Source organism: Chelonoidis abingdonii, chromosome 7 (assembly GCF_003597395.2).
Source record: "Chelonoidis abingdonii isolate Lonesome George chromosome 7, CheloAbing_2.0, whole genome shotgun sequence".
NCBI classification, from domain to species: Eukaryota; Metazoa; Chordata; order Testudines; family Testudinidae; genus Chelonoidis; species Chelonoidis abingdonii.
The window spans coordinates 29307274-29451452 of NC_133775.1; the positions used below are offsets into that span (position 1 = coordinate 29307274).

General features: G+C 40.5%; 1 protein-coding gene across 3 annotated transcripts; it reads right to left on the reverse strand.

The window, feature by feature from the left end:
* Positions 1–29161: 29161 nt before the first annotated feature.
* TTLL7 (tubulin tyrosine ligase like 7) lies at positions 29162–103324 on the reverse strand. 3 transcript variants are annotated; one of them, XM_032798864.2, is made up of 20 exons: positions 103262–103324; positions 102915–103046; positions 98910–99031; positions 98141–98208; positions 94056–94214; positions 92951–93167; positions 89085–89249; positions 88197–88355; positions 68074–68168; positions 66839–66986; positions 66678–66751; positions 62634–62769; positions 61649–61735; positions 58298–58493; positions 57038–57246; positions 53597–53710; positions 49567–49647; positions 39430–39590; positions 35156–35329; positions 29162–30701 (listed from the first exon to the last, which is right to left on the reverse strand). In XM_032798864.2, exons 1-20 carry the CDS (start codon positions 103284–103286, stop codon positions 30584–30586), a joined length of 2640 nt encoding a protein of 879 aa, XP_032654755.2. In that variant the 5' UTR covers positions 103287–103324; the 3' UTR covers positions 29162–30583. The 3 variants fall into 3 exon arrangements, with proteins under 3 accessions (XP_032654755.2, XP_032654750.2, XP_032654756.2); XM_032798859.2 differs by having other exon boundaries at positions 57038–57318; XM_032798865.2 differs by lacking the exons at positions 29162–30701; positions 35156–35329 and adding an exon at positions 38280–38461 and having other exon boundaries at positions 57038–57318.
* Positions 103325–144179: the final 40855 nt, after the last annotated feature.

Sequence of the window (144179 nt, forward strand, 5' to 3'; positions counted from 1 at the left end):
ACAGATTAAAGACAAACCACTCCTGTCAGATACAAGTGGCCTACCTTCTCGTCTCAATATTTTTTGTTAATAAAAATAGGCAGTGGTCCTGATTTGGACCCTAATCCTACAATTAATTCCATGTGGTCGGATGCCTGTGCAGAGCCCACTGGGATTAGAAATCACGTAGAGGGAGTTTACTTTTAAAACAAACAGCACTATTTCTAGAGTAAACTATAAGGTAGTTGTGATAAAGTGGGACTGTTCTTAATGTTTCCTCTGAATACTGTGTGGGTGCCTCAGTTTCTGGCTGACACTCTGTCTCCTGGCAACTAATGGACCGGGCCCTTCCCCCTTGAGAGAGGATGCTAAAGGTGTGGGAGAACAAAGAGGTCAGGTGACCTCCTGGCCCAGGAAAGGAACTCAGCAGAGAAGGAGGGGCTGGAGGGGGTTTCCATTTGGAGCTGGCTGGGGACAGGAAGTGAGTGCAGATGTGGGTTTCTGGCTCGCTGCCCCCCAGGATGGACCCGGTGAGAGGTCCTGTTCTCTATACCTACAAGCTCGGTTTTAGACTGTGTTTCTGTCATCAAATAAGCCTCTGTTTTATTGGCCGGCTCAGAGTCACGTCTGACTGCGAAGTGGGGGTGCATGCAAGACCCTCTGACTTCCTCAGGACCCCACCTGGGTGGACTCACTGTGGGAAGTGCATGGAGGGGCATATGCTGAATGCTCCAAGGTCAGACCCAGGAAGGTGAAGCCTCATGAGCTTCTTGCGCTGAAGACAGTCTGCTCCAAGGAAGAGGATGCTCCCCAAAATCCTGACTGGCTTTGTGGGGAGCAGTTCCAGAGCATTGCCCAGGGACTCCGTGACAGCAGCTACTCAGCAATTTTACTATACCAGGCTGATAGCTGCATAGCCACCTTGGGGAATTTTAATGGCAATAGCAATACAAACCCCTAAAGCAGTCTTGAAAATCCCAGTTGTAATCTGGAATTTGCCTGCATTAGATGTGTAGGTTGTTTCTTCAATGTGCTAAGAAACAACCCTAATTCTATATGCTGTATCTCTACTCAAATACTTTTGAAGTAGGTACTCCACGTAATATGCTGAAGTGATTTACATAGCTTGCATTAAACCATTCAAAGATATTAATTTTCTAATTGTTAATCTTTCATAATTAAATTAATGACATCTAGGGTCTCAGTTCTTCAATGAGCTCCACAGGGCCAGACTGCTGAAAATGTGAAGAGCTCCACCAAAGTCAAGGATTCTCACAGATGCAGGGGTCTGACTGCAAAAAGCCTACTGCAGGAGCAGGGTCTATTTGTTGCACACTTGTTAATATCAGTTTTGGGATTTAAACCCAGATTTAAAGCTTTTTAGCTAGGCCTCGTCTACCATAGAATCTCTCTTCAGATTTCCCTCTGTTGCTCTATCAGCAGAAGCAGCAACAGGGAATATACTAGCATCGACAGACTGCTGCAGGCCACCAGGTTTTTAACTACTCAACTTAGTCTGAGCGGGGTTAGAAAACACAATGGTTAAAATGTTGGCAAGCATTCTATGTTACAACTCCCATCATCCCTAGCCCCCATGAAGCAGCACCAATCACAATGCAGCAGTGTGAGGCTCAAGAAAAACTCTAGTGTAAACAAGACTTTACAGAGCCAACTTCACTGAACTAAAGAGCAGTTTTACTAACTGATTCTTGGAAAGAGACTACTGTGTAACTTCATATCTTCCACCCTTTAAAGGTAGAATTTGTCCTCAAACAACCCCACAAAGTGTCATAATCCAAGTCCCACATTCAGCAGACGTGATGGTTTTTCAAAACTAGATAGCACTGATAGCCGTTACATTATGTGCCTTCCCAATGAACTCCAGCCCAGTGACATGGCAATTAGCTAACAAAAAAGAATCAGAAACTAAGACTAAACCTAATATTTCTAGCTTTCTTGCCATATAGTCTCCTAGAAATGTTTCTGAAAAAATTTCAGCCATAACCAGTGTAGTTTCACTCTGAAAAATGAACATGTTTAAAAAAAAAGAAAAGAAAAGAAAAGTACCTTCTTACTCAACTGATCTGCGCCCTGTGTGTATTCTGAGTAAATTCTGCTTACATTAGGGACAAAAAAGTTTTTACTGCTTTTTACCTCTGTTAGCTCTGCAGAGACAATTAACCCAGCAAAGTGACTATGAACTGCAGATTCTCTTCCTTCCTCTGAATCATCAGTAAAATTTTTTACAAAGTTTAGTAATTTCTACTCAGTTACACATGTATAAACCTGTTGGCGTAACCCATTGGCACAGGGGTAAGTGATGGCAGAATATGGCCTGGTGAGTCTTTACTACCAGTGATGCACAAGAAAAGAAAGATGTCAGTTTGACTCTCAAGTAGAGTTTGCATAGCAGCCAATTTGGAGAAAAAAAATAAGTTAAGTTATTAGTGTTACAGGGTAAGCTGCACATTTGACTCCTCAGTGGCCTCTCTGAAGAGCATCCCCTCAGGTATCAGGCCTCTGCCTTCTCCAGTCCTCACGTGGAATCCCATGATCTTAACACTCAGACCAGGTTCCAGCACTCATTTACCACCCAGGGTCCTCAGAAGGTCCCACTGGGTTAGGTACCTGCAAGAGACATCCCTTCTGGAGCTGTGTGTAGATAAATGCAGTGACTCAGAAAAAGCTTCTCCAAAGCAAAGTATTATTTGTTTCTCCAGAAGCACATAATAATCCGAGGGAAAGGTTTGAAACAACAAAAAAGCATACACTTATCTCGTCCAAAGCTGACTGCAATGAGTTACAAAGGGGTTTCACAAAACTGGATGACTGGACAATAAAACAACAGGTGAAATTCAAATGTTGATAAATGCAAAGTAATGCACATTAGAAAACATAATCCCAACTAGACATATAAAATGATAGAGTCTAAACTAGCTGTTACCACTCAAGAAAGATCTTGGAGCCACAGTGGATAGTTCTCTGAGAACATCTGTTTGCTGTGCACTGGCAGTCAAAAAAGCTATCAGAATATTAGGAACCATGAGGAAAGGGGTCAATGATAACACAGAAAATATCATACTGCCGCTATATAAATCCATGGCACACCCATACCTTTAATACTGAATGCAGTTCTAATCATCCCACCTCAATATTAGGATTGAAAAAAAGTACAGAGAAGGGCGATGATAATGATTAGGAGTATGGAACAGCTTCCATATAAGGAGACATTAAAAAGACTGGAACTGTTCAGCCTGGCAAAAAGATGACTAAAGCGAGATATGATAGAAGTCTATAAAATAAATGGTGTGGAGAAAGTGTTATTTACCCCTTCACATAAGAACCAGGGTTACCCAATGAAATTAATAGGCAGCCGGTGTAAAACAAACTGAAGGAAGTACTTTTCCCACAATGCACATTCAAGCTGTGGAACTCATTACCAGGGGATGCTGTGCAGATCAAAAGTATTCAAAAATGAATTTGATAAAGTCATAGAGGCTAGGTCATCTATAGCTATTAGCCAAGATGGTCAGGGGCATAAACCCCATACTTTGGGTATCCCTAAACCTGACTGCTAGAAACTGGGATTAGACCCCTGAAGATAGATCACTCAATAAATTGCTCTATTCTCTTCACTCCCCCTGAAGTATCTGGCACTGACCACTGTCAGAAGACAGGATATTAGGTTAAACGAACCACTGGTCTGACCAAGCACAGTCATTCTTATGTTCTTACCTAAAGCTTAACATTTCCCTCCAAGCTTAGCTAGGTCCAACTCATCCCAAGTACCTCCACTTCTAGGCACTGGGCATCTGCTTCTCTGCAGACACTGACTCCCTCTTTTGAAGCTCAGGCCCTCCAGGTCTTATGTATTCTAAAGTTCTTTGTTTCATGTTTCCCTCATGGAGGCCCCCTCCTCTGTCCCAAGCTAGGAGTGTGGGGCCATCTTGGTCAGAGTAAAACTTCAAAGGCTTCAAACTGTATTGTCAGTTAAGTACCAGTGACTACATTATCCAAAGTGAGAGCTCTCCCATGTAGCAAACAGCATAAAAACAGTTCTAATAAACGGAGTTATGCATAATACAGTAACTCCTCATTTAAAGTTGTCCCGGCTAATATTGTTTCATTGCTGATCAATTAGAGAACATTTTTGTTTAAAGTTGCACAATACTCCCTTATAACGTCGTTTGGCAGCCGCCTGCTTTATCCACTGCTTGCAGAAAGAGCAGCTCATTGGAACTAGCTGGTGGGGGCTTGGAACCAGGGTGGACTGGCAGCCCCCTATTAGCTCCCCACTCCCCTAAGTTCCCTGTGCAGCAGCTGCCCAGCAGGTTATCAATTACCAGCAGTTCAGCTGTCCCTCCACCACTGCCCTGAGCTGCTCCTGTCCTCTGCTTTGGAGCTGCTCCCTGGAGTCTCCTGCTTTCTGTGCTCAGCCAATTGCTAGTTCATCGTTTAGCAATAAGGTATTCCCTGGGAAATATCCCACCCTCCAACTTCACCACCTCAACCAAGCTTCACAATCATCATTGCTGTACACCAGTATTAAATTGTTTGTTTAAAAAAAAACTTACACACACACACACACTATATATCTTTTGTCCGGTGAAAAAAATTTCCCTGGAATCTAACCCCCACTATTTACATTAATTCTTATGGGGAAATGGGATTCACTGAACATCATTTTGCTTAAAGTTGCATTTTTCAAGAACATAACTACAACGTCAAGCGAGGAGTTTCTGTATTTGTAAAAGTAATACAAGTATCTCCCACAGTCTTCACACTTGTAAACTGAGCATATTTGGTACGGAAATCATTACCAGACAATAAATATGGAATGCCCACAATGCCTTTTTTTCACAGCAGAACTCTTTAATCCTGTGGAGACTGTTTTGATACTCCACCAGAAACGTTTCACAGAGTGCATCAGCACATCAAAAACTTAAAGAAAATGCGAACACCTTCAAAGATACAATTATACAGGCAAAAACATAGCATTGTTCATTCATCAACTACTTCCCACAGGTGTATGTGAAGAAGAGCTCTGTGTTAAGTGTTGACCCAATAAAAGATATTACCTCAGCCACCTTGTCTCTCTAATATCCCGGGACCGACTCAGCTACAAACAACAATGCATATCCCATAGGACTACGTATTTAAACAAAGGCGGTTGAAGGTGATCTTTGTAAATTGGATACAGCAGGGCTTTCATGGTCAGGTATCCGGGAAAATGAGGACAGGCAAACTTGGAAGCTGAGGGAGTAGGATTTAATTCCATTATTACACAACCATAGACCAAGGAGAAGAAATGGAGTTGAATTATAATCTGAAAGGATTCAGGAGGCCAAATCATACCAGGATAAAGTGGGTGCAACTCCACTGAAGACAGTGGAGTTATGCCAGTTTATCCTAGATCTGCATTTGTCTTAGGGAGTCCGTTTGACACCTATCAATCTTAGATACTTATCTGTCACCACCACCACCCCCGCATTGTCGCAGTATCTGCGTGCCTCACAACCTTACATGGATTATCCTCACAACACCCCCACAGGGCAGTGCTATTATCCCCTTTTTACAGATGAGGAATTGAGGCCAAGAGGTCCAAGCCACATGGGAAGCTTGTGACAGAGCAGACAATGGACTCTGTCTCCCAAGTCCCAGTGTAGTGCCATACTTGCATTTCTCTCTGGCATACCACATACGAGGAGCAGTTATAGCTGCAGGTATGACTTTAGAATGACTCTGCTAAAACCTATTGGACAATCCCACCCTGCCTGTCAGCTGAGATACTGGAGGGCTCTAGACCCTGGAATCTAAAGTGATTTCCCTGAGTTGATGGGAATCGGAACTCAGGAAGACCACACAACCCACTGCCTAACATGGAGCTCTGCATCGTGATGGGCAGAATTACCACCCAGGGAAAGGAAATAAAGTTTCTTAACCAGCATAGCTATAGCAGAATAACTTCCCATGAGAATACACTATTTCAGAATAAACATCTCCTTATTCTAGAATAATTGGTAAGCTTCCAAAGTGGAATGATTAATAAAGTCACTTGTATTCATCAACAGAGCATCCACACAAGAAGCTATTCCAGAATAGTTAGTGCAAAACAGCTGACCAAAATACTAAGGGCTTGTCTCCACAGGGAAATTGTATTTCAAGACCCTTTTCTCAGGACTTATTTTATTGTCCACAAGACACACACACACGCAAATTTCAAATCAACTGAACTAGGTTTCTTAGTTTCATCTTCCCCTTCCTTTTATATTCTGTCCTGGGCAGCCATGTTTTGTGCAGGATTCTGTTAACCCTGTACAGACTGCAGCACTCTTGCGACAGGCTTCACATGCCCAGACACACAGAGGTGTGGGAAGATGGATTTGTAAGCCAGTCTCATTCACTGAGGAGGGACACAGTGACTGCAGGGCCTACTGTAGCCTGAAGGCTATGGAGCAGCTCGAGGGGGTTGAATCCTTCTTCCTAGCCCCCATGTGTGCCCAGTTACAATCTGTGGTTCCATGACAGTTCACTGCCCAAACATCTTGCACTCAGTATAGTATTTGTCTCTAAGTGAAGACTCTTACAGGAGTAGTCAAAGTCCAGAGAAAGAGTGGAAGCTATTTATTATGGGCCAAATCCTGATGTCCCCATGCATGTTGAATGGTACCCTTACTCCACAGAAAGTCTCACCGAAACAAATGGGTCTAAGTAAAGTACTCAGAAATGGAAATCTGGTATGTCTGGAAATTTCTTATTCCGCATGTGGAAAAGAAATGTATTGGATAAATGGAGCTGTAGTAACAGAGGCACAAAAAACACAGAGAGCATCTCCAGAGAAAAATCAACAAGTGGCATCTAAATAAAGTGGGCTTTATTATTATTTTACATATAGCATTATACAGTTGCTAGACAAAGGGAAGCATTTTAGTCTCAGGGCCCTTATACCTAATCTTACTTCATTTCTTGTCCATCCTTTGTTTCCATCTTACATCTTATGTGTAGACAGCTGATTATATAAAGATTCTTCGTTTGTACAAAACTAAGAATCATCAAGAAATCCTTCTTGGAAAACAAGTCACTGCATTACAGGATTAGTCTGTTGAAAAATGCTGTGTTTTTTAAGGCTATAGGAAACTTAGCAACTAACCATGTGTACAGTCAAGGTCAGTTACTGCACCTATGCAAAAAAGAAAATATGTCTTGTGTCAAAGAGACAATAACTAGTTTCTCAGTCTAGGAAAGTCACTTCACAAAATCTTTTATACTCTTACTAAATGATGTGAAAGCTACAATTTGGTAATGAGAAAGAAACCTCTTTGAAAGAAAAAGAAGAAATGGTAGATTTAGGAGTGCTTACGAAAATAAAAAGATGCTCTACAAGTTTCATCTAGAACTAAGCAAATACTGTTCTCTTGCAACACTACAAATATCCCAAATGTCAGTTTTTCTTTCTAATAATTTGCCAGTTTGAAATTATCATTTTAACCTCAGATTCAACTGCATATGCATCACATAATATGATAAAATATGTAGAACACCGATATAGTTACGTATATAGTATAGTATGGATATCCAAACATCAGTTATCCAAAATTTCTTTATATTAGGTAACAGGTTGTGTGTTGTGACATCTAATAATCAAGGGAACTTTCAATGTGGTTAACTGAACAATTGATGATCTGAATTAATGTCCCCCATGATATTGTGCTAATTAAGGCTGTACTGTATTTAAGGTTACCATGAATTAAGAGGGAGAAGGGAACCATTTCTAAGATCGTACAGTTATTTTAAGAAATGTCACCATCCAGAATTAGGCTTGGTGATTTTCTGGACATAAGAAAATAGGATCCTTGCCTGGAAGAATTTACAACGTAATTTTAGACACACAACAGAGATAATCAAAAGTGGGAAAGGCATGAAATGAGCAGAGACCAGGGTTACTGTAATATGATTACATGGTTACACAGTTAAGGAACATAAACATTGTGATGGTTCAATTGTAAGTCCGGTGGTCATTTTTGTGTGTGTAATTATTATTGATTTATTTCTCAAGGGAATTGCAGAAGAATCATGTCTGGAAGAGGGATTTAAACAAGGAGATCTGGATCTAAATGTGGCTATTTTACTTGCAATAATCATTGTTCAATTGCACTTTTCATTCTCTATTTTGCTATGTATTTTTCTGTAAGCATCAGGTTAGCACAAATCCTGGTTTAGCAAAATAAGCAACCGAGTATGGCATGAACATTGAAGGCAAAAAAACTCAATAAAAGAGCAGCATGCTTTCCAATCTGGCCTTTTAGAACATCCACTATCAAAGGGCTTTGGGGGCTTAAGGGGATTAGATACCATGACATCTGTCAGATCATTATGTAAGAAAACTCTCCTGCTGTTTTCCAGGGGTCCAGCCCCTACTGTAGAATATTTTAAAAAAATTTAAAACAAAACAATATTTGCACTGCTGTAGGCAAGTTGTTATACAAAATACGGCTAGATTAATTTCTCTACCCCAGCAACAAGTTATATTCAGTGTCTTGACTATAAAGTACCCAGTGATAGGAGTATGGATTACAGACCAGGCATGCTCTTAATATTTAACAAACAGATTGTACCTAAGGGTTGGACCAATGTAGCTGTAATTTAGACCTGCAGATCACCAACAGAGTAAAAAGAGCTAAGGTAAAATATGAAATGATAATTCACATTGTTTTATGCACATTATTGAAATACATTTTACCTTCTTGTTAATCCTGAGAAAGCTTTCAGTATCAAGAAAAAGTCCAATTGATGTCAAGAACAGTATGTAACATGCTTGTCCATTCATGCTTATATCTGTACATTTACCATAAAGGGCAGCTGTTTTGTCAGGAGTATTTAGCATTCAAGTTCTATTGCTGAGGGCATGTCAGAGTAAAAACGTGTCATGGAACCCACCTCAGACATGGCTGAAGAGCTGCAGCTTTTATTAAAATGTTAATGAGGAGTCAAAGTCTGTCTTAACCTATCACCTATAGCCAGTAGCTAGTGTGTATGATGCAGATTTAAATACCGAACCATTGGCTCTGAGGGCTACAGTATCATTCTGATCTCCAGGATCCATTCATTTTCATGTCTATATTGTCTTCAGTCAGTCATCTAACTCTTATAGCAGGAGACTAGGTGCTTGTGGGGCTGTTCTAGATGGTAGCATACACATTATTTTACTTGTACATGAAGGTGCACACACACATCCCCCTCCCCTTAACTAGTATGATTCCACTTTCTAACCCAGAACTTGGGTTAGAAGATTCTCCAATTCAACTCCTTTCTGTGTCTTAACACCAGTAACTCCACACTGCCAGGATTTCCTCCACCAGCTGCACATTGGAGCAGGGGTGCGCTCTACCCACCAGCTTATATAGTCACACTCTCTCTCTCTGGCCAAATGACCAGGGCCACAGCACTCTCCACATTACCTGCAGAGGGAATGGGGCTCTGTCCTTCTCTCCCTGTGCCTTCTTCCTATACATTCGGCTGCTCTCCCTGGCAGCTGCTTGGGGAGCAGGACAGAGAAAGCCGGCCTGGAAGGTACACACACACACACACCCCGCTCCCAGCCAGGCTCTCTCAGGCAGAAGTGGCTCTGTCCCTCTCCCCGCCCAGCTACCAGGGAAAGTGACTGAACATGCCAGGGGAAAGGCGCTGGGAGAAAAGGACAGAGCCCCTCTCCCACCCTCTCCCCAGCAGGACAATCTGTAATAGCTACTGTGTGTGCACCACTTTTCATTTACTGGATGGAATCGGAACCTCCCAAATATGTCAGTGTCCCTATACTGCTGAGAGCTAGTGGAGATTCCCTTGTAAAAGCCTGGAACTGGAGGATTGGAGTTCTATCCCCGCTTTCACTGTGAAGATCTTAAGCTGTCTGCCTGGCTTATACAGGTTCACTCCACAGGTATGGAGAAAGACCACTATAAGCAAAATACACGCTCAAAACCTCAGGCATAGCCAAATTTACCTGCTGTATCTTTGCTTAGCTCTCCATGCTGCCTCCTACACCCAAAATGAGCATCCCAGACAACCGACCTTTTTCCCTTCAGAGAAGTTTCCCAGAATAGCCAACTCTGAAATAAGTATTTCCTTTTATTTTTAAATACAAAACAAATAGACACATATATATAAAAACCCAAAAAAATCCAAACAGATTCCAAGATGGGGTCCCTCTCCAATAGTCCCTTTCCTAGCTCTTCCTTGGCACAGAGAGACTTTAAATCAAGGATTTTAATTTTTAAAAACATACAGTAATTAGCATGGTCTCTAGACACATTTTTCACCTGTCCCAGTCATTACAATAGATGGCCCTCATTTTAGATTTATCCTGCACAAAACCTGCTCTTTTACTTCTATCGCAGTGAATAATTTATATCAGAAACGATGAATCATAGCCCTGAGGTCCACAAGGTAATTCGTACCACTGAAATTCATCCCATGTTCCTTAATAAACTCTGTTGTTATTGTTCCTTCATTCTATCCCTCAATGTGGTATGGCCCACGAAGACTGAGAGCTGAGCATCTCACATGCTAGTCCATGCATATTCTTCTGCTCTGTCCTTTAAAACACTTGTAATTCATCTAATGCTTTAGTACAGAATCCAGATTCCCATGGGTAAAGTCATTTAGCCCATAGAAATATTTCAGGATTTGGTAGGGGATAGAATTCTCTCCCCCACAGGTACCTGTGCAGCTGGGTCACAGCCACTAGCACAGCCTTTGCAGTAGAAGAGGTGACCCACAGCACAGCATCGTCTCTTCAAACACAGATCCTACTGTGTAAAACCAATGTATTGCTTGGGCTTATGCTCCTGCTGCTGTATAGAAGAAATACATATTTAAAGGGACACAATTTAGAAGTCATGGACTAGATATTCTCCTGCACCTAGTTTCCAGTGGGTTCAACAGAAGGGAGGGGTTGCAAAGGAGCTGTGACCACACCAACCCTGGTCCTGGCATAGTTTAGCACTGCCCAAGAGTTAAAGTAAGAAGACAATGGTGAAAACAGCTCCTCAGCTTAAAAGGAGAGAAAGGCAGCTCCCCTCCTCTGAGCTCGGGAAGCTGTGTTGCCACAGATCCCCCTCCTCCTTGCCTGATTTGTGGAGAGCTCCCTGCTGTTTCAGTCTACTTTAACCACTAGATCAGTCCAAAGGAATGCTCTAAACTACGCCAAGTGGCTCAGGGGGCCTGTCAGCTGACAATTGTGAGGTACAATAACAAGCTGGTCAAACCCCTTAATATGTCCTCTATGCTGGGCTGTAGGTGAGTAGTCATGGAGGAGCCCCATATGTGCTAGACAAAGATATTTCTTCACCAATGTCACTAAACACAAAAAAAATATATTCTAAAATCCAAGTTTGTTGTACACGAAGACCGGTGAATTCAGTTTGACTTCTTTATACTCAATTCCACTTTCAGGTTCTTAAAAGTGAAATGTAAGTTTTCTAACACTGCAGAGGAATTTTTGTTGTTTAAAAACAACACTTTGCATTGGAATTTACTTTTACATTTTGGAAATCTTTCTGTTGATTTCAGCTTTTATAGAAGCTGTGTTTACAAATTTAATTGTTAGGCCAACTTAAACACATTTTTAAGTACTTTCGTTCAGAAGAGAGCTAGAGAAAGCAGCCCATTCTTAACTAAATAAATGCCCTTGCACAATATGAGTGTATGAATTATCTTTGGATCTAACACAGCTGCTTAACAGGATAATGTCTAATGTCAAATGAGACATGGTCTCTAGATTTTCAGTTCTTCCTGGGTTCTGGTCATTCTATTTAACACTAGCAAAACTCCCCAAACACATTCCTAGACTTACAGGACCATTAGTTCAATTTAAGTGAATGAAATGTAGCTGGTTTCGTTCCAAAAAAGTTAAGAAACTTGAGATTCTTTAGTATTGGTTTAATTACATTAGATGAAGAAAATCCATCAATACAAAGTCTCCTGCTGAAAGAAGTTTTTGACAGGAAGAACAGCAGAGTGTTTCAGCAAACACAAACATTTTTCCTAAATGAAATCATTATGAACAAGGAAACATATTGTACATAAAAAAGAAAACCACATCTGAAAGACAACAATATGATCTATAACACATACATCATCAACAGCCATAACCCTAACTAATAATTGCATCACATCCATCAAAATCAGAGGCAGGTAAAATAATAGATGGACAACATGTTCTTGCTTACAGTGTAAAATGGCTACTTGCTACTAAGTTTATATAGTGTGCTTATGTTGCTCTCTCTTGGTGAAAATGCAGTACTGATCCAATTATTTTTTAATTCAGTCAGTGTGAGATGAAATAGGGCAAATAAAAAACTAATTCCAAATCTAAAATTTGTTTCAAAATGATTCTTATCTTTCTAAATGTAAATACTTTTAAAGACTTGCACAGTATTTTTACTTCAAAAATATCCAATAACATCAAAGTTTGCTTGTTTGTTCACTAGATCCTCGGTTAGCCAGTACCTGATGCATCGTACATGATTTTCTTACAGTGATCGATAGTTCATTAACTGTGTGTGATTACTTCCCTCTCCCCTCAAATTATAAATGTTCTTTATAAGGGAAGGGGGAATTAAAAAAATGCAGTACATACTGTAAATAAAATATGTTTTTAATGGCAGCACACACAGGATGCTCCAAGCATCACACAAACTGCTCCAAGCACCAGGCATTCTAGATCAGTGTTTCTCAAACTGGGGCTGCCGCTTGCGTAGGGAAAGCCCCTGGCAGGCCGGGCCAGTTTGTTTACCTGCCCCGTCTGCAGGTCTGGCCGATCACGGCTCCCACTGGCTGCAGTTCATCGGTCCAGGCCAATGGGAGCTGCGGTAAGCAGCGCGGGCCGAGGGACGTACTGGCCACCACTTCCAGCAGCCCCCATTGGCCTGGAGCGGTCAACCGCAGCCAGTGGGAGCCATGCTCGGCCAAACCTGAGGACGGGGCAGGTAAACAAACCGGCCCGGCCCGCCAGGGGCTTTCCCTACACAAGTGGCGGTCCCAGTTTGAGAAACACTGATCTAGATCACAGAGGACTTTTCAGCACTAACACACTCTATACTGAAGTGATCCATTGTAACCCTTCTGCGCACAGCCTAACACATTTGATACAACCTCTCACTTCTTGATCACTAAGTCCTTTTTCCTCCGAACCAAGTTTTTCCATAAATCCTTCCCTCGTTGATATTCTCAGCAGTGATCTCTCTACATCCTGGTTATCCTGAATTGTTGTCCTGTGTTTTGCCTGCTCTTTAGACTGCTTGCATGTACCTCTGCTGTGCTGTCCTTTCCTCCTGGGCTGTGCAGTACTTTCAGACCTGTGCTCCAGTCACATTTATAACCAATTCCACATGGTATTTAAATAGGGTGAAATCGCCTCCAGGCTATTTTTCACTCAGGGCAAATAACCTAAAGGAATGATTAATTCTTAGCGAGTAAATGGAATCATTTGTATGGAAACAAGGTAGAGACTTTTCTCCTGCATTTTCTGTACATGTTAGAAAGACTTATACTTTGACACTAAAGTTTGGAGATGCAGGTGCCTAAAGTAAAGCATCCAAACCGATATTTATGCAGCCAAATAAATGTGGCATTATTTTTATATGTGCTGAGCACCTGTAATTCCCAATGAAGCCCACAACACCCAAGTAAAAAATGCCTAATTTTTCATAGGTGCTTAAATGTGGATTTGGGTGCCTAATTTACTCTGAAGTTGAACATTGTATCTTGAAAGTTCTGTAGAACAACATAAATGATGACAAAGTTTCTTCATGAGGATTTGAAAAGGTTGCTACTGACTCAGCGTTACAGTTTCCACTGACATAGACAATTAAGCCACTAGGATAGGTGAAAATCTTGATTAACATCTTTCTCCAACCATTAAAGCCCTATTTACGCTTTACAATCTGGGAGTATGTTCCTGCTCATTAGCTCCGTGTGAATCATCCCAGGGAAACAGTAAAAGTAGCTGAGACTTTTCTGGAAACCTTTTGAACTTGCACTTGTGTACGTGCAACGCTAAGGGTCTAGTTGCTGCACCTCATATTATACACAGCACATTGCATTAGGACAAGAATTATTGTGCAACTGTGTGACCGATTAGTATTCCAGCTATGGCTACTGCCACCAAGACTCACACGGAGTTGTTATACCTCAATGTGACTACCCTAGGGAGTCAAATTTTAAAACGAATGAATTAATTATAATGGATCAATTGATCTTTCTCCATTTTTATACATTTCAGTCAAATGATTCTGCCAAAGCCATGAACCAAGAAAGCATAAGCTGAGATATTGATAAACAGTACTAGACTTCTGGGACAGAAATGTAGATACTTTAATTAATTGTTCTATATATTTCTTTATAGTATACAATTAGAAGAAATAAAGCAATAGCGTATTTGGGCAAAAGAATATTAGATAAGCTATAACAACAGAAACAGATGGAGCTGCTTATTTATCATTACAGCACCAGAATAAAAATTTGGTCATAGAAGAAAATTAATGTTAGAATGTTATTGACAGAAAAGAAGATGATCATATCAGTAATACAGAAAGGGGAACTTATCACACAGCAAAGAACAATCAGTCAATGGGAATATAATCTTCTCTATATGCTAAATAAAAGTAATCAGAGCAGGTATATATGAAAAACACTTAAACACAATGTAAAATCTTATTTTAAAATGCAATTTGGCAAAATAGTTTAAAAAATGCACCAGAAAAAAATCAGTAACTGCAGTAGCTGCTGATTAAATCAAATATAAATCAGATGTCAGAAGAACACACTATGGTAAGATTTGGCCCAAAAAGCAGAATTCTTACAACCAGTATTGAACTACTTTGAGAATATTTTTAATACTGCCCATTTTAGGCACTCCCCACTTCTTACAGCTGATTCCCTATAACTTCACTGGACCTCATGCAGGTACAAGGGTCCATCCACAGAGAGGTAGTTGTGAGCTCAAGTTCCTTAGTGGCAAAACTTAGCCCACCTCTTCTGCATACACAAGAAGGTGGCCAAGTGAGGTTTTACTTTTGTACCCAGTTCCTGCTACTTCCAAAACCCAGCAGTTCACATTCTATAAGCCCTCATGGGCAAAAACCTTGGAGAGACACTACAGGATACAGATCAATGGAAACATTATGGAGCATAATCCATGCATTTGAGCATATATTCACAATCCAGTCTATGCTACTGCCCTGCACTTTGATTATTTGTGCTTTCAGCATGAATGCTCTCTGTAGGCAGCTGGCTGGGCTTATGCAATCACTTTTGAGCTAACCAGAACACAGGTGCCAATATAGGGGAAAAAATATATAAATTCCTTACAAACTGATGGGAGAATAGACTGTCACCTACACTCAAATCTGTGAGCATATATTATTGTGTCATTTGTGAAATCAACCCCAATGCAGGCAAGCACATTTTAAAGTTGAGCTGCAGTACCTAAGGGCCTAATCTTGTAAACATTTATTATATTACTAAGAATAGTACTTACTACCATGTGAGTAGTGCCAGTGGAGAAAGCTCTTCTCTCAAAGCCAGTAGAAACTGTTTGATGGATCAGGCCTCATGACTGAAAATGCAAAGCTGCTCTCCAGCATGCAGCCCCACCTTACTGATGTGTGTGTGTCTGCAGATGGAATTGCAAATTACAAGACATGGATTGATAACACCTGACACATCAGAAACGATCAGGATTTTATTAAAGGCAGACTATCAGGCAGACTATTTTAGCACTTCTAAGAGACAGCACATCGCTTTAATGCAAGGTTAAATACAAATCCCAATAATCTATAGTAGGTAAAAAAAATATTGAAATATACAGCTTAAAATTGTAATTAAATAAATATGTAGCCTCTCTTTTATTCATAATTATTTTAACTTTGATTTTTAAAAGCTTCAAGTTGACCTATACTCCGTTGCTCCGTAACCCCAATATTTCCATAGTTGATAAATATTACAGTTTAGCAGTTAATTAAAAATGTGTTAGATTTTTGGAGCTTTTATACTAGTAGAACAAGTGGGAGCATTTTATTATTTTACTTGATGTTTTTAATTGCAACCACTAGTTTACAATAAGTAAGCCAGGGGGAGGACAACTTGAGAAGGTGTTTTTCCCTGTAACTGATTGTTAATTAGAAAAAACCATTCAACTTTTGTATAGATCCTGCTCGTACACTAACAGGGGATACTAATCCCTTCTGCTGCTGTGTGGGGTACCACAGTCCTTTTCCTGCTCCTGGTGCCCCTCACAGGGGGTGTTCAGTGACTCAACCCTCCCGCTGGATCACACAATCAAAATGAACCCCTTCTGCTGTAACAAAAGTCCAACAAAACTATCTGCCCTCCCCAGGGTCTTCAGCCCCATCTCTTGGCCCTTTAAAGTCAGTCCTTTGTTTGCCCCCCTCTCAGGGTTCACACCACTTTACCAGTGGGGGAACTAGGTTGCCAGCTTCCTAATAGCACAAAACCAAACACTCCTGCCCTGCACCACCCCCTGCCCGAGGCACCATCCTGTCCTGTCCCTTCAAATCTCTGCCTGCTACTCGCTTCATCCCCCCTCTCTCCATCGCTTGCTCTCTCCCACTCTGACTGAGCTGGGGCAGGGATTTGGGGTGCAGGAGCGGGGCAAGGGCTCCAGCTGGGGCTGCAGGTTCTGGGGTGGGACCGAGGATGAGGGTTTTGTGGTGCAGGAGGAGGCTCAGTGGTAGGGCTGAGGTTGGGATGTGTTGGAAGGTGCAGGCTCTGGGAGGGAGTTTGGGTGTGGGATGCACTGTGGGGTCCCCACAGTGCTTACCATGGATCCTAGGAAGCACCTGCCAGATCCCTGTGGCCCCTAGGTGCATGGGCAGGCAGGGAGGCTCTGTACACTGCACTCATGCCTGCAGGCACCACCGCCACAGCTCTCATTAGACACGGTTCCCGGCCCATGGGAGCTGCAGAGCCGGCACTCGGGGCAGAAACAGCACGTGGAGTCTCCCTGGCCGCCTACGTGCCTAGAGGCCACAGTGACCTGGCGGCTGTTTCCGGGAGCCACACAGAGCCAGGGCAGGCAGGGAGCCTGCCTTAGTCCCAGGCCCCCACTGTGCCGCCAACCAGACTTTTAGCGGTGATGATTGGAGCCACCATGGTCCGTTTATGACCAGGCATTCTGGTCAAAAACTGGATGCCAGGCAACCCAAGCAGGGACATGGGCCTGCCCACTGCTCTGGGATCCAACCCAGGGATCCTATGAAAACAGCAGCCACGTATCACTCACATTTGCTGCTGCTATTTCTCTGAGTGTCTTCCCATGTTGCCCCTTTATCTTCACCCCTTAACTCAGGGTTCAAATTCTCAGGTCCTCTCTCCCCCCGTTTAAGCAAATGAACCAAAACAAATCTCTATTTATCCCTCAAGTTCCTTTGGCCAGAGAGGAGCACCTTTCCTTGCCCCTCTGGACCCACCCAAGACCTGACCTGGGGTGAGGAGGGATAGCTCAGTGGTTTGAGCACTAGCCTACTAAACCTAGCATTGTGAGCTCAATCCTTGAGCGGGCCATTTAGGGATCTGAGGCACACAAAATAAACTGTCAGGGACAGTACTTGGTCCTGCTAGTGAAGGCAGGGGACTGGACTCCATAACCTTTCAAGGTTCCCTTTAGTTCTACAAGATAAATAAATATATGGAAATATACTTATTTAAGGCCTTGCAGCTTCTTTTGTCTGAGTCTGCTGAGCTCTGATTGCCTGTTTCCATGAGGCTTCTCTAGGCAGGCCTGGAGGATCCACCTTCACTGCTCCTTCCCTGGGGTAGAGTGTAGTAGGATGGCAGGGCCTCCTCTAGGGAGCTGCAAAGGTCAGGTGCGCTCAATCACATACACATAATGGTACAGAATCAGGGCTTTTGACAGAATTAGAAAAAGTCAAAACATTCACTGAGAAACAATTCAGGTGGAAGCCTGCTCAGTAGAGTGGGGGTAATATGAGCAAAGTGCCTGGACAGTGAGAGCTGAGAGTGGTCTAGAGCAGTGCTTCTCAAAGTCAGGCCACCACTTCTTCAGGGAAAGCCCCTGGTGGGCCGGGCTGGTTTGCTTACCTGCCGCAGCCGCAGGTTTGGCCGATCGTGGCTCCCACTGACCGTGGTTCACCACTCCAGGCTAATGGGAGCTGCAGGAAGCCTGCGGGCCGAGGGATGTGCTGGCTGCCTTCCCACAGCCCCCATTGGCCTGGAGCAGCAAACCATGGCCAGTGGGAGCAGCAATCAGCCAAACTTGCAGACATGGCAAGTAAACAAACCTGCCCGGCCCACCAGGGGCTTTCCCTCCACAAGCCGGGGACCAGCTTTAAGAGGCATTGGTCTAGACTAAGATGACTGGAAAGGGAAGAGAGATGAGCAAAAGCAGAATGATCACAATTAAGGCAAGATGAAGTAGTACAAGTACATTGATGTGAAGCTGTATTCACTTGTGAAATAAAGGTTGGCGTGACAGTCAAGAATACTTATTTTGATGGAAATGGGCTACTTAGTTGGGAGACAGTTGGGAGATCAGACAAGGGGAAGTTTCTCTAACGCATATGAAAGATATTGGATGCATATGCAAGTCTGGCAGCAGATGGAGAGGAAAGATAAATGTAGATCTGGAGAGCATTGCAAAAATGGAAACAGGAGGCCTGTTGAGAAGAGGGGGGGAAATATATCAGATTTGAGGAAAACATACAGGCTTCTTAGGCATGTGACCAGTGAAAGATGAAAGTTCAAGGATGCAGAGAGAAGATGTGTTGGAGAATAACCTGCTCACGCAGGAAATAGGTCCTAGACTTGGGAATACACTGAGCTGGAGATTGTGTGAACAGAGCAAGGCTCTGAGGAGAGAGATACAGAGGACAGTGGTGGTACTATCATCAATATCACAGCCCATGGTGCCCAGTGGAAGCTCTTGACGTTTCTGCAACCAGTGCTACACAGCCTTTGAAAGAATGCAGGATGTGCAATCCCTGTGCCAGGCCAGTGCAAATTGGGGGAAGGCAAATGTTTTGGTCTTTTGTGGGGAAGTCCTAGGGCTGGCACTAGAAACCACCAGTCCCTGTGTTGTGATTGTACCCAGAGGGGGAGCCTACATGTGCCCTTTCCCTCTCCTTGTGCGCTCTCATAGGACCAGACAGGAGCTGGCTCTATAGTTTTCATGCTTCTGATCTCTCTCAGAGCTTGGCATACAACCAAAGCTAGAGAAGCAATATTAGCATTTTCACTGCTACCAGCCTACTGCACATGAAATGTGTTTTGTTTCAGCCCTTGACCCTTTTAAAGTTATCTTATCCTAATATTAGCAACTGCTCAGCCCCAGCAATATTACAGCCCAATAGAGCCTGACTAAACTTGATTCAAGACATATGACTTTTTCCAGAATCCATCATGACAGCTTTCATCACAACCTGCCAGCTTAATATTGAAGCCTTAAACCCATTCGCACCTGCTCCTGAAACCAGCCCTTTCAACAGCTTAACTACCTACAGCTTTCACAGACTCGCAAAGCTTTTCAGAAAGTGATATCACAACAGGGCGTTGTTCATTTATTTTAGTAGGAGGGGCAAGAGCCCCCCACGGCTAAGGAGTGCTGAATAGCTCTTTGTTTAAGGCTTCCTCTATACCTGCTCTACATCAAGCTGATCCGTGGAGTTTTGGCTGGTCAGATGGTGCCGGCTATTTTTTTCTGCTCTTCCCACATACTAAATTGCATTAAAAGACGCTAAAAATAGATTAGATACTTCCTAATATTAATTTTCCATTAAGTGACAGCTGTAGGTGCCACAAGGACGGTACTCAACTATCAGTTGGAAGCTAGGCGGCCTGCATGATTGTCAACGAGAGGGGAAGCGTTCACGAGCAAATCTCCGTTAAGTGGTGGGTCACACTCTGAAAAGCTTTTGGAGACCCCCTTTCTGACTGTGCCCTCTGACTTGGCCTCCATGGTTTGAGATGGGCGCACCCCTACATCCTTTCGTTTTGTTTTGCTGGAGGCACTGAGGCCAATAGTAAATTTAACATCCCAATGGATGATAATTTTTCTGAGGTAGCTCTCAGTTTTATGGCCACCATGATCACCATAGAACTAACTGGCTCAATTTATGCAGTTAAGTCTGTAGGTTATGTACTGCAAGCACAATGCTTTGTGACCTGAACTAGTTGCCTTAGGGTTCTAAGGTAAAGTTTAGAAGGATGTGACCTATAATCGCTAAGTGGCCTGGGACCTGCCTACTGCCTACCATCTATATCCTTATGCATTACCGCACAGCTGCAATCAGTGTAATTGTCATGTTTTACAATATCTAGGCACAAGAGAGCAGGTTAATGAACAACACTGTCAGATCTCAAATATCTGAATGTTCCACATTGTCCATTTAAGCCCAATCTTCAGCAATCTTTTAAGAGATTTGTTTGTGCCTCATTTATCTTTAATCATTAAAAAGGATGGCAAAATGAAAAAACAAATCTGAAGGAAGCGTTGACAAGACAGACAGAAACCATATTTCTATCCATAGTGGCCACCAAGGAGTTATTACTGTTTGCCATATAAAAATGCATTACGAGCATGTGTAGCAAGATTCCTTACAAAAAGCAGCAGTTGTACAGTAGCCAGTTTTCAAAATTAAAATATCACTCATGTAAAATCCCGCTCACATATAGGAATAAAACTGAGGACTGAAGTTAATAGGAGTATAGCTGCATGAAGACAGCAGGACTAGGCCCAGTCAATGCCTGGACTATATTAAAAACAAGTGCTTCATCAATTAATATACAAAGAAATAAAACTTGCTTTTTGAATGACACACACACATAAAGTAGCAAATAGTTTTGTTCCTTTAAAGAAGGAAAACCACAGTGGCAAAACTTAAAAATTGCCAAATTTATTGTTGTTTAAATGTCCATAGTAAAAGTATTGTACTTCCAGCTGAGATTTTGTGTGCTAAACTGCAATCCAACTAAAGTATAAACTCGTATGTAACAGAAATGCTGACACAACTTTAGCTATCTTAGCACTACTGGGTGTTGCTATAATGTTTGATCCCAAAAAAAAGAAGATATACAACTGCCCTTTTAGAATTTTAGAACAGGTTATATTACAGCCAACTAAAACAAAAATGTATACAGATTTTATTTACTTGACTTTAATAGCTGGCAAAGTCATCCCTGTAGTGCTGTTGAAGTCAGTGCAGAAGACAACAATTACTGTGAAATATATCCCATCATTCTGAAAGCTTAATTGGGAACTAAGCTTTTTCCACTGCTAAAACAATGTGAGTGTTTGTAAAGCAAAAATAGCCATTTGATTACATACTGCAGCCTTCTTATGTTAGACAGTTTTTTTTTTATTATTACACATATTTGAGTAACTGAAATAAGCTTCATATATACAGGGCCATGACAAAACTATGTAAATTACATATTATGGTGACATTTCAAGCATTTTCTTTGTAACAATGTTTGCATTCAAAGACAGATAGGAAAGCATATGAAGACAGTTTGAATCATGTTAGCAAATTCATTATTATTAACCTTATCCTCAAACCCCAAATTTGTATCAATTCAGTTAACATTTGGAGGTTACAGCATATACAATATTTACTGTTTGCATGCGTTGACCAGGCTGAAAAAGGAGGTCTGAAAATATTTGCACTTCCAAAAGAACTTTCAGTGGCATCTTTGCCTTCCTGTGTCATGCTAGACAACCACAGTACTCTGAAAGTTGTAATAACTTGAGCAAATAAGATGTCAGTAGCTTGTAAGCTAGTAAGTATAAAGAATATTAGTTCTTACATTGTTTTTCAGAAATACATAGTTATAATTGGGGCTGGCCCTAGCTTCTGTGGAGCAAAGAAAAGACACCTGATGCATGGCCAGACTCCAGTGACCCTCAGAAGCATATCTGTGGAGTGAAGGGAATAGTTGCTTCTCATTAGCAGGCTTGGGGCACTGATGTTAACAGGGAGGAGGAGCTAGGGAGTCAACAGCTGCCAACAGATTTGAGTCAGTGTGTTTGACTTTACAGGGTTCTGCTTTCAAGATGAAAGGAGGATATGGGGGTGACAACAGCAAGACACCAGGGTGTGCTGGAAGGGCTGCTGACCACATGTGGGTTTCTGTGCTACTCCACACTTGGCACATGCCCGGTGCAGGCTTTGGTGCATGTTAAATGTTACCCAGATACATGGTTTTGATGATATCACTGCTGCTGACCTTACGACTAATGAAACAAATCAACAAAAAAAGACCACGAGGATGTGCAAATAGGCTTAGAATAGCATCATTGGTACAAAACGATTGTTACAAATATCAGATCATCTTAGTCTTTAGACCTACTTCCAAACTGGCCTATGTTTTCTGGGGTGTCTTTGGTTGCGGACTGCATTTAAAACAGCAGCAACTGGTAACAATCTGGCTGACCTTAAACCATGGGATGATTGTCCCACTTCCCTATATTCTGTTGTTTCAGTCAGGCTGGAGGTGTTCTGACAGTCTGAGGAAGGAGAGAAGAAAGCAAGAGGCCTGCCCTACATTAGTGCTCCAGCTCCCAGGGAATGCCCTGCATGAGGAAGTACCCATCCTGCTCTGGAGCATGCCAGTCTGAAGCTGCCTGACTAAGGGAAGGAAGAATCAGAGCTGACTAAGAGAGGGCAGTTGGGGGCGGAAGAAAATCACACTCCCCTGCCCATTACTAGGTGGGCTTAGTTTTATTGGTTTTATTCCCCTCCTTGTTTGCATTATGTAGGGAGCTAGGGCTTTAAGAAATAGTGTCTTCCATGCCCTACTGAGGGACTTTCACCCTGGACCAAACATGTTCCCAGAACAAGAATAGACCTAAGTTAAAGTGCTATACACAGATTCAAGAAGATGCACCTGGCACACCAGACAGCTCTTGTCCACTTAGGACCTGATCCTGGGAGCATCCTCAATTTTCATTGAAGTCAGTACCTCACAGCAGCATCACTGTGCTTACTACCATTACATCAGTGCATATGCTGCTCTACCACAAATCTGCAGCTGTGAGTTGTACAAAACCATGCTCAACAACAGACTCCACATCTAGCAGTCCCATGATCCTGTGTTGTTTCTTCTACAACAACGCTCAGCTGTTTGACTAATGCACTGGAAAGGAGAAGGCAGGTGTGTGTCACTTAATTACAGGCCTCTACTTCATAATAGTGGCTGTTAGTCTAGCTCTTGGCTGGGGTAAGTTCTCTGGGTGACTAAGACTGCTATGCAGCCATTTGAGCCGCTGTAAAATACTAAATAATTGTTCTGGGATCTGCCAGAGCCAATTTCATTCAACGGTATGTCCCCTTTTTTGTTCCATACAGCTGTAAACACATTCAAAATAATCAGGGGTGTTTAAGGAGCTATGCAAACTAGTTTCAACTGTTATTTATCATTTGTACTGTGAGAACCACTTACAGACCTCAAACAGGGTGAGGCCCTATTGTGTAACTTAACAAAAATAGAAAGTGACAGTCCTTTCCAACGAGCTTACAGTCTAAAAGGTGTAGTTGACTTTTGCTCAGTGCAAGAGAGCCTATGAGAGTCTGGAATAGTGAGTATGGGCTGCTTCCAGGAATCCATAGAATCATAGAAATATATGGCTGGAAGGGACCTCAAGTGGTCATCGAGTGTAGCTCTCTACACTGAGGGAGAACAAAGTAAACATAAACTGACAGATGTTTGCCCAGCCTCTTTTTAAAAACCTCCAATGATGGGGATTCCATAACCTCACTGGGAAGCCTATTCCAGAGCCTAACTACATTTACAGTTAGAAAGTGTTTCCTAATATCTAACCTAAATCTCCCTTGCTGCAGATTACTTCTTTATTTATTACTTCTTTCACTGGACATGGAGAACAATTGATCATCATCCTCTTTATAGCATCCCTTAACACATCTGAAGACTTATCAGGTCCCCCCTCAATCTTCTTTTCTCAAGACTAAACATACCACAGAATATTACCCTTTTTGCACCTGCATCACATTGTTGACTCATATTCAATTTGTGATCCACTGTAAGCCCCAGATCCTTTTCAGCTGTACTACCACCTGGCCAGTTATTCCCTATTTTGTAACTGTGCATTTGATTTTTCTTTCTCTAAGTGAAGAGCTTTGCCCTTGTCTTTACTGAATTTCATCTTGTTGATTTCAGAACAATTCTCTAATTTGGCAAGGTTGTTTTGAATTTGAATCCTGTCTTCCAGAGTGCTAGCACCCCTTCCCAGCTTGGTGCCATCTGCAAATTTTATAAGCACACTTTATGATCCATTATCCAAATAATTAATCAGAATATTGTCTAGTATCCACAGTGCTTGTATCCATGTAACAAGATCCAGACAGGACCCTGATACCATTCTCAGAATGTCCTATCAGAAAATTTTAATAAATATAAATACAAACATTAGCAGCATTGACTAAAATATTTCTAGGTTTCTCTTCAACATAATGTCTTTTTTTTTCTGAAAGTAGGAACAATGGAGAAAAAAAAATCCTCACAGTTAGACCCTGCTCTTGCTCCCACTGGCATAAGTGGCAAAATTACCACTGAATTTAATAAGCTACCTCCGTGGAGGTGCTGAGTACTTGTAACTTCCAGTGGCATCAATTAGCGTTGTAGGAACTCAGCACCTTTTAGGATTTGGCTACAGGAGAAAAGGATCAGACTCTTTACCTCTGAGAGAACACCCTCCTTTAACTGCCCCTTTCCCTTGAACTACTGAAATTCACGCCTGAGCTGAGGATTAGCATAAACTCATGCTCCATTAAGTCCCACTAAAGGCATTATTTGAGGGCTTATAAGGAACTTAAATGGTGCACAGACTTTGTATTGGCCTTCTGCCTGGGGTGATCCCCTGTAAAGCAAAGAACTTAGATGAAGAACAACAATTAATGCAGGAAAACTTTCTTACAAAAAAAAAGCAATAAAATAGTAGCAAGTCAGAAGAGTGAAAAATATTCAAGTTAACAGAACTCTTAAAAATTAACTTTATCTGAAAATGGGAATAAATCCAAGAGCTCCAAGTTAGCTCTTTTTCAATATTTCATACAATATACCTAAATTAGTTGTTATGTAACTCCAATACAGTTCAGTCTTTACATTTAGAAGATATGGAAAGAGAAATAAAATGTAAACCCAATCTTTACCTTATTATTCAAAACCAAAAACTCCTAAAAGTTCTTGTCCTGACTAAGAAATCATTCAGTCTGACTTACACATCAGATTTTAGCCGTACATCTTCCTACACAGAAAAGTAACTGCCATAGCATAGACTGATTTTTCTATCATGAAGAGAAGAAATTCATTTCCAAACAGCACTTTACCCTGAAGACCAAAGTCCACCAAGTGGGTATGATTATCACGTTCTTTTCTTACATTACCTAGGAAAAGTAATGCTTCAAAATATAGTGTCTTCTATAGTGTTCTGCCTTTGTATTTGGACTCCTGAGCTTGTGACCAAGAATTGCAGAAGCAGTTTTATATTGCACTTTCTTTAGGGAGGAAAATTACTGGGCCTAGTGCTTTATTTAGAACACTCAAACTATTAACATATTGGCACCAGTAGCTTTTCCATTAAGGAAAACAGCACCTGTTTTGCTCACTCCTGGAAGCCAATTCTACAATCCATACAGACAAAACACCTACAGACATCAATGGGAATTTTCTCCCAGTAAAAGCTGTAAGAGCAAGTATCATCAGGCTAAGTGTTCACATGGTAAGAAGTGCCTGTCATCACAAATAAAGTGTGAAATCTTCTTAAGTTTTTGTAATTGGTATTTCTCAGTGTGGTCCTAGAGGTGTCAATCCTGCCTTAAAGTATAGTCATTTTTACACTAGCACACAGTATGAGAGACAGCAAACCAGTTTCTAAATTGGTTTCAATATTTGGAAGCTACTTACAGGAACAATTCTCCAAATAAGCCAGAGAGCACATGTAACTGTGATAGTCTAGAATGGGAGCCAAACACATGTGCAGAGTCAGCCCCCAGGTATCTGACAGCTACAAGCCTCTAGATCCCTGAGGATTGTGTCTGCTTTCTGGTAAACTAAGGGTCTGAGGGAGGAGGAACGGGAGAGAGAGAGAGAGAATAAGCAGACAGTTTCAGACTTTTTAAACATCTGCTCTTCTATCAGTCCAAAAATCCACATAATGGGCTAGGTTTTGGCGGGGTGGGTGGAGGCTATGGTTATGAGTTATGTTTTCCAATGGGTGGCAGGGCACTGGGTCGCTGAGCATCTGCTATAACACTGAAATGGGCAAATCCTACATTTTCTGCCCCACGCACTGTGCTGGAATGTAGCATCAGTAGTTGCAATAATATTTTTTCACAGTGTAAGCTACAGCCCTGTACAAAAGCACAGACACAGCCGTGTAAAGTACCCTGATTGAACGAGTGAGGAAACACCGTCCTGAAGCCTGGATGCTTCTCCGAACCTAGAGGGACCCATCAGGTCCACACAGTCATCCCTAACTATGGTGCTGGTCAGTAGGTGTGCTACTTTGCTTCTCGTATCATGAGGGCGCAGCTAGGAGGTTTGTTCCACACTCCAGCTTTTATTCCTCCCTCTCTCCCTTTTCCTCTTCTCTCATGTCCCTCTCTCACATACTGCACTTCCTGCCCCTGTATTCATCTACTCTCAATGATGCCCACACCTCTTTCCCATGCCCAATTCCTAGGACGCAGGGCCTGAACTTGTCCCTGCTTCTGAGGGCAAGGTGTGTATGTGATGAGAAATTCTCTCTTTCTACACTCTCTTCCGAACAGGGAGACAGCAGCGGCAAGATAAGACGACTAGTGGCTGGAACAGGGGACAAAGCAAAAAAAACAGGACTGTTGGGAAATGCACTTTAATAATGATTTAATGATAATCAAAAGTCTCTTGTAAAATGTGTTCTTTTGTCTAAATATCAGCAGTTTTTCAAGATTGTAAAGTTACTAAAGCAAAAGGCTTAGTCTGTCCCTCACCAAGGGACTAATATTGTTTTAGCAAGGTGGTTGTCTCCAGGACTTTCCAAATATGAAATCTGCAGTTTATTTGTGGTGATTAGCCTATCTTATTCTGCGAACCCTCTTACACAGTGGGCTGAGCAAAATGAGCACTTTTATTTAGAAGGAAAATGTGGGCTTTTCCTGTTCATTATCTGTTCCGAGTTTCAATGCTGGTTAGAATAGGTCCAGGCTAATGCAGTTTTCCCTGCCTCCAATGATTCCCTTCCTAATCCTCCCTAAGGGCTATAGTGGAGGTCTATCCACAGGCTTGGAAACATTGTATTAATCTAAAATATATAGCATTCATGTGCTAAAGCTATGCAAAATCTTATTTTTATATAATTTGGTATTTTCTTTGTGATAACTTATTATAAGTTATATACAACTAGTCTTATTTTAGTCATTCGTTGTACATGTACGGCCTATCTCTAGTGCAATTACAACCATGTCTCCCCCTCTTTTGGTTAAAACACGTCTAAGACTCTAATACAATTTGGAAATATAGTTGTGGTCCTGCTCACAGGTTGGGATGGCCCTTTAAGAGGGATAGGCTTAGCTCCACCTATGATTAATTAGCCGCCTATCAGGGGATGGGTTTGAGGTCAGGAATCAGGTGATAGCCTGCAGATTACCTCCTCCTCAGGTAAAAGATCAGAAAGCAGCTCAGTTACAGAGAGATCTGCAGGAGGCCCTGGGTGAAGGGAAAGGACTTTGAAATGAGCTAAGCAGCATGATGTGGTTTACTGGTTTGATTTAAGTTAGATGGTCTTGGTTTTGACTTGTAACCCTACCCTTGAAGAAAGGAACTGAAATTTTGCTGCTGTTGGGACCTTTATTTGATACACTGAAATAAATTTGTTAGTCTCTAACGTGACACAAGTACTCCTGTTCTTTTTGCGGATACCGACTAACATGGCTGCTACTCTGAAACCTGTTATTTGATACACTGGCTGGTGAGTTGGTTTATACTATTGTATAGAGCCTGATTGTAACTGTCCCCTGACACAGTCCCCTTTAACTATACAGTAGACAGCCCGTACACGTGGAAGAGATTAAAAGCATTTAGGATTATTATACTGAAATATTGATTTAATAACTATTAAAACCACTCCAGCATGGCTCATCAGAAATAAGAACACCATGAAATAACATCTGCTAAAAACTAAAACCATTTTTGAAAACTTAAACCAATCACTTGATACTTCTGTGTATACATATCCTTGATCTCCCTAGTTCTACCTAGTTTGCGTATCTGTACTTAATGCCCTACTTTTAAAAATTCTACTGCTGGCAGAATTAGCCCAGTCTCCTTGCTCAGCACCTTTGGACACTGATCCAAATCTTCCCCAAGGCCAAAAGCAGAATACTGTGGAGACCACTGTACATTAGCACTCCCTGGAGGGACAGATTTACAGATTTTGTTAGGTTTTACAGGTAATCACATGTAATTTGCATTATCAGCTGCCACCACTGTATAGCCCACAGCGATACATCAAGTGGACTGATGGTAGCATGCTGGGTGAGTAAACCAGCATTAACATGAAAAAGGAAGAAATTCTAGCAGACTGCCTGAATCTGATCAGCCTTGGAGTCAAATTTCAAAAGCATAGTACATTTTAAAAAACGTATCTAGGGAACTGTCATGCTATTATGAATGGTCATCCTACAGGTATGGAACTTGGACAGGCAAAAGCATAGGTGTCAAAATTCCCTATTTGGTAGGCTCTGGCCAAGGTTTCAAAAATCCATCCCAGAGAAATGTTAATGTCCCCAGTCGGTGAGTAGGAAAAGGCATGTAATGCTCTGGTAGAAGGGCCATTAGGCTACCACCCTATTTATTGCATTGTTTCTGGAAAATAACTACAAGAGAAATTTGTAAAACCACTTTAACCAGTGAGTGAACAGTCATTTGACAACAAACAGGAACAAGGCAGTTAATTGGTTACAAACTGGATTAATTTTTTTAAATTACTTCTTAGGATGTACATGTACAGCAGTGGTCCCCAAACATTTCTGGGTCATGCCCCCTTCTCTCTGTCTGCACCCCCCTGGAACCATGGCCAGGAACGGAGCCACAGCTAAGGGAGGGGACACGGACAGGGGTATGTGGCTGAGGATGCAGCTGCAGCTGGGGGATGGGTCTGGGCCTGAGGATGGGGCCAGGGGCCGAGGTCGGGCAGGACTGGGAGCAGGGCAATAGCCAGGCCACAGTGGGGGCTCAAAGCCAAGCCTGCAACCAGATGCAGAGCCGTGCCAAGGCTGTAGATGGGAGCTGGAGCTGCGGCTGGAGCACAGTTGTGCACGGGGCTCAGTGACCCTCCCTCCCGACCCCCTGTGGGAGCTGGCCCAGTCTGCCACACACCCCTCTGAATGTTCCTTGGTGTCCCACCCTCGGGAAGCACGCCCCACAGTTTGGGGACCTCTGATGTACAGGGATTAACTGGACAAACGTGGATATTGAGAGACTCTTAAAATTATGTTTCTAGATCACACTTCAGATCACCTCTGCCTTCAGGATCTGGCACATGGCGATATCAAACTCTTATTGTGTCACTCAGCCAGGTCTGCAAAGCTGAATTTGAGTAATAGAAATCTAATTAACTGTATCTTCAACCATTTTCTTAGGATTTCAGCAAGTCTAGAAAATACTGTCCATTAGAGTATACATTCTACAATATATAATGCACCCTACAGTGAAAACCAAACCAAACAGTACTATTTTAAAGTTTAAAGAGGGTACTGTGGCACTGCAGTAATTCTGAAAAATGTCTGCTTCATCACTTGTGCAGCAGAACAGAAGAAAATATGCATAGCTCTTTTATGAGCTGTAGGTTACTACTTCATCCCAATTGAAACTGAAAGGCACAAGACACAAGAAGGTTGAAGGAAGATCTGACAGTAACCGTTACCTTCTGTTTTATTACAAGGATCCAACGAGAAGCTATTTGCCAGAACTGGTATATTTGAATATTTACCCTCTGGATTGTCTTCATTTAGACTAAAAGATACTTTATGTCCTTACTGAAAAACAACATTATTACACACACCTTGTAATTTCATAGGAGAAATACAAATACGTCTGTATATTAGATCTTGCTTATAATATTTTAAAATATGCTATAGAAAAGATCAGACTACTTATATTTAATTACTATTACTGTTCTACAACAGGCTTTTTATCATCTAGGAGACAATAAGCAGTATGATTTACAATAAATATATTTCAAGTTAAAAGATATTATACCTAAATTTAACACTGTAATAGGATCTCCAAGATTAATTCCATTTTATATATTGCAGCAAAAATAACATTTCTAGTAGGAAGGAATTATTTATAAACCTAGCAAGATCTAAACATTCACATATTTGTGTAAACAACTTAACAAGGTTTATTACATTTCCAGAAAGTGTATGCTTTTACAGTAGGATTTCAGCTAAATTTTATTTTATGTACTGTGGCAAATATATAACAGCGCTTATATTCAGCTCCCTCACAAATTTAAAGCGGAAAAAACGGAATGTCATTATTTATCAAGCATGGCACCTTTCCCTTTGTTTCACAAGTGGCTATACCTGCGTGTAAACAAAATGTTAGAGCGAGGCATTCCAGATGAAGTGCAGATAAAGTTGAAGGATGTTTGCATGATGAGCTGTGAAGGTCCTGGCAGCAAATACCTAAAAATGATTTTAAAAAAGTGGAATTTAATGAAATGGTTACATTCAAAGGCAAAGGAGTTAGTCATTCATGTGCCTCACATAATCTTGGTATGTCAGACTTTATGTACATTCACACACAGAGTACTGTGTGGCAGGCCTTTGCCTCAGACAACAAAGGAAATGATTTAATAAATAAATATATATTTATTTATTTATTACAACCTATAGACAGCCAAAGCAAAACTGCAGCCTACATTGGGTCATATATTTTGCCACTGATTTCTTAATGGTAAAGATGTTAAATGCTTGCCATAGCCAGCCCTTTGGGGGAGAGGGGGTGGGAAGACCAGTCACTTATCCAAAACTGTTTCTAACCTGTCACCCAAGGATCTCAATTAGAATAGTATTATTTTTCCCAGATTAAAAATGGGTTAACAACTGAGACCTAAAGAGATGAACTGACCTGTAAAAAGTGAAACAGTAATTCAATGGCAAAGACAGGCAAAAAAATACATGGAGTTTTGAATCCCAGTTTTCTGCTCTAATCATTTGACTATCCCTAGCTGTTTTAAATATTGGCAGGCCATCTCCACTGTCCAAGTAATGCAAACACCCCAGATTTCTTTAATCTACTAATTCATCATTAATCAGTGACTCAGTTATTTTTTTTAAATCAGATTAGCTAAGGATTTATTTCAGACAACATTACAAACATTCATTCATCATCGGTTGCTTAATATTCATTTTAAAATCTGTTTCTTATTACCAGTCCTTATAATTAATTGGAGGACTCATTAGATGAGCACAAAAAAACTATACAAAACATCCACATTAAATCAAAATTTCATGAGTGATGCGCAATGCCCAAACAGATTACATACACCACAGATTATATAATGTATTGTTTAAAAAATGTAGCATTATTCTAGGGAATCATATTGATTAATGATGAGCAAGTGCATTGAAAGAGTTCTGAGGATTAATCCTACTAATCACAGGGAAAGAGGCAATGTCATGACTGTTTATAGGAAACATCTGCTCTGTGAGAAACTGTAAATGTTTGGTTTGTTTAAGCCCTGAGGAAGGCCATTATTGCCAAAGGCTAATCAATTTGCCATAAACAAAGGGGAGGCTAAGCACCTTTTGTATGGAGGTGCTCAGTATCTCATAGGATTTGGGAGCAAGAACATCTGAGCAGTTTTGATTAAGTATGAGATGTGACATCTATGCTTGTCTGGAAAAGTTTAAGGATCTAACCAGCAGGGGCAAGGGGGATTGACTTCAAGTTTCTTTTAGAAATGAATTTTGTTAGGATTCAAAAGGCCAGAAGCTTTTTTTTTAAAAAAGCTTGTGGTATGAGATTTGAGTATCCTGACTGGAAAAGAAGTCTGGCTGTGTTTTCACAGCATTTTTACTTTTATTTTGAAGGTTTGTGAAGAAAACATCATTGATCATTTACCTTGGTATTCCCAATAATGTCTGATAACAGAGCTCTGGGACCACTGAACTGTACAGTGAAAATTATTTTTGAAATACGTTTAACAATTTTTGAGCTTGTCCTATGCAATAAAGTTAAAATAATGCTGGTTTTCCATCAGGAACAGTATCACTGGGAATTAGACATACAGTAATGTGTAAAGCGCCGAATATGTATAAATAGCCAATTGCAACTGGAGATGTATCTGACAAAGCTGCCAAAAAAGGGCACATAAATGTAGCCTGAAAATAGTTTCCCTCTCAAGAAAGCCCAACAGAGCTATACAAATGAAACTTTACAAAGTTATGGGGAAAAAAAAGGAAGCTTTAAATCACTCTCTGCCCATATGCTGCAGTTTACAGGGTCTTACTCATACTATATCACAGTAACAGTCAACAAAATTATTATTAGCAGTGAAAATCCTTTAATATAATTTCCTTGATAGCTTAAAAATACAAACCCAGATGCAACGTGAAATTGTGTAGTGGTTACTCTTAAGGGAAATAATGTCACTGTTACCTTGTACATATTAGGGCTGGCTGGACAAATAAAAGCAAACCCTGCTGATATGAAAGAGTTTCTTTCCCATAAAGAAAATAGGAAGCCCCTTCTTTAGGCAGAACATATTGGTTAGTGTAGCCATAATATAAATGTAATGTTCTTTGAGATAAATGCAGACTGGTTGTAGCTTTTAATGAAAGTTATCCTGACAGCTATGCTGCTACAGATACAAAATAGTAACTTTTACTTTTATAACTGTTATGCACTTATCTAAAACAGAGGGCCAGATTCTGCTCATATTTGAAATCCATGATTACACTTCCATTGGGACTTCAGTAGAGTCACAGAAAATGGCCAAAGCAGGCCTGTTAGCTAGGCAATACAGTAGAGTGATTTGATTGGTCTGAACAGTTATGGCTGATTTTTGATTGAAAAAAATGACCTCCTGTATTAATATTGGCAGTAAGAATTACTTTGTTTCATCGTTTTTGATTTTACCACTCTACTATTATAAGCTCATTTATATATGAATATTGCATATATGGTTCATTTTGTGGCTAAATTACCTCTACTTTTGCTGTGAACAGTCAACTTCTGTTTCCAGCTGGTATTAAATTATGTTAGAGCCCCTGAAACATTCACATGACAATAGCAGAAAGTTTAATATATCAAATAACTAGTTAAAGACATATTGCTTATGCAATTAAGTCATACAGTAGGTTTAACTGATAATATGTATTGAGTTTAATTTCTACAGGACATTATATATGTAGTAGCTATTTTAATAAACACTGCCCTTGCAGAGAACTGCATGACTTTTAAAATGAACAAACCATTTGTAAATTTATGTACTGAATGATCCAAATTACTAGGGTAAGAGAAGCATTCAGAACATAAATCTTTAATTCTGCATTTCAGAACCATTACATCACAGATCATTGGCTCCCTACTCCTAGTGATGCTTCAGTAAAGCTACGTCTACACTACAGGATAAATTCGAATTAGCTTAAACCGATTTTATAAAACAGATATTATAAAGTTGATTGTGCGCGTCCAAACTAGGCACATTAATTCGGTGGTGTGCGTCCATGGTCCGAGGCTAGCGTCGATTTCTGGAGCGGTGCACTGTGGGTAGCTACTGTAAAATAATGAGGCCAATAATGTCGATTTGCGTCCACACTAACCCTAATCCGATATAGTAATATTGATTTTAGCATTACTCCTCTCATTTTGTAGGAGTACAGAAATTGATTTAAAGAGCCCTTTAAATCGATATAAAGAGCAGTATAGTGTGGACGGGTCCAGCGTTAAATTGATTTAACGCTGTTAAAATCGGTTTAAGAGCGTAGTGTAGACCAGGCCTAAGTATTAGAATAACCACCAGTTTCGGGAATTGTCTGCCCCATTCTTTGAAAACAGTGTTGATNGGGATCGATGTGCGCGGCTCGCCATGTCGATTCCGGAACTCCATTGGTTTTGGTGGAGTTCCGGAATCGATGTAAGCATGCTCAGGGATCGATATATCGCGTCTAGATGAGACGTGATATATCGATCCCCGAGCAATCGATTGTAACGCGCCGATATGGCGCGTCGTATAGACGTGGCCTAAGAGTCAGCATGCTGACGATATTATAACTCTGCTGAAGAACTGACCCTGCCCATGGAGAGTCAGGAAAGTGCCAAAATATATTTTTTTACTATATTGTGCTGTTTTGCAAGGTTTTAACAAAATATTTATACCCTTTGGGAAATATAATAAGAAAAAAAATTATGTCTGCAGTTTTTAGAAGTCAACTTTGCAAAACTGTGCAACACAGTAAGTCAGATGGCACTTACCTGACCATGGCCTGGAGCTATGCTCCTGTGGGATTCCACTGGGGTTGTGAAACCAGCAGAGTAATACATGTTAGGGCACTCCTAGGAATGCAAACCAGGAATCAATTACTCTGAGGAATCTGAGAAAAGGAAGAAAGGCAAGTTTCAATTCAGTTAAGAACAGAATGCCTTTCTTACTCTGGCTATTGGGGCATCAAGCAAACAAAACTTTTAATAAGTTAGTTTCAAATAAAATGAGTATGGTAAATCTCCTCTTAACCCAGCAAGGATAATTCCTGTTGCGTTCACTACCACACTATAGAAATCATAATGACAGGAAGTAGGGCTGGAAGGAAATGCTCATCCTTTATGTTGCAGACAGTGAACTAGTTCTTGTTGCTTCTTCCTAGGCCTAGAGCAGTGGTTCTCTACCTGTTTACCATTGTGAGCTGCATATGCAGCTCTTTCTCTGTTATATGGCCACATCCACACAATATATATACACACTTGTATGGCCCTGAGGAAGTCACATGGGCCGTAGCTGTATGTAGGTTGGGCCACAAGCAGCCCACAGGCCGCAGGCTGAGACCACTAGCCTAGAGGGAAGTATACGCATATAATTTAAAATCTGGTCATATATTCCAACATGTCTCATAATTAGAAATATGAAAGTATATACCTTGTATCATCCCAGTCAGGGCTAATTCCAGTAAGAGATCCTCTTGAATCTGCTGAATATTTGTAAGCCACCAGCAGGCAGTGTTTACAAAGCTGTACTATTCGTTGACAACACTGGAGTTGTTCAGGAGTCATCAGCTCTGTCCTTTTACTGAATGTGGTCTCCCAAGAACTTCTGTTGGCATGGAAACAGACATGACCTCATGTTTTGTGTTACAAATGGCAATCTAAAGGCTTTACTACTGACATCAGATTTAGCAGTGGAGGAGTAAGAGAAATAAAGTGTGACCTTGCCTGTTTACAGGAAAGGCCTATGCTATTTAACCCATATACAGACAGATGGTGGGAATATAAAATACAAATTAAGAAATTAATCTTCATATTGCAAAATGATCACAACCCATTTTTCATTCAGTATGTCCCGCAAAGCATTTATCGGACCATTGTTTAGGTTTAGCACATAAAGATTTACTGCCATGTAATTTTCAATGGTGTTCTACATCATGAGACACACGAAATGCTGATTTATTTTTAACAAGCTACTATCTGAATAGTCTGTGATGCCATAGTAATTATATAGCATGCTAATACTTTCATTAATTAGTCATATTCAGGAATCCATGATATTAAGCATGAAGAGAACAACAAATGATACATATGACAGTAGAATATAAATGTTCAAAATACTGTGCTGTGTTCCACATTTCCAATAAATAGATAAATGGAAGCATTTCATATTTCATTTCTCTACCAGAACTATTCAAAAAGTCATGGGGAGGGAGTTTCTCAGTCTAGACAATTTGAACATTAGCACATTGCTTTAACTGGGCAGGGTAGTCTGCTCTTTATCAAGTCAGAGAAGTATATTTAAAACTTTCAGTTTGTGTCTGGTAAATTTTTCCATCTGAAATAACCACACACCTGGTACTTTTGTTTCCATTAACATTTTATTTCCAAACTGGTTTAGTCCTTCAGCTTTTCAGTGCACAGAATTTTAAGGCTACCATGCTAGTCTAACTAGGTGCATTTCACCCCAGTAAGGAGGAATTAGTCCTGTGCATAGTATTTGTGTTTATTCGCAACTTACTGTATGAATATGACATGAATAATCATACATGAATACTATATGAATATTCAGATATGAATACAGAGAAGTATATGGGTGTCCAAGGGCAAAATTTGTACTTGAAACTCCTTTCCCTATAAAAAAATGAAAGCCCCGTATAATGGCTTAGATGGCTGGCAAGCTTGGGTTTGATTTTTTTTTTAATGAAACAATCATTTCATACAGTGTGGGGGTGGGGAGGAGTTTGAGGCAAAAAATGGTGAGAAATACTTGTAACAGTCCTTGACCTCAGCCGCCAGCNGGGGGGGACAGCTGTGGGGGGAGGGTTCCTTGCATCCCTTCTCCAGGTTCTAAGCATTCAGAGTGAAGTCTTGGCCTCACTGATGTCAATGATAGTTTTTTCCCCAAAAAACATCAGTGGAGCCAGGATTTTATCCTCCATATAGGGGTTTTGAATAGAAGTCATAAAATAGGATGTCTGTTTGGGCTTAGTGAGAATTCATGCACTGATATAGCATCAGCCCTGAACAGGAAATGGGACAAGTAAAATCTGAGGTAACTTTGGGTATATCTAGTTAACTTTTGGCATGGCACACCACCATGAAAGGGGATACAGGAAGACAACAAGGGAAGGCCATGCAGTGTATGCAAGGTTTGAACCCTGGGGACCTTAGTATAGGCTTCCCTGCCTCCAAAGGCCCTCAAGACTGGAAACATTAAAACTAAAAGTTCTGAAATAAAATTAATAAAATATTTTAAAAATAACAAAGTGGAAAAAGGTACCACTAGGTACAATGCTAAGGTTTTGATCACACACCTACAGTGTAATGGACATATGCAAGCACTTAAAGAATCAATCATATTATGGGTCAGATCCTCAGCAGGTATAAACTGACATCAAACCATTGAAGTCAATTGAAATCAATGGAGCTATGCCAATTTATGCCAGCACAGGATCTCTCACTCTCTGAGACTGTTGCTTTTAATAATCTATTTTTTCCATCTCCCTTTTCCTGTCATTGTGTTGAATATAGGTAAGGTTTCTTATTACATTTGTAAATGTAATAAATGCATTCCCTACAAGTGACAAATGAGTTATTTCCTTTTGTACATATGAAACCCATCATCATAATGTGTATATTTATTATTTATTAAAGCTCATTTTCAATAAATCTTTTTTCAATCTTCTTTTGTAAGTTAATCAAAAACATCCCATTAGTCACCTCACTCTATATATTTACAGAGAAACTTATATGCTGTCCAGATATGGTATATATTTGTACATACATTTTTTCCCCATAAGGAAGACTATAAAAAGTATCTTTGACATATTTTGTTTTGTTATATACATAGGATCTAATCCTGCAGTCCTTTCCTCACGTGAATAGTCCCCTTGACTTCAATTGCATGAGCATAAGGGGCTGGGGAATGGGCTGATTTAATTTTACAAATATGGTATCTTGTTTTCCAGTAAGCATCCTTAATTTTCAAGCAAAAAACCCCCATTTCCTTACCTATCAGTGTCACAATTTCATACTTTTCACACACTTACATTCTCATAATTGTTTCAGATATGTAATGAAGAGCAAATATTGTCCAGCTCAGAAATTCAGCTGTATTTCTAAACCATATATAAATAAATGTATAAAATGTCAGCAGGGCTCTTTACTTGATTCTCCTTTTCTTTACTCTAGGAATCAAACAGACAGGGCCATGATTTTTGTCAATGGCCAACTCACTATGATTAAGTCACTGTGACTCTCTGTACCTCAAAGTAGCATCTGAGAATCCCATATTCACCATGGTGATATAATTATATGTTTTGTAAGTATATTTTGTGAGGTATTATTTTAAAAGTCTTGATCTGTTGAACATGAATATCCGGTTGGATTGTAGGTGCTATCATTGTATGTGAATTATGAAGTATTGCTCTCTCTGTTACTGAAATATGTTGTGAGGTTGGGAACACCCACAACCAGCCTTTCAGTTACAACAAAATAGTAGCCAGCAATAGCCAGATAGCATTAATGGCTCAACACCCATCAATAAAAGAATCCACTATCCCAGAGATTCCTTAGAGAAGGTATGTTTGCAATGGAGACTGCTTTGACCAATGGTGACTGCCTGATCCCCTCCTCACAGCAAGGATTTTTCCAGCACACTGGAAGAAGGTATAAAAGAGGGGAAGTGACATCATGATTTGGCCTCTCTCCCACCACATCTCAACACCTGGAAGCACATCTGCAAGACAAAGAATTTGAACTGGAGGGTTTGATCGCAAGCTATAAAAGGATACAGTCTATGTATTGAGGAACTGTAACCTCCTGCACCATCTCTCAGGGTGAGAAAAGCTATCTGATTCAATGCTTGCTTAGATTAAAAGTTTAGGACTTAGAATGTGTGTTTCTATTTTTATTTCTTAAAGTAACTATTTCTGACCTTTATGCCTATCACTTATAATCACTTAAAATTGATCTTTCTGTAATTAATAAATCTGTTTTATATTTTACCTAAGACAGCGTGTTTTGGTTGAAGTGCTTGGGAAATCTCAACTCTGATTATCCAGGGCTGTTGCATGGCCACTACCCTTTTGTCAGAGTGGCCAACTAGGTAAGGAGCTTACACTGGTCAGTCTCCTGACCAGTGCCACCGAGTACAGTCCTGAGGTGCAAGGCTGCAGCTTCTCTATTGATGGTTCATGAGTGGCTGGGAGAAGCATTCATGTAACTTAGTGGGGTGTGTCCCTGCCTGTGGATGTCTGTGTAAGGGCAATACCTTTGTAGTGTGAGCGAAACCCCAGGCTGGTGGGTTTTGAAGGGTTGGTGGTCCCCTCATCCAGATAGCACCCCGGGGACCCCGTCACAGTCACTTAAGTAGTTGGCCTGATTTTCGAAAGTGTTGAGCCAGAAGGGTCTCTCAGTGAAAGAAATCAATGGGAGCTGCAGGATGCTCAGCATTCTTGAAAAATCAAATCATTTACTTTAGATGCCTTCAGATGGATCTAAGATCCTAACTGTATGGGCCCATTATTGAACTTCTTGGCCTATGTTAATAGGTAATTACATGGTACATTTTTGATTAATGGTTTTAAAAATAGTTCTATTTATTACAATAATTTCTTGAATGAAAGTAAACAGTAAACTATGCTAGCTCTAACGATAGCTGTGAAATTATTAAAAGGATTATAATAATAAATATATTGAGCCTACCCTGAATTACAGAAACAGTTCCACAAGCCTTGGCCATGGCTCCAGAGTAAGCGATTAAACACACGGTTAAAAATACGGTATAAATGTAAACATTCAACGTCAGAAACCCTCCAGACACGTTGCAGAACAGCACGAACACTTGTCCTCACTATGTCCAAAACCTAGAAAAGAATATTTCAAGCAAATCAAAGCAATTAAAAAATCCAGGCATATATGACAAAATCTCAAAACCAAACATCTGTCCTTTCATTACACAGAAAAAATGGTATGAGATAATTATCATATAGCATCATCACTTCTAAATTTCAACAAGCTGTTTCATTTACTAACTCTGTTATGGCATCATTTTCCATCAAAACCATTTTGCAAAAACAAAACAAGTTTCATTTATTTATTGCATTAGTATCTCTCCCCCAACCTTTTTCAGTATCAGTAAGTAAAAAAAATTGCTAAAACAAGTAAAAACAGAAAGAGAGACAGACAGACAGACAGATAGACACACACACACACATAGCGCTGATAAGGAGTATTGTGATTAATACCATCCTTAGCAATACTGAATACTTTAAAATTGGTTAGCATATTTAGAATACCCTCTACTTCATAAAAGAATAATCCTGAGACAAGCTGAGTACCCACAGTCTACAGTGACTTCAGTGTGTGTTGCATGTGCTTAGCCCTGCTCAGAATCAAACCATAAGACGATAGTAAGACTGGCTTTTATGCAGGAAATAGTATGTCATAGCATTGAAGAAAAATCAGCATTAAGAGACATTTGAAAAGGAAATGCTCTTTAAAAATGTAATATAGCATTAATCTGAGTACTGTTTGTGAGGAGAAAGAAGAAAATTGGACATTTTTGCACAGCGTATAAATTGGTCTCTCTGTCTAGTATACATCTTAGCTCAATGTCTCATGTGTTTTTCTTCCATGCATACATACACCAGTAGACTATGGAGTAGGAAGTAGCTCATTAGAACATGATGCCCAATTCTGCTCTCCGATATACTTGTGTAACTCCCATTGAATTAAATGGGAGTTGTGTGTGGATATATTGGTGCAGAATTGCAGCAAAGAATGTGGGTTAAATCATGGCTATTAGATACTGTCTGTAACATGTTTTCTGAAAACGTTAAGTGTGACTTAAGTAGTATATAGGCCAGTGGTGGGGAACCTACGGCCCGCGGGCCTCATGTGGCCCATCAGGATAATCTGATTGCGGACCGTGAGACATGTTGCTGATGTTGACCATCTGCAGGCATGGCTCCTGAAGCTCCCAGTAGCCACGATTCGCCGTTCCTGGCCAGTGGGAGCTGCGGGAAGCAACAGTCAGCAAGTCCCACTGCTTCCTGCAGCTCCCATTAGCTGGGAATGGCAAAGCCACTGGGAACTGCAGGCAGCCATGCCTGTGGACAGTCAACATCAGCAAAATGGCTCATGGCCTGCAATCATATTACCCTGAAGGGCCGCATGCAGCCTGCGGACCACAGGTTGCCCACCACTGATAAAGTCCTTGTGCTGAACAGAGGCAAATTTCACCCAAAAAGCATATTGCAGTTCATCAGACCCCAAAATGCCTACAGCATCACACAGAATAAAGCCTGTTAAAGTGATTTTCTGAAAGGAGATGCCCCCACTGCTCAGCAAGTAAAATGGTATCCAAACTCTTACAAGGGAGCGACCAAGGAAATGACCAAGCAGAGAATTTAGCCCTGGTAAGATGAGCTTTGTCTTTTTACTACAACAATGACCATTGCTATTGAAGAGTCTTCTGGTCTCAGGCACATGGAGTGCATGTAGACTCACACTGAATACTTCCAGGGAGCAGCACCCAAATAAGAACTTTCAGGCATTGCACAAGGGAACAGCCATTTAGCTCCACCTACATTAATTTCCACTGTGTAGAATGAGAATGTTCTTTTCTTTCTTTTCTTTTACACTAACACAACAAATCATTTAGATGTAACAGAACAAGGAGATGAATAAACTGAGCAGTCAAAGACAGAGAGTGTGCCAGCAGTGGAAACAGCAGAAATTGTGCAAGCTGAGGTAATACAGCTGCTAAATGGTCCTTGCAACACATCACTGATTGATGTTAGAGATTATGGCTATGTACAGGTGTTTGTATTTATCCAGAGCAAGGATGGAAAAATCATTAAGAAGATATATCTGTTGGGGATAGACATTCTGAAAACCTAGCATATCTGGTGGATATTTCTTTCCCGTATTCTGGAATTTCCTAGCAATCCCAGAGTGCATGCCAGATAGTCCAAGTTTCTGTTTTAAAACCTCTTAAAATTTCAGAGCTCCTTTTGAACTACAGACCTATACTTTCAGAAATATTCTCTAACACTTATTCTTTTTTGGCTTTACACCTCTCCCTCCCCCCGCCCCCCCGCAACCTGCCAGAATATAAAACACTCTGCTCTCAGATCCACTAAAGCTTTGTACTCATATGTCACATTTGGAAATCCTTAGCTGCAATGTCAATCTCCAAGGTAAGCCATTTGTATAACTACTTCCCTAAGAATATCTATCTGATTGCTTGAAGGGGTTGAGATTAAAAAGATGCAGAAACATAAAGCAAATCACTTCCCCTGCTGCCAAAATATCAAGAGCACACCAATGCTTCAGGTAGTATTAGTTTCCTAAGTCATCGAAGGTGTCTTCACATGAAGAAAGAAATCCACATTTTCAGTACTGCATTTTATATTAATGACCTAGTGTTTTATCCTGACATACTGTACATGCCCCGGGTGCCACACAAGCATCAGTCAAAGAAAGCACAGGACCCACTAGCATGCTTTTTAAAACACTGGTTACAGGGGACAAACCAGCTGGAGTAATAAAGCCACAGCTAACATTAAACCGGATTGCTGAATCTCTTAGGGTATGTCTACACTACAGGATTATTCTGATTTTACAGAACCGATTTTTGGAAACAGATTGTATAAAGTCGAGTGCACGCGGCCACGCTAAGCACATTAATTCAGTGGTGTGCGTCCATGTACCGAGGCTAGCGTCGATTTCTGGAGCGTTGCGCTGTGGGTAGCTATCCCATAGCTATCCCATAGTTCCCGCAGTCTCCCCTGCCCATTGGAATTCTGGGTTGAGATCCCAATGCATGATGGGGCCAAAACAGTGTCACGGGTGATTCTGGGTAAATGTCGTCACTTGAATATCAAATCCTTCCCTCCGTTGAAAGCAATTGGACAGACAATCATTTGCGCCCTTTCCCCTAGATTGCCTTGGTAGGATAACATTAGCATGGCAAACCATGGAGCCTGTTAGCCTTTGGGTCACTGTTCACTGGATGTGTAAACTGGAACGCTGCTCTGAACAGACCGCGGTAGCACGCGCTGACACAGCAGCATACATTTGCCTTGCAAAGGTAGCAGAGACGGTTACACACCTATAATACCGTGCATATTGGAAATTGCGATGACGGTTATTTAATCCTTTGTACCTCTGCAATTGAAATTGGGATAGTTTATCAATCACTTTGTATCGTCTGCTGCTTCTGGGTGCTGGCTACTGGCGGATCGCTGAGGTCAGCCGGGGCGTATGGCAAAAATGAATGATCCCCAGGTCAATTCCCCCCCCCCACCCTTTTTATGTTTTGTCCTAAAAATACGAGTCAGTCCCTGCACAGAATTATGGGGCAAGTCTCCTAAGAAACAGAGAGCACAGCCGCTCCTGGGTCAAGTCCCCAGATTAAGTCCCACAAAATGATGAGCTGTATGCCATTCACGGGAGCCCCTGCACACCCACCCTTGCTTAATATCCCTCCTCCCACACCCTTCCTTGGCTACCATGGAGTGGTCCCATTTTGTTGATGAAGTAAAAAGAAATGCAGGAAATAGAACACTGACTTTAGTGAGACAAAATGAGGGGAGGCAAGCCTCCACTGCTATATAGCCTAGGCATACAGAACCTTCATTAACCATAAGTGGGGGGGAAGCAGGCACTCACCTCCATTCCTATGATAAATGGTTTCAATCCTTTTGTACTGTCTGTCAGGAATGAACAGGAGTCATTCCCATTTTTCCCAGGCGCCCACCAGGCCCAACCTCACCAGAGACAGCCAGCGTAGCACTCACGAGCAGAGGATGGTTCCAAGCCTTTGCATGGTCTGCCATCAAAAAAGAAGGGAGGGATCTGCTAGGTTTCAGCGCCACACAAGACACTGCTTCTACCAGCAGCATGCAGTAACATCACGGTTAAAAAGGCGTAGAAACATTTGTTTTCCGACTCATTCTTTCAACGGACAGGGAGGGGTAAATTGACGACATATACCCTGAACCACCCAGGGCCAGTGCTTTTGACCCTTCAGGCACTGGAAGCTCAGCCAAGAATGCAAATGCTTTTCGGAGACTGCGGGGACTGTGGGATAGCTGGAGTCCTCAGTCCCCTCTCCCTCCGTCCATGAGCATCCATTTGATTCTTTGGCTTTCCGTTACGCTTGTCACGCAGCACTGTGTTGAGTCCCTGCTGTGGCCTCTGTCTGGAGATTTTTTCAAATGCTTTGGCATTTCAACTTCTTGAACGGAGCTCTGATAGAACAGATTTGTCTCCCCATAAAGCAATCAGTCCATGCTGATCAGCGCTCCACGCTGGGCAAACAGGAAATGAAATTGAAAAGTTTGCAGGGCTTTTCCTGTCCACCTTGGCAGTGCATCCGACTCCAGATTGCTGTCCAGAGCAGTTACAATGGTGCACTGTGGGATAGCTCCCGGAGGCCAATACTGTCAAATTGCAGCCACACTAACTCTAATCTAAAATGGCAATACCAATTTGAGCGCTATTCCTCTCGTCAGGGAGGAGTACAGATATCGATATTAAGAGCCCTTTATATTGAAATAAAGGGCTTTGTTGTGAGGACGGGTGCAGGGTTAATTTGATTTAATGCTGCTAAATTCAGTATAAACGCATAGTGTAGACCAGGCCTCATAGTAAAAGAAGAAAAAAAACCCAGGGCCAATTGAAAACTGTGTGGTCAATGAAACAGTATTCCCAGTCTGAGATACCTGTTAACATATTGGAGTGCTCACACCATATCAGGTCTAAGCACCCCCTTCACCCCACAAGAGGGGGTTGTGCCCTCTGCCAGTGTTTCCCTTCATGGAGATTCCTTCCCTTTTTAGGGATAACCTTGTTGGGATAGATGAAAGAGAATCCCCAAGATTCCATGCAGAGGACCCACATCTCTGCTGCAGCTCTGACTCTCAGCAGATTTCCCCTCCCCCTACTCCTAGCAGTGTAGGTCAAAAGATCTATGCCAATGGTCCCCAATCTTTTCTGTGTGGCGGGCGCCGGACCGAGGACCATGACCGCCGGACAAGCAGCCGCCGAAATGCCGCCGAGAAGCAGTAATGTTAACAAGCGTTGCCGCCAAAATGCTGGAGAAAAGCAGCGCCATCAAGAGGTGTCGCCACCGAATTGCCGCTGAAAATTGGCAGCATTTCTGCACCTACGCTTCTTGACGTTGCTGCTTCTCGGCGGCATTTTGGCGGCTGCTTGTCCGGTGGCCAGTAGGCGGGTGCACATAGATGCCCTGGCAGGCGCCAGGGCACCCATGGGCACTGCGCTGGGGACCCCTGATCTATGCTATCAAGGGTTCTTCCTAGCTACCGTTTCCCTGGGAACCCTGACCTTCCCCCGCAAAAGAGATCTCAACTTCAGAGAAGACTGCAAAGTTTGGGGTCTGAGTTCCATTATCCTCCCTTCAGTGGAATTACAGAAAAAAGATAATGTGCAATCTTGTCATGACCAGGTCATACGCGGCCAGACCTAGTAGTCAGAGCCAGAGTCAAGAGTCGGATAGGTGGGATACAGTGAGATCAGAACCACGAGTCAGAGACCAGAGTCAGGGCGGGTGAGGATACCAAGGAGTCATGGGGAGGAAACAAATGAAGTCAGGAACCACAAGGCAGATGTCAGGAGTCAAGCCAGGTTGGAATGCCAGAAAAATCAAGCAGGAGCAGGGTTAAGGTTGCCAACTTTCTGACTGCACAAAACTGAACGCCTTTGCTCCGCCTGCTGCCCCACCCTCACCCCTTCTCCAAGGCCCTACCCCCACTCACTCAATCCCCTCCCCCACCCTCGCTCACTTGCACTGGGTTGGGGAAGGGGGTTGGAGTGCGGGAGAGGGTGAGGGCTCTGGAGTGAGGCCAGAAATGAGGAGTTCAGAGCGTGGGAGGAGGCTCAGGGCTGGGGATTGGATTGCGAGGGGGAGTAAGGGCTCCGGCTGGAGGTGCGAGCTCTGGTGCAGGGCCGGAAATGAGGGAGTTTGGAGTGCAAGAGGGGGCTGCAGGCTGGGGCCAAGGGTTAGGAGTGTGAGAGAGGGTGTAGTCTCTGGAAGGGAGTTTGGGTGTAGGGCAGGGCTCAGGGCTGGGACCTGGGATTCGGGTGTGGGAGGGGGTGCAGAGTGCAGGCTCCAGGCGGCGATTACCTCAGGCGTTTCCTGAAAGGGGCTGCCATGTCTGGCTCCAAGACGGAAGGGCCAGGGACCTCCATGCACTGCCCCATCTACAGGCGCTGCTCCCACAGGTCCCATTGGCCTGGAACCACAGCCAATGGGAGCTGCGGAGCTGTCACTTTGGGCAGGGACAGCATGCAGAGCCCCCTGGCCACCTCTGCACCTAGGAGCCGGAGAGGAGATATGCCAGTCACATCTAGGAGCCAGGCAGGGAGCCTGCCTTAGTCCTGCTGCACTGCTGAATGGACTCTTAATGGTGCAGACAGTGGTGCTGACCGGAGCTGTCAGTGTCCCTTTTCGACTGAGTGTTCCATTCGAAAACCGGGTGCCTGGCAACCCTGAGCAGGGTGCAGGAGGCACGAGTCCCACAGTTCAGAGCAGGGTGGAGACCAGTTGTTTGGACAACTTCCTGTTCCTGCTGCTGGCTTACATTGCGCTAGCAGGCCAATCAGCCAATTTGGGACTTCACAACTGGACCTCACACAGGGGCTGGGCTTTGTAAGTCTCAGGTAAGCTATTGCTAGCAGGCTGCAAGGTGGAGGGTTGGAGAGTGGCTGCTCCCATAAATTTTGCAGGCCCAGATTTGAGACCTGTAGGTCATGACAAATCTTCCCGCTCTTCCTATAACCCACCATTCCAACTGTGTAGATCTGCAGACCAGCAGAGAGGCCTCTGCGGGTTTGGTGAAAGATGGGGAAGAGTGCTGCTGAGGCAGCCAAGCATCCCTACTGCAAAGGATGGAGTAGGTCTATGCACTGGATCTTGGGGTAATGACCTTCCCCAGTGATTACCAACATGTAAGAGATAATCATTAGCAAAGGGTACTCAGCAGAGGGACCAATAGATGTCAAATAATAAAATAATTCAGTCTCAATCAATGGTGACTGCTCCTACTACAATACATGCACTCTATACTTTTAAAAAAAATCTCTGCAGAAATGTGGATTTATGTTGCCACTTTATATAATTCCAAAAGATCTTTAATTAAGTTCACAGCTAACCTGCATTATCAAGTTCTCATCATGTCTTTGTCTCTATAAAGCTATGCCAATTTTATAAAACTGTATGCATAAATCTTCCATCTAACATATGAACTTCAGGTAAAATGGTCAATTACATCACAATGGACATAAGAACGGCCATACTGGGTCAGACCAAAGGTCCATCTAGCCCAGTATCCTGTCTATTGATAGTGACCAATGCCAGGTGCCCCAGAGGGAGGTGAATCTAACAGATAATGATAAACTGATCTCTCTCCTGCCATTCATCTCCACTCTCTGACAGAGGCTAAGGACACCATTCCTTACCCATCCTGCCTAATAGACATTAATGGACTTAGCCTCCATGAATTTATCTAGTTCTCTTTTAAACGCTGTTATAGTCCTAGCCTTCACAAACTCCTCAGGCAAGGAGTTCCATAAGTTGACTGTGTTATGTGAAGAAGAACTTCCTTTTATATGTTTTAAACCTGCTGTCCATTAATTTCATTTGGTGGCCCGTAGTTCTTGTATTATGGGAATAATTAAATAACTTTTCCTTATCTGCTTTCTCCACATCACTCATGATTTTATATATCTCTATCATATCCCCCCTTAGTCTCCTCTTTTCCAAGCTGAAAACTGCTAGCCTCTTTAATCTTTCCTCATATGGGATCCGTTCCAAACCCCTAATCATTTTAGTTGCCCTTCTCAGAACCTTTTCTAGTGGCAGTATATCTTTTTTGAGATGAGGAGACCACATCTGTATGCAGTATTCAAGATGTGGGTGTATTTATATACATCCAGTTTGCTTTTTTGACCACCTCTGCACACTGCGTGGATGTCTTCAGAGAACTACCCGATGACTCCAAGATCTTTTTCCTGATTAGTTGAGCTAAATTAGCCCCCATCATATTGTTATGTATTAGTTGGGTTTATTTTTTCCAATGAGCATTACTTTACATTTATCCACATTAAATTTCATTTGCCATTTTGTTACCCCAAGCACTTAGTTTTGTGAGATCTTTCTGAAGTTCTTCACAGACTGCTTTGGTCTTAACTATCTTGAGCAGTTTAGTATCATCTGCTCAAGATAGGTGCCACCTCACTGTTTATCTCTTTCTCCAGATCATTTATGAATAAGTTGAACAGGATTGGCCCCAGGACTTACCCTTGAGAAACACCACTAGTTACCCCCTCCATTCTGAAAATTTACCATTTATTCCTACCCTTTGTTCTCTGACTTTTAACCAGTTCTCAATCCATGAAAGGACCTTCCCTTTTATCCCCCCGTTAGATGGACAAGTTTTCTTTATAGCAGCTTGTCTGTGCCCAGATCCAAAAAACAAAGCAGGTAGTTTAATGTAGTATTCAGCGCTACAGAGACTAAAAATTTGAACATGAGACTGCAGATTTTGTTAGCGCAATTTGAAATGTGGTTACCACATATTTCTCCTGTTCCTTTATAATGATATTTCACCCTTCCTAACAACAATACATATCATATATTAAGCATTTTATTCAAAGTGCTTTCCACTGTTTTCTTTGTAAAAAAAAAAAAATGGTCGGGAAACTGAGGCACATAGCAGGTTAAGTGACTTGCCCAAAGTCACACAGCAAGTTCTTTTCAAGAGCAGAAAGAGAATCCAAATCTCCTGACTCCCAGTCCAGTGATACAGTGACACCATCTCACCTATTCCCAAATCAAATTTCAGCTATTTTAAGGAAAAGAGATATTGGTTTACAAAGCAGAGATTGATTAGAATATGTCCATTTTTTTAAAAATGGAGATTAAAAATGAAGCCATTAGCACACTATAAACCATAGCAGCACCCATTTAGTACTTCTGTGAACTGGAGAAAGCATGAAAAGCAATACTAATCTTTTGTGGGAATAAACTATTTGGCAAAAGAAGAGGAATAATTACCAGCATTTGTAAATTCAATTGAAGATTGCAACATTGTTAATCTTTGTAGCTGTACCTCCAATTCACTGCCATGTCATTAACAAGCCATCCGCTAAGATATTACACTCAAAGAGCCAAATTCAGACTCAGACAACTCAGACACGCGATAGCTATATTTACTTCTTTTCTTTTGGTGGATGGGAGGAGGAGTTTGCTTCACAAGCTTCTTTGTACTAGAAGTGACAATTCTCTACTGTTTACTGTTCTAACAATCATTTTTTCCACAAGCTCACATTATTGTCCCTCCAGTTGCAAGACCTCTCTCTCCCTCACATGTTGACTTGCAACCACACATGAGCTGTGCAAGGTATAGTCCAAATAACACCTGGCACTATGCATACAAGTTTACACTAAGATACTTAAAAATGGATACCCAAAATTAGGCACCTCAGTCCATACGTAGGATCCTAAACGAGTAACCATATTCTCAGGAATGGTGCACAAACTCCTCCTACTGAACAATTACCTAACTTTAAACACCTGGTTTTGGAAATCTTATCCAATGGCCAGATTCTGACATTAGTTACACTGGTATAAATATGAACTAACACCATTAACTGCATAGGAATTATTCTGTATATACAGTGGTGTCAATGACATAAGAACACTCACGGTGGCCAATATTCTGACATCTCAAACTTTTCCATGGCAGTCACTTCTAAGTGCATATTCATTACTTAATAGTATTTTCAAAGGTTGATGTATGCATCACTCACTTTTCGTTGCTTAACAGAGTCCAGTTTTATCAGCCAGTATGAAGCCACATTTGTTTTATGGTATTTCCAGTTATCCATAATCTGAATTAGTTGAAAAACAAAAGATAAAAAACAAACATCTATAAAGAGTGGAATTTGACATTTCCAGCAAAAATATTACATTGGTAAAATACTTCAATTGTTTAAAAACAATCCCAGCATTTTATGTAAAAAATAATTAATTCTCTGTAAGAAATGGAAGAGTGTCTGCAAATTTAGGAAAAGAGGTAATGACTTTGAGCCAGATCCTGACCCCTGTTCTACCTGATCATGCCATTCCAGCAGTGCAAGCAAAAGCACAGGGGTGGGCACAGAGTTCAATATTATAGAACCATTGTTTATTCTAGTAAATATGAAGCTTTGTGCTTCATACAGGTCATTAGATGTACCTTTAAAATACCCTTCGTAATAATCATACAAAATGTATTTTTATTTTTCTTGGTTATATCTAAATTTTAATGAACTATTAACATATCTTTTTAATTTCTCGCTATTCTGCACCTTTGGCTGTATTCCAGATCAGTATCTATTAACAATTTTGCCTCAAAGTCATCTAAGACACTATCGCTTTGTTATCTGACCTCTTCCAATCTTGAGATTCTTATTTTCCCATAGAATTTTGCCAAGTGGCTTTACAAAGGACTTTGCAATAAGGAAGCATATTGTCATGCTTAATGTTATATCAGGACATGCCACTCAATGGAGTACATTTTGAAGAAAATGTTGAAGAAGCGTTTTACTTTAGTTCAAAGTCTAGAAAACAAATAGCCTAGGGGGAGAAACCTATGAGTGAATTATTTAAGTTATGCTTCAGTTCCTATCCAGGCAACACTCCCTTCGAAGGGCCAGGTTCTGTGATCAGTTAGAACAGATCCAAAACTGGTACATTTGGCTACCAGAGGATACAGTGATGCAGAGCCACTGTTGCAGCCCCAATGTCACCCTCTTCTGAACCCACATTATAAGGGTGTTCACAGGGGAATGGAGGCAGTTATGCAGTACTCCTTTACCCTGGTAATCACTGACTGCTGGAAAAGGCCTTGGGAACCAGGGCCTCCTGGGGCAGGGGGGCAAGTGGGGCAATTTGCCCCAGGCCTCGCAGGAGCTCCAGGTTTTCGGTGGCACTTCAGCAGTGGGCCTTCAATCGCTCCAAGTCTTCCGCTGCACTGAAAGAGCCACCGCTGAAGACCCAGAACAAGTGAAGGACCCACCTCTGAAGTGCTGCCGAAGCCTCAGAGTGCCGCCTGGTGAGTACAAGTGCCGCAAGTGGTGGGAAAAAAAAAAAGCCGCAATCAGCGGCACTTAGGCTGCTCTACCACCGACACTTCATTCTTCGGCTGCGGGTCCTTCCCTCCAAGAGGGACCTGCCACTGAATTGCCACCAAAGACCTGGCCCTGCCTCAGGCCCCCTGAATACTCTGGGCAGCCCTGTTGGGAACAACTGAGAGCCAACGTGGCTCAAAGCTGGTTTAGACATTACAGGTAGATGCTTCAAAAGCATCTAAGTCACTTGGGAGCCTAAGTCTCATTGACTTTCAATAGAACTCAGGCTCCTAAATCACTGAAGTGCTTTTCAAAATTTTACCCAATACTATCACCCAAGTCAACCAATTTCCCAGGAGCAAAGCCAGAAATTCTGCCCAGCCTATTTGACACTAGGCTCATGGCAATCATGTTATATGGATTCACTTAATGCAGAACGCAGGTTCTTCGCTATTTATGCTGTACAGTCAGTGAAGGTGTTTTAAAGGATCCGTGTGGCTCAAAAAGTCTCTCAGGCTCACAGCCCCATTCCACAGCTTACCCAGGGAGAAAATAGGAGCCTATCAAGCTGAATTTTTGCATACTTACTCACATACACCTCAAATAGCAATTAGGAACAAAGGGAGCTCTCAAATTAGACTGTAAAGGGAGCCTTTCCTATCAAAGCAATTGGCGTAACAGGCCTTGCACTCCTCTTCAGTGATCAAGAATCAGGCGAGGCCCCACACATACCAGGGAATTTTGTTTTTCAGATGGCCCATAGATTAAACCCCTACCAAATTCATGGTCCATTTTCGTCAATTTTATGATCATAGGATTTTTAAAATTATAAATTTCATTATTTCACCTATTGATATTTGAAATTTCACAGTATTGTAACTGTAAGGGTCCTGACCCAAAAAGAAGTTGTGGTGGGGTTGCAAGTTTATTGTTGCGGGGAAGGGGTTGTGATATTGCTTCCCTTCCATCTGCACTGCTGCTAGTGGTGGCTCTGCCTTCAGAGCCAGGCAGCTGAAGAGTGGTGGTGACTGCTGACCAGGAGCCCAACTCTGAAAGCAGAGCCACTGCCAGCAGCAGCAGAGAAGGAAGGATAGCATGGTATGGCATCACCACCCTTACTTCTGCACTGCTGCTGGCAGGGCACTGCCTTCAGAACTGGTCATCTGGTCAACAGCCACTGGTCTCTGGTAGCACAGCTCTGAAGGCAGTGCAGAAGTAAAGGTGGCAATAATGTGAATATCCCAATCCCCCAAAATAACCTTGCAACTCCCTTTTGGGTCAGGATCCCCAGTTTGAGAAATGTTGGTCTCCCCCGTGAAATCTGTATAGCATAGGGTAAAAGCACACAAAAGACTAGATTTCATGGGGGGAGACCAGATTTCATGGTCCATGACATATTTTTCATGGCTGTGAATTTGGTAGGGTCCTACTCATAGACTGACCAAGGTTTGTCTCATGCCTGTGCTTCTGGAATTAAGTCCTAGAGCTACAGTCAGTAGAGCTGCTTCAAACTCAGAATTTCCATTCTGTTTGAAATTCAGAAATTTTGAAAAAGTTTTTGTTTTCAGAAGGAAAACTGGAAATTTTGAAATTTCCCACACAAAAAAGTTTTAAAAAATTGTTTCAGAAATCTCTCTTTTATATGCAAGTTTGTGGGGTATCTTTGCCCTCTCAAAGAGGCTGGATTACTATATGAAGCCAGTATCAATGGCCATTCAGGATTTGCATGGCCCAGAAGGCAGTGGACATTTCAAAATGGATAGCATCTGGAGTCAGGAAGCGCTTTGCATAAAATATACATCTTCATCATAACAAAGAAAACTGCCTGTGCAGCCCCTACCAATAACAATGAAAGCTGCTCAATTCCCCTGCAAGTGGACTGCTGACTGAACCAGGATACATTTGGTTTAATCTGCAACATGTTAACATGCGTATGTTACACCTTTGCCAGACAACAGCAGAACACAACATTGCTATTTACTTTTTTCACTGTTAAACTGATGTTTATTTCTTTGCTCTTCAGCATTTTCAATGTTTTTCCAATCCATACTTTGTCTCTCCCAGCATATCTTCAAATCTGGTACTATTTTCTTTTAAGATTCCCATTTACTGTTTCGCATCAAGCACAGTATTCATCTCTTATTCTTCCACCTCCTTTCATATTCTTCTTTGTTACACGCCAAGTACTAAGGCTCAGAAGAATGTTAGATAAAAAGAAAAGCCAAGCTGGCAAACTGAAGGAGTCAGCAAGGATGCAAATGGTATTACTGGCACTTGTACCCAGGCTTCTACTTCACCTTATTGCTTACCTTTCTGAGTTCCTTAGCATGCCTATTCAGGGATAGTGATAAAACATCTCACAATCTGTATTCACATTCTAGGAAAGATAACAATTAATTGTAACATTCTTCTGTGCTTACTTAAAAGTTTGCACTTTAACAGGACAAACCTCCACAATTATAAACTTAAGTTACTCAGTCTTCGTAATTATAAATGTTTGTCACATTTTAGAAAGTCCGAAGAATGATTTCAGTGTTGTTCTTTTAAGATCAGGTAGAATGTAGAAATCTGAGCTTTTGGAATCCTTTGATTTATAGATTCCATGAGCTATAAGGCCACAGAAGCTCATGAATCATTAGATGTACATTTTATTTTCCCAAGTTCATAGGGGCTTAATATAAAACAGTAAGTGTCCTGTGATGCATCTTCCTCATTGATCGATACTTACATTTTCTATAATTAATTCTGCCTCTTCATCTGTTTTTCCTGGGAACTTGATTCTCATATCATTGAAAATGAACAGTGTCTCTCTTGTCAATGCCTCTTCTTGCTCTTTTGTTCTCTACTGAAGCAAAGACTCAGTCAAAAATTGATATGGAATTGATTTAGTACAGAGTTAGTGATTTCATGTGTATCTTTTATGTGAAAGATATTTTAATGGTAAAAAATATTTATTCCCAAAAGGAGGAAAATAAATAGATTTTTTAAAAAGAATGTAAACGGTATATGTATATAATACATACACTCTATGTGTACATTAACGCATATAAGCATTGACTAGAACTTGTAAAACACTGCAAGAGAAGTGAAGTCTGAAGGTAAATTTGTTTCAGACAGATGAGCAAATCTGCTCTATATTACAATATACCCCATTTAAAATATACAGTGCAAACACAACAAACTTAAATGTAACTATTATTTTATGAACAAAGAGGATTCTCTATGCAGCCACTAACAAACAATCTCACAGAACTCTACCACTGCACCTCCAATGCAAGCTGAGACATCCCTTGCTATCCAGTCTCGCATCTCAATTGAGCACAAGTTGCCAATCATGAAAGCATACCAAACTTCCATGCACAGGTTCTGTAAATTAAAGGGTAAAATCCTGCTAATGTCAATAAAAGTGTTGCCATTGACTTCATGGGGCCAGGATTTCAATCTCAAGTTATGAATGTTTTTGATCAATATTGAGATGAGACTGTGTGACGATAGCTAAGATTGTCTAAGATGTTCTAGCTCCCTCAGGATGGTGCTATAGGGTCAGAATTAAGGTTGTTTGAGATAGATAGATAGATATTTCATAACTCTGCTTTTGCATACTTCCGAACGTTTGGAGGCTTGGATGGGGCTTGTTGAATTTGCAGACTTTCTAACATCTGTGGATTTTGAGGGAAGTACAGCCCTTATTCTCTTAAGGGCTTTTCTTGGCTGAAATAAGTGATAGGTACTTTAAAGCTTAACAAAATAATTTTGCCATATAATATATAATAATTTGGGTCTGAAATAAAGAGCCATCTAATGCCTCTTGTTTATTTCTATTTATAATTCTGGGCTTGTAACTCAAGTATAGATTGTTTTTCCATATTTAGGTTCCATATCTTTGATTTAAAAACCAAATGCATAATCTAATTAATGGTAATATAAATCACTAAAAACATACTTTCTTCTCACCATTCAAAGGGCTGATAAACATACACTTTCCAAATAATTTATTTTGAGCATACTAAAAAGTTATGGATTATCCTTTTAAAATTTTTACTCTATCAGCAATATACGGTATATTATTCTTGGCTGCAAAAACAATCATACAGTACTGTGCGTGGAACTCAGTCCATAAAGATATCATTAAATCTTTCCCATTCCTATTCTGTAAGTAACTTTATTTGCATGATTTTAAGGAATATGACCCCAGTTTTGTCACAGAAACAAGAACATTCTGTAATATAAGATCTCTGCCAGTAGTTGAAGCTTTCTCAATGAAAAAGTTAAGCTGGTTTCTTACTTATGTTTATTTAAGTGAGTAGCTCATTTTCAGTGGCATACTGTGACAGACTCATTTTAATGTCTCAGTAATTTGTATTTGATATAGATCAGAATTAATGTGAAGAGAGAAGTCTATACTAGCCCTGTAACAATAAATTCTCAGTGTATGTCTTCATGATAAAAAAGAGCTTTTTTAACCTCGAATTAGCTAATGTGAAGGGAAACATTCTTAATACTTTGTCTGTAGACATAGGTTAATACATTTATAATCCAGTTAGTTGAATTTAAAATTGTTAAACTGTATGTACAAAAGATGGTCAGGGATGGTTTACATCACATCAGCTAACTCAGTTTAAAAAAAAAGAACCTTTTTTCATCTTTTAGACAGAGCCCCAAAGGCAGCAGGCAACAAACCTTTTGCCAAATTAAAAATTTTGGTTAGGGTGAGTAAATGTTAGAAAGGTTAATTAGCATCCCAAAATAATTTCTCACAACAACAGACATTCCTCTGATAGGGAGAGTGATTGCATATGTGGACTGAAAGTGCCCATTTTAATTAACCTATCTCCAAAAGTTTATTTGGGGGGTGAAAAGATATAAAGGGGACTAGAAAACAGGAATTGAAATGGTTTAGCTACAGCACTTAATATACTCCTGAATTAATTTGGGGACAGATCCCTGGGAACACCACTTTGGCATATGTGGGGCATGCAGCACATTGCAGAAACCTGTAAGAAATAACAGAACTATGAAAGGGGAAACCAAAGATGGTGATCTCAAATAGGCTGGACAGAGAGTGGAGAAATCCAACTCTAGGACTGTATGGCTGATACTACACAGCAACAAACCACAAAAAAACCAATGAACCTACCTATTTTAATTCCCACCATGTGTAAAACTATATATGTGGTGAAAACCCTTTTAATCTGATCTTCCATTTATTTTTAAATACATTGTTTTTAGTTAGGCCACTTGAGCTTCAAGGCTTGTCTACTTAGGGATGCATTTCAAAATGGGGAAAAGCTTTGTCTTCATTTGGGGGAGAAAGTGTGTTGTTACACTGAGACAACTAATTGAAATTAGTTATGTCAATGTAAAATCCTAACAGAGACAAGGTCCTGTAGTTTTTAACTTTATATAGCTGGTTGAGGTAAATCCCAGCAGTGGATGCTATAGATTTTACCTCAGCTGGCCACATCAAGTTCAAAACTAGCTTTACCTTGTCAACTAGTTTTTTACACCAAGATAGGTTTCTCAATGTGTACACATACCTCTTGTTGCAGGGAAGATATAGCCTAAGTCTTACTAATGCAAGCCCTGCTTTACTCCAATGCAATGTATCTATACAGGGGATTTATACTGATATTGAAACACCAGCACAGTTCTGCCAGTGTAAAAATTCTTAGGTAGATAAGCCCTTATATTGTTTGGGAAATCAATAATCCCAAATTATTCACAAAGCCTGTCCTGGAGAAGAGAAAAACCGTCCATCTTTTAAACATAGTGCAGGAAGGGTGTTTGGAGCTCAGGATTCTCAGTCACAAGGGCACACGCTAAGAAGTCTTTTCCCATAAGTTGTGGTGTTTGCAGGGCTGCAATCTAATGAATGCCCTGGAAACACGAAAGAATCACTGCAAGAGCTAATTTTAAGGAACATAAAGATACAGCAGTCCAGTACTCCTGAGATTCTATTAAAACACAAGCTACTTCAGTACCTCAGGATTTCTGACATTGTACCAAGAAAACTAGTAATGTGGTAGGAAAACTACTATTATGCACCTAGATGACAACACTACTGTGTTGAAAGAAATTCAAAATCTTATTGAAGCATTATTACACAAAGCAATACTGCAATGCACTTTTTAGATAAATAAAACTGATTGTGATGTTTTTATTAACTTACCCCTGAAGAGTGCACTGTGCCAAGACTGGCAGTATTACACATTCTGACTGAAGATGAATTACGATTTAAAGAATGGGACCTATTCATTGACGATGGACGTGGCATTTGCACTGCAGGTTTGGCTGAAAAGGGACGTTGCTCAGCGGCTTGTGACTGCATGGCGAAGATTGATATTGAACGAGGACAGCTTACAGAACGCCTTATAGGACCTGTGGATGATGTGGAGGGTGAATATGATGGAGTTTTTATATTTTTAATTAAAGGTTTCCAGTGTAATCTGCCTGAAGACAAAGACAAGGCAGGATACAATTACTTTCCGTCCATTTACTGTATGTTCCTCTGTCATTACTGACTAGAGAACATGTCTATTGGAAATCATAAGGTTCTCCAGTAATAAATGCTTTATGCAACCCATAAAAGTACCCATTCCTGCCCCCAAATCAGTCTTCTTCAGTTAGGCTCAAATCCTCTCCCACTACAATACATTTGTCAAAGGGTGCACGCATCTTGTGGTTCAGTAAGATGGAATGTGAGCAGAGGATTTGGGGGAAGAGAGTAGGGACTTTGGCTTTTCCGGACAGCAGTACTACACTGATACTCAACATTTTAGGCCTTCTGCAGCCCATAAGAAAAATAAGATTCTTGGCAGCAGTACCATATGCAAACATAACTACGGTGCTATAAGATGACAATTTCAATGCAATACTTCTAAACTGTATACTAGAAAACACAAATAACATTGTACAAACCATGTCAGCACTTTAATATTCAGTGTTACACTGTCTAGCTATTGTTCTACTTATTTACCTGGAAAGTGACTCATCTATAAATCTTACCTTCTGCACTTCTTTAGATAGATTTTTTTATTTCCCAACAAAATCATGTTTAACAGAAATGAAAAACCACAACAACAAAGAATAAATTTGATGGCAACTTTGTCAGAAGTAATGAAAACACAGAGGAGCATACACAACACATCCAATGGTAGCTAATGTTCATCCTTTTCTTTAGTAAATAGTAATCTGGCAGCAAGTCATGCATAGGTTATTTTGATACAGCTTTTCTATCAAGCTGGAACTGGGTTTTAAAGAAGAAGAATTAAACCAGTTAATTTGTGAATCCAGATGGCCTAATGCCAAGGTTCAGTCGATCAATTTTCAGGCATACAACCTTTGTCACTGTTAAGTTCTGCAGCACAGGAATATCTTATATGATTTTTGTGCACATTATTTTTAATCAAAATTATGATCATTCACTTACTGGATCGCTCTAATAATTTATACTTGTTTTCTTCAAGCTCATATGACACTTTCATCTCTTTTTTCTCATTGTGATCTTCCTTTTCAGTTTCCTCCTCCCATTCTGATGTGTTGCTGCTGCTGTCACAGCTATTCTCACTACTGTAGTTCCTCTGTTTTTTTAAAGTCTGTGCACTTTCTGGCATAGAAGACAGGGGCTAATATAAAAAAACAAAATGTATAGTAAATTCCTTCATTGCCCAGAAGGAGCATACGTAGGCCTTTATTCAGGAAAACTCATAAGCACATGCTTCAGATTTTACTGAAGTAAACTTGAAGTATGTGCTTTCCGCAACTGGGGACTTAATACCCTTTTTCTCTCTCACTCACTGATGGCAGAAATGTGTGTTATGGTAATTGGTTTATTATTTCCCACAATACCACAGTATGTTATGAAGGGATTTTTAATTGTACAGTTCACACATCTAATTTCTATAAGGTAGTATAAGTCAATGATGTAATATCATTTTTTATAGATTTTAGTCACTACATATGTTTCTAATACAGTAGCTTGAGCTATACCTTACCAATGACAGTAACATGAAGACAATAAGCACAGCAGACAACTCTGGTCAATGCAGTTTTGAAAGAGAAAATAAAAACAAAATGGTTTTAAAAACAGAGGCAGAGAGAAGAGAGCATGCTCCACTAATATCACTCTGGTGCTCTATACGCACATGGGACTATATACCATTAGGTAATTAATCTTGCACTATCATAAAAAGAATTGGGAGATAAGAAAAAAACAGCAGGAGACTGAGAAACAGCTGTAGAAACAGTAAGCGCAGGCTGAGAATTCGCCTTTTTCCACCAACCATGAAGCAGACAGAAAGCAGGAACATCAGTGTTAATAATCCCCTCTGTTATATTTGTCACCACAAGAGGTCTCGTATTGTTATTTTCTTCTGGTAATTAACCATTTTCTCAGTTGAACAGCCATATGATGTCTATATGTCTGCTTTCCAATGACTACTAACGGTAAGGCAGATGCTTATACCATATTGTCACTATCTCATCTTCCTATTTGCATATTGGATAGAAAATTAAGCTTATAAAGCAAAAGTTAACATGGTAACTGAATTTGTTTTGGGGAAGGTCATAGTCATGCTGAAAAATATTTCAGCATTAATTTAAAAAGTTATATGCCTTAATACTATGGTGATGGGCAGCAGTACAAACCCCACTAAATAGTACTCAGGTAGCATGTACTTTGCAAATAGACACCTCTTTTCAAAGACTTTTCTCCGTAAAGGTCAGGTGAAAAATTTCTAATAGCAACATGTCAGGCACAGTATGCTTACCTTAATCCAAACCAGCTAAGAGACAGTGGAAGAAATGTACTGTAGGGTGACTAGATGTCCTGATTTTATAGAGACAGTCCAGATATTTGGGGCTTTGTCTTATACAGGCACTTATTACCTCCCACCCCTGTCCTGATTTTTTACATTTGCTGTCTGGTCACCCTAGTGTACTGCCATTGTATGGTCTTGGTAATTATCCAAGTTAAATGAAATATGTTTTGAGGGTAACACTTCCTTGCCACAAGGACCAATTTAGGTACATTATTGGGTCAGTACTTTTTCAAAAACAGATTTCTAAACAGAAAGTACCTTCCCTGGGTCAATTAACGAAGAAAAGTTTTCAGAAATACAAAAAAATGTTGAAGACAAAAATGTGAAAACAAAAAGAATTTCAAAGAAATTTAGAAAAAACACAAATGACAGAGCTCATTTGCGCTGAAAGTGATCTCTTATGGATCATCTGGACCTTTTCTCTGCATTGCGGCAAGATTGATTTCAACATCCCTAAAACATCTATGATAAATGAACAACAGATCTAGTTCTAAAGGCTGCAGTAAATGTGATTTGCCAACCTTCCTCAACAACTTATTCCATTGCTTAGCAATTCTAATTATTAGAAAATACTTCGTAATTGCTAAATCTAAATTGTCCCTATTTAAACCCATTCTGTTTTGTTCCACAAGAACAAAAAAATGACAATTACTAATCTCCTCTAAAAACCTGGTATTTTGTAGTTTATTTTTTTTTATTCTTGTGAACATACTGTACAAAGAACAGTGCAACAAAATGAACATGAGGAAATAAACCTTTCAGTGTGTGTGAGGCACCTTCTAGAGGCTTTTAAATTATCCATCCCCAGTTAGAAAAAGGAATTGAAATCTTGGGGCTAGAGAGTGTTCTCTGGTGCATGAGCCAGAGAGTTAACCCATTTGCTTACAAACTCCCTTTAAGTTTAAGGAGTTTCTTGCAGAAATTCCTTTAATATAAATGGGGTATGCATAGATCCACCCATATGGACTCTCACTCGTATATAAGATTCCACTACAAGATCAGCTCTCTAGTTAGCATTGTTTTTTGTAAGGAATTGCAGTCCCAGATTTGTACATAATGTTTTGAGGAACAGAAAATGCTGTGAAGATTTTCTATTCCTTTACACACACACAAATTGAGATGAGTTCAAACACCTAAAATATGAGCTTTTCTAAACTGAGTTATGAGTTAGAAGGATTGCAGAATATAGGCAAATAAATAATTTAGGCTTGATAATACAGTAATTAATCTTTACTGACTGGTGAGAAGATGAATTTAATGCAATGGGCTTCGTATGAACTATGTGTACTATCAGCAGAAACTATGTTAAAACTAATACATATTTCACTTAAAATTTGATTCTGGATATGAAACATCCTCGGTAGCAGGATGACACACTTTTTGCAGTACATCAAGTCACACACACATAAGAACTTCCAGAGTGCCTTTCATCCCATGACCTCAAAGTTCCTTAAAGACATTAATAAATTAAGGCTCACAACACCCCTTTGAGATAGGATAAGAATATAAAGCAGTGGTGGGCAACCTGCGGCCCGTTTGTTTACATTTGCGAGGCCGCCCGCAGCTCCCAGTGGCCTTGGTTCACTGTTCCTGGCCAATGGGAGCTGCAGGAAGCAGAGACCAGCATGTCCCTGGGAATTTAGTTGGCAGATCACAATTTCCTGGGCCCAGATCTTCACCCCTGCTGCAACCCAAAAAAACCTATACAAAGGAGCTCTGAGAAAGAAAATTCCTGCAAGAATCCCTACACGTAGTTCCTCCTTTGTAATTCCATTTGAAGTCGTGGTTTGCCCCCTCATAGATGGGCCAAGGAGCTCACCTCCAAATCTCTTGTGCTTAAGCTCCAGAAGGCTGGAGGGGAACAATATGCACGTACCTTGTATCTAACCCATCCACTGCTGCCTGCACTTGCCTAGCCTAATCATCTTTGGCACAAATTAATTTAAAAATCAGTCAAACACCTTGGGTCCTCGTTGCCTGGTGGATTTTCCCATCAGTTTATCATCATCTAGTTCACATTGCTCCAGAAGATCCAAAATGTCTTCCTCCTGCAAATGTGAATGTGTCTAGGATTAATGCAAAGCGATGTAATTAAAAATGACAATTCAAAACAGATCCCACCTTTCCTCCAAAGGTAAAGTGGCAGCTTGGATTGAGATTTAAAAGTGGTTTTCTTCCAAAAACTATTTTGATAAAATAATAACATCTTGATATTAAATTCTTTCCTCTGATGTACGCCATTCCAGTGGAAATCAATTATACCTGCAAGAGTGCAAGCTGAATTTGACCTGTATAGTTTGTTAATAGCTATTTGTGTGAATGGTTGGACATGATCTTCTGTTAGACTGCTGGCTGATATGTTCTTGAAAAGGTTATTTCCCCTAAGTTTGTAATAATTTCTCAGATTTGAACAATGACTTCTAAATCATGATAATTTGGCCATTTCAACTATATCCATTCCTCAAGTGGCTATCTCTAGGAATTTCCCCTGAGCTAGGGGGATCCCTGAGCGCCATAAAAATAGTGGAGCTGGTTCTATGACAGTTGTTGTCCCACCCAGCTATAATGGGCATCCCTGAGCAGGCTGGGACCATTACAGGGGGAGAAAGAATGCAATTATCAGTAGGCAGAGTTGTTTTTATGAAGATTTATGCCAGGGTTTAGTTTGGCCATGGTTCAGGCTGAGGATCAAGAAAATGGAAAAATGGCTTAAAGCCACTTGTCCTATCTCCACCCTGGGTCTTATGTCCAGTGCAGTTCAGCCAGATTCAGGAATTTGGCCAACAAGCTACATGAAGATCAATAATAAAACAACAGAAAAATTATAAAGTGTTGTTATTAATGACACATGAGCAAAGATGATTCAAACCTGATTCAAAACTTCATGCTGGGTCATGGAATTCCAAGATATATAACTTTAAAGCCAATACTTCTGCACACTAGTACCTTCATTCTTTTCAAAGGGTTATTCAACTCCCGCTGAAGTGAAGCTGCTCTCCCAGCAAGGAATGTCTGGAAAGCAATGGCTAACAAACTCTCATATTTTTCAAGTAGCAGCTTATCATCAGGAGGGTAAATTCGCCTACAATTAGAAAAAATGAAATGGAGAGGAGTAAAACATAAAGTTGAGCTAGTGACCACCCAAGGAATACAACTAAAGTAAATAATTTAGAAAACTTGTTATGTAGGAAATTTATTTAGTCTGTAATTATTATTAAATGCATATTGTGAATAAGACTCTCTCACCTAAGTTTAGCTCAGTGGACATATACATGCTTTAGCCAGCAACTGGCTGCTTTAAAAAAAAGAGAGAGACAGACAGACAGACAGTGCAGGTTCTTCTACAGAAATATCATGACTGAGTCTTGGAATACTCACTGAAATTTCAACTTCAGATGTGAATGAGGCATGAAACATTAACAAAATACTGTATTCAGAGGCATGAAATATTTTGTTTTGGAAACAAAGCAATACAAAAGAATTGAAAATCTTACTTATTAGCTACTATGCTTTTATGGGCCTGCTCTAAATTAAATCTTAGAGATGTACTGCATTACCCCAGTAACCCTTTCAACATAATGGACAAGAACATTCACTATTAGAAAAACATTATCTAACAAAGATGGAGAGTGGCTCCAATTTTCCATTACAGCAGCTATGACCATTATTCTTTACAACTGTGGGTAGGGAGATTATGACAATGCAAAACTGGGACTGAGTGATTTATGCACATTTACAAAGAAACAATTGGCTCTGAAGAGAATCATCCCTAATCTACTTGTCAGGAAAAACTGAAGCATAGCCAGAGACCGTAAAACCTGGTGACTAATTTCTAACCTACATTAAGTGGGCAAATAGATTATAATCAGTCAGCGTCATGTAACTGGTATATTTTGACTTGGGTCTATGGCTTGAGCTGTGTCCACACTTCAAAATGACAGGGCTTGGACCAGAGTCACAGTGGGACTCAGCCTTGGACCCACATCCTGCTCCTGTGTGCTTACTTACCCAAGTCAGAAAGGCTTGTGTGTGGACAGTAAGGGGGCTTGGGCTCAAACCTGAATCTTCATTGCAAACCCAGGCTCAGATTCCATTCCATAATGAGAGATTCAGTTCCAGCAACTGTAAGCCTGGGCTTACAATGCAGCGTGTATGCTCAAGTGTAGGCTTGGAAACACAAACTCCATAAGTGCAGGTCCCACAAATGGAGGTTTACAGTGCAGTGTAGACATACACTAAGTCTTGTGAATTTTGTAAAAGGATCGCTCCCCTTTTGCCTACTCACAATTTTTGGCTCCCTGAAAAACTACCTCTTGCAGTGACCATCATTCAGATGGGGAAGAGTGGTCATGTTCTCACTAGACTTAATTAATATAATCCAGGCATCTGCCAGAGAAGATTGCTGGAGAGCAATCTGTAGCACTCCCTTATCCAGTGGTTGGACAAATGGTCTTCTTTCCCAGCTGTATGTGAAAAAACCTTTTGGTTTTCAGTTTTCATAGAATCGTGTTAGTCTAGAGTCACACATATTGGTTTAAAATAAACATAGTAGCTTTGGTTCAGATATACTCTTGTACAGTTTCCTTTGCATGCTATGGTGAACATTCAATGACCTCAAACCAATGGAAAATTCTCCACCGGTCTAAAGCAAATTAAAAACTAGCATAATTCATAACCATGCAGCAGCTATACTTTATGTGTGTTACAGACAAGGCTGTGTCAATGGAGAAATTAGGAGTACCCATAGAAGTTCCATAGAGAGCAAGGGAGAATTAGAGAGGACCAGGGTGCCCTTAGTGGGGGCCAGAAGTGCATCAGAGAAGGTAAGGGAAATAGCTAGTAGAAGCTTCCCCATTCTGTCACAAACATTAATTTCATTTTTCTTGAAGGATCTCCAAAGCATTAAGAGGACTGTGAGGGAGAGTGAGTGAATATAAGATGTGAAGTCTCATTTCATGAAAAAGGCATCCTGAGCCAGTATGAATCTGTTGGTAAATTTTCTTCCATTAAAAAAAAAAAAAAAAAAAGGCATTGAGACTATATTCTAATGCACAGATACTGGCATGCACAAAACCTCAGATAATTGATTTATGGAAAATCACTTCTATAATAAATTTGAATTTCTTATCAATATTTTCTTCAGTAAAAATGATAGAGCTGGTCCTAAAATCAGTGAGAGTTATAGTTGCCTAACAGATGCTCTGTAATTCTTGGGATACTGCCTTATATTTATACATTGAGAAGATAGTCGGCCACATTCTGCTCTCAATTATACAGGTATTACATGATGCCAATAGTGTTACTGTGCATTTAGATCAGTGAAAATGAGTGAAGAATCTGGTCCAAAGTGCCTTCTATTTCAGTGCAAGACAAAAGCAAAAGAAAATATGCCTTTCTGACTAATATAAAGAGACCATTTGTTCACAAAACAATTATACTCAAAGGTCTAAAACACGCCTGTCAATTGCATTTATTTATTGTACTTTACACATATAAACAGACTATTAACTGTAAGGTCGAAGGAACAATTAATTGTGATTAGAAATGCTCCTCTGCTTAAATATAAATAATTATACATGTTCAGCTAATGAGAAGGTTCATTCAGCCATCTAGTCCCTCTGCTTCAGGTTCTGCTTTAAAGGGTCAAATACTGGTCCAAGTGAAGTCAGTGAGAGTTATGCAATTGAAGTGAACAGGACCAGGATTTAACCCCGAGTACAGACCTGTTGGTCTCAGTGCAGAGCAGGCCACAGCTCCTTGGTAACAATTAATTTTTTTAAAGGGGGGGAAAAAAGTGGTGTTTCTGCTGGTTTAAAAGAGGCCTAACAATACTTTCATTGGAAGGATAGGCATTATAATTCAATATGAGGAAAATATACGCCACTGCAAAGGGCCCACATGAAACCTATACACGCCTTAAGCCCCTCAAATTCAGCAAGGTACTTAAGCACACGCCTACCTTTAAACATGAGTGGTCCCACTGAAGTCAATGGGACTACTTATGTGCTTGAAGTTAGGCACATGCTTAAGTACCTTGCTGAATCGACACCTGAAGATAGAGAACCTGACCCAAAACCTACTGAAGTCAATGGAAAGACTCCCATTCACAGAATCAGGTCTGAAGTCAGTGCAGACATACAAGTTTCCTGCGGTTCTCATTTAAAACACTAATGTCATGCCATGCAACAATAGTCATGGATTGTTCATCTTTCCACATTGTAAGGGAGCTTTATTTAATCTAGATTTTTTTCATTAACATTTTAAAACAATTATTTACTTGTATCTTAAAAGTATAGTCAGATCCACTTATACAGAGGTGGCATAAAGCTCACATATGTACTCCCTCATCCTGGAGCTGATGTTAAAAACAAACAGTCTTTATTCCTTTCAAATATAATATTTATCATAGATACTTATGATAGAATAAAATTGTTGTTTACTTAAATTTTGTCTTTTTCAAGTATTTAATCAACACGGTGTGCTTTGTCTAGAATATAATAAAATCTACATACTGTTAAGTAGTGGGATCTCTGCTCCATTAAAATTGTTGTTTGTTATTTTCAAAGGAAAAATACCTAAAGACATACCATAGATAGGCATCAACATTATCACCCCCTTTCTGCCTACAATTTGCTAGCAATAGGAGTCTTGCCTGGCTGCAGGAACAGGCCCTTTATCTGCAGCCATGCTTCTCAGGACACTCAATATTTAAGTCCAACTCTTTCAAGTAATTATGCTGGTGCCTATAGACCATATCATTGATGCCTTATAAATGCCAGATGCAAACACAGACCTTGGATTAGAAGTCCTATTACCTGGGAAAAGACAGCAGCTGGTGGACATCAATACTTAAAATAAATTCCTGTCAATAATTTTTCTGCAGAAAATCTATCATCGCCTCACAATACCTATTTTCATTATTCTTAAATAAACCATTCAATTCTGGACTGATTCATCCCACACAAGCAGGGAGAGGGAGGGCACAGTTACCTGTAGTTCCCCATATGTCTGTTTTCATGCTCTTCTTTGGAAATCTGTTTACGAACTTGCGCAAGTCTTTCTTTCTAGAAATCAAGTAAGAAAGAATTAAAACTGACTAAGTACAAGCCTTGGGAGGGAAGGAGGAGTAACTTTGTAAAATTCCTTTATACCAGTTCTTCTCTTCTCCTCTCTAGCGTGTGGCGCTGTTTTTCCCAGTCAGAGGATCCTGGTGACAGTCTTTTCATTGAGCCTTGACCATAAAGTCTCTTTTGAGCCTCAGCTTTTTGTTGGGCTAAGTTTCTCCTTTTATCACTTGTCCTAAAATAGAGATAACATTCAAATATGACTCAGTTAATCCGAAAAGCAACAGCTTTTAATCAGGATTAGGAGACAACTGCATTACATTGTTATAAACATAGCTGAATTCTTAGTTTTTTTATAATGAAATCTTTTGTACATATTTATCTGGCACAGTCACAGGATATAGTCCCAACATGCAATCAGACCTGTACAGGTGCAGAACCCCCAGTAATTTTAATGGGACTCCATGTAGGCAGACCTCTATAGCTGTGCACAATCCTGCTGAAATCAATGGGGTTCTGCACAGGCACAGAGGTCTGTCCTCACAGATCCAATTCCAGGACAAGGGTCTAATGTATTAACCTCTGTGTAGAGGTTGTCACTCCATACCCTCTTACAACACATTTGAGCTGAGAGGTACTTTCACTGTAAAAGAAACCCCCTGTTTTTTCCTATCAAACACTCTTTGATGTAGATCTTATAGATAAGATAAAAAATAAATACTGCTTAAGAATGAATTCTTATAGTATCAATTGTTATGGCTGTGATAACTCTCTGCTTTTTAGTACAGTACTGTACTGATTTTGTGCTACCACCCAACGTGCAACCTTGACCTTAACTTACAGTAATTGTTTTCCATTAGGTTTACAACTGAAAACTGCACCATTTCCTCCAGTTTACCCCCACCTCTGTGTTCTGGTGTTAGCAGAAATGGATTGCAGTTGTGGATGCTACTGCCATCAGATCAAACTACCAAAGTGCAAGTGAACCCATGCCAGCACTTACCATCCACACTCTGAGACCTGAGTGAAAAATTATTAAAAAAAGAATCAGGAATGGTAATCAATACTCTTTTTTGTAATGCACACTAATGAGGAGTAAAGTTGAGTCACATATACATAGTAAAACTGGTACATAAGAAAACTTTGCCATTCACATAATTTAAGACTAGTAACAAATTTGCCATTCACACAATTTAAGACTGGTAACAAATTTTCCATACTGCACATATTCCATGATTTTCCTACATTCAATAGGAAAAAAAGACAGTAAACGTCACACTCCTATAAAAAAAGTTAGGGTGAGGATTAAAATGCAAGTTTACCTTATGTTGAGAAGCTTTAGTGCATTTAGTAGAACACCTTTTTTTACATCATAGTCTATTTTTTGGTCAGTTCCGAAGCTCGGGGCTCGATTAATCTGAAAAATTGAAACACAGAAAATACAAGAATGTTTAACTTCAGTGTATGAAATATACACACATTTTTCATAAAGACTTCTTTTAAAATCTACTAACATGAAAATAATTAGATTAATAAAATAAATGTTAGGAAGCTAATGTCATGAAAACTGAAAGAGAGAACATTTAAAATGAAAGTTATCATTATACAGGAATTAAAAGAAAAACCATGAAAAAATCATTAAAAACATGGTGGGAGAAGTTTAGCTACTTTCTTGGTAGAAGGTCTCCCATCCAAAGATTTACTAGGCTCAATCTTTCTTAGACAGTCTGATAGACTTGCCTCCTCTGGCAGCATGCGAGCCAAAGATTGTTTGTTGTTCAGTGCCCTGATAGTACAAACATTTACACACATGCTTAACTTTAAGCATGTGGGTAGTCTGTGCTTAAAATCAATCATGTAAATAAACGTTGAAAGAAGTGAAGCATTTAATTAATGGGCCTCTGGGGGCAAGAACTCAAACCCAACTCTCATACATCATATTACAGAAAACTGTCACTCGACAAGGCAGATGCATTTTAAATAAGATTTTATGTATGTAAAATATTTAAAGTAAAACTCCATTGATTAGATATGTTTGGATAAGTTAAGGGTAAATACCTGGCAGTTTTATTCATTTTTCCAATAAGTTAACTTCCCGGCTTTTATGTACACTGCATGCCCAGATACCAGTGAAATTGTAGTTACATATAGTGTCGTTTTGGGACTTTTGAAATGCTATTTTGGCCCAAATTTTTAAGTCACGATTGCCTGCACCCATAGCACATAGTAATAGCCAGAGCCTGTGAGCCCACCCACACAAAGGATTGCACATGTGAAAATAGGGAACATGGCATGCAGAAGTTCATGCTGATTTTTGAAATTGTGGGCCTTCAAATATCCCTGTATTGTTAACACTTTAGATTACAGCAGCAGCATTAACAGCAGCGTTCCTGCAGAGAACGTGAGAAGTAATTACAGTACATTGTACTGTTTACATATCTTATATCCTGTCATTTTACTTCGATAATGTAATACAAGTGAATAATATATTTAATATGTTAATATAGATTAACAGACATTATTATAAAAATGATCTGTGTTATGTATCTAAGATAGAAAGGAAAATTCAATTACACTGAAAACTAACTCTTGATTTAAATGAACTTTTATTTTTTACAAAGTGGTGATGTGGAAGAAAAAGGTTTGCAGCTAACCTGAACAAACATAACCATGTTAGTTGTGTTTTATGAAGGAAGAAGGTAGTTTTGTTATTATAAAACAGTGTACAAAACGCTGCACTAAGATTTCTGTGGGTATGTGTACACAGCACTTTGGACTGAGACTCCCAGCCCAGGACAAGAGATGTGGGCAAGTGGGTCTCACACTAGCACTCAAAAAATAGCTGTAAAGACCGCGCTTAGCGAGGGGAGGGAAAATTGCTTCTTTGACTTTTTCTAACCACTGGATAGATATTCAGAAGCATTCAAAAACCCAAGAAGACTCCAAAATTAAGAGATAGGTCAAAAGCTGAGAGATCAACTACTTGAGACGTGCACTAGTCAGTTTGAAATGCACTGCTTAAAGTACAGTATCTTAATGCTACTATGAAATATATGGTGGTGAAACATGGGCACTGATGGAGATGGAAGAGCAACAACAGCTTGTCACAGAGAGGGCGATGGAAAGAATTCTCGGGATTTCATTCCGTCACTGAGTCCCCAGTGAAGTGATCAGCCAGCAGAGTGGAGTGCGGGATGTCACTGAAAGCAGGTACAGTAAAATGCGATGGGCCAGGCATTTATCTAGACTCACTGACAATTGATGGACTGTAGCTACCGCGAGTGGTATCCACAAGAACTGAAATGACCACTCAGCCGACCTTCAAAGAGATGGGAAAATTTTATCATGAAAAGACTTGGCCACACATGGAGAAGGAAGGCCAGGATAAGAGAAAGAAGGAAGACGTGTTGTGATCTGTGCAATCTATATAAGGGCTGAAAGACTTATCCATCAAGGTGATGATTACATTCATTTTAACAAAAAGAAAACTTGTGAGAGCTATTTGCTGTAGTAAGGTTTTTAGATAATTATAGATACACACATGATAGCTCTAACACAAATGACAGCTAACAAAAAGCAATTGTATGCAGCATTCAAATAATGTTTTGTAAAGATGATCTGCAAAACCTTTTAGTTAAAGATTCACACTAAGCGACAGAAGATTAGTACAGACTTCACAATTATAAACAGGTACATTAAAAAAAATAACAAGATTGGAAAATCATTTCCTCCTTCATTTATGCACCAAGTCCTGAATTCAGGCTGAGGATTCTGGGTTTCCAATACAAAGCTGATGCCATCTCAAATGCCTGCTGTATTGCCTGCATTAGGGATTTGAGATGTCAAGAAAACACTTAATTCTAATCCTCTGATTTAGTAGGAAAACAAAGAAGGAAATGATTTTTTTTGTATTATTCGTATTATCAGCTTATAGTTGGATACCTATTCTGTTACTGATCTAGCATATTGCACATATTTCTTCTCATAAGCTTTGTTACTTTATGTATTTAAGATGCAAGAGGCTTGCTATCTGTAAACTGTAAACAGACTATTCAGATCTGTGGCTAAGTGCTGGCGCCAGACTTCAAAGGCAGGATGCCATGTTTTTCCCTCCAGCCTGGCCACTACACTCGGCACCACTTTGCTGATGGTTGGGCTTCTTCTCAAGTTTTACTCCAGAAACTAATTTGGAATAAGCTCTCAATTTAGCTTCTACATGTGAATGTAATATTTCAGAGGCCCTGCTGTTTGCCCTGTGCTGTTGAGCACACAGAGGAGGAAAGGAGTGGAAACAGGAGTCTGAGGCTTGTTTTACACTAGTAACTTATGCCAATATAAGTACGTTGCTCAGGGGCATGGAAAATCCACACCCCTGAGCAATGTAGTCATACCAAACTAACCCCCAGTGTAAACAGTACTATGTTTATGGAAGGACTTCTCCCATTGCCATAGCTACCACTTCTCAGGGTGGTGGAGCACCTACACCAGGGGTAGGCAACCTATGGCACAGGTGCCGAAGGCAGCACGTGAGCTGATTTTCAGTGGCACTCACACTGCCCGGGTCCTGGCTACTGGTCTGGGGACCTCTGCATTTTAATTTAATTTTAAATGAAGCTTCTTAAACATTTTAAAAACCTTATTTACTTTACATACAACAATAGTTTAGTTATATATTATAGACTTCTAGAAAGAGATCTTCTAAAAACATTAAAATGTATTACTGGCACACAAAACCTTAAAGTGAATAAATGAAGACTCGGTGCAGCACTTTTGAAAGGTTGCCGACCCCTGACCTACACCAATCGGAGAAGCTCTCCTATTGGCATAGATAGTGTCTTTACTAAGCACTACAGCTGCATCATAAGTACTGACAAGCCCTGAGGAAGAAGCCTCCCTGTTTAAGTAGTCCTTAAGCCTCTACCAATCATTAACAGGCCTTTAGAACCCATGACAGTACCTTTTCCAGGCTCCATCCAATGGCCGCCAAGAAAGAACTAATACCCTATTACCTAAATGGAATATGACCACTAGTGTCTTTCTTCAAGGCAAAGATTGCCAGGGAACCTAACCAGACAGTGAAGTGGCTGAGCTCATTTGGAATGAATTCTTCACCAATAGGGAACTGCCGAAAGAGTTTGACAGACACTGGATTTGGATGGATCTATGAGCCACTTGGCCTCAAAAGTCCTTTTGGCCTACTTTGAACAAACCCTCTGACTACAACTTTTAAACTGCTTTTCCTTCACCTTTCTTCCACCTGCCTAATCTGCCCTGGTATCTGCTTCTATTAGCACTTTTCTTGGTGGGGCATTTATGCGATAAATGTTTTAGTACTAATTTATAAATGGATTCATCCCATGATGTCATATTCCAGAGTTCCTGGGGCAGACCATCACCAAAACAAATTTGAACAATCAACATCCAAGCTAGTTTATAGTCAGCAAGCATACGGGATAACACACAGAAGAGAAAACTGCTGGGTAAATAACAGATGTGTACAAACACATTATTGCTTACAAGAGTCCAGCTGAGACAGTTTATAGATTATATTTTTATAATCTCACAATCCTAGCTGCTGAAGAACTTGTTTAATACTGATGATTCTTTAGTTACTGATTTTTAAAGTTACTGAATTTATTTCAGAATTGTCAGAGTGAGTTTGTAATTTCTCCAGCTGAAGTCCTCAAACTTTGTTCCTACAATTAAAAGTTGCACAAATGTTGTGCATACATTTGCACAAGTCAGGCGTACACAGTAGATTGCAGTTTTATTGCCATGCATCTTACATAATTGTATACTTATTGTCAAATCTGAAAGAATGGCACAATTGCCAAATCTGTCATTCTTAGTATAAATAGCCATAAACTTGTATAGCTATTTATGCTATCTAAAGATCTCATCTGTTTTCATTTGCAAGGGAATCTGATTTTATAAGATGAAAGGAATGGTTTTTAACCTCTGGCTAATGCATAAGACACTAATTGTCTAGAAGTCAGTAAGTCAAATGAAATCACATCACTCACAAAACCAAAACACTAGGGGTTAGGATTTAGTAACTGTGATGTTATCTGATTAAAATATGACCACGTATATCATTGTTGCTACCACTGTTATACAACTGCAACAAACCTTGTACAAAGTATGTCAAATAAAGTGTCTATGGAAAGGTTATGATTTGCCAAATATGATAATGCTAACTTGTATGCTTGTATCATTTTTGTATCTGACATTATGAATATTAATTATGTACCTGTATTTCAAATGTTTGCTCCACTGGCAACACCCACCAGGTATTTAGCCTGCACATCTTGAAGTGACGATTGAAGTTAAATGGCCCATCAAGAAACACTTAACTCATAATGGACCATGGAAGACGCCCATCCATACCTGATGGACTTTCATGTGAATGTTCTGTCTGGAGTATGGATAATGGCCTCTGCTATGACTAAGGAAAGCATGTATGGACATGTGACTTGCCCACATGACTCCAAACCCCATCTTGTTGCCTGTAATTTTCCACAAACTAGAACAATGGGTTTCCCTTCACTTGGCAGAAGCTATAAAAAGCCCTGGAAGAATCTGCATTTTGCCTCTTTCTTGCTCAAACCACTGGACTATGAACTTGTACTAATGGGAGCATTCTAACCAAGGGACTGAAGACCTTCCAATGATTTGGAATCAACCAGAGACGTGACAAGCCAGCAGTTTATTCCATCACTGTTACAAGCCTGATCCAACAAATTTGCAATTGTTATATGTATTTGATTCCTTTAACCAGTTTTAACTCTCACCTCTCCTTCTTTCCTTTCTTTCTTATAAATAAACCTTTAGGTGTTAGATACTAAAGGATTGGCAACATACTGACTTGGGTGTGTGGCTGGTCCTTTGGGATCAGAAGAACCCTTTTGTTTGATTAAACTGGTTTTAAATAACCATTCATTATTAAGTCTAGTGTCTGGTTGTTGAATCCAAGACTGGAATACCTAAGGAGGCTGCATTTCTGACTTCTTCTTAGCCAGTGTGGTAAGACAGAAGTTTACTTTTGTTGCTGGTTGGTATACCTCATGGAAGAATAATCACTAGTTTTTGGTTTGGTTTGGTTTGTGTTTTTTTGTTTGTTTGTTGTTGTTGTTTGGTTGGGGTTTTTTTGTGTATGTGTGTGTGTGTGCAGGTGGGTGGGAGGATCTGCCTTTTTCCCCAGCAGCTTGTCCTGAATTTGGCATTCTCACGTATGACCCATGGAGGCATGGTGACAGCATCCTTGTCAAAAGATTCAACAGCAGACTCCTGCTCTCCTCTTCCTGAAGCCCATTATTGTGGAGCTGATGGAGGATCAAAATATGCAGCTCTCACAATGCTGAAATCAATGATGTCCCTTAGAGGAAAGTCCTATAGGGTGGATATATCTACATCCCATTTTGGAGTAAGTGGGAGCAGGCCTCCCAGCCCAGGTTGCCAGACTTGGGGTAGCAGGCCTGAGTTAGAGCTCTAAAACTAGCTCCGTAGCAGGCTCAGGTTCTGCAGCATAGGGAGGTGGGTGGGTTTCTGAGCCTGAACTCCAGCGCAAGCCTCAACTTCGACACCCTGTCTTATATAGCTATTTTTAGAGTGCTTGTGCGAGCCTGCTATCCCAGGTCTGTCAATCCAGTTTGGGAGGCTCCCTCCCGCATCCTCCAAAATGCTTTGTCGACTCACCCATCAAACTTAGAGGTTAAAACCTACGTAAAGTGCTTTGCCAATCTATAGAATTAATTGAATAGAGAATGATATCCTTTTTATAGCAGGGATCTCGTTTCATTGTTACATTGCTGATCAGTTAGAGAACACGCTCGTTTAAAGTTGTGCAATGCTCCCTTCTAACGTTGTTTGGCAGCTGCCTCCTTTGTCCATTGTTTGTAGGAAGAGCAGCCTGTTGCAGATAGCTGGTGGGGGCTTGTAACCAGGGTGGACCAGCAGCCCCCCATCAGCTCCCCATTCCTCTAAGTTCCCTGTGCTGCAGCCGCCCAGCAGGCTATCAATTGCTGACAGTTCAGCTGTCCCTCTCCCCACTGCCATGTGTTGCTCCTGCCCTCTGCCTTGGAGCTGCTCCCCAAGACTCCTGCTTGCTGTGCAGGGAGGGTTGGGAGGGGCCTGTCACAGTGTCCCCTCCCCCTCCCCCTTCACCCCACTTATCCCTTCTCCATATACAACAGGGAGGGGACACAGAGGGAGAGAGACAGAGAGAGCTTGGGGCAGCAGCTGCTATCTCAACTTCCTGATCCATTTAAGAAGACAATGCATTTAAGAGTGGGTCAGCTTCCTTAAAGGAGCAGTGTGCATCTCTCTCCCTCTCCCACACACAAGGTGTGTGTCTGTCTCTGTCTGCTATGCTATCTCCCCTCCTCGTGTTCGTGCTGCCTTGTGTGAGAGGCTATATTAACAACGTGTTAACCCTTGAGGGTTCAGCCAAGTGCTAGTTCATCATTTAGCAATAAGACATTCCCTGGGAAATATCCCATTCTCTTCCACCCTCTAACTTCACCACCTCAACCAAGCTTCACAATCATCATAGCCGTGAACAGTATTAAATTGTTTGTTTAAAACATATACTGTGTGTATATTTATATAATATATAATTTTATGTCTGGTGAAAAAAATTTCCCTGGAACCTAACCCCCACATTTACATTAATTCTTATGGGGAAATTGGATTTGCTTAACATCATTTCACTTAAAGTCACATTTTTCAGGAACATAATACAACGTTAAGCGAGGAGTTACTGTACTTCCCTGGGCCTGGTATAAATGGGGGGGAGAGAGAGAGCGTGTGTGTGTGCGTGTGTAAAAAAGAGGAGAAAGCTAGCAGACACCAAAAGAAGTATTTGTGAGAAGTGTCCCTCAGAGGGAGCCATGGGACAAATGGACTGATTTTTGTACAAAAGATAACTTGAATAATATCATATTCTCTTCCTATTAGACACAATGAGGCAAGGCCCCAAATATAGGTGAATTGCTCAGGCCAAAGGGGCAACAGTAATACTAAATTAAAATTAAAAAACAAACAAACAAACAAACAAACAAAAACATTCATGATACAATTGAAATGCAGACATGTCTCAGGCTGTTTCCTGAAGATTAACTGAGTGATGGATTAGTGGCCTGCTGCATTCACCTAGCTAGTCATTAATGCTCATGCTTTGTGCCTCTATTACCATTGCTTCATTAACTATTATGGAGGTGCTAGGCACATCATCACAGGTAAGTTTGAATTGAAAAGGACAGTTATAATGTGGACTTTCTTCCATGAATTTTAAAAGGGAAACAAAATATTTCTTTCCCAAACTTACACCTCTTACCAAAGGGCTACTGATGAGATTGAGAAAACATTAAATGGATCGGTGAATATTTTAAGGAAGACACATTTAAAAATTGCTCATTTTTCAGATTTCATACTAGTTTTACAATAATTTTCTGGGGTGGGGGAGAGGGTTTAAAGTCCCTCTAGCTGAACATTGACAAAGTTTACAAACGTCAAAATTATCATATTTAGAGAGGCTGGTGATAAAATATATTTTATACTATTCAGTGATCGTTCCTCATTATTCAGCATAACTGTTCTTACTTTGGTCAAGAGAAGCCCTTTATGGGTGGAAAATACATTTACTACCATAAGCCTGTGGAGTATGCATTTTACAGAACTGGGACAAGATGATGCAGCAGGGCCCTATGCTGTCAGGTTCCCGGCAGGTACCCCACTATTTTTGCATATAAATGTGAGTTTTTCACCTTAATAGCAATAACTTACAACTGCAAAAAAAAGTTCAGCTTTGACAGTACTTTAAGATTTTTTTTTTGTGGGTGTCCATATGTTCAATGTCTTCACTCTGCATTTATGCGCCAAAAAAGCCACATCAGTTTCCAGCACAAATAATGCATTACCCTGGGGCTAAGACTGTTTAAGTCCATTCCTCAATAACAGAACACATTAAAATACAGGAAATCCCAATTTAAGGGTTTTCCATAAACTCTGGAAACCATTTATGTTCCTTACACAATATATCAATTAACTATCTGTATTTTTTAAAAAGCATAAATAAGAAATGAAAACCCATAACAATGCATTCTAAAGTCTAGGATTTCTTGTTTTGTTAGTACTGTTTTTTCACAAAGTGGATGGAATTTACTCCAAGTTAATGCATTTTTGTGTTGGAATATAAAAGTGGGGTTCTTTTGATATCACAGACTACAGAAGCCCTGGGGAAATACAGCTTTCTATTAATGTTTTTGCTGAACATGCCTGAATATGTTATATTTGCCCACTGCACAATTCTCCTGGGACTGTACTAGTTTTTCTGGACTAACACAGGATACTTTGCATCACAGACCTCTCCCACACAGCAACAAGGTCTCAGCATCCATGTTTATTCACTTCCAGTGGCTGGACTCAGTATCACAGAAGCCCACAGGCAATGGCTGTAGTGCTCCTTCTAAGAGATGAAGAGGAGAGAAGCAAAGCAACCACCTAATTACCTCTTTTCCCTCCCCTGGACCAATTTCTAAGGCACTTTCCCATGAGTTCTCTTTCTCTCCCCAGAAGAGCTGCACAGGAGCAATGAGAGCCTGGTCCTGCCCATCTTCTCAGAGTAGCAGCACAAGGGAGGAAGAACCAACAGGCAACAGTAAACATCATAGCCCTGTTCGGGGTGTTGCTGTGTGCAAAGGGCTAGGTGAGGGGACAACACACTGCTCTTCCACTGGCCCAGTCTCTCTGACATGGTAGGAAAGCTTGCTGGCCTGTGTTTCAGTGAAGAGCAAACCCAACCATCTATTTCACTGCGAAACTGCAACATGCTGAAGTATGGATTGGCACGGTTCTCTGCATGTATATTTTAAACCATGCTTTCTTGATTGCAAGAAATTGAATATTTTGAGGTTAATAATTACACTTTTGGGGGAAGGAAGCCTTATGATCCCCCCCCGTGAAGTATTTTCTTAACATAGCCATCTCCCCGCAGAAATCCTTGCTTCCTACTGTTACTTACTAAGAAGTGCCAAGCACAACCTACAAACTTCTTTGTATCTTTAAATCCCCCTTAACTTCAGTGGACGTTGAGAGCAATCTGCATATTGCAGGGAGCAGTCAAGTACCCTACAAGCTCACTCTTCAAATGCTCTTTCTCAAACATTGGAGTGTAATATATGGCAACAGGCAAAGCTGATACACAGGTCGTGCCCAAAAGGGAACTTTCTTTCTAAATTAAACCGGTATAGTAGTATCTATCAATATACCATGAAATATATTGTAATATTTATCCTTCTCTGCAAAACACGGATCAGTTCAAATACAGAATCTGAAAAAGATGTTCCTGGTTTTCACCCGCTAGGTGGCGCAATGTGGTTTGCTTTAAGGAATCTGAATGCGTCAGCGCTCTTCCACACGCAATTTCTGTGAATTTGGAAAGGTCAAATTAGTCAAGTTTAGGCAGGAGGCTGTGATTTCTGTTTGTTTTTAGAATAATGAATGCTGGGAAGACATTCCTGACTAGACACTGGTGCTCAGGAATATTTCTAATAACTAATGGGAAATGAAATGGAGACAGTGTATCTCTTCATTTGAGTTTTGTAGGTTTAAATATCACTTTTAAAGTTACATAAAAACAGTGTTCATGACTGAATCTATGTTTGTCTTCATGCAGCCCTGCCCATAAATGAAGGTATATTTGTCTATTTTCATGGAAGTGAACCAACAGAAAAATAGCATGTTTTGTATTTTCATGAAACAGACTAGACAAGCAGTGAATAAGGGGACTCAGAAAATCTCCATTGTATTCCTGGCTCTGCCACTGACCTGCTGTGTGACCCTGGACAAATCACTTCACCTCTTCCACCTTACACCTTTTATCTGTCTTGTCTACAAAGGGTTCTCAAACTTCATTGCACCATGACCCCCTTCTGACAACAAAAATTACTTCACGACCCCTGGAGGAGGGATCAAAGCCTGAGCCTGCCCGATCCCTACTGCCTGAGATTGGGGAAGGAGGGGCGGGGGGCCTGTAATGTGAGCCACGCCACCCAGGGCTGAAGCCCTCGGGCTTTGGCTTCAGCCCTGGACAGTGGGGCTTGGGCTTCAGTCCCAGGTCCCAGCAAGTCTAAGCCAGCCCTGGCGACCCCACTCAAAGGGGGTCACGACCCACAGTTTGAGAACTGCTGATTAGTCAAAGCATTTAGGCACTAACACCCATTGACTTCAATAGGAGTTTGGCGTCTAATACATCTGAAGATCTGGCATAAGTTCTCACGGGCTAGGAATGTCTCCTGCTGTATTTAGGAACAGTGCCTGGCACAATAGGCACCCCAGTATCACTTGAGGCCTCCAAATGCAACTGTAATACAACTAAATAATAATCACAACCATACGTGGTATATGGTTAGGATATATTTCTGATTACACATTAGCTTGATCCTTTCTACCTTTTGTGTATCTCTCTACCATAGTCAAATGTATTTTATTATTTAAAAGAATTAAGTTAAGCAAAATAGTTTTAATAAGTTTCTTGCTGGCCCTTGCTGGACCATACAGAGTGTATCTTCATCTATCAGCGCCCAAGATTTTCTACAATGCTTGCCTATCTTTTGTCAATTGTTTCTGTTTAACCATTTGAAGTATAATTCTACTTTGAAAAGTCACTATATAAAAGTGGCATCTTGTTACTTCACAGGTCTGCTCTCAGACTCCAATTCAGCAAGTTACTTAAGCATGTGCCTAGCTTTAAGAACATGAGTAATCCCACTGATTTAGACGCTTAAAAGTTAGGCGCATTTTAAGCACCTTGCTGAACTATGGTCCTTGTGTATTAAGAGTCTGACTTTGTAACTTCTTTTAGTCATTTAAGTTTTTATTACTTTTCACTCCCATTAGCTCTGCAGAGCCATCATAGCTGAGAAAAGATGAGATGGATTCTATTCTTTCTACTACATCTTCAACAGAATTGTTCAATGAATTCTAATCAGTTACCTCTGTCCAAATTTCCTAACAGCAATAGAGTTGCAAAATCTTTATTAAGAGCATAATTTGAAGGTAATGAAGGAAAGGCCTCCCTATGCCAGCATTAGCACAGGTGCAGGGTACTTAGGGGCTCACCTTTGGCAAAGGTTAGGGTTAGGTCAGGGCTGCCTTAAGATGTACTCTAACTGTAATGCACTCTATAGACCGCTGCAGTAGTGCAGAATCCCAGATGCTACACCGCTCCTTCATGCCCTGATTGGAAGACCCTCTGTGACAGGGGAATCAGAAATCCTAAGAACCTACGTGGTTGCTTTGTAGCTCCTTTTTTCTGGTGCAGCTGGCTTCGCTGCAGGCCAACCATGAATTGGACCCACTAGGGCAGCATAACTGTAACTAAGGGCAAGATTTAAAGATGAGCTGGAAGATGACCAAGCTTATTCCTCCAACCCCAAAGATCAGTTGGCAGGGCTCACAATAAAAACCAAAAACCTTATTCTTGTAAATTCAGCACACTGCAAATGGAAACCATTGAGGCACAAAACACTTGGATCCCCACCATGCCACTGCGCCCTCTTTTCGGAAGAGAACTGCACGCTCTGGTCCTTATTTGAAATGAAGTTAATAAATAGCATGAGCTGAATTTAGCTCCCACAATTCAACTATTTGCCTTTCCAGCGCACCAAGGAGGAAACAAAGTGCATAAAAAACAGTTACTAACCTGTTCTGTAACTTGTTCTTCAAGGTGTGTTGCACATATCCAGTCCACTTCAGGTGTGTGTGCCCCCAATGTGTCATAGTCTGAGATTTTTCCCTTAGTGGTACCCATCATGGCAGCACATCCTCCCTCAGCTACTCTCTCCTCCTGCATGGTGTGTAAAGGGCAGGGCCACTCCCAACCCACCTCAGTTCCCTCTTACCCAACAGACTCTGATATAGAGGGGAAGGAGGTTGGGTCATGGCATGGATGTGTGCAACACAATTTGAACAACAGGTATTGAAAAGGGTAGTATGCATTTCTTCTTCTTTGAATGACTGCACAGTGTCATAGGCTGTGACACTGTGACTCCTTTAAGGGAGTCAGTACCCAGCCTACCTGTGGCAGACTATACTGAAGGGAATGAACCAACCCAGGTCCACCTGGGGACAATTAACTGCTTAAGCAGATGGAAGTATGTTAATTAACAAACACCTCAGTCGAATAGGTCTAAAAAATTGGAGAGCTCAGTTAAAGGAAAGCTCCTGAGGACAAGGGAAGCTCCAGAGGAGGGGAGCTCCTGTGGAGCCTGAACTAGGCAAAAGTTCTACAGGGCAGGAGTCCTGGGAGAGACCCTGAACAAGCATGGGGAAAACTGCAGAAGCTCTCTGGGCTATGGAGAAGCCTGAGATCTTACAGCAGAAGAAGCTACTGCTAGAACCCAGGAACATTTACTTTGGGACTTTTGAGTTTTATCTGACCTCTAAGGTAGGAGCCTTTAAACTCCAGTAGAAGTGCTCTTTCAGGAGGCTGTATTAAAGGGAGCTATACTCCTGTAGTGTGTGGCTTCTCCATGACCAGGTTGTTCAAGTGACCTCATTATTACCTCATTAAGGAGGAGGGATTGAGGCAGGCCACTGCAGAGCCACATTCAGCCACAAGAAGTGCTCAGGAGACAGTGCATGTCCCATACATATGTCCACTCTAGTTCAGGTGACTCAGAAGCAGTTCAATCCAGAGACTGGGGAAAGAGTGAGGATCTGGAAGGAAGAGCATACGCCACTGGTTATGGCATTGGACCCCAACCACAACTGCTCCAACCACCCATGTCTCTGGAAATCTGCTGAGTACCAGTAACAGAATTCCCTCAATGGGAAGGACAGTATTAGCATCTATTCTGTGAGAAAGGCGCATAAAAACCAACCTTCAACTCTGGGAGGACCCTGAGTTTCCTGACCATGATGGTGCTGTGCCAGGCAGTGCTGAAGTCCAGGGGCATCTCTCTGGAGATGTTAGGGTGACCAGACAGCAAGTGTGAAAAATCGGAATAGGGTGTGGGGGGGAATAGGCACCTTTATAAGACAAAGTCCTGAATACTGGGACTGTCCCTACAAAATCGGGACAGCTGGTCACCCTAGGAGATGTTGGCACCAGGATCAGCACGCGGGTTTACCCCTGCCCTGCACCAGAGAGAAAGCACTGGACACACCGAAGATCTAGCTCTTCCCCCAGTACCAAGGGCTGATCTTGTCTATGAAGTAAGTCCGAACATCGGCCTGAGGATCCACCAAGGCTCGTCTCCCGGACCATCAGAGAGTCTGGCACTGAGAGGCAGAGTAGGTCCTGTGCTGCTCCATAGACCTCCCGCTTGTTGATACTGAGCGATTTTTTTTGGTGTTGCTGTTGCCTTAAAGGAGTTTGCACCATAGCGGGCATCAGCCTCACCAGGCCAGGCACCAGTGCCATAATAGATGACCCCTGATGAGAAGTCAGTACCAGGGAGTGTCTCTTCCCAGAGGATGCTCTATCCTGTCCTCCTCATTTTTGTTTACTGGTGGACAGTACCAGGGATCTTGATCTTTGAGCAAAGACAAAGCTTCAGCTCCTTCCATAAATGATCTGATCCTCTGTGCTTCTTTCTTGGCCCCAGAGAAAGGGATCAGTGCCGGCATTCAGAAGCAACGTTCAGAAGGGCACTCCTCACCGATGCCAAAGTACACGGTGCCTGCCCTGAAAGGGAAGGTTCAGAAAGTGGATGCAGTGCAGCAACCATGAGGATGTGGCACAGTCTCACCTTTCTGTCCCAGGTTTGAAGTCCCTGCAAATCTGGCAGGAGTCACAAACGTCACCCTCACTGAGACACTTCAGGAAGGTGGAATGAGGGTCACTCACCGGCATAGATTTCCTGTAGCCAGCACAAGGCTTAGAACTCAGAGACTGAGGCATATCCCAGTACCAGCTGTTAGTACCCCATGGATAAAAGGGAACCAAAGATCCAAGAAAAACAGCATGGAAAACCTACACTAATCTGACACTAACAAATACTAACTTAACTATTTACAGACAAGAAGAAAATTTCCCTGTAAAGGGAAAAACTTGCTGTAGCAAGATGATGTGTTTAGACTACTGATCGTAGGTGGTAAGAAGGAACTGAGGTTGGGGCTGGGGAAGCTACACCATTTATACCATCATGAAGCAGCATGTGGTGGCTGAAGCACAGCCCAGTAGGTAAAGGGAAAAGTCTCAGACTCTCATGCACTGGGGGTGGAAGGGATATATGCAATCACTTGAAGAGGAATTCATTTTTCAATTTCAAACAATCACAGAAATGCCAGAAGACCATCCAGAATGTCCACGGGTATTTACTGTTCTCTCTTCATAAAGAGAGTCTTCCAACAATTTGCATTTAAAAGCATACCTAAATTTTCTAGGTCTTTTAGAGAGTGTATTTTCTACCTTTTGGTACATGTAAGGAATGTTGATGCCTCATTTCATAGTAGATTGGGTTCTCTCTTTTCTTTAAAAGAACACTAGTGAACCTAAAACTCACTCTGTTTTGGTTCATAGGCCTCAGGATTAGAAACAATCCTCTATTCAGTATGCATTGTTAAGACAGCAGGATATTCACATTTACAACACGCTTGCTCTCTGAAGTGGACTGCCTCAGAGAGAGTAGGATTTATATGAATGTCAGTATCTTGCCTACTCTCAAAACAGAAAGGCACCAGAAAGCACAGCATGATGTGAATGGATAACAATTATTATTGAGACTACATCTAAACTTGTATCCAGAGGTATGATTCCCTAGCTTGTATAGACTAACTTGTGCTAACTCTCATTGAGCTAGCATACTAAAAATAGCCGTGTAGCTATGGTAGCAAAGGCAGCTGTGAGGAGTAGCATGGGCTAGCTGCCCCAAATACAAACCCACCTGGACCCGAGGTGTACACACTTGGGGCAACTGCTCTCCATGCTAATGAGGCTACACTATTTTTTAGTGTGCTAGTTCAATGAGAGCTAGCACAAGTATGTGTATGCAAGCTAGAAATCACACCCCTAGCTCCAAGTGTAGATGTTGTCTCAGAAACCACTGATTTGGGTTTGTTTTTGTAAATTTGCATAGATTTAAATTGAAAAGTTAATTCTATGTTTTAGGGGACCTATTTGGAGACAAACAGGTATTTGAGTAATCAAAGCTAAATTTTGCGGGACTGACTACTGAAAAATGCAGAGTTAAATGTTCAGAGATGAGGTTGTAAGAAGAATCGCAGTCCCAAACACCTCACTGCTCCTGCTCACTGCATCCCTTTGGCAGGCTTGGGAGCCACGGGGAAAGAAGAAGTACATCAGTACCCTGGGACCCATGTCATCCCCAAAAGGGAGAGCCAGAGAGTGTCCTGAGGATTGGCAACATGGGAGCCCTCTCAGAACCAAGACTGTGGATCTGCCCCCATAGTCCCTGAATTTGGGTTGTTTCTTCTTTCCTGGTAACATCACTGGGCCCCCCACCACAAACACCCTGCCCTACTCTCTGCTTCCTCAAAACCTTATGCTCGATGCCAGAGGAGAGGTGAGCTGAGGTGTTCTCAAATGTTGGGTCCAATCAAGACCACTCGTGAATGGGGCAAGCAGAGACAGAGGTCTACCCAAGACTGAAACAATCACAATAGTTTTCTTGTAATAATGTGTGCAGCTGCCTTTATAAAATAAACCACATGAGGTAAGGAAACATGTGAAGGCTGCATCCCTCATCACAATGCCATCTTGGCAGCACTCCCAATACACTGGGAAATCTCATGGACTTGCGATGTTTGTGCTTGTCACCAGTGCTACAGAGTGACTCACTCCTTTTAAGGAGTTCTTGGAGGAGGGAAATGGGTGGAAAGGGACAAAACTGGGAATCTGGGAGAAGGAACCAAAATTGTTATAGAAGGATAATGGCCGTAGTAAATGTTGACTTAAGGGTACTGCAAGCAAACAGCTGAACAAGCACAGTGAGTGTTCACAAAGGAGGTGTGGATGTGAGGTATAATGTTTGTATCTACTGCAAAGGGTGAACCTACATTAAATTAGTTCAATGTCTCTGGTAAACAAGATTTAAGGTTAGTCATGTCTCTTACCTCTAGAACTGAAACTAAATATGAAAACGTAATAAAATAAAGAGGATAGGACTGCCCATTCCCATATGTAATACAGCTCCAAAGCAGTGTTTACTAATAGCACCTCATATGCACACACCCTACATACAGAATCCAGGAGCAATGGGATTCCAGCCTTACAACTATTATCATGGGTGGCAGCCTCCAGAACCCTCATCTTCACATGCATTTGCATTTGACAACAGGCTAGGATGATGGAAATTGCATACATGTTACTAATGCTTAGGGGCTGGTGACTGGTATGAACACAACACATTTCCATTTCTAAAATGCAGATACAGCATTGTACATTATGTGCTGTTTCTGGTCAAGGCATCAATGCCAGCAAATTAGTCTCTCTACAGGGAAGAAGGGGAAGGAATATATGTTTTTCTAATTAAAGTTATGCCAACTTTTGTGAGAAATATGCCTGCTAAACTACTCAATGACAGTCAGTGGTTGGAGAATAAGGCTGTCATTTGGCATATTAATTATGGGTGTTTTGCTCATCAATACCATCAATCATCATCATCATGTTTTACTGTCAGTAGACAAACTTTTTTTTAAAAATGCTTTGGTTTTTCCTCAAGCTACACAAGCACTGCAAGCAGCTGCCAAAATGACATCACCCAGTTTGTTTGAAAAAGACAAAACCCCAAACATGTATTAACCGTGTATTTAAAAAGAGTCTGCTAAAAGGAAAACAAAAAACACACATACCCCTGCTTCTGAGACTTGTTAACTACTATTTTTACAAGTAACACTTCAGATTAGAGGAAGAAAGTAAGTTTGTTCACTTGACAGCACTCTTTATAGAGTCAGTTTAACTGTTTCCCCTGTTTAGTCAGTCAAACAGTTTCATCTGCTGTTTATGTGGGTCTTTCATGAAGGGAAGGGAAAAATTTGTCTCTCAAAAATAGGTAATTGTGGTTGTAAATTCATAAAATATTGGCAAGGCCACAGGCAGTACCGAACCTGCACCTAATTTTGGCTGGGTGTAAATAGATTAGGTTTCAAGATTAGAAGTAATCCATTTGTAAACCCAAACTATGTCTATACTATAGGTGCTACAGCAGCATAGCTGCTGCTACACCACTGTAGTACAGACACTTGCTACAGCAACGGAAGAGGTTTTTCCATCGCTATAATTAATCCAGGCGTTAGCTAGGTCAATGAAAAACTTCTTCCACCAACCTAGCAGTGTCCAGACAGGGGCTTAGATGGGCTTAATTACATCTCACATGAGTATGAATTTTTCATATCCTTGAGCAACATAGCTAGGTTGACCTAAATTTTAGGTGTAGACCAAGCGCTACTAATAAACTCTTTTACTAATCCACACTGTGGAGTGAAAAATTGTTTTAATGCTGGTAACTACACTCTGCCTCTATGCTTCCCAGTTACGCTGATTACAGCTGCTTTGTTAAGTAGCAATTGATTTTTGTATGCCCAAATAGTGCATCAAGTAGTTAGTAACAATGTGTGTGCAAGGGATTCTTGCTTTTGTGTTTGTCTTTTGGGTTACCAAAGATAACTAAAGTTCTGTTCAGTATGACTCCTTTTTTCCATCCGCAGAACTGGAAGTGCTAATAGCTTAAAGCTATATTATGTACTTCAAAGTAGTTTGTCAAACAGAAGTTGCAAAGAGTTAAGCTGTGAACAGTTGAAGTAACTTTTAAAGTCAAACAAAACGTTCAGTGATCTTGCCTCTGTCTGGAAAATGCATCACTTCTGTGTCAAGAAGTTTGTTAAAAACTGGTACAGAATAAACCACTACAAGTCAAAAATTTTAAAAAATTCCTGCTGCATCTGGTGGGGAGGGTAAGTGGTGCCATTTTTTTTTCTGAACGGACAAGCTGAAGCCTATCTTGGGGGAAAGGTTCATTCACTAAAGAGCTTGATCCTGCAAGGTGCCAAGAATTATGGCATGATCCAGCAAAACACTTAAACAAGGGCTTAATTTTAAGTACCTGAATAGTTCTACTGAAGTCAATGGGATTACTCACACGCTTGAAGTTAGCACATGCTTACGCACTTTGCTGCATCACCTCAGAGTGCTCAGCACTTGGTGAGATCAAGTCCAAAAGCTGTAAATGCCATCTCCAAAATAATGGATTCATGGCGTTATAGTGTATGTTAAAAGTGACAAGCTTGTTCTCTATCTTAACTGAGAAAAGATAACAATATTTTGTCAAAATAAAAAGCTAGTTTCTAAACTAGAAATGAAAAATAAATCTTCCTAAAGTGATTTATAGGTCTCCTCCTCCATGCTGAGATATGTCAATGTTCTTATTGTTTTTTGCGGAGAAGGTTGCAAAAGGCTTGAGGATGTTCTTCACAGCACCCTGTGGAAGGCAGTATCTTCCCCTCTGCCTGAACTCATTCACAGACAGACACCATCCTTTCAGCTAGGGAAGACTGCACTAGACACCATTCAGACTTCTCAAATATTTGTACTTAACTGGCCAGAGACATCTAACTGGATCTAACTGGACAAAATGTAATTAATGGAGAGCTGACTCTGCCATCTTTACTCACACTGAGCAGTTGCACTGAAGCCAATGGGACTCCTTGCAGAGGAAAACAGTACTCTGTTTGAGTGAGAATGGTCCTCAGGCTGGCATGTGGTCAGGAAGCCAGGGTTACACCCTTCCTCTCACAAAAAGTTGTATGTGAACTTTAAAGTGGTCAGGACCTTAGTTTTACATCTCTTGTGAAATACAACACCTGCAGCAAAACAATATCCTTCCCTGACCCCAAAACTTCCCAACCCCAGGATCATTCAAGGGCACCGATTCAGTAATAGTTCAAGCTACTTCTATACTACCTGCCACTGCTGGCAGCTACATGCCACAGTAAAAAGCAAGCTGCATCCATGCTGCCGTGTGTTGCTATATATGTCAGTTAAAGGCTCTGGCAGAGGGAAGTAAGTGGGGAAAGGCTGAGCCTGAGCGTTCTTTCCCTGCTGCCCCTCTCCCCACTGTCAGTCTTTTCCTGTGGCAGAGAAAGGCTCCAACAGCAGGAGGCAATGGGACACTATACTGCTAAAAATAGCAGAGAAGATGGGGAGGCACAGTCTGGGAGAGTAGAGAGCAGTGTAGGGTTTGTACTCACTCCATTCGTCTAAGTTTACCTTGTGCTAGGGGGCTACCCATGTCTATTTGCTGCTGAAAGAAGCATGCAGTGTACATATACACTCAGAGGGATGAGTGCCAGCTATTTAATCACCAGTACCCCTCCCTACAATGCTTGGATTTTCCTTGGGAGTTTTCCCATGAAGGTATTGGCTAGGCATGACTGTACTTAGTTTTGGACAAGCAGACTTTACAGTCTAACAAAAGTGCTTTACCTCCAGGAGCCAGGGTTTTAGTTTTCTGTCCAGCAGAATATCAAATCCCAGTACTTCAAAGCAGACACTGTCACTTCCAGGAGCTTGGCCTGGTCTGCACATACGATAAGCATGAAGGACATGTGGCTCTGCTACTATGAGAGTCTTCACCACTAGTTCCTGTGGGGATTTTTCATAAAGTTACATTAGAACTGCAGGGAATTATATCAGCGTATGTTGAGATAAATCATAATCAAGTTTTTTCATATTCAAGTCTTCTAATACATTCATGACAAGAGGAATTGTCTAGATCTGTCATCTGTGGTTACGAAAAGGTTGAACAAATGACTGCTATACTTTTAAAGCAGTCTGAGGGAATTATATAAACAAATCCATTTTAAGGGATTTAAGCATAAATTTAGCCCTTTGTTTAAGCAGATATTGAAAACAGCATTAAGTCTAATTTTGCCCTGCCTTGTATCTTGGGCAACTCTAGTCTTATTAAGGGTTACATAACATATAGGTCAGGGCAGAGTTTTCTCCAGATTTATCAATGTCTCCCCTGCTATTCTTATTACAACTAATTCACTCTGTCCTACATTGTCTACCAAAATGACTTCAATGCTAATGTTGCAGAAAAATGTCTTTCCATAAAGAAGGCTAATTCAGTCTGAAAGCTGTCCTACTTATAAGCCTTTAAAAAAAAATACAATTAAAACAACAGTTTGCCCTTAGCACCAATTTACAGTATGTGCTTTGTGGTGCGCATTATTGAGAGCTCGGATTAATAACGCTGCAATACACATGGTGGTTTCCACGCAAAGTCTAGAGATGACAGATGACATTAATTTTCTAAATTGATATGCTGTATATACATAAATCATTAATTGCACATTCGTTTTATCTTACTGAAATATCACTCCAGAATTTGGAAACATCAAGATGATTTGTTTGTAGAAACTCAGTAAACCATTTTATGGACCGTTTACTGCCTTTATCTTCTGTTTCATCCCGTTCAAAGTGCTCATTATGTTTATTCACAGAGTAGTTGGTTAGATGCATATACAACTGGCTCTGCAAGCAGGGAAAGGTAACAGATATCTCATAAATATGGATCCAGAATATGTGGTTCAAATTAATTTAAAAAGAAAACCCAAGTAACTGAAATAAAAGCCTTTTAATGTTATATAAACCACGACATACTGTAATATTTATTTTATTTCTATTAAATATATGAATTCGTATTTTGAGTTTCATATGACATTTATTGAAATAAACCCACAGTACAACTATCATTATATGAAGCTCAGGTATAATTAGCTCTTGGGAAGACTTTATATACTGCATGTTACAGCCCTGATAAAGCAAAGAACTTAAGCATATGCTTGAATTTAAGCCAACTGAAGTCAATGGGACTACTCAGAATAAGATTACCTGCTTTGCTGGACTGGGGCCTATGTGTGTTGCCAATCTTTATATGTCCATACATAAACAATAACTAGAGACGGGGCCGGCTCTACCATTTTTGCCGCCCCAAGCAAAAAAAAAAAAAAGCCACCCGGACCATGCCATCCCAAGAATGGACGCAATGCCGCTCCTTAGCATGTGCCGCCCCAGGCATGTGCTTCCTCCGCTGGTGCCTGGAGCCGTCCGTGACTAGAGAAAAGTATCTACAGAGCAGTTAACATACAGAATGGTTACATCCCCACTATCCGAGGCTTTTGTAGACCAGGAAAATGCTACTGAGTACTTGGCCACCTGTCTCATTCTGAGACAATCCTCCTTTCAGTTTTCACTATACTCTGTTTTGAGAAACGTTCTCATGATGAAGATCTGGTTTATCTCCTTAAAAATATCTATTACTCATGAGCTCTATTCCGTCACCCTTGCAGTTGTCAGTGAGGCTCTGGATTGGCGGCTAGTACCCAGACATTACAGGCACCAAAGTTCGAAGGCAGAACATCAATAACATGTAGCCCAATAATGTTTGTTTTTATTTTATGTGGAAAAATGCAAACAGAAGTTAATTCATGTTTTCAATTGTGTTTTGCCATTGAAAATGGAATTGAACTGATCAGACTGAGAGCCTGAGGGGGATACTAGGCGCACACACAAGATTAACTAGGAGATAGAACATCGAATAAGAGCAAAACCTGCTTTCAAAAGAAGGACACAAATTCGAGGGTATTTTCAAAGTAACATTTTTGATGGTTAACAGAACTTATTTCCTGAGGAACCATTTTAACAAGCCTAAATTTAACAATATATTGCTTTTCCTTTAAAGGCCATTTTATAAGTCACCGATTTATGTGCATGTTCTTCCAATGTAAGCATTAATCAGCCTTACTGCGGCACTACCACACAATCTGTCTTATCTTATTGCTTAATCAAGGGCCAGTAGATGTTGCTACAATTTTTCTGCCCCAATTCCATACTGATTTGATGGAAAGGAGACAATTTAAGCTCTCCCCTGTCCTACTGTTTATTTCACCACAGTTACTTTTATCTGAAAAACTTAATAGCCTAATTTCAGGATAGCTGACAATATACTGAGTTAACACTATACAAAATGGCTTTCTGCTATGGTTTCTAATTTCTGTTGTGAGAATCAGATCAAAGCCCATAGTCTTGACTAGCCAAAGATGTCATCTTTCCATAAAATGCCAATTATCCTAACTTAATTGTTTTGCAGATTACAGAGAAATAAAAGCCTTTTCAGAACATTAGTTAAATTGTTTAACAATCTTCGCTCTAAAAATTTCTGGATTTTTAGATTATTAGAGATGAGCCAGGCCACTCAAAAGTGCTTCAAGTAATTGATGAATTAGGGCATCAGCAGATTTCAGAAAAGAGCAAAGAGCTGTTTTATAAGGTCCAAACTAAAGGAAAACAAGTCCTTGCATGATAACAATGCTAGAAAGGAGAATGCTGAAGTAGGCAGAACCAAAAGAACTCTGACTGTTCTCCACTTCACTTGCCCAGTCACAGAACATATTTCAGTGATACTGGTGGCATATTAATGCAAACAATATTCAAGGCAACTAGTTCTGAATATAAATTTTGATAATGACATGCGAGAGATGACGGCAGCTTGATTTACTGATGAATATTAACAGAAGCAATGCACAAAGTAACTTCATGCAACATCTTATAAGAAATCATATAGCCAATGCCTTAGCATTTGAAAATAGTATCAGGAAATGAAATGTGAGATAGATCACCAACTGAGAAACAAAATATTAAGGGCACTGCTGTTGTTGTAAATAAAATACTAAGGGCACTACTCCCTTAGCAATGGTCGCTGAAGGTATAATGCCTGCAGAGGCTAGGAACAGGGATAATGTCTCCCAAGGGACTGAGAGAAGTGCGGTTACTACAGATAGAGTATGTACTCTTCCCCTTGCAATCCAAGCGCAGAGGGGCAGTGCCAAGATTATGATCCATCACACCAAACACTTTGTCCCTGTGAGGCAATAAGCACTGGTGGCAGCAGCTATACATTCCAGTTTTAACATCTGAGCACACTGGCTGACAAATTATAACTGTGTCCTCCACCGGAGCAGTGAAAGTGAAAGGGGAGATGGGGAAGGAGGGCAGGGAGGGAAAAAAGACTCTGAATGCACTAGTATCCCAGCAAACCCATACTGAGACAGCCATAATTTGGCCCACGAAATGTGCATGGGTATGGAATAAGGAAGCTGGCATGACAACAGGTTCCTTATGCAACAAAGTAGTGCAAGAACTGAAATCACTTATACCTGGGATGCCTCAAAATTACTTGCTTCTCAGTAGCCACTCGTATTCTGTTCTGTGTCACACTGTGAGGGCCTGAATACTGCTACTGTTCACTTGGAGACACAGTACAGTGAGTAGTAGAATTAATATGTCTCTCTCATGATTTGGTGCGTTCCCCCAAGTGTGCAGGTGGTCTTCTACTGTCTCACTGTAAAGCAGCCAAATATATATTTCCACAAGCAGGTTGTTGCTGTCGGGCTCTTCTGTTCACTCCTCTCTTCCACTGTAGAAACCATTCTCCTGTAGACCATTGCTCTTGATAATACTTCCCCTAAACCCACAGTAACCAGCTCTCACTTGCAGTGATTCTGACTCCTGACTGCAATGGCAACCATTATCAGACCACGAACCAGCTCTCATTTTCTGATCCCCCTTCTGCACAGCTTCCCAGATCCCTGGATGACACACTGGAGGGACTGATTCTGTGCCCGTTCAAATCAAAACTCAGACTTCCCTGATGCAGGATAAGGCACGAGATGCCCCTTTCTCACCACCAAAGACAAAGTATTGAATAAATATGAATTCAATACAACAGACATTGATGAGATCCACTTTAGTTCTCTTTGGTCTAGGTTTGAAGGTTAATAATTGTTTCCTTTTTCTCTCTTTTTGGAAATAAGTCTTTTGGAGACAACAGAAGAAGCAGAATAGTTTGAAAATTATTATATAAGCAATGATATGTCATCATGTTCTAGCACTGCAGAGCCAACAATGAGTTAAATGTCTCGAAGGCTGTCTTTTATTTTAACTTCTCATTTACATTCTGAGCTTTAAGCTGACAATGGAAAGGTCCTGCCTGGCAAATATAAAACTAATTCTTGATTTGAAAACCTAATCTAAATGATAGGTTAATACGGACATTTGTTTTCCCTTCTCCAAATGCTAATCTTGCTATGTATCTGACATTCATTCACTCACCCCCTCAGAAAATATTTAGTGCTATTATTGCAAGTGATACATTGGGACTAGCATCCACTTACCAAATTAGAGTCACTGGGAGGATGGTACTTCTCTGTGCCCATTCTCACAAGTCCATCATGATATAAAAATATTTTTAATGGATCACAGGATGTTACCAGAATATACACTCGTAAATCAAACTTGTAACCTTCCATAAGAAATGGTTTGTCAAGATATTCCTGAACAATCAAGTGATCCTGAGCTTGTAGTTTTTCTCCATTTCTTATCAGAGAGATTCTGTTTAAAACAAAGGTTAATTTAAAACACTGAAATTTGACACAACTCTTTGAAGTACATTTTCATAGCTGACCAGTCAGAGAACCATCTTAATTCCATTATCTATGTAGATATTTGTGTATCTTATTTGCATGGTACAGAAATATGCCATTCACTTACATGCTTTTATTGCTTCCTGTACTTGACAGTGCTACAATGGCATGAAAAAAATCAATGCACCATTTAAAAATAACTTTCTGCTCCTATTCATCTGACAAGTTGGAATAATGGGTTTCCCTCTCCTGTTCAGAAATGCTAGACAGAGTGAACAGCCACTGGCTTTTAAGATTATTTCTTGCCATGCAGCTCTAGAGAATAGCTCCTATACTTTCTTCACCTCTTCTGCCCCAGATCCAAGATTCAGTGCACTTCACAGCCGAACTGATTTCAATGGGGCTACTTGCAGAGTAACATGATTACAGGTGGCAGAATCAACTGTCAACTCACCTGGTTGTTCCTGTAACATCCCATCCCATAGATAAAAGAGTATATTGCCTACATGTATTTTCACAAAAAGGAATCCTGATCTCAAGTCCTATTTGAGCCCCTTATCAGCTAAAGCTTTCTGTAACACAGAAAACAAAGCTCCTCTTTTACCATTTCCATTTAGCCTTATATCTCAGCTGTTACTGGTCTGTAGGCCTTTGTCAAAATGTGAGCCTTCTTATACTGACACTACTACTCACATATTAAACCTTTTGCTAACACAGTTTCCAGGTAATGACAGTAGCTTGGGATAAGACACACAAAAATTAAGATTTAATCTCAGAAGCCACTCATTTGGAAAAAATAATTTTAAACATTTCACCTTCGTTTAGATAACATGAATAATCTATTCAATCGACCTACCCATGCCCCATTGCACCATTAGCTGGTTTGACTATAAAAGTTTTCTGTCTTCGCTTCTTCTTCAGTTCCTTTACATAATTCTGAAATTGCATATATTCTGCAGGGAAGATCCATGTTCGAGGAATAAAACTATACTCCTGAGGCTGAGACTTGATCATTCTGCAAAAAGGAAAACTTGAGTTTAGAAACCTTTTTCAATCTTCAAATTTAAACCTGTTACACGTCAGTCTACAGGACTAAATTGTATTCTGAATAGGGACTCTGAAAAGCAAGTTTATTGACAAAATAGAGTATCTAGAAAACAAAGTCCAAAACAGTTAAGAATAGTTGTCTATGATGCATTAATTGCAAACAATCAGAACCATAAAAAGGGCTATATTGCATTTTTGCATATCCTCATGCATGGATTCAGTTCTCCAAAAAGATGTGGCTCAATTAATAAAAATCCTTGGTGATATGCTATCCTTCCTATATGAAAGTATACAATGTGATTAAGATACATAGCAGTTCATAGATCCTTCTCCCCTTCGCAGAGACATCCTCCTAATTATCACATTTTGGTGGCAAAATTTTGGCCATATTTTATCCCCAGTGTATTGTTTTAATTTCATTTTTGTGCCACTCTGGAATGCTGTCATGGTATGTTTATACTGAAGATACTCAAAAGAATACATATTGACAATTGTGTGTGTTTGGGTGGAAAAGAGGGGAAGGAGGGAGAGTATATATTTCTGGTATATATATTAATGAAATAAAGGTCAGAAGGAACCAAAAGACCTAAATTCATGTCTTCAGGATGGAGGAAGAAGTGTGGGTGGTGACAGGGAAGAAAGAGGATCCAGACCACAAGAAGTTTATCGCAGCATTTCCCAAACTGGAAATTATGATACTCAAAAGAAGATACAAAATAGTACCAGGAAATCATGAGACATTGGATGAATATGAAAGGAAAAGAAGGAAATGCAAGAACGCCACCACTAGAAGGTTTCACCAGTTCACACTGCAAGTTGACACATCTGAAAAGTGTAAATGTGCAGAGGCCCCTCAAAGATGATTTGGGTGTTTCAAAAGTAAATTGGCAGCAATATGTGACCCAAACTGATTTTTTAAAAATAAATATAACATTGTGCAGTGAATTCTCTAACAGATTACAGATTTAGTTATACTCTTACTTTGCCAATGAAAGCAATAAGGTCAGAATGCTTTGGATGTAAGTGGACTTAAAGTATCATTTCAGTCCAACTATATGAGACCATAAGAGACTTCTAATTGCCTCTTGGTAACAGAAATGACAGAATTACCAGGCACATCTGCAAGACTAGGACTGGAGCCAAAATACTAAAAATATCGGTACAATAGACACACTGTCACTGAATCCATTGGCTAAGTATACAACAAACATTACAGAAACCTGCTGCATTCTCCTTTCCCTCCAGATTTACTCCTCTGTATCTCTATACACATCTCCACTACACACAACACTTTAGAACTTTAATATCGTCATCTTTTTTTTTCTTTAACTGTGCATTGTCAATAAGTACAAAACCCCTACAGCATTTAATAAAAGAATATTTGTAATAAAAAAGTTTGCACTCCTATAGGGAATTTCATCTGAACATGTCAAAGCACTAGCACATATACTATGCAAGTTTGGCCAATTATTTAGGTTTTATGAGGTCTAACTATCAGTATTTTTCTCATAGGAGGTATTATACTGATTTTACAGATGGGCAAATTGAAGCAAGAGGTTAAGTGATTTGCCCAAAGTCAGTAACTAAGCTTAGAATAGAAACATTCAAGAGACTTTTCAGAGAATTGCATGGGGTACATGTAACTGCATATAACTCACAATGGTGTTTGAGAGACTCATGTGATTAAATCCCTAAACAATTCACTATGTTCTTCTGAACTTTAATATATAATTTTTTCTCTGTGTTTATGAGCAACATATTTAGCAAAACATGCTACCAGATTAGTATGTTGCTTTTCTATTTGTGGCTGAGCTCCAGGCCTTTATGTTATTGTGAGGATAAAGTTTTATTCTAAAGCTTTTCTCCTCCGTTTTATTTACTTGATTGCTTGTTTCCTTTAAAGAAAGGATTTAGAGATAACACTGTGTTCTGGACATTTGCTGCTTCTATGTTCAAAATACAGTACTCTATTTCTGCTTGCTCTGGTGCCCCATTGTATCAATAGAATACAAGAGCTGTATTTGTATTGTATTGCAAGCATGACTATCATTGAAAGAACTGTATAATAGAGCAAAGAAAACAATCTAAAAAACAAACAAACTGAGCAACATTCCAGAGCACTGTTGAAAAAAGGTAAGCAAAGCTGAGAGGTAAGATCATAAACAAAAGCAGTTGTGCATCATTCCATCCTACAATTAAGGAAACAAGGGAATAGAAGAGACTGTATGCAGCAGAAAAGCATGAGGCCAGAAATAAGAATTCTGTACTATTATATACATAGTCACAAATATTAACACAGAAGAATAGCAATCAGGAACCAAAGCCTCCACTCTACATATTGTAGTATTCCCAGCCATATCTCACAACTCCCTTTAACTTTAGATACAGATTTGCCTCTTGCACAAAATGGTCTTGAGGTACGGCACTTTGAGTACTGTAAATTATTAAGATTAAATGTTGACTCACAATACTGAGGTCATGGAAAACAGGCTAGATAAATGGAATTACAGCAGGGATTAATTTCAGTAAAGTTACACCAGAGATATATTTGACCCAAAAATATTTCTGCTTAAGAAATTGAGCCCACATTATTTACAGTTTCTTGTAGCATTGTCACAGACATCATTTTGAGACTGCGTCCCACACTCGGGCTTCAGAATGTTGAGAGGCAAGTTCTCAGCCTGAACCTGATAATATAAATGATAACCTAAGCACTTTATTGTTCTGCACGTTTTTTTAAAATCTCAGACATGAAGTAGTATGACTAACATAACACTGCCCATCATGCTGGCCAATACTGCTTCACTGTATTCTGTCTGCTTTTTGTTTTATACTTTGATTGTAAACCCTTCAAAGCAGAGAGTTCTTTTTGTTCTGTAATGGTATAGCCTCTAATCCAGTGTATCCTGATCCATGATAAGGGCTTCTAGGTGCTTTGGTAATACAAATAAACAATAGTAAAACAGGAAAAGACATGTAAATTTCCATGAAAAAAACAGACATAGTGTAGGTCAAATTTTAGGTCTAAAGATTAACAGTACGCTGTATTTTTAAATTACTTTGAACTAATTTACTGTACATATATCAATATATTCACAAACCTTTCTGTACACATTTGGAAAGCTCTTCTTTATCTTAGTAACAGGCTGATTAATCACCATTTAATATTCTTTTCGTATGGGTTATACTCATTGGCCAAGATCCTCAGACAGCATAAATCATTGTAGCTTCACTGATTTCAATGGAGCAGTGTCAATTTACGCTGAGTCTCTATTCAGTACCTTGTATGTTTTTCAATAATTAAAAAAAAACAACTCAACTGACATTTTAGAAGATAGTCCACAGAAGGGAAGGACTAGTTTCTTAATAAGATACTTTACATTTATGTACTAGATAGATAGATAGATAGATAGATAGATAGATAGATAGATAGATAGAACGATACAGACAACTGCTTGTTATTATAAACAAATAATGTATTACTAAATTATTATACATCAATATATTTGAATACTTTGTCCCCACTACTCCTGTTTCTGTTGCTAAATCATGTATACGCAAGTGTGCTTAAAGCACGTGTTATAATACATGTAAGGCCCCAGTCTTGCCTTGTGTGGCGTGTGGACAGACTACTGTGCATTTGTGGAGCCCCAATGAAGTCAACAGGACAGGCACAGAAGTCCATCTATGTGCTACAGCATGCAGGATTGGGGCCAACACTACCGAGAACCTCAGAAATGATTTCACGGATCTGTTATTGTACCCTGTAGAAATAAACAGTTCTCATAAGAGACAATTCAACATTGTACAACATCAACAAAACATGTTTGAAAAGTGACTGAACTTAAATCTGCATTCCAAATGCCATTCCTAGATTAGTAAGAAGTAAGTTACTTGGTCATGTTTCTTGCTAAGAAATCCTTCCTACAGATCTCTCCCATTCCTGGAAAATGGTTGATTCTCTGGAAAAAAAATGTGAATGTTGGTATTTTTATGAGTTTCAAGCACAAATATTATTGACAAATATTTCAAACAGTCAATTAAATTACTATCAGATTACACATTAATTGCTAAAGACTGTTCTAAATTATGCTCGATATCCTAGAGAGTACTCTAGATGTTATGGGCTGCATTCTCTTTTCCCGCCACATTTACTCCTATGTATCTCCACTGACTTCAGGGCAAGTGAGAAGAGAATCAGATCCTTTTACTCAGAGTTATATATAAACAAATACTGTTGTCACAAACTAATGTCAAAAAGGAAGGAGGTGACTTACAGACAAATACTAGGGAAAACGGCTCTGATTATCTAACGATATACAAGCTCATATCCAATTTATCCTATAGATGTTTCTGTAGTTTGAATAAAACACTCAATCTCTGATCATTCACTCACAACAGGCCACTGGCAAGCAGAAGCACTCCTAGAACACCAAAGATGTTGACACTAAAGGCCAAGTGATACAGAAACTTCATACTGGGAAAACAAGATAGAAATTAAGAATCGTTAGTATCAAAATATTTGGTGTAGCTGGTGTTTCTGCCTTCTAGTCTTGTGATGGGTGCAACTGACCCAGGAATACCAAGTGATTAATTTATGACTTCAGAATGGAATCATTTTTTTAAAAACTGATTCAGAAACATGAAGTATGTTGCATGTTACCTGGTAGTTTCGGAGCTCAGCAATCTTGTCTTGTTGCACAGCAGAATCACTCCATATGAGATTAGCAGTCTCATCTTCGTCTCTTGTCTTCACAAACCCCAGCTCATCTATTACTAAACGAACTACACAAAAGTGATACATTTAAATATTTTGAAACAAATCTTCCAAGTGTAAAACATAATATTAATTTTCAGTACAAATTCACCCTTGGCCACAGAACAATATTAGCATACAAGCTAATGGAGTTCATATTGTTCAATTTATGATAATTTGAACAGTCTCCATCTGTCTATTGCATAACTAATTATAGTGTCATTGTAGCTGGGAGCAAAGTGCAATCTGCAGTGGGAACTGCAAAGAGCTTCTAAACTGTACAAAAATAGTTTAGTAACAATCCACTTAGTCTAAAATCCATTTGAGTCTATCTTTGTAATTACATATGTTAATTTTACAGCAGCAATGACTATAGGTGTCACTGAAGCCAGCAGACAAGGATGCCCCTTAAGTCAAGGGTCTAATACTTACAAATACAAATTGGTGCATTGTTCTAATGTAAAAAAATAAGTCTAAGGATGTGCCACACATAAGTAATGTTGCAGGAGAAGAGATTTCCCTGAGTGTAAGCATGATTTCTTTAAAAACTGTTCATTCAGCAATCTGCACAATAGACTTGCTCTGATATCTTCTCTCCAGAGGGAGACTGTCCAGTTTCTGGATTTGAAGCTTTCCCCATGTGACAAAACTTGGCTGAGTGGCCAGAGCGCCAGCTGAGTATTTGCATGGCCATCAAAAGTCTATATAATTCACTTAAGATTAGAAACATTCAGTCATTTCAACAGCCAAAGACCTTAACTAACTAAAACCATACAAGGCAATCTATAGAAAATTCTATAGAAGGTTGTGTATTGCTAATGAATATTTTACAGAGACTGGATTTACAGGTAGGGAGCTTTAAAGAGCTTCCTACTCATATTCATTCAGCAATTGGCATAAGTGACTCTTAGCAACGGCTCTGAGAGATATACAATATCCCTACTGACCTCACTGGGTGTTAACACTGAATCCCAGTGATGAACATTTAAAGTACTGAAATTTAAATGATCTTATTGCTGATCAAAAACATGCAAGAAAAAAGAGTGACAGCAGTCATAGTATGAAGATATGCACAGTACACACAAGGGAAGTCAAGACCAGGAAGCCTACCAGGGCTCAGAAGCTACTGTGAGTGGCAACTCATTCTGGTATGGGATGTAGGCAGAGCTTGGTCAGTAGGCAGAGTTTGGAAGAGTGCTGCTATTTTTCCCCTTCCTATTGATTCATAGTAAATGTCTCCAAGAATCATGATCAGAGATAGATGATGCATCCATGCCTGTTGGTCCTCCTCTTTCTTTGGATTAGCTGTTTAATATGAAAACCCTCCTGTTGGCTCATGGTGAACAAGTCCATGACTAGAGTTCTCCCAACTGCTGCAAATAGTCTTGAGTGCAGAAAGGGCCAGCTCCCATCCACCCTGATGGATTAGGGTCTGCTTACACAATGAAGACCACAATTAAAAGAAGGACTAGATCCTAGGCTGGTTTTAGAGTATTCTAGATTTATGATAAACTCCAATGATAAAAGAAGAGAAACACACTTACTGAACTGCAATCTGGACTTTGGCTTCTAACAACTAGTCATCTAAATATGGCTGCACTTCAACTCCTTCCCACTGAAGAGCAGTCACTATGAATGGAAGAGGATATGCTGTTATATGCTACTGGAGCTACTTGCTGTTGAAATTCTTGTATCTGGTGGAGGAGGATTGTTCTGTCCAAAGACTTCATCAGTCTGCCTGCCCAGACTGAAGAAGCAGAGCTGTAGGCAGTATGCCAGAACTCAGCGAACCATGGGATCCAGGTCTGTCTCTGCTTGTGCTAGAAGGTGAACGAGTGAGAAAGGAGCTGGGAAAACTGGCTCCATCATACCAAGAGAGAAGAAGGAGGAATTGGCAGGGGAGTGAAGAAACAGGATTGACTTGTAACCATTCCTTGAGCAGCTGAGAGGCCTCCTTTCCCAGGGAAAAGGCAAGAATCTAACTGATGGAATGTGGAGACACTGCATATGCAAGCTGCCATTTTGTACTCTACTCAAAAGTTGCATTATTTTAAATAAAGAGCTAGATTCACAAAAAGGACAGAGAGAGAGTCTGTCAGTGTTGCAGCACCTAACTTTTAGGAACCCTGCCATCTACCCTGAGTTAGGCTCCCAGGCTCCCTGTACAATGCCTGGGGAGAGTTAGGCACCTAAAAAGGCACATATAAAGGGAGCACCACCACTGGCATCTTCTTACAGGTTTAAGGATGCTCAGATCAGGCCTCAAAGGCTGGAGCTTAAGCATAAGCAAGGTGCCAAGCTGCTGGGAGATGTCAGGACTTAGGTAGCTGCGCACATGGTCAGTGCTGAAATTTAGGCACCTAGAAGATTTTACCAGTGAAAATGTTGGTATCTAGAGACTTTAAGCACCTACAGGGATAGGCAGCAGCTGAGTGGTAGTTTTTGTGAAGGCCAATTGTGCCTAAATGTTGGACTTAGGCACTTGAAGTTTAAGTTAGGCACCTACATTCCAGCTGTGAACGTAGCCCTCATAACTGTGCAGCTGCAGTGGGTTGTTAAGTGTGAACGCTGGGTATCTAAATTAAATTTGTCAGCTGTTTCAATGCTAACCCAAGCATGCTAGAAAGGAGAGGGAGAATCATGCTATGGAGATTTTACAGTCTGAGTCACAGTTCATTTTCCTATCCTGGCTCAGTACAGCCTCTTACTTTCCCTAAGCAAGGAGATATGTCTAGCAGAGCACCGGAGTCCTACCAAGGGAAGAAATCAAGCCCAAGGAATGCAGAAGAACCCTTGGATGTATCTAACCCCAAAGGAAGAGAAAATAACCCCACAGAGCCCAGCAGAGTACATATATTTTGATCATATGCACCATCATCTGTGGATAAAGCTTATTTTGCAGAGAGATTTCAGAAGAATTCCACTACTACCCTTTTCTTCCAATTCAAACCCTGGGCCCATAGAAGATCCTGGACCATCAGTCCACATGGGTAACAAGCAGAACGGGCCCCACAGATATCGTAAGGTCCAGAAACAATTTTATACTCTCCTAGACCATTTCCTGAAATTCTGATATAGCTCGATGGAGGTATAAGGAGACAGGGTTTTCCTCCCTGAGCCATTCACTAAGGAGACCTCCATTGGCAAGGAAATACTTTGTATCTGGAGACTGGCCCATTTGTCTCTGGAGAGATGTCAGAGAAAGCCTACTATGAAGATTGCTACATGAATAGGAGAATATAGGATGGCCACCACCATCTCCAGAAAGCTAAAATGTCATTCCCAAAAACTTTATTTTTAAATATGAAGCTAAGAAATAGCAACCTAGTTTTGTATTTCCCCACCTCTCCCCAACCCCACACACACATCATGAAGGCCATATATAAAATTAATGGAACAGTAGCTTCAAGTGTAAGAAATGCATGAACATAATCAGTTTCTTAGAGAGACTTATATGTAATGATTAGAGAATTTGACATTAAAATCTTAATTAAGTAAAGAAAGGTGTAAGTTCTAATTATTTAGCTAAACTCATAATTGAGATTTTTTCCTAAAGCTTTATTATTTGGTTGTTGATATTTTAATAACAGGCTTAATCTTGAGTAACAAACAGGATTTATGGTGCACAAAGCACGCAGGACCAGCAGGTATATATTATAATACAACATAGAAAGATTCCTGTGTTTAAAGAGAAAACCAGTGGCATTAATTCACTATGGGCCTGACCCAAACTCCATTAAAGTCACTGGGGTCTGTCCATTACCTTCAATAGATTTTGGATAAGGCCGTACAACAGTGAAAGTTCTCTTTCGTTCCTGATTCTACTTTTTATTTTACTCCTGTAGTCTGATTTCAACCCTTTTCACATACACCAGTAGTTATTAAAAATAAGCAGAATCTGTAGCCTCCTACCAATTTCATATTTTGTGCCAGCAACGTTTGCAGTGATGATTCCATTCTTTTTCTTCTTTCTGACTTTTCTTTTAATTGTGCTTTGGTAAGGCAGTTCTGAACTCAAGGTCAGACAAGAGGTTCCTTGGTTATCTTTGAAAAATAATGTTTATAACAGTCAACAATACCACAATACATAAAATAATGCACCTAACTAAAGAACCAATGTACAAAAGCAATGTGAATTGCTAGTCAGTTACGTATTAGTAAACTTTGATTCAGACTGATTAATAGTTACAAGCACGTTGAAACACCATCATTAATGAGCCATATTAAAAATACAAGAGTTCTACAAGCAATTTGCCTACCTCCTTCATTAGGCAAGGATGGCATTATAACATGGGGCTGCACAGACCCAAGTGTCCCAGTTCTGTTCCCAACCATGAAGGCCTTCAAAGTCAAATGATTCAAAGCCTGTGTCATACCATTTCCATCTCTGATTATGATGACTCTCAATTATGGAAGAGACAGGTATCTGCATTAAAAAGGATTTCATTATAAAGGAATAACTGATAAAGCGTAACTGTTATAGAAGCACATTTAAAATTGTTTCTTCCTTTTGTTTTTGGCAATGTGTGTACCCAAAGCTGATGATGAAGCCTCTAAAAGTAAGCACGTTAGAAAAAATATGCCAATTTATTCATCAAAATGCAGAAACCCAAAAGGTAGTTTTCTGTTTAATTTATGGTAAAAAAAAAATCTTTTAGCTGTCTCTGTTCTTGAAAAAGTAGTTATAAGGTTTCACTTATTACAGTTTGTCTATCTAAGATGTTTATATGATTTGTTATTAGATTCAATAACTCTAGGAACTTTTATCCTCAGCAAAGTCCACTGAATTCCTGGTAAGTTCCAACCATACTGAAAATGTCAAGGTTTTAAATAACGTAGTACAATATTATGCATGCTCCCATCACCGTGAGGGGAAAAAAGTGAGTCCATTTGTTGAACGTTTATTAAATCAGTTTCATATAACCTGGAAATACAGACCCTAACATGCTGTCACAGGGTGACTGGCCCCTGTGACTGAAGTAAGTCCAGCACTCTTGTGCCAGTGCAGGTGTAACCCACTGCATCGATTAAGGGGGCAGGACTTTTTCTGGGCTATAAAGGGTCAAAAGGAATTTCAGTGAGAACAAATCTGGAACGGAACAGTGATACTGAGAAAGAACTTGCTCAGGAAGAGAGAGCCACAGAGAAGCTGGAAGCAGGACTGCTGAAGTCCTCTGGGAGAGCTGACAGGGAGATACCAAGATGTGAGCTGGGGATCTGTTGTGTTTGTTGTTAAGATGGACAATAAAACTGCATCAAAGAGACAACGGGTATGCCAATGAGTCATTTGGCAGCTGAGGAAAAGCCCTGCCTTATCACACATGCATTAATTCTACCTTGTTTGATGATGATGCAGATTTCAAAACTGTTTGGTCATCATAGTGGACTATAGCCTTCATGCCATTATGAGAGGATTGACACAAACTAAGGATGGAGCGGTGGGGCGAGTCAATTCTCCCTAGCAACTGAAAAATGCCCTTTATGCTGATCAGGTCAAAAGCCTTTGTAAGATCTGGAGCAGTCATATAGAGAGGTCTTCCTTGTTCTTGACATTTTTCTAGCAGTTGCCTTAGCGTGTCAGCTGCACTGACTCTTTGGAAATACACATTAAGTAAGAACTTGTAATCTATTAAAAATTTCCTGGCCGCCGCTTCCCACAGCTCCCATTGGCCAGGAACAGCAAACAGTGGCCACTGGGAGCTGCAAGAGTCTGTGTAAATGCAAACAAACTGTCTGGCAGCTTGCCAGCGAATATCCCTGATGGGCTGCAGGTTGCCCACCACTGGTTTAGGTTGATTAAGTGCCTGAATTCTGTATTTACATATTTTAATATGTTTATATTTCTTAAGGGTAACCATAACTCTGAATTTCCTGGGTTATTAATGCTTGTTTTGGGAATAATCACAACAATCTTATAAAGTACTCTTTTGTTTTACCCTATATTACTGATATGTACTTTCTTACCTGCTTACCTGCTTCTTAGTTTATTTTTGGCCTGGGAATACAGTATTTATATAACATTTGAAATCTCATATACTAAAGTGTTTTTAAAAATCTGTCTATACACATCAAAATGCCTGGCAAAAACTCTAAAAAACCAACTCTGAATCAGGATCAAATATTGCCCTAAATATTTTACTACACTGGCAGCATGCATTCAGTCATGCTTCCATATCACAGAAAAAATTATAAGAACAAAAAAAAGAAGCTTTGTTTGGCAAAATGCCCCCCAAAAAGTGTTTCAGATTTAAAATTCATGAATTCTGCATGGAAAGACAAATAGTTTAAATTGCTTCTATAATTTTTAAGTACTTGAATTTCTTTCATGCAGTTATGAATGTGGTTAAAGGTGCTTTGGGATGGCTTTATATATAGTTTAAGTATGTTGTATTTGCACAAATGCTTTAAAATAGCTGTAAGACAATGTGAAGCACTCCTGCTTTATTTGATTTCAGTCTAGGATAAATATGATGACAAACCACAGATTTCTAAAGCTGAAGCAATATCCAGATGTTAAGTCACACACATTATACAAGGAAACCCCGCTATAACATTCCCCGCAATAACACGAATTCAGATATGAGGCAATCACGAGGTGGCTCCAGCCGCCCCAAAAAAAAAAAAAAAAAAAAGCGGCTGGAGCGCCGCAGAAGCGCAAAAAAGAAAAGGTTATAAATATGCATGTATTAATTCACACATGCTTAAATGTTATACATGTCTAATGATATGTGTCACTCTCTGCATATGTTCCTAAACATTTTCCTTCTTACATACAAATATGGAGTGCCAAATTTTGAAGGTGCAGCCCATAGTGTTTACTTTGTGCTAATGACTCTGACATGATTGATAGCCCTTTAACAGAACAGAATATCTTCAGAACCTTTGCTCACATCTCTTTCCAAGTGACAGGCTAATGACATCTTCACTTCAAAAGTCAAAGGGAGTATGGTACAGTGCGTACACAATTATACAATTTTGGTAAAATTTTTCTGGTTGGGAACTAGATGGCTCAGACTGGCACGAGTCATCTCTCACCTCTAAGCAACCCGTTCAACTCTGGCTCAAGTCAGCAGTGACCAAAATATATTCAAATTGGTGTCTGGTTTCTCCTTTTGTTTTATTTTTTTTACAGAGGAGAGTAGGGGTATTTGAGAAGATATGGCAGAAGACAAACTGCCTTACCCAATTAATAGGAGTTGTCTCTCATGTTGATATTTAAATACAAATTTTCATGAAGGGGATCCATTTAATAACTGTTTTGCTCTTGCTTTTGTTCTTGTGTACAAACTACACGGCTTTTTAAAGATCTTTTACAGATCTATGCTCAGATCTGTACAACAAACTACACATGTGCCAAGATGGGCATTCAGATGTACTCTGTGTTGGGAAAAAGAGAGGCCAAAGAGTCATGACACTGCAGCAAAATAATTTAAAAGGGGTATTTTGCTATTATAAAAACAACACATCCCACAAATGATGAAATTCTATCCAAAAAGTCTCCGAGCCTAGATTATAAACAGAAATCTTAAAACAAATCACTCAAATAAAAAATAGAGAGCAGGCACAGTAAGGTTTAAAATACATGACTACTAGGCCAGGGGGGTTGGGGATTTCCTCTAATGCTTCCAACTCCCATTCTTCATCCATTGTATTGTAGTTTAAATAAATTACAGAAATAATTGAAACCAGAGTGATTATACTGTGTTATTTTGACACATAAAATATGCAGAATTTTAAAATATTGTGCACAGAATTTTGGTGCAGAATATCTCCAGGAGTATAACAGGTTAACCTCATGTTTTAAGAAGTTTATCTCATCCAAAGTCTGTTGCTTTTCAACCCAGTTCAGCTAAGATCCCCTTGACTTTCCAGTGACTTCAACAGTCTTTGTATCAGGCCAAAAATGAAAAGAGGGCTGATGACTAGTTATCCGCTCTTTTATCTACAGTTAAAGAATAGAATCCTCACCTATTTAATGTAGCAGAATGGATAGAAAAAAGTAATACCAGAATAAAAACTGACATATCAGCACAGGTCAAACATTTTGAGTCAGGTGCGGTCCTACAACTAAGCTCATGTAACATATTGGCACTCGGATAGTAAACGGTTTCAGAATGTTCGATATATATTAAATTCTTCTAAGTTTGCTAAATACTGTAGCTACAGTGAGACAGTACAATATAAAACATGAATCCAGGTATGTGATGAGCTAATGTTATGTTAAATTGACTAAGTCTTATTGCTGTTGTGTAACCTTTCAGCCCATATGAGTCAAGGGCTCTAAAGTTGTACACCTCTAAGGACTGTTTAACTCCTAATAAACAAAACACTTTGATTAAGCAATACTGGAAGCAGAGATTTAAAAGAAAATATTGCTTGATGTTCATGTATATTTGGGGGAAAGATTATATATAATTTAGCACAAACTAGTATCTGATCCAGATTCAGACTAGTTTTACCATTCTGGTCTGGTTTCAAAAGTGATGGAACATGGTACCTGTCACCTTGGTTATGAAAGGAATGCTTGTTTGGGGGAAAATAAAGATGTGTTACCTAAATACGGTAGAATGAGCTCTGGTTGGAGGTGAGACTTCCTTGGGAACTCACACATATTATACATATAACATATTAAATGTGTACACAAATATTAACCAGAAATAAAAAGTATGTACAATACGTGCAATTCTGGAGAGCTCACACTTTCATGAAAGCCTTATCTGTTGTACATCCTGTCTTTGTCTTAATATTGTTTTGATTGGTTAGTTTTTGCATGTAAAATATTTGATGGCAATGAGCATGTGTCCTCAAGGAGGCACAAAGTGGAAAGTTAGGAGCTCTGCTGTGACAAATGTTGTGATGTATACTTTTCACAAGTAAACACTGCTCTTATAAACTACACTGCAATACTCGCAGTGTACCAGAGATCAGAAACAGGTACAAAAGTAAGATTAGTCCTTTCAAGATTGCCCTGAAGGATGGTTGCCCCTCCATGCATCCCTTTTCCAAAAAGGCTCCCCCCACTAGTTAAGGTCTAGTTAAGACCCCTTAACTAGATCTGAAGTACATTTTTTTGTTGAAAGTTGTGTTAAGCCTTTAAAAAAAAATATTGCTTCCAAGAGGTCTTCCACTTTTAGGGCACAACCAGACTATTCATTGGCTTGCTCCGACCCTACCCCTGAGGCTAGCATTAGAATGAAAGCATGCTTCAGACTGACAGCCAAATGCATACTTTGGAGAAGTATTCTGCTTGCAGTCTAAGAATTAGTACACTAAAAGGTAAAACCAGACTAGAAGACTGTAGTATAAAGCAATATGCTACATGCTTATGCCCATTTCTATTTGTATAAGCTCACATAATTAAACACTAGAAAATGTACTAATTGACAAGACTAGCCTGTCTGTCAAAAGCAAGGCAAATGCTGAGGAACACTAGCTTTAGTCAGTAATCACAACAATGAGAAGAAATATTGGCAAGGTACATTTTTCACTTATCCCCTAAAAGTAAACCAGCAACCATGCTGCTTGTGTCTGGTAAATCTAATAAATTTACAGAACACATTCCTACCATCACAAGCGAATATAAAATACCACGTTAGGCTGACTCATGTTTTCTTTATTGTGCGCTCTTTCAGCCTGTAGCATGGACACAACAGTCATGCTACAGTCCATTACTTCAGAAAGTATTGATAATTCTATTAAACTATTATCCAGGGCAGCCCTTCATTGCCTCTAAAATAGAAATGGCTTCCTAGCCCCTTATCACCAATTAGAGTTCTGTTCAGCAAAACAGATAGTTTATTACAGATAATTACCTAGAAATGCAAATAATCATTTTATCTGTATACTTTAGCTCTCTCCATTTGAAATGGTGTTATAATGGCCTAGACTGTGTTTTGGTTTATATTTCATAAATGCCTCATACAGAAAGTATATACTCTTAGTTATATCAGTATATATTGGCATGTATTGCATGTTTAAAAAAAGACGATTTTGCATCTTCTATAGTAGATATTGATGAAATGATACCTCTTTTGTAAGCAGTTTGAGATCTATGGATAAAATGTGCTAAATAAGAGCTAGGTATTATTATTATTATTGAGATTCCCAACTATGCACTTTAGAGTAGAATCCTTGAAACAAAAAATGGAAAGTACAGACTTTCAAAAACTGCCTGCATTTTCACTCCTCACGCTCTTAATTTAAAATAGCATCTTAAATGACTGGCTCAGTACACTTTATACATGAAATAGAACTGTAGTTACAAAGCAGGAGTCATGGGATAGCCTAGGACTTACAGACAACTAATTTCTGCAGAAGTTCAATACTATAACTTCTGGTTTAGCTAAAGTACATCTTTTAGAAAGACACCCAATCTTGATTTTAAGATTTCACTTGATGGTTAGTCTGCAAAAAAGGAGTTAGAGGAGACTTGTATCATAAGCATAATTCCTAATTCTGAACCTTAGAGTCCAAAATGTGGGTGCCTGCATGAAACCTCCAAGCTTAATTACCAGCTTGGATCTGATAGCGCTGCCACCAGCCAAAAATTTCCAGTGTTTGGCTCACTCTGGTCTCCCCAAAACCTTCCCTGGGGGACCCCCAAGACTCAGATGCCCTGAGTCTTACCACAAAGGGAAATAACCCCCCTCCCTTGTCTTCTCTTTACTTCCTCCCCAGGCTTCCCCTCCGTGGGTTATCCTGGAAGATTACTGTACTTAAACTCCTTGAATTACAAAACAGAGAGGGCAATTTACCTTCCCTCCTTCTTTTTCCCCCTCCCAGTCTTTCCCTGAGAGAGACCGTAATCCTGGCACAGGGATTTCTATCCCCTAGAGCCTCACTTAGAAAAGAAAATCCAACAGGTTTTAAAAAGAAAAGCTTATATAAAAAGAAAGAAAAGACATAAAAATGCTCTCTGTATCAAGATAACAATATACAGGGTCAATTGCTTAAAAGAAAAATATGAATAAACAGCCTTATTCAAAAAGAAATACAATTTAAACATTCCAGCAACTACACACATGTAAATACAAAAAAACAATAAAAGCCTATTGTTTTTTCTACCTTTGTACTCACACAACTTGAAACTGAAGATTAGAAGCTTGAAGATAGAAAGATCCCTCTCATAGCCGAGAGACAGACAAAAGACACACACAAAGGGACACACACCCAAACATTCCCTCCCTGAGCTTTTAAAAATCCGGTTTCCTGATTGGTCCTCTGGTCAGGTGTTTGGTTCCCTTTGTTAACCCTTTACAGGTAAAAGAAACATTAACCCTTAGCTATCTGTTTATGACATCTTTTAGAAAGACATCCAATCTTGATTTTAAGATTTCACTTGATGGTTAGTCTGGAAAAAAGGAGTTAGAGGAGACTTGAATTAAGTATTTTAAATTATGAAAGATATTGTAGCAACCCCTGCCTATAACTTTGAGAGAGGAACACAAGTTGCCAGATGGAAGACTTCGCAGGAGGCACCAAGAAGTCTGCTGTGTGCACATAATTAGATTCTTAAGTGCAGTATTTCTTTAAGAGTCATTTCAGTTATACAAGCATGGAGCCCTTTCACGTGATTAACCAACACACAGTACATGAAATGGACATAATGAAAAGTGACTTGTTCTCGATTTTTAGCCCTTCCTTTAACATGAGAACAAAGAATCACTAAATGAAAAGGAAGTGAATTTAGAACAAACATAGGCAGAATAAGAGAAACCCACTTCTCTTAAGGTAATTAAATCTTGTGCTTAAGATCACTGAAGGAATGAATAACTTTTCTGCATGCCCATACACAGTATTGCATATTTGGCAAGGTTCATTACGAGGCTGGGTTTTTATTTGGTTTTTTTGGGGGGTTTTTTGGAGGGGGGGCGGGAAGTGATGGCGCATCTTCATCTGAAGCATCAGGGATTGGACACATTTTCTGCAGGACACCAGACTACATGCATCAATGGGTTAATCCAATATGGCAATTCTTACAATTCTGTGTAAGAATGTCTGTAGTGTGAAGGCAAACTAGCATGTAACTTTACCAGCCAGGCTCAAAACTTTACTAAAATGATGACGGAAGAAAATAAGACTAATGATATTTTACTCACCTATCAAAAAAATATCTGTCATAAATAGATAGCTAAGGGTTAATGTTTCTTTTACCTGAAAAGGCAACCAAACACCTGACCAGAGGACCAATCAGGAAACCAGATTGTTCAAAGCAGGGGAGGGAACCTCTGGAGGTTTTTGGCTTTGTCCTGCTCTGTTTCTTTCGGCTATGAGAGAACAGCTTTTCTTGCTATCTCCAAGCTTCTTTCTACCCTGCTGTTACCAAGTTGTGAGTACAAAAGGAAAAGCAATAGGTTGATATTGTAGTTTTGTATTTAATGTGTGTACTTTGCTGAAGGTTTAAAATTGGATATCTTTTGAATCAGACTGTTTATTCATATTTCTTATAAGCAATAGCTCTGTATTTGACTCTTGAATGTCAGAGTTAGATTTATATGTATTTTTCTTTCTTTTTTATATAAAGTTTTCTTTAAGACTTGTTTGAGGTTTTTCTCTGGTTAAATCTACGGACGAAGGAGGGGAACTTCTTTGTGTTAGCTGACTAGGTTTTGAATGCATAGCCTCAGGAAAGGTAAATTGGCCCTCACTGGTTTCTATTCAAGGATTAAGTACAGTATACCCAGGATAACGCAGGAAGGGAAAGCTGGGGAGGAAAAGAGGAGACAAGAGGAGAAAGTTGTTTTCCCTTTGGTGGGAGACTCAGGGTTTCTGGGTCTTGGGGGTCCCCCAGGGAAAGGTTTGGGGAGACCCGGGAGCTATCAGGAGCTCTGAATCCCGACTGGTGGCAGCGATATCAGATCCAAGCTGGTAATAAGCTTGGGGGAGTTTCATGCTAAGCCCCCAGATTTTGGACGCTAAGGTCCAGATTTGGGACAGAGGCTTACCACAATATCACTCCCAAGAAGATAATGGAGTAGGTTTGGCAAGGCTGTTTTTCGATGTTTCAGTGGAGAAAGAGCTCTGATACATGAGACCAATTTCTGATCCAGCAAAACAAAATCTTTACTCTAGTACTAATCCATTCTCAGATGTCCTTTCCAGCTTGTCTTTCAGGTGAATGTCACTTTCCTGCAGATTTACAGAATTCAGATCTTCATTATGGAATGATCCCAGTTGCTCCATATTCAAGGTTGTAACTAAGTCTGAATTATACACTTAGTTTTGTATCCCACTCAAATCCTGCTTCCCTCTAAAATTTAAGAACCTAAATTCTCCAAAGTTTTGCTGGATGGAGAAAGAAGGGAAGCACTATTGTTCTACTGTCTTCTCCTATTCCCAAGTGCCTCCTTCCTACCCAGAACCCCTGTCCTTCTGGCAGCAGACCTCTGTCTTTCAGTCAGCGTCCACCCTATATGCCCCTGCATCTGTTACATGCTTCCTTATGCCCAGCTGATCCCTGATTGTCAAAATAACCTCTCAGAGTCACTGGCAGCTGATATAAGTTAGAGCAGAAGGCTTCTCAAATGCATGTCAGGTACTAGCCAACTACCAGGATGGCCTCAGGATCAGGGATATAAACACAAAGATGAGTTAAAGCAAGTACCCCTTATCACAGCACAGAATCTGGCCTATTAGCTCTAATATATTCCAAGGCTGCACTGCCTAGCTCCATCAGTGTTTCTGGACATAGACTATAATTTCTAAATGAGGCTTGCAGAGTCTATGGTTGTGAATTACATCATCTAAATTCAGATCCTGGCACATGAGAATGGTTGCTAGTCTAGCACCCAGGATGGCACACCGACAGCACGATGAAATGCAAATTGACAGACACTGGCCTGCAGCCCAGAATCCAGAATCTGATTCAAAATGTCCAGTAACACATTCAAAGACTAAGGTCTGGGCACAAACTAATTGTCACACTGAGGGTAAATGTCTGTCTATGGTTTTCTAACATATGAAACTGAAACTAGGAGGCTCCTGCGTACATAGCAAACTCCTGCCCACCCTACAGTAATTGCTCTGAAGTTTCCCCACTGTTGCTACTATTAGTATAGCTTCACTGGGAACAGCAATGGTGGGAGTACTTGTGTAGATTGGTAATTGCCAACATTTTAACCACTGCAAATAAAGTGGATAAAGAGGATAAAGTGATTGGCAGAGTGTTATTGCAACCACTATTGCAACCACTAGTTCAGCTGTGCTAGTGGTAGCACTGGTGGGAAATTTTAGGGCAAAAATGTAGTGTATACACAGCTGTTTAAATACAGGAGAACAAAGGAAAGAAATTAAACATTGCACAACAGGAAAAAATTAAAAACAGTTTCTAAAAATAACAGAACACCTTGGCTAGGGTTTTAAAGGGACCTGAAAGAGTTAGATGCCCATGTCTCATTGAATTTCTGTGGGAGTCAGATGCCTAACTAACCCTCCTTGGAGAATCCTAGCTTCTACCTGTTTCTGCTTTGGGATCCTGAGCATCCAGTGGGCATTTTTATAAACCCTCTGGTGTACACATTCTATAACATGTCAAACAGTATGAAAAGATGCTATTCAACATCCCTCCGATTCTTCCAAACAAAAAGACAAACAAATCCACACAATTTTAAACCCAGCAGGCATACACATGAGAAGTACATAGGATTCAGTAGTACTGCCCAACTAATACACATATTGTACAAAAGCTGGGAAGTGATGAAAAATTAATATTAGGGTACTAGAAAGAAGACTCTACCCATGTTCACTGCCATATTACTGCATAAAATCAATTCAAAGTTGACTTTATCAGCAATTCCAACTAGTATTGATGTAAAATTAAAAAGAGGCTACAGCAGAACCAAAGAATCTTTTTTCAGTTTCTTTAAATATTTAATCAAAGAGAGAAGAAAGAATATTTTAATTAACACCTCTCATCCCAAAGACCCAAAATACCACGCAACCCAGTTGTGTGAATTCAGTCTCACAACACCCTGCAAAATATTGTAGGACACTTCTGCCCATTCTATAGAACTGCGAACAGAGACACAGAGAAACTGACTGACTTGTCCAAGGTTACACAGCAAGTCAGTGGCAATACAAGGAACAGAGCAACAAGAACAAAATCCTAGTTCCCATTCCCTTGCTCTAACCCAGTAATACTCTGACTTCAGTGATTCAGAAGCCAAATTAGCAATCAACATTACCCAAAAGAGTCAGGGTAGTGTGAATTCATGGTTTCATATATATATTATTTTCACAGCAAAATGACTGACAAGTATTCTACAATTGGTTAATAACATAGTAAAAGCATCCTGATCGGTTAATAACTTAGACTGGTTAGTAATTAAATTGCTGTTTTAATTCATGTGCTGCAAAGAGCTGTACGAGACACATTAAAGAGCCACTTGCAGCTCCCGAGCCACAGTCTGTCCCTGGTTTAACCATGCTAACAGGAGCAGGAGCATCCATATGGAGGTCAAGGACACCCACAGTTCCCCTCCCCCAAGGCTGCACTGCTTCCTCTGGATCCTCCCACCAGGGCAAGGTGTGAAGTTGTTCCCCCAGAGTGGAGTTATTCTGATTCAGTAAGCAGAACTTCCAGATTAAGGCCTTGTGTACAATACACAGTTTTGTTGACATGTCAAGTTTCAACAACAAAACAGTGGAGGTGTACACACCTCCTGCCAATTTAAATCTCCTGCTATGCCGACATAATAAACCCACCTTAGCAAGCGGCATAGAGCTTTCTGCAACAAAGTTAGAGCAACACAGTATCACAGTACTTGCTTATGTCACCCTAAGTAGCCTCCAGGAGGTATCCCACAATGCTCATTATAAGGACTCTGGTAAGCGGTTTCTACTTCTTGCCCTGCAGCCAGGTACACAGGCATGCGCCCCTCTCAATTTAAAGCCCCATGAATTTTTGAAATTCTACATACTGCAAACAGGAAGGACATCTTCCCAGCTGACCATGCCAGCTTTCTGCAGCAAACAGGCTCCCATGTGGAGTACACTGGAGTTGCTGGATCTGTTGGGTGCATGGGAAGAGAAGTTTGAAAAGTTGCAGGTCCAGTCATAGGAACTTTGACACCTCTGAGCAGACACCTTCGTGGCATGGAGAAGAAGGGGCATGAAAGGGACATGCAGCAGTGGTGTTCTAAGTCAAAGGAGCTGAGACAGGCATACTAGAAGACAAGGGATGCCAACCATTGCTCTGATGCAGCACTGAAAACATGTCACTTCTATAAGAAGCTGCACGGCATCCTTGGCGGCGACCCCTCCTCCACCACCAAGTGCCCCGTGGATACTTCAGTGGGACTGGAGGCAGCAGCCAGCACAGTCAACCCCAGGGATGAAGTGGTGGACAAGAAGGTCAAGTTGGAGGAGGATGTGGGACAGGTGACAGGCTTGTCCAGTGGCATGGCGAGCCAAGACCTCTTTTTGTCTCTGGAAGGATCTTCTCAGACCCAGCAGTCCAGCTGAAACAGGAGAGGGGAGCTCTGGTAAGTATTTATTTTTCTTGGATAGTGCATGGTTACATGAGATAGTGGTGTCCTTTATTTTGTTACATGATCCACGAGACAAGGAATCGAAATTAACAATACTAGGTACTGTTTGCACCTGCTTCATAGTCCTCTCTGCAGCTATGCAATGGGGCTCTGCAGAAAAGTTTGTTAATGCACACCAAGATCTCCTGGGAATCCTCCCTAGTGGTCTCTAGGAAACTTTCCTGCAGATTCTCTGCAACCATCTGCTGAAGCCTCCTTGGCAGAGCTGCTTTGTTTCTTCTTCCATCGTAGGAAACTTTGTCGCGCCAATCAGCAATTAATCCGGAGGAAACAAAGTGACACACAGGCATACGGACCTGCTCTGAAGCCACACGCAGGCAGGAAACGCACCCTTACATCTTCGGTTACCCTCAGTAGTGTGATTTCAGCTTCGATCACCCCCACCTGTGGAAAATGGTCCCAGTATTCAGAATAGTGTCCCGAGGCGCTTGTACTGATCTCCTTCTGAAACCACACAGACCCTTTGTCCTGTCCTGCACCCCTACCCCCAGGCCAAATTCACCATATTTAGTGCTCTGGCCGTGCTGTGTGCTTGCCAAGGGAAAGTGAGAAAGACGTGTATGTAACTTCTATGATTCAAGACCATGAGTGCACACACAATACTGACTCTGTGTATTGTTTCTTGTGCTTTGGCAGATGTACCTTGAGGGCCAGCTCCTACACACGGCAGAGCACCTCTGTCAGATAAGGAGGCAAACGAGATGGAGCAAGGACGACATGTTTCACAAATTGTTGTAATAGTCAGATCAGGCCAATAGTGAGCACAGAGCGTGGAGAGAGACAATAAACAAGAAACTAGAAATGGATAGCCAGGAGAGGAGAGAGGAAGGGGAGAAAATAAAGCTCATGGAGGACCGAACAGTGATGCTGAGGTCCCTGATTGTGCTGCAAGTGGAACACATACAGCCCTCCCGCAGCCCATACGGGGAGCTGGTTTATAGAATCTCCTTCGAATGTCTGATTGGCATTCAGTCCCTCAGCACTGCTTCATTTCTCTACTCTATCCACTGTATGAGATCTAAAAAGGAATTAACCTCTATCTGTTGGTAATGAGTGCAGACCCTTGTCATAGCTACATTTCACACTATACAGTAGAAGGCCGCATGTGATCAAAAGCCTCTGAAAAATTCCTTTATTTATTGAAAAATGCAATACCTGAAGCATGAAAAATAAAGTATATCAAACTTTCCACACACAAATTGTTTTACCTTTGTGATGAGAAAAATGAAGCATGAGAATTTTCTGCCCAAAATGGGTCATTTTTTTAGGAAGCGCCTGAAAACATAGCACGGAATAAATGTGCTTTCTCAGCCACAACTGTAGCATTATTATTGCCACCCTACAATACTGAACAGCTCTATTTATAGACTAACCTTATGCTGTCTCTAAGCTACAAACACTGAACATGCTGATAGTGACACTGTAGGTTTTTCTAAATTCATAGTTTAAAATAACTACAAAATTTGAGATGACTGACCTAAGCATTATCATTTCTCCTCATGCCTTTAATCACAGCAGGGATGCAGTTCCAAGTAGAGAGCAATGCTGAAAAAACGCTACCTTTAGTCTTCTCTCTTGGTCTGGAAAGATTTTCTTTTTAATAGCAAAATTCACTGTGTGTTTGAAGCAATGTTTAGGAAAGGTGTCCAGGACAGATTTCCACCTACCCAAAGCCAATCTTCCTTACCAGAAGAAAAAGCAATTATGATACAAGTCCAAGGAAATATGGGCAAAAGCAAAGAAACAGAAAAGAAGGAGGGGAAATGCTACAGAAAGCCCTCCCACAAGAAGTACTTGATATTTACAGTAAATAAACTGTCAGCATAAAATTGGGAAATTAACATACTTCAGCTAAAATATAACACAACAGGGCAATTGTGCAAAATCTCAAGTCTGATGCAACTTAATTCATCAACTCCTCTACATATAAATTAGTAATGGAGGCTCAAAACCTCTATTTCTCAAGGATTTAGCTGACTGGGATAAATATTGCAAAACAGTCTCTCTCAGTGATTGAGAAGTGGCACAGGTTCTTGTATTGCTGATAGATTAGGGTAATATTAGCTGCAGCACCTTCCTATTTAGGGCTGTGGCGGTGTATGCACACCAAGGCCCAAAAGAGGGATACTAGGGAGAACAAGGACACCGCTGTTAAGTCCACTTATCCATCTCTGACTTCGCCACTCCGGGGTCTATGGACCAGCATAAAGGTAATAGCCCTGGTGCCCAGGAAGCATGGCCTAGTGGCCAGAGTCAATAGAGCTACCCTTCAATACAGGACAGCATGGGCTAGTAGCCAGAGTCAATAGCGTGGCCCTCTGGTGCAGGGCAGCATGGCTTAGTAGCCAGCACCTGAGGGGCCATCAGCAAGGGTGGCTGGTGGCCCAGGTAGGGGGTCCAGGCCCACCCGACTCCACCGGGCCCTGACCCAGGGCCCTGGCAGTGGCAGAGCAGTCCATCACTGGCTCAGCAGGAATCCCACTGAAACACACTGAGTTTATCTGGGTGGGAGATACCACTCTGTCACCCTCCCTGGGTCACTTCCTACCATTGTCTCTGGCATGGCAGTCCATGAGGCTTTGGGGTCTCCAGGGTCCGCCGCACCAGTCACTTTCTGAGGCTCCATTGGTCGCAGGGGTCCAAGCTGACCCTTTGGGCCTCCAATCTCCGCAAGCAGGGGCCATAGCCACTCCTCAGTGAGAGCTTCCAGCACAGATCCTTCCCCTCCAGCATCCAGCCCCGAATGATCTGGGCTTCCTCCCTTTATACTGCTGCAGCATCTGGAGCATGCCCAGTGCACCCTAGGGGGCAGGACTTATGCTGTCCATAATGTGGGTTTAACCCTGTCTTGGCTAGTGTGGGGTACACACTCCCCGTCACAAATCCAGTCCACCATTTTAACCTTCCTTCTGCACTAATCTTTCCTAGAGTTGTTCATATGTGCACGTGTGTTTGATGAGGTGAGGGAAAGGAACTATATTTACAGTATATGAATAATAATAGAAAGAAATATTCTTTCATCACATTTAGAGCAGAGACACAAGAACTGGGGGGGGAAGTTGGTGGAGATTTGTCATAAACTAAAGCGAACTGAAACCTAAGAGAGAAAGTGACTCAATGGTTTACAAGAAAGGAGGACAGGAGATACAGAGCATCACAGGCAAAATAATGACCTCCCCTTAAGTATTTAATAAAAGAGCCAACCTTGAAGTAATGTAAGACAGTAGCAGAGGAGTTGGTTGATAAGCAATGGGTAGGGTGGACAGAGATCAAGCACAGTTAAAAGCACTTGCTCATGTTTTTGGATACTTATTTTATTAAATGAAGTGTCAGGTTAATACAAAGGATTTGCGGGAGGCTTTGCTTTCAGTTCTGGAGGGACAAGACAAGTATCAGAGAATATAACACCTCTTTGGCCATAAAACCATATTTACTGCACCCTAGTGTATGTGGAAAGCAACTTTTATAACTTCTCTCTTGCTTTAATTTTTATGCTATTTTCTTTTATGCTATTTTTAGAAAGCATACAGGCATTGGTTAATATATGTACTTTGTAAAGTATGTACAACTTGCAGCTAAAGACTTGTATTAGACATACTATAAACAAGTCATAAATACAAGGACCATTTCGGCCAAAAGGTGGACAAACCTCACAATTGTCTTCTCAGAGAACAAGACACAATCTTATCTCAAGAAAACAAAGTATGTTTTAGAAAAAGAGTCCTGACTTTAAAAGAACGTAAGGATGTTCTGCTTAGGAACAAAGAAGAATGAGGGGAAGTGTTGCTAGAGTTATAAAACAAAAAGTCATGAAATTGTATTTTCCTGGGGGGTGGGGAACTCTTTCAAAACCACCGCAAAGAGCTAGAGAAATATTGAACAGAATTTATTTTATAAGCAATTTAAAGTCTTCGAACTTTAAGAAAAACATTCATGGCTGGAAAATTTCACAGAAAATGTTGGCTACTTCTATCCAACTCAGGTTTCCTCTCAATGGTACAAACCTTGGTTGTTACTTAAATACTTGAGACAGTAAGTTTCTTTGAAAATATGTATTTGCAAATATTTTATCTAAATGCAAAGCTTCTAATGTAATATCTTCCAAATATCATTACTATGTAAATGGTAAGATACTTCATGTACAAACATGAACTCCAGTGACTTTGCTAGACTGGTTACTGTTACAAGAAACCCTTAGAGTTGGAATATTTATATTAGTTATCTGACAACGCTTAAGCAATTTCTTTACCAAACGCAGAAAGAGAAGAGCCAGTCTCCAAATTTTTTTCAGAGAAGAAAATGCCTTCTTGAATAGCTATTTAAATTTAAAGATACTAAATTAAGTTGTAAAAATGACTAGTTTGATAACTGAAAACTTTTACATCTGACATAAGGATGTTTGCACATACTGGAAACAGAATTTCAACTCCAATTAAACCCTTATGGAATTAAGGGAATATTTCAGAAAATTGATTAAATAAAAGAAAGTTGAAACTCTAAGATGTTTTGAGAATTTCCTACCACAAATGTAATATAACCATCAAATTGAGGAAAAATTATAACTCTATTGCACATGAATTAATAGACTACATAGTCATGAGTTTAAGACATTACTAAAACCAATCCAAGAAGGCATGATCCTTTCATTGGCTCAACAGCTCATTTGAATCCAACTAAGCCTAAGGATACATCCAGACTACCTGCTGTATCGGCGGGTAGCGATCGATTTTTCGGGGATCGATATATCGCGTCTCATCTAGACGCAATATATCGATCCACAAACGCGCTCCTGTCAACTCTGGAACTCCACCGAAGCGAGCGGTGGTAGCGGAGTCGACACGGGGAGCCGCGGACGTCAATCCCGTGCTGTGAGGACCTGAGGTAAATCGATCTAAGATACTTCGACTTCAGCTATGCTATTCACGTAGCTGAAGTTGCGTATCTTAGATTGATACCCCCGCAGTGTAGACCAGCCCTAACAGAGGTATGTTTTCCTCCTTCCATGAAACTAGAAGAAAGAGAAGGGTATACAACCAGGGCCGGCTTTAGGCCTATTCCACCAATTCCCCCGAATTGGGCCCCGCGCCTAGAAGGGCCCTGCACTCAGTGAGAATCCCTTCCCTGGCTAGAGGCACCTTTTTAATTTTTACTCACCTGGCGGCACTTCAGGTCTTTGGCGGCACTTCAGCGGCAGGTCCTTCAGTGCCGCTAAAGACCTGGAGCGAGTGAAGGACCCACCGCTGAAGACTCGGAGCACCGCCTGGTGAATACAAGCCCCATGTGTTTTTTTACATTTTTTTTTTAAAGTCATCCCTGCCAGGCCCCATCGAAACTGTTCAAACTGGGGCTCACACTTCCTAAAGCCAGCCCTGTGTACAACTCTGAATTAAACTACTCTTGGCTCCCTTCCCCATCTCTACATCACATCCTGTTAATCTCTTCTTTACAAGCAAGACAGTAAGAAAAAAAAACACAGCCAGAGAGCATCGGAAAGAACAACCTTCAAGTTTATATGATCACATAATCAATATCAGAGGGGTGGTCGGGTTAGTCTGTATCCACAAAAACAATGAGAAGTCCAGTGGCACCTTAAAGACTAATAGATTTATTGGGGCATAAGCTTTCGTGAGTAAAAAACGCACTTCTTCAGATGCATGGAGTGAAAATTACAGCTGCAGGCAGCATATTTATGCCTGCAGATGTAATTTTCACTCCATGCATCTGAAGAAGGACTCCTTGTTGTTTTTACATAACCAATACTTCAACATGGATTTGTGAGATGAATTGTAAAGCACAGCCAAGGCATTAAAATGTATTTTTTTCTTTTAACTTGATATTGAAATGCTATTGTATCTTAAAATATTAACAACTTCTCCTGTTAAATATGAAATTTTGTAGACCAAGTATTACTGGAGAGAAGAAATAAATTAGAGATGGTAAACAAAAAGAATTGGTGGGATTTAATTTGAATTTAAGATTCCTGATATTAATTAATTTGCGAGCCTCAAAAAAACCCTTATTTTAATAATTTCTTTTGTTTTACAGGATTTAAAATTCCTCCTCATCATTCATTTATCAACTGTTTATTTTATCCCTGAGAATCAAAATTCTTTTGCCCATCTATGAACTGTTTTAGTTATCTAGGTTTACACTAACACAGAACTCGCTACCAATTTTGAGATACAGTGAAACCCCACTATAACGCGATGTTTGGGGTCCAAAAACTTCCATCGTGATAAATGCAGGGTCACGGTATAGCGGGGTTTCAAACCAGTCAGTTTGTCAGTGGTCCCCAACACGGTGCATTGATGTGCGCCATCTAGTGCCCCTAGTGCCTAGTGCCCAGCGCCCAGCTGAGGAGAGAAGCCGTGGCCCCGCGCCTGCCGGGCACAGAGAACTCCGAGGCTGTGGGCGCCATGCTCTCTGTCCCCAGCAAGTGCAGGGCCGCAGCTTCTCTCTGGCTTCAAGAGGAGCCGCACACCTGCACCTGCCAGGGACAGAGAGCACCAGCGCCCGCAGCCTCGGAGATCTCTGTCCCCGGCAGGCAGGGGGCCGCGGCTCCTCTTGAAGCTAGAGAGAAGCCGCGACCCTGCGCCTGCTGGGGACGGAGAGCATTGGTGCCCGCAGTCCCGGAGAAGCCGGAGAGAAGCTGCGGCCCCGCGCCTGCTGGGGACAGAGAGCACCGGCACCCACTGCTTCTGTGTTCTCTGTCCCCGTCAGGCGCGGGGCTGCAGCTTCTCTCCCCTGCCATGATGCTGGGGACCACTGGTACAGTACATCGCTTCTCAGCCTCATGGCTAAGAGGGGTGAAAACATTATCTAAGTTGTATCTGCCTTAAAGGGGAGCCAACCTATGCTCGCGTTATATGCGATTTCGTGTTATGGCGGGGCGCGTTATTGCGAGGTTTGACTATATATACTTTGGTCTTAATTTACCCAAAAAAGAGCAGGCCCACTCTTGAAGGTGTAATCCAGTGGTGGGCAACCTGTGGCCCATCAGGGTAATCCACTGGTGGGCCGCCAGTTTGTTTACATTCTCCTGGCCGCCCGCAGCTCTCAGTGGCTGTGGTTCGCTGTTCCCGGCCAATAAGAGCCGCAGGAAGCGGCGGCCAGCACATTCCTGTGGGCTGCAGGTTGCGCACCACTGATTTAATGCTTGTTGCAGGGTATCAGCATGCTCTGTGGTCATGGCTAGAGTTGATTTCAGGTTCAATTTCCAAAAGGGATTTTTTAATTTCTAATTTAAAAAAAAAATTCAAGTGTAATCTTAACTTTAAAAGTAATTTAAAGGTTCGCAGATTATGCACACACACCTTCAAAGCAAAGGAGGCAGATCTAGAAAGGTAAGGGCATCTCACTGTCAGAGGACGGAAATAGTTTGGGGCATGGAACTCTTCTCATTGGGAGTTGGAGCTCATTCTAAATTTGGGGGCGTTAAACATTCACTTTGAAGAGATGCAAAAGACTACACAAGGTGCAAGGTCTAAGAAAGCCAGGCAATGCCAGACTTCTGAGAAGGGTCAAGCTGTACTACCCTCACTCCCAGCGCTCACTGGGCACACATAGTGATCTGTGCTTGTTACAAGCAGGCAAGAACTGTGTTGAATCAGGCCCAGAGACACAGTCTGGAGGGCTGGGACTGTTACAGTTACACACAATATGTTAGCCCTGCTAACAACGGTAGCGCTCCTTTTCCATCACAATAAGCACATGCAGACAACACTGGTAGCGTGATCTACAAACAAACATGAGTGGTCTCCTATTTCCCCCTATTGTGAATTCTAAGAACAGTTGTCTCTCATTCCATACACCTACATTTTTTTTAATTTTTATTTAGTTGTGCTGAAAAAAAAACTAGATGTCTTTATGAATGCTTTATAAAGGAAAAAACTAAAATAACTAACTACATTTTCTCCATCAATGTAAGAGAAATCATCTGAATTACAATAATTCCACCAATAAGGATTGTTGCAATTTTCCACAATCCAAAAAGGTGTGTGTAGGGGGGCTGAGGAGAAGTACAAAAAGTTTTATGAAATGAAACAAAATACACTATGCAAATCACTCTGCAACCAAATTTATTCTTCAAAACAAAGACACACATTGTCCAAAATAAAAATCTTGCTAAGTAAAACAAGAACTGAGTCCCTGATCTACTAATTAATGATACACCTGTCTCTCTTGTATCTGCCTTTAGATATTGATACACTTTTACCACCTTTTCAATATCCAATGACAATTAATTCCACCTACTAGTCACACCTACCTCTCCAATCACCAGTGACTCCTCCAGACAGTTCTGTAGCTTTCTTATTACATGTACCAAAAACGTCAACTACTTACATCACTTCCCTTTTACATTTTCATAACTAACATTTTCATTCACAAATTAAAATACTTTAAAGTGACTTTCAAATATGTTATATTCAAATAATTCAGAGTAATATAAAAAAGTTAAGAAATGGGAGGGGGAAATTACACAGCCTACCCAACACCACCCACCCACACCAAGACTCAACCAGTCCATTTTTCATAACTCTACCATCACCTAGTAACTCTTATCATGCGTTTTATTTTAGAAGACAAAAAACACCAAAAGGCAATTCAAAGACAAAAAACAACATAACAAATTAACAGGAAAAAAATGGAACAGGAACATTAAAGACATAAGAGAAGCCCCAAAGCAAAGAAAATAAAAGCTATGGATTAGATCAACATGTAGGTCCAATGTATATTTTTCAACATTATTAGTAAAAAAGATGTTGTAAATAAGTACAAAGAGAAATTTCCTTACATCAGTGGATTGGTTTTACAATCTACTGTCCTTGCAGTGTAGTTTTTCTTTTCTCTCAATCAGTATCTACATGCAACTGTTTTAGTGTACATGAATTCAGCATTAAGGCTCCATTTGCTGATGCTATACTCCAATTCTTTCACTATAGCCTATAGGGATATTACTGTGCTAGTTTTTAGATGCTAAAAATAACACAAACAAATGTCAACCCAAGGACAAAACTGGAAGGAAACATGCATTAATGTAACCAAAGAAGAATATACTTAACTTTTTGCTAGTAAGCAAAGATGAAAATAATTTTGTCAACACATAGCCCAGTATAAACTAAAACTATGGATAAAGCCCCCACATGAATCAATATCGATCATGCTTTACATTTATTAAAGGTTTGCTCTGTCCTTCATGAAAACTACCAATGTTTCCCTTTAGACAACTCTTCCCAGTACCCACAGTAAGGAGTTCTCCTTCTAGATAAGGTGTTAATGTAGCCCTTCAACAGAACAACCACAGGCCCTACTCAGTTGGGAGTTATCTGAGACCCCACCCACTACAATTCTCATACTCCATGCTGAACCCCCCACTTTAGACCTCAATCCCTGTTTCCCAACATAACCTAGAGGAGTTAAGAGTGCAGCATGACATCTCTTCTCCAGAGATTAAATCCTGGCTCCAAAGGCAAAACTTCCATTGACTTCAATAGGGTCAGGATTTCACTTCTAATGATCCAGGCGGTGAAGGATGCAAACTCAGATAACAGCAAGATACTGGGTGTGGTACTACAGGACTACCACATTGGCCCACAAATGTGAAATACAAATTTAAAAGTTTCTATTTGCTATACATAGCTGTATTCTTCCATCAATTATCAAGTAAGCATGTCACCAATTTAAATTTTCAGTGCATTGATAAATGTTAGACCTCTTATTGTGTTCCCTGAAAAATAAATAAAGCCAGAAATCTTATTTGCCCCGACATTTACTCTGAATGAAAACAAAAGCAAATAATTCTCAAATTAAAAGGATTTTTCTTTGTTAACTCTTGGGTTTAAGTGGCACCTTCACCAATGTTAAAATGAAAGGATGCATGGACCAAGTCCTGGGAGAGAGAGATTAAAAAAAGAGAAAGAAGGAACCTTCCCAAAATATAAAATACTCATTCATTAAAAAGGTAACATCTTTAATAAGCCTCAATTCAGATTTAAAGTACTATCCATAAAGCAGATACGGTTTTGCCCCACACAAATGAGTGTTTATCAAGGCCATACCTGCAGCTCATATTTATAAATCCTGCCTTTGAAATAGAGATATTCTTAAAGAAATACCCATACTGCTTTGTATGCTTTGTATTCGAAGCTATAATAGCTCTGCATATGGAAAAAGAAATAGTACTTGTGACGGGTTGGATCACAGACACCCCCCTCGCCCCCCCGGGAGCTGCCAACTGATGTGCCAAGACTATGTCTGCTCCTGTTTTCCCTGTCAGCTCAGGACTCCATCACCCTGACTTGCTGAGCCAGACACTCCCATCTGCTCCAACACAGACCCAGGGTCTGAAATACCTGCCCCAAAGCTGCAGGTTTACCTGAAAAGAGCTCACAGAAGTGTGCTTGCTTTTAGCACTCGGATGCCCAACTCCCAGTGGGGTCTAAACCCAAATACATCCGTTTTACCCTGTATAAATCTTATGCAGGGCAAACTCATGAATTGTTCGCCTTCTATAACACTGATAGAGAGATATGCACAGTTATTTGCTTCCCCGGGTATTAATACATACGCTGAGTTAATTAATAAGTAACAAGTGATTTTATTAAATACAGAAAGCGGGATTTAAGTGGTTCCAAGTAGTAACAGACAGAACAAAGTAAGTCACCAAGCAAAATAAAATAAAATGTGCAAATCTATGTCTAATCAAACTGAATACAGATAATCTCACCCTCAGAGATGCTTCAGTAAGTTTTTTCCTCAGACTGGACACCTTCCAGACCTGGGCACAATTCTTTCCCCTGGTACAGCTCTTGTTCCAGCTCAAGTGATAGCTAGGGGATTCTTCATGATGGCTCTTCTCCTCTTCCCCTTTGTTCTCTTCCATACCTTTATATATCTTTTGCATAAGGCGGGAATCCTCTTGTCCCTCTGAGTTCCCACCTCTTCCTTCTCAATGGAAAGACACTAGGTTAAAGATGGATTCCAGTTCGAATGACATGATCCATGTCACTGCAAGACTTCACTACCACTTGCCAGCACACAGGTATACAGGAAGACTTACAGGTAAAACACAGCCATTTGCAGACAATGGTCCTAGTTAATGGGAGTCATCAAGATTCCAAACCACCATTAATGGCCCACACTTTACATAATTAATGACAATAGGCCCTCAGAGTTATATTTCATATTTCTAGTTTCAGATACAAGAATGGTACATTTATACAAATAGGATGATTACACTCAGTAGATTCTAAGCTTTGCAATTATACCTTACAAGAGACCTTTTGCATGAAGCATATCTCAGTTACATTATATTCACGTCTTATTAAATTTTTATAAAACCATATAGACTGCACGACGTCACAGTACCATCATCAATTTCAGTGACTCACTCTGGAGACACTGAGCAGCTCAGATTAAAGCTGCTAACATTAAAGGTTTTAGAATGGTAACAGGCATGATGCCCACTTTAATTATTCCTTTAAAACATAAATTAAGTAAGGGAAAATAATGTTTCTATGCAGATAATCTGCATGAAGCTAACTAATTCTGACTCTGACTGCAAATATTAGGCAGAAGGGAGAACAGACTGCTGTCAAATTCATAGGGCCCAATTCTCCATTGTCTTGCAGATTGTCTCATCAGCCACACGAAGGCAAAGGGAACATGATGTGCGTCTAAATTTTAGTACTTGTGTTAATGAGAGGACAATTCTGCTTTGGTAGAGTTTTACATCTGCTTTGTACAGGTGTAAATGACCACCTACTCCACGGAGTTGCTGCTGCACACTCTCTTTTAAAAGGAAGGGTTTGAGGCCCTGCAGGACAAGCAAAAGGTAAAGCCTCTAATCCCCATAAAACCCAAAGATTCACGAACACATCCCAGGGTCTCCACATATAGAACATGACTAACTCAGGCATGCTCCCACAGACTTCTGTGTGTGTGCAAAGCTTCCACCTCTTAAAGGGGTGCAATTGTGGAGTAGCTAGATGTCTTTTTACTCAGGTGTCCACCAGATTTAAATGGAAGCCTCCTTCCACACTTCATAATCCTCCTTTCCCTGCCCCACTCCCAGTTACCTGCTCTCATCATAGAAGATTAGGGTTGGAAGGGACCTCAGAAGGTCATCTAGTCCAACCCTCTGCTCAAAGCAGGACCAATCCCCAGATTTTTACCCCAGTTCCCTAAACGGCCCCCTCAAGGATTGAACTCACAACCCTGGGTTTAGCAGGCCAATACTCAAACCACTGAGCTATCCCTCCCCCTCTCTTCTCTTCCCATTCATCAGCAGAATGCATTAGGCCCAAAATCACCAGAGCTGGAATGTGCATTTTTAAGTAGTCGGACTACTCCCTCTGTCCAGCTCATTTTTATAAATTATTTGAAACGTTATTATTACTTCCAGAAAGCATTAATTGCACTTTCATGCTTATTTTGCAGCATAATATTTAGTTCATAGATTATGGTGAGCATTCAACAAATTACTAAGATTAAAAATGGCAAAGTATTATGATTAGTGAAAGACGAGAGTAATGAATACAAGAGGTATCAATCTGTGCAATAAAAAGTATGCTTTTTCTCAAATGGTTTTGTCTTCACCACAGAACTGCCACACAATCACAGCTCTTCATACTGTGGATTAGTGTACAATTACTGAGAATTAAATTTGGAGCAAGTGATCTCTTTATGGACAAAAATCAGTCCAGTATTGCACACACAGTAATGTGTATGTACGTGAGTCTGTGGTCATTTAAAGCCATCTTTATACCATTATGTAGTTGCATAATGATACAATATTTATGTACCAATATACATAATATATGCTGTGAGGCATACGATAATAAGGGAATTGGATGAATTTGCTGTTGTAATAAATCACATTTTAAATCTGATAACAGTCTTCTCTTAAAAATGCACATTTCATAAAACGCTTTCATTATCATTTTACACTAACTTTTGCAGCAATAATTTCCAAAGTAGTGTTTTTTAGTATTACATGATTACAATAGTTTAGTTGATTATGGCCAATGAACAGAATGGTTAGAACACTAAAGAGTAAATCAATTCAACAACAAACCATTATTTTAAATAACTACTGGACCCTGAAGGTATGCCTCTATCTATCTGTTTCCTGACTAGGGACTAAAATGCATTAAGAAGTTATTTCACTTAGCAACTTAATTACCTGTACTTACAGAAAAAACTTGTTTGCAACAGAAATAGGTAATGGAACGTAGCACTGCAGTTTACATTACTTATATTTTAGAAGCAGCAAAGAGTCCTGTGGCACTTTATAGACTACCAGATGTATTGGAGCATGAGCTTTTGTGGGTGAATACCCACTTTGTCAGATGCATGTAGTGGAAATTTCCAGAGGCAGGTATATATATGCAAGCAAGAACCAGGAACCAATCCCTGCAACAAACCTCGATGCCAACTCTGCCCACATATCTACACCAGCGACACCATCACAGGACCTAACCAGATCAGCCATACCATCACTGGTTCATTCACCTGCACGTCCACCAATGTAATATACGCCATCATATGCCAGCAATGCCCCTCTGCTATGTACATCGGCCAAACTGGACAGTCACTACGGAAAAGGATAAATGGACACAAATCAGATATCAGGAATGGCAATATACAAAAACCTGTAGGAGAGCACTTCAACCTCCCTGGCCACACTATAGCAGACCTTAAGGTGGCCATCCTGCAGCAAAAAAACTTCAGGACCAGACTTCAAAGAGAAACTGCTGAGCTTCAGTTCATCTGCAAATTTGACACCATCAGCTCAGGATTAAACAAAGACTGTGAATGGCTTGCCAACTACAAAAGCAGTTTCTCCTCCCTTGGTTTTCACACCTCAACTGCTAGAAGAGGGCCTCATCCTCCCTGACTGAACTAACCTCGTTATCTCTAGCCTGATTCTTGCTTGCATATATATACCTGCCTCTGGAAATTTCCACTACATGAATCAAATGAAATGAGTATTCACCCACGAAAGCTCATGCTACATTACGTCTATTAGTCTATAAGGTGCCACAGCACTCTTTGCTGCTTTTACAGATCCAGACTAACACGGCTACCCCTCTGATACTTATATTTTAGAGATCTCTTTAATTATCCAGGTTCTATAGCTTCTATTATTTGAGGGGAGAAGATAGATGATTATGCACCTGTTTCCTTAAACTTTTTACAGCCATTACTGTAACAATGGACCAAAGCCATTTCTGGTGTAACTCCATTTATTAACTTTACTTTCTATAGAAAGTGATCATGTACTCGTGTTGATGACAGTGATATTTAACAAAGCACTGTTACAGCATCACAATCTTACTTCAATGTTTAGTGTTTTTTTGTTAACCTTTATTATGTAGCTTCACAATAATCATTATCGTGCTGTAAGCTCTTTGAGGCAGAGAAAGTCTTTTTGCTCTGTTTGTATAGTGCCTACTACTTCGGGCTCCTGATCCATGACTGAACTGCCTAGGTGTTATCACAGTACAATTAATAATAATGTTCCATTTTATCTGTTTGCTATGGAGAAATCTACAAGTCAGAACCTAACTGAAGATGGCTGATACTAAATCAGCCTTTTCTGGCTTGCCATTTACTCCATAAGTCACTGAACAAGTAACACAGCTATGTATGCTATATTTAGGACCACAACAATTATCCCCACCTCAGTCAGTGAAGTGAAGGGTGAACATTCAGAAACATGGCAACAGAAGAAAGCAAAGAAAAAGAATTGTATTAAAAAAAAAGATAAGAGTAAAAAGATGGTTTAGGACATTTGTTATTTGATATGGAGTGTTTCTTCTCTAGATTACTGGCTCACATCTGGACCAGGTTAACAGTGAGTAAAAATTCATGGCACCTACCAACTGGTTGTTGATCTCACTCAGTCCATTTCCCAGTCCACATCACTCAAACCACCACAAAAATGGACACTAATAAATGCTATTTCGGGCATTGTCAGAAGATAGTACAGTACGAAGAATAATGTGCTTGAGAATGACCTATATTTTACTCATTAGAAGTGGCCTGGGTGGAGGGACATAAGCAAGGCAAAATGGATGGGTGTGTAATGTGGATAAACAGAACTTCACTATCTCAGGATGTTAATGTGGTACCTTTTAAGAGGACTATATTTTCTTTAATAGTTTTCTACTTTCCACACAAGAGAAAGACAGTCTTCTACTATAGTTTATTTAATATGCTGCTGCTTCTTTTCTCCTTTAGTTTCTTGTTGTCTTAACAGTTGATTCAATTATTATTCAGTATCCAACAATAGTAGCACAGCATAGAAATACAATTGTTTGCAGAAAGCTATGTGAAATATTCAAATGTAATATGATACTGCTTTCTTAAAAGAGAAATGTATTCTTACATAAAATTATGGTTTCTCAGACTAAGTCATCAATCTAGAGGATACTTCTGGGTCTGGTCTGCACACATTGCAGAACAAGATAGCAGCCTGAAGAATTTTGACCCCTATAGTCAGTTTGTAGGCAGGAAGTGGTTCAATCCCAGCATCTTCCAAAACCAATATTGTTTGAAACACACATTAAGGTGTGGACAGGTCTGAAGCATAACTGAGAGATGAATGGGTCACAAACAGTAAGGTGTGATAATATGTTTCTGAATTAAGATGCACTGAACAGTGTTGCCAACTCATGATTTTATCCTGGGTCTAATATTTGATGCTTCAAGTGCCAACTATTGGAGCCATGTTATTACGTGAGAATCTCTGTTTCATTTTTTCCTCTCCCCCACCGCTCCTTTCCCCTGCCCCTCCTTTTATTAAGTTAAGAGAAAAGAAAAGTTTCTCACTCTCATGGTTAGAGAGAAAAGCTGAAAAATGTGAACCCTAAAGATTCAAAAAACATAAAGCAAAATATAAAGGACCCAAAATTTACTTTTTTAATTTTCATGTATAACGGGGGGGCTGAATCATAATTTTTCAATGATTTGTAATGAGAGTAATAATTGATAGTAATACTGATGTAAGATCACATTATGCTACTGCAGAATGTTTACATTAGGGAGTGTAGAGAATTAACGTAAATAAGGCCATAGCTAAAGTTGCAATTGAATCCCTATTTTAAGCACATTTTGCCACATATTGTCCCCTGCCCTCCAAGACCCATTCTTTAAAAAGAAAAAAAAATCAGATTCAAAATAAGTAAGTTACATTTGGGATTGAGTAGAATTTTTTTACCTAACTGAAAGTGAATTAAACAAAGGGGTCTCTGTTTTCTGATTTCATCACTAATTAACGTAAGAATGGTCATACTGGGTCAGACAAACAGTCCATCTAGCCAGGTATCCTGTCATCCAACAGTAACAAATTCCAGATGCTTCAAAGGGAGTGAATAGAACAGGACAAATATCAAGTGATCCATCCCTGGCTGTCCAGTTCCAGCATCTGGCAGTCAGAGGCTTAGGGACTCCCAGAAAATGGGGTTGCATCACTATACATCCTGGCTAATAGCCACTGATGATTTATTTATTTAATTTTGCTAACTTTATAGCAAAAAAATGGAAAGGAGAAAGATAATCCTACTTTACTGGACTCATCTGGTTGAGATCCAGTGCACAAAACCAAAGATTAGTTGATCACATTCAAATTATAAAACTGATTAATATTGTAACACTAACGTAAAAATAGCTCATTGCGTCCAACAAGCTTGAATGGGCCCTGCTAGTGTCTGCAGAGAAAAGGTTGGAGAGCATCACCATAACAAACCTCTTAAGCTTTGAAGGGAGGGAGAGTTAGGGGACCCCAAAGAACGGCATAATGCTTATGGAGATCCCATTAGCCTCCCAGTGCCTGCAGTTTGGATTTTGAAAGGTCCCTTCTACACTGCCCCCAAGCCAGTTTGCTAAGAGTCAAAATTAACATGGAGCTCACAAGCCTCCAAACACTGTGGTTGGGAAGACCCTGATCAGCCTAAGTTTTGACAGATTGGATGCACTTATACAGGTGTTGTGAACTTCCCTAGCATTTTCAGAAATGGGCTCCCCTCATGTGGGCCTCAGGAGGTGCACAGGAATGAGAGGAGCCATGCCCTACCACATACGTTTTGCTTTCTCAAGTCTCTTACCCATCCTGGAGACCTAATAAGGTGACCAAAAGGGGATCCCTTCTCCTGTACAGTTCCCAAGATTATCAGGAGTGGGAGACCCATTCCTACAGATTTCAGGAAGTCAGCAAGAAGAAGGAAAATGAACCTCTCTACCTCAGTATCTGCTTTCCCTACTCCCATTTTAGGACTATTAAAAAAACTAAGGGACTTCCAGACAAAAAAAGTTAAGATGAAGTTAAGGCAGAGCATACACATATAAGTCTAAATCTCCCTATAATAATATGGCAGTTAGTAAAACTACTCCGTTAAAAAGCAAGGAAATTCAAAGTTAAGGTTGGACTTACAAGAAACCCAGACATCTGAAGGGTGGACATACATGCAGATGATACCCTAACTACTTTATCTTTGACTTTGTAGCAATGCACTTCAAAAAAACTAAAAATGTATACTACCTTATCCATCCATAATAGAGACCTTCATCTTATCAGTGACTATAGGAACAAGAATGCCTTATTATTAATCAATGATTGTACCAACTCTGGTCTTCTTTAATACAACCTACAAGAAAAAGAATACTCTGCTATTTTTTCAATCAGGAATTTAGTCATTCATTCCTTTTTAAGAGCCTGATCCAAAGCCTTTTGTGTATCCTATTTTACGGTATAGATTAAATCAAAGATTCACATTTAACGAAAAATTGTGACTTAATCCTGGCGACAATAACTACTGGTAGTAAGCACTGTGTTCAGTAGAATGCATTAAGCTTCCACATCTTATCCTTAATATTTACTATGTCTTTCATTCGTAGCAAATATAAAGATCTTAGAAAAAAACATTCATATATAACAGATTATAAGATGATTTATTATCCCATCATTTGTGACTTGTTCATCTTTCTCAGCTTCAGACATGGCCAGAGATTATTCTGTGTCTCCAATTCTAACATTACTGGCTTTGGAAGATGCAGGGAGTCAACCACTTCCAGCCTACTAGTTGAGCATGGGCTCCAAAATTCTTCAGGCTGCTTGCCTCTGTCCGCGCTGCTAGCATCTTCTAGACTAGTGATGTCCTTATTATTTGTGTTACTTTACCGCTCAGGAGCCCTGATCCTGAACCAGGACCCCATTGCGCTAGCAGTGTGAGAACCCATAGTTACAGGTAAGAATACACTTATTTCAGAAACATCTAGAATATCATATTATTTTCTGAAAACAATTTTATTTCTCTGCTCTGTTGTACTTTTAATAGTGCATCATTGTCTAACGTGTCCTACCTCTGCAAATAATACTTTCAGCTGCGGCTATAACAAACATGAAGTTGCTGACAATACCCTTGTTTGCAATGTGGCAGAGACCCTGGTAGAAAAACAGCCTTCTGTCTTTGTCCTATGAAGTGCTATTTTGAGTCTATTCTATTCCTGTAGGAAACCTTTACCCTGGATAAAGCATCTTGTACAGTCATTCTGCACATTTTCATATGTATTCTCTAGAATCCATGTTTTTCCCCCCTTCCCTTGAGAAGGAATTTCTGATCTCCTGACAGTGCTGCTTTGTTCATAATTAAAATTAGTAGAGATGTCCAGGTACATAAAATCAAGAATAGCTTTGAGTGGGCAAGAAATACGGTATCAAGCAGTAGTTTTTTAATAAGGAACAATAGCGCCCAAATTAGTTTTTTTACTGTGCAAATACATATCAAAGATACACACACAAAAGTCTCACATTAGTTTGGTGGAATCTAATATATATTTGAACTCGGGCATCAAATATTTGCATTTAGGATATCAGGTATATTACTTAAACTGATGTGCAGTTTAAGACCATATGAATTACAAAAAGAAGCTTTACTGATGACAGATGTTGATTTACCAGCAGGAAGCTGAAAAATAAATTCTCTTGCATGGATTTCATTTGTTCTAAATTTGAGCATTCACTAAATGCTACTGCCAAGAAATGACCTCACCGTAACCTCACCGTTCTCTGCAGAGACCTAGCTGGCCACTCTAATATAATTTACACAAGCTATTTTTAAATGGATTTCCTCCGACACACACACACACACACCAGTAATGAGTAAATTTTATTCTGAAAACCAGCTGATTTGTTAAAAATACAATATGCTCACAGACAAAAAGATGTGCTTGCTCATCATTCTTCAGATGAAATGACAATCCTTAGATGTTCTAACATAAATTATTAAATCAGTTGCATTTATGAAGTTCTTCATAACAGCCTAAACTGACCGGAAGCATATGCTGCATCCCATTTGGGGCCCAATCCTGAAACCATTACCTGTGCCAATGAGATCAATCATATTATCATGTAAGTCATTATTTGTGGGAGAAAGGTTTACTGGAAGGGGGCCTTCTTTGGGGCATATTTTACATAAATTGTACTCCAACACTTAACACAGCCAAATAACAGCAGAGGGAGACAGAAAGGAAGATACAGTTTAGGCAGAGGCTCCCTCTCCCTTCTCCTCCACCCCCCAACAGCACCAAAGGCTAACATTACACCTCTATGGGGAGAAGACCTGTCCATCACATATAAGCATGAAAGAAAAGAGGGTGACACTGAGTTCTTTCTATTCTGGGTAACTGAAAGGGCCCCTTCTAGTGTCCTTGCTCCTCGGGACCGACCTCCACCTCCTCCTCCCAGTGGCTCGCAGGGAATGATGCTGAATCACTATCACCAGCTGTTCCTCATCTGGCGTCTCCCTTTGACGCCCATCTCCCCGCAGCAGAGGCTTCGCGCCCCTGCACCTTTGCTAGCACGGGGGAGCTGGAAGGAGGGTAAGGTGTGGGGGTCTATGGGCAGAACAAACCTACCGGGCTGCTACAGCCGCCCTGCGCTGCGCCCGGGAGGGGTGAAGGGCAGTGGGAAGGGCCTGGCACTCACCGGCTTTCTTGCCTGTACCTTGAGGCTGAGGGGCCCGCCCCACTCCGGGGTTCTCCGCTCTGCAGGGTCGCTGCGCTGCACCCGCCTGCCTGCTCTGTGCCGCTGTCTGGGGTCCCTCCCCGGCCAGCAGCACCTGCTCCGGAGCCTGCCAGGGCTGGACGCTGGAGGCGGCGGCAGGCGGGGACAGCTGGGCTGCGGGAGCAAACCATTCGCGGGCGGCAGAGGGGGTGCGAGCTGCCGGCCCGGCCGAGGGAGGCGGAGACAGGCGCGCGGGGCCGGTCGGATGCGAGAGGCGGCCGGCGTGGCTCCCGAAAGGGCGGGCGAGGCTTGCGACCGGGCCGCGGCGCGGCACGTGTCTCACCTGCCCCGCCAGCCCGGGAGCGGCGAGCCCGCGGCTGCTCCGCCCTAAGGACGGGGCGGCGGTACAACCGGGAGCGCGACGGGCAGGGGCAGGAGAGCGGAGGCGGGAGCTCAGTCAGCGCTCACTCACCGCACCGGCCTTCGCCTCGTCAGGGGCAGCGAGGGGGCGCCCTGCCCGGCCCCGCGGGTACGCCGCGGGATCCCGCCACACCGGCTAGCGGTACCCGGCTCGGGAGTCCCTGGCCGCACCCCTCGGATCCTAGCGCTGCTGACCCCCCCGGCCGCTCCCTACGGATCCCTGGCGCTGCTCCCGGAGTAGCTCCCCCCATCACTGCTCTTCCCCCGGCCCGAGCGCAAAGCAAAACTGACCGGGGGCGGAAACCTTCCCCTAAGGAGCTAATCTGCCTTTAGGTCAGTGGTGCTCACCAGGGGTGCAGGGAGCTCTGGGGGGACGCAGGTGCTGGTGAGGGTTCAGGTAAGCTAGACATGCATGTAGACTTTGTTTTAAAATCCTTTTCCTCTCAATACTTTGTTCCTACTGTTAAAGTAAACAATACTTTGTTTCTAATTAGGGTATGTCTACACTACCAAATTAAGTCAATTTTATAGAAGTTGATTTTATACAGTCTATTGTGTATGTCCACACTAAGCACATTAAGGCAGCGGCGTGCATCCTCACTGCCGGGAGCAGCATCGACTCACAGAGCAGTGTTATGTGGGTAGTTATCCCACAGTTCCCACAGTCACCACTGCCCACTGGAATTCTGGGTTAAGCGCCCAGTGCCTGATGAGGCAAAAACGTTGTCGCGGGTGGTTTGGGGTACGTTGTCAGTCCCCCCTCCCCTTCTATGAAAGCAACGGCAGACAATCATTTCACGCCTTTTTTCCAGGGTCCCCTCCGCTGGACCTACTCAGCCTGCTGCCTGCCTGGATGATCAGAGTGCCTGAACAAACATGGCTATCCTCCTCTTAGAGCATCAAATGGGAGTGACTCCAGGTCATTCTCTTCTTTAAGTTTCATCTCATGGAGATTCAGTCCTGCCTGGAATATCATGTGAGCGGGAGGCTTCTGCCTCAGGCTGCTCTCCCACCCGCATTACCACGCAGTCGCACCTACCCCAGCCTGCCCCTTGCTCCCATGGTTCATGAAGCCTGGACAGTAGTAAGGAGCAGTTCAACTTGTAGAATGACAAATCCAGAACGAAGGATTACACTCTTTGGGCCACGTTAAGATTATTTCAGAATCTTAGATAGCATTTAGTCCCTATAAAAGTCTTCATGAAAATTGTTCCCCTGCCCCTAACAAAAATGTTAATTTACCAGAGCAGCTGAAAGGGTAAGGAACCCAGGACTATGACTTAGCGAGAGCTTCCATATTATTTAGCTCATAATTGATATAAGTCAAAGTAAAGTTTCACAGCGCGGTCTGCTCTAAGACTAAAAATGCAGGGTTGAATCAGAAAAAGGAACAGTGACCTGTTTCCATCTGGGAACATTTCACATATTAGGTGAACGTGATCACCACTACACTAAGGGGCTTCTGTGTGTTAGGTGAACATGATAACTATTACACTATGGAGCTTTTCTTTTTTTGCCGCAGACTTTGCCGAATGCACAGGAATGTTTTCTCTAGCTACAGAAGCTACCTAATGCAATGTCTATATCTATGGCCTTCCTGCTCACAAAGCAGTTATGCCCCCTCCCAAGGCTGAGACAGCGCAGAGTTCATGTGACACAGCAACTTGGCTCTGGCAGGATCGCTAGCGAGGCGTGGTACTTTTGCCGTTAAGCAAACACAGCAATTCTTTCCTAGACTCTGCCACTGAATGCCTCCATGCATTATGCTGTGCCCTGTCAGTGCGGTAGGACTGCATGAGCTCAGAAAACATGTAATTGCGAATGCATTTTTTTTTTTTGCCTTCTAATGTACGATAACCTCAGGGACGGAGATGATGGGGGAGTGTAGAAACATTCTGGGGGTACTGCATGGTCACCTGTGCTGCTGAGTTCGCCACACGGGCCAAACAGGAAATGAAATTCAAAAGTTCCTGGGGCTTTTCCTGTCTACCTGGCTAGTGTATCTGAGTTCAAAGTGCTGTCCAGAGTGGTCACAATGGAGCACTCTGGAATAGCTCCTGGAGGCCAACACCATCAAATTGCATCAACACTACCCCAAATTCAACCCAACAATGTCGATTTCAGTACAGAAAATGATTTTAAGAGCCCTTTAATGGCTTTCTCATGTGGACGGTTGCAGGGTTAAATCAATCTAAAGCTGCTAAATTTAACCTAAACTCGTAGTGTAGACCAAGGCTAAGAAGGCTGTCTGGTCACGACAAGACACCGCTGGGTGCAGACTGCCGACAGGAAGAATTGCAGGTGCCAAGCCCAGTTGGATATGCTGGGTAAACAGTGAATACATCAGGTAACATAGCCCAGGGCATGGTCTAAGAGTGGGAGAATTGTGGAATTCCACTCCAGAAGAGATAAAGGCATGAGACCTGAGAGTACACTCTGAGGCAGACCAGGAAAAGGGAAAAGTTGTGCCTAGCCCTGCAACAGTGACAATTTCATCTCTAAAATGTATGAGTGTTGTGACAAATTTATTAATATTTATGAGATGCTGAGCTACCATAAGAATGCAGCCATACAAGAATATGCAAGATAGGTAGATTGGAAATTTAGTGCAAAGAGCTGCCCCTTGACTGCAGGGTGGAAGTCAGTACAAGGGTCAGGAGGATGCAATGCTGGAGTAAGACTGGGTGCCAGACAGGGTCTAGGCTGAAGCAAGACTGGGACAGGACTGGAATGGGCTCAGACAAGGCTGAGCCAGGAACAGGAATAAGTCTAAGATCGCCTAATTGAGGCCATAGTATATGGGAGACTAGACTTCAAACGAGAAGAACCCTCACAGTAAAATTCCTAATTTCTAATAATTTAAGAAAATTATTGTTGTCCCCTTTTGACTCGAGTAGCTAGTCAGAGTTCAGGGCTATGAATGGGAGTAGAAATTGATTGTGGAGACTGGTATTTTGTTTGATGCTTTTTTGTTTATTGACTAGATATGTACAAATCCTACTTCTGTGAACACAGGAGGAACCAAAGACAGACAGAGTAGTTTCCGTCACTTTCTAGTTCTGTCTTTTACTTTCTCTCTCTCTCCCCCATTCCCCCCTCCCTCCCCCTTTAGCCAGCCCAGACCCAAAAGTTCTTTCTGCCTTCTTCCAGGGCGATACCCTAGTTACAGCCTTTTGTTTGGATTTCTTCAGGTTTTCTGTCACTTTCTAGTTCTGTCTTTTACTTTCTCTCCCCCACCCCACCCCCCAACAATACTTAGTTCAAGCACCTCAAACCACACAGTTCAAAACTCCTGGTGGGATCACATCACTTTTGTCTTAGGTGGAGGTTTGTGATTCATTTATGCTTACAGTTATGTTAATTGACAGGTCATCTCACATCTGTCAGTTTCAATCAGGTTTCAACTCAATCAAAACCAAGGTTTCAGCCTGTAAGAATTCTGTTTTCATAGATATAAAACACTTGAAATAGTGTATTTAGGAAAGTCACTACACAGTTCTAAATATCCACCACAAATGAAGTACTGTAACATGCAGAGTTAATAAACTGTCTCTTATAACCAAGTAGATTTCGTTACCACCTTGATTGTTCATACAACAAAAGCAACAATATTTCTCAGGCTTGACAAGGTACATAAGAACTGCCATACCGGGTTGGACCAAAGGTCCATCTAGCGTAGTATCCTGTCTTCTTACAATGGCCAATGTCAGGTAATCACCAAGTGATCCACCCCCTATCAAGTTTCAGTGTAGCAGCCGTGTTAGTCTGTATCCGCAAAAAGAACAGAAGTACTTGTGGCACCTTAGAGACTAACAAATTTATTTGAGCCTAAGCTTTCGTGGGCTACAGCCCACTTCATCGGATGCATGAAAGCTTAGGCTCAAATAAGTTTGTTAGTCTCTAAGGTGCCACAAGTACCCCTTTCAAGGTATGTCAGATTGGATGGGAAACTTCCATATTGTATATGGAAAGGTAATCATTTCGTGATATCATATGCACAGGTTCTATTTAGTTCTTTCCTGGTTTTCACCAAATATGTTTAACATAAGTGAGTTAGCTTTATATTTGCAGAATTGATTTGACTTACATCTGTAACTGAACGTCAAAAACTTTATATGAAAAAGTTGGATACAACACAGCATTTTTAAAAATTCCTATTCAGTTGTTCTTGTACTGATGTGAACTAACATTAGCTGCTCACTGGGAAGGGAAATTCTAGTTGCACCTTATTTATCAGGCACAGCAGATGAGAGTATCACTAGTGTTAGTACACTGGAAGATGTATGTGAAATTGTTTTGATGTGTATTTGAGATTTCAGTTTTATCTGTACTCTGTACCAGAATCAAAAATGCAATAAAAAGAATGTGTATAAGTAATTGGTTAAAGGGCTTTTGATGCATTAAGTTGTGAATTCTACCCGACATTATTGGTTTTATTTAGACATTTAAAAATACAACTCAAATTTACAAATCTTAGTTCAAAAATTGTTGTATGTTAAACAACTATAAGTAAGATTTTACATTTTTAAAGTGATGAAGATATTGTGACTATCCTGGAACACAGGGACAGATCCTCAACTGGTATAATAGAGCTATGCTGATTTATGCTAGCTGGAGATCTGGCCCACAGATGCATCGGAAGGCAAGTTTTATGGTACATGGAACAAATATTTTACATTCCAATGTCTTATTCTTGTCTGTGAACAGTGACATAAAAAGGAATCCTGTCTCTGTAAAAGCATACTACACAACAGCTTTACTCCAAAATCCCATAAAGAAACAGTATTTAAGATCAAATACCTTATTTTGCATAACAAGCAAGTTTTCTTGATAGCAGAATCTTCTTCACCTTAAAAAATGAGAAAGCAATGTAGAAAATCTTACAAACTTGTCATATATAAATCTGAAGGAATCAAGCTAATTCTTCTGGCATCGCTCCTTGTGTTCTGCATCTGCTTTGAAAAACAAACAAAAACCCACATGATTAAAAGCATGAGAAAAAATGTAATGCTTTTTCTTTGTGCATCACATACTGGCTTTCTATAAAATGGCAAAAATTAATTCTATACAAACCTTTTCCTTACCAAAAATTTCTAAAGAAAGCCTCCAATCTGAATCTGTTGCTAACTTTCTATATCCACTGAGAGTAAAAATGAGCAAATTTTTATAATAATTGAATGTTTTCTTTCAATATTTTCATACAATTTTGAATTTTCAATATTTTTAAAAGTGTATTTTTTTCAGAATGGAAAAGATGTATTTGGTCATCCAGTGCATCTTCCTACCTGTTCAGGATTGGTTCTTACAGTATATTTACTGATGCATTATACAATATAGTTTTCAATTTCTCAAGCAGTGGAACTTCTGCTACTTCCCTAACCTAATCAATCTTGCTGTAGTCTTCCTACATAAAACGATTTACATTTTTAAAAAGTAGAAATTTACTGTTTAGATTTTTCTTTAAAGAGAAATATATAGAATGTAGAGGGATGAGAAATTTTCATTCCAAAATGTCTCTTCAGCTGCTGGAAGAGGGAGGTAAGGCATAGTCACAATTAATAAAATACAGAACCGTAGGACTGAAAGGGACATTGAGAGGTCTTCTAGTCCAGTCCCCCACACTCAAAGCAGGACTAAGTATTATCTAGACCATCCCTCACAAGTGTTTGTCTAAACTGCTCTTAAAACTGACAATGACAGATTCCACAATCTCCCTGAGCAATTTATTCCTAATGCCCAACCTAAACTGCCCTTGCTGCAATTTAAACCCATTGCTTCTTGTTCTATCCTTTCTAGGCAGTCATTTTCCATTTTGTATGTGTGCAATTGATTGTTCCTGCCTAAGTAGAGTACTTTGCATTTGTCATTTTTGAATTTCATCCTATTTACTTCAGACCACTTTTCCAGTTTGTCCAGATCATTTTTTAATATTAATTCTATCCTCCAAAGCACTTGCAGTGCCTCCCAGCTTGGTATCATCTGCAAACTTTGTAAGTGTACCCTTTTTGCCATTATCTAAATCATTTATTGAACAAAATTGGACCAAGAACCAATCTGTGCAGGACCCCAGTTGATATGCCCTTCCAGCTTGACTGTGAACCACTAACTAATGTCTGAGAACAGTCTTCCAACCAGTCATGCACCCACATCATAATCGGTATTAAGGACCATTCCTTCAAGGTAAGCACCACTTTTGAGGTGCTGAGCTCCTTCCATCTCCCATTTAATTAAATAGGAATTGAGATGCCAACGCAGATGATAGGAGGTCCTCAATATTTTATAGCGAACTTTGCAGAAGATTTGTAAATACAAATAGGCAGTTGTATGTTAACAATACTTTTCTTAATTCAAAAATATGGTCTGCTCTAACTTCAGTGAAATCCATTGCTTTGTATTGGGAACATCATACTTTTATTAATAAAAATGTTTAATGTATCCAGATTCAAAGCAGGTGAGACAATTCTAAAGTTTTTTTAAGTTTATGGTAACAGTGCTTACATGTTCTGCTTCAGGTCAGGCAGTTTCTTTTCAAACTTTCTCTAGTTCAGTAGCTGAAGATAGACTTAGGCTATGTCTACACTACAGCCAGGATTGACTCTGAGATCGATCCACGGGTGGTCAGTTTAGCAGGTCTAGTGAAGACCCACCAAATTGACAGCAGATTGCTCTCCAGTCGACCCCGTACTCTACCCCCAACGAGAAGAGTAAGGTAAGTCAACGGGAGAGTTTCTCCCATTGACCCTCCGCAGTGTAGACCCCATGGTAACTTGACCTAAGGTACATCGACTCCAGCTATGTTATTCACGTAGCTGGAGTTGAATAGTGTAGGTCGACTTACCACGATAGTGTAGACATAGTGTTGTACTTATTGCTAATATAACCAAACATACTCATACAGTAACTTCCATCCAAAGACAACAAAACGCTTCACAAACATTAATGAATTAAAACCTCACAACACCACTGTGAGGTGAGTATTTTATAGATGGTGAAAATGAAGCTCAGAGAGGTTAAGTAACTTGTCCAACGTCATTAAGGAAGTGTGTGGGAGAAAAATGCCTGTGCTCTAGCCACAAAAAAATCCTCCTTAGAAAAGTAAGATGAATCCCTACAGTTGCTTTCAGCCATCAGAGAAACTGTGATCAATTAAAACAATACAAAACGGGGGTTTAATTAATGAAATATTTGAGCTCTTCTTGGTCTTCAGTTGGGATGTGAAATACAGCAAGTACCAAAATTCAACAACTTTTTTTTTTTTAACTTGGATTCAGCCCTCATTATTTTGCATCACTTCTAGTGTGGACTGCATTTAGAACACTGGATATTTGAAATGAAACTCTACTTACTAACAAACCAAAACAGGGTATTAAATGCCCAGGTGTTTGTGAGGAAGTGGAAAATAGGATTGTTTGTTTTGATAAATTGTAAACCAATTTTCTTTTTGCGATAACAGCTGTGTGTACATAATTACTACTGTAAATAAAACATTCCATAAGGAATACCTTTTATGCTGTAAGAGTCATGTTGTGAATTCTATGCCTGAAGAAATGTAAGCAGAACCAAGAAGTAAAGATCGGGAGTGGTTAAGCTGTTTCGCAAACTTTTATTTTGCTTCTATTTTTTTCTGTGCTCCAAGTAGGACTGGGTTCTTTTTGTGACTATAAATAACATAGTACTGTAACGATAAGGTCAATCAAAGCTTATACTATACTTCAGGGAATAGGCTAATTACTTCTTATGGTCCAATCCCTGTTCCATTCTTCCTGCCATACATGACAGAGCCCAGGTCCATCATTCCATACATGATGTACTCCCTGAATAATGATGATCATCATTATTGTATTCCACGTGTATCATCCATACACTTTTCCATAGGCCTCAAAGTGCTTTTTGTACAGTGTGTATCACCTTCATTTTACAGATAGGAAAAACTGAAATGCAAAGAGCTTAAGTGATTTGGTCATGACCACAAAGAAGACAGTAGCAGAGTGAGAAATCATAACATATTTTTCTTTTCTTTCCTTTCAGTCTCATGCCCTAGTCACTGGACCATGGTATCTGAACATAGTAGTTGCAGGCATGCACTAATGTGTTCCTGGGAACTGCAGGCTGCATTTTGCCTTCCTGAGATGCTACCAATGTGTTGGTATAGGTCCATGCCACCCTCAATCTAGGCTGTAGCTAAGGGCCACTATAAGGCTTTAT

Bases quoted from the DNA above. Each gene is read 5' to 3' on its own strand.
- TTLL7 (XM_032798859.2), bottom strand. From the start codon at position 103,286: ATGCCATCCTTGCCTAATGAAGGAG. The intron at 66,752-66,838 runs GTATAAAGGAAT...CTTGATTTCTAG, and splicing joins AGAGGAGAAGAGAAGAACTG to AAAGAAAGACTTGCGCAAGT. The intron at 58,494-61,648 runs GTGTTTGACTGA...TTTTTATATTAG, and splicing joins CCAGGCAACGAGGACCCAAG to CCCCTGTCTTCTATGCCAGA.